At 37.7% G+C, this 144,179-nt stretch overlaps 4 protein-coding genes and 2 long non-coding RNA genes across 9 annotated transcripts in view; 2 read left to right on the top strand and 4 right to left on the bottom strand.

Moving 5' to 3' along the window:
* The window catches only part of ssh2a (slingshot protein phosphatase 2a), a 30,994-nt gene extending 11,147 nt beyond the window's left edge, over nucleotides 1-19,847 (bottom strand). The window contains exons 1-2 of one of the 3 annotated variants that reach the window (XM_067450538.1): nucleotides 19,652-19,847; nucleotides 11,366-11,409 (exon numbers count right to left, since the gene is read on the bottom strand). In XM_067450538.1, the coding sequence (XP_067306639.1) occupies nucleotides 11,366-11,409; nucleotides 19,652-19,714 (107 nt within the window). In that variant the 5' untranslated portion in view covers nucleotides 19,715-19,847. Of the gene's footprint in view, nucleotides 1-2,618; nucleotides 3,193-11,365; nucleotides 11,410-19,651 lie in introns of those variants that run through there. The other 2 variants (XM_067450537.1, XM_067450539.1) reach the window with 2 other exon arrangements.
* A 5,073-nt stretch (nucleotides 19,848-24,920) lies between these two features.
* LOC137085170 (uncharacterized) lies at nucleotides 24,921-26,759 on the bottom strand. Its single transcript, XR_010906924.1, has 3 exons — nucleotides 26,627-26,759; nucleotides 25,460-26,418; nucleotides 24,921-25,012 (listed from the first exon to the last, which is right to left on the bottom strand). It is a non-coding gene; the product is annotated as an uncharacterized lncRNA (long non-coding RNA).
* Nucleotides 26,760-34,667: 7,908 nt separating this feature from the next.
* On the bottom strand, nucleotides 34,668-46,276 carry slc6a4a (solute carrier family 6 member 4a). Its single transcript, XM_067450535.1, has 14 exons — nucleotides 46,195-46,276; nucleotides 43,517-44,103; nucleotides 42,736-42,870; nucleotides 42,199-42,421; nucleotides 41,648-41,786; nucleotides 41,394-41,528; nucleotides 41,128-41,231; nucleotides 39,723-39,850; nucleotides 39,447-39,559; nucleotides 38,936-39,067; nucleotides 38,655-38,754; nucleotides 38,021-38,121; nucleotides 37,387-37,554; nucleotides 34,668-36,839 (listed from the first exon to the last, which is right to left on the bottom strand). Exons 2-14 carry the CDS (start codon nucleotides 43,893-43,895, stop codon nucleotides 36,756-36,758), a joined length of 1,941 nt encoding a protein of 646 aa, XP_067306636.1. The 5' UTR covers nucleotides 43,896-44,103; nucleotides 46,195-46,276; the 3' UTR covers nucleotides 34,668-36,755.
* Nucleotides 46,277-52,139: 5,863 nt separating this feature from the next.
* blmh (bleomycin hydrolase) lies at nucleotides 52,140-79,708 on the bottom strand. Its single transcript, XM_067450536.1, has 12 exons — nucleotides 79,551-79,708; nucleotides 78,773-78,970; nucleotides 77,763-77,872; nucleotides 77,328-77,469; nucleotides 77,049-77,137; nucleotides 73,859-73,951; nucleotides 61,862-62,017; nucleotides 61,589-61,747; nucleotides 60,666-60,733; nucleotides 60,462-60,579; nucleotides 56,739-56,808; nucleotides 52,140-52,426 (listed from the first exon to the last, which is right to left on the bottom strand). Exons 1-12 carry the CDS (start codon nucleotides 79,558-79,560, stop codon nucleotides 52,278-52,280), a joined length of 1,362 nt encoding a protein of 453 aa, XP_067306637.1. The 5' UTR covers nucleotides 79,561-79,708; the 3' UTR covers nucleotides 52,140-52,277.
* On the top strand, nucleotides 66,357-71,626 carry LOC137085168 (uncharacterized). The gene is made up of 3 exons (XR_010906923.1): nucleotides 66,357-66,403; nucleotides 70,826-71,008; nucleotides 71,137-71,626. It is a non-coding gene; the product is annotated as an uncharacterized lncRNA (long non-coding RNA).
* Nucleotides 79,709-84,545: 4,837 nt separating the features above from the next.
* Nucleotides 84,546-140,801, top strand: nova2 (NOVA alternative splicing regulator 2). 2 transcript variants are annotated; one of them, XM_067450532.1, is made up of 5 exons: nucleotides 84,546-85,271; nucleotides 90,168-90,230; nucleotides 95,119-95,262; nucleotides 121,947-122,113; nucleotides 131,701-140,801. In XM_067450532.1, the coding sequence occupies exons 1-5, from the start codon at nucleotides 85,115-85,117 to the stop codon at nucleotides 132,721-132,723; spliced, it is 1,554 nt and encodes a 517-aa protein (XP_067306633.1). In that variant the 5' UTR covers nucleotides 84,546-85,114; the 3' UTR covers nucleotides 132,724-140,801. The 2 variants fall into 2 exon arrangements, with proteins under 2 accessions (XP_067306633.1, XP_067306634.1); XM_067450533.1 differs by lacking the exon at nucleotides 90,168-90,230 and having other exon boundaries at nucleotides 84,548-85,271.
* The last annotated feature ends 3,378 nt before the right edge of the window (nucleotides 140,802-144,179 follow it).

Genomic DNA, 144,179 nt, shown 5'->3' with positions numbered 1-144,179 from the left:
GATGAAAGTCAGTTTGAAAGTTAGATAATAGTTCAAATACTCCAAATGAACATGGGAGTTCAAAAAAATGATCTCAGCTGGTTTTGAGGTTTCTTTCAACACTAACTCAGTGTACTTAGAATGAATAGATTTTACCAAACCAATTATGTCCTGTATTTCAACAGAATAGCAAACTCCACCAGATTTCCTTATGATGATACCAACCAGTATCAAGTGCATACTTGACTTGAAAGCTGGAAAAAACATGCGCTTCTCTACGTCACTGATTGTTTGAAGTAAAGGTAAGTACAGCAATTCAGTTTCTCAATGCATATGACAACACACTACTCAACTTCCTTCCAGTATCCCACACCTGTAATTTCCCATGGTTAATCATTAAAGCTCACTGACAAACACAGGCCTATTCTTAGCTCTGTTTGCCTTGGCAGTGAATGAGGAGTAATGAAGTTTTTTTATAAGCTTAAATATTATTATCATGGTGATTCCTATCAGGTATCATCTGCCCTATCTGACAGATTCAAAAATTAACTGGATTAAGGTTCACTAAAAATTAAATTCCCCATTATCTACTGTTGGTTTGCAAGATAAAACAGATCTCCACCCCAATGATCAAGTCTTTCCTATTATAAATAACATCAGTACTGATTCCTATGTATAAGAGAATAAACGAATGATGATGTAACACTATTGACTAAAGTCAGATGACTGCTTAGTCTAAAAACAGTTGTTTATCTCTGCTCTATGCACTGAAACATGAAAGAAACCAATCGACTGGAGTTTAGGCCTGACTCAGAAGATTTCACAGTCTGGTGCGAGTACAGCAAATTGGATTTAGCACATGCAGTTTATTTGGAAGTTTCAAGCCGTCTGGAGTCTTGGACATATGCAAAATATGTGGTCGAAACATGTTACCTATCAGGGTAAAACAGCAAACCCAAACAACATATGCAAAAACGAGAGAGAACCTCATTCAAATCAAATTCAAGCTGACGCAAGAGCTACGTTTAGCTTCAGTTAGGTTTGTTATGATATCCACCATGCGATTTTCATAATCTATGCTGGCATCTTGCAAAAACCAAAACCTCCAACTGTGGATGTTGCGGAGAGTCCAAAAACATCTAGAGCTACCATGTGGGTCAGCCATCAAAAGATTTCACCTCGCTTTCTATCTCCAGATATGTACACTTGGTTACTTCATGAACCTTGGTCGATTGGATTGCTATCTGATGGGATACGCACACCACATTCACCCTTGGCCACATACGCTGTGTTTGTAAATAGATATAAATCATATCTCCAATATGCTAATTATAAGCAAGTTCACATTTTTGATGACACTAATACTGAAAGCAACATTTTGCAGAACTTAAGTCACATCTTTTGTATGGGTTTCAAACCACTTCCTGAATCGCACTGTGATCAGTCTCAACTCAAATAAAGATCACAAAGTAAAAACTGTAAAAACACTAACTGAGAAACTTAGCATTCCCAAAGTTTCTCAGGACAACGCAAAACATTTGTGAGAATGCAAAAGCATTGTCAATTAATTGTTGTTCTTTTTGTCCCTTTAGGGGCTCTGTAATTCTGCAGTGTAATTACAATAATGCCTACCATTCAAATGTTTGTGGTCAGAAACAGCTTTTTTAAATAAATATTTTTGTTGAGCAAGGATGCATTACAATTCTGAAAGTTATGAAATTTGTTACAAATAATTTATATTCCAAATGCTGTTCTTTGAACTCTCCATTCATCAGAGAATCTTGAGAAACACTATGGTTTCAAAAAAATATAAAAGCAGCACAACTGTTTTCAACATTGATAATATTAAAAAAAACAATAAATCATTATATTAGAATGATTTCTGAAGGATTGTATGACACTGAAGACTGAATTAATGATGCTGAACATTCAGTTTAGCGTCACATGAAAAAAAGAGAAAAGGTTTAATTGAAATATTTCACAGTATTACCATGTTTTACTGTATTTTTAATCAAATAAAAATGCAGCCTTGATGAGCATAAGAGACTTTTTAATCTAACAGATAACAATACTTCCTAAATTGTAACATTGAAACAAGTAGCCTATGTTCAGTTAAGCTGCTTTGAAACAATATGTATTGTGAAAAGCTCTGTACTTTAACTTGAGTTGCCAATCCCATTTCTGAGCGGTAATGTATATATTTTGCATATTAATCATACAAACATAAAACACTAAATATTACCTACTACATCTAAAATATGCCATTACATAGCGCGCTGGAAGCCTACTGGAAGATACACAATTAAAATATGTCCATGACTCTACTGTGACGCGGTTATTGTACGACTCATCAATTAATCTCGGCGACAGGTAGTAAATCACATCTGTCTCTACTGTCATCTTTCACAACACAGCTACGTCAAAGGTTTGGGATTAGGAAACATCCACTTCTGCTTATTGATGTGACGAGAAGTATTTCGCAGTGTATTTACCGTCACAAATTGCATTCGTGTGAAAGTTCTGTTCTGGATTATCAGCGTCAGTGCAGTAATAAAAACAAAGCAAAAAACAAAAGTAGGCTAACGAATTAATAGTGGAATCTATGACAACTAGGTGCATGACCGTTGAGCTTTACTCACAGCTGGTTGATCTGGTTTTGAGAAGCGACCGCGTTGTCGGAGAAGTACGGCATGATTTTTGCCCCGCAGCAGGAGCAGAATCCCCGGGCAGAGGAGCTCTCCGTGATCGCCACACTCTCCAGGGTCATGACGGAGGACCAGAGAGCCGGATATCCTCAGATATACTCCTCTACAACCATCATACTACCCAAGCACTAAAAACCTACCCAAATTAATTAAATCGGGTGCTTTGCCGACTGCTAAAATAGTTTTAAAATGATCCGTCCATAAGGCCTTAAAAGGACACCAACGTGGCCTTAAAATAGCGTAACGTTAGTGGTTGATAAAAACACCAACAAAACAGTCCCCAAAAGTTAACCGTTTAGTGTAAACACTGCCCCTAAACAAGCATAAAACAACAAACTAAAACCTATAAAGATACAAAAACAAACTCTACATGTGCACTTGCTTTGGCATGAGCCGGCGCGCCGCTTCACGCACACAACTCCGTATGTAAGAACTGCGGCGCGGCGCACTAATGCTTGAACAGAAGGGAGGAGGAGCTGCTGACATGTGCTTCAGGAAGAGTCCACTGCAGGACTCCACAGACGGCCGACACTTTAGACACCCGCGCAAGGACACAGAGCAGAGCAGCGCAGCGCTGGAATACGACCTCAGCTGCGAAATCACGAGCCCAGAGTGCACTTCAGTGCATCTTTTAGATCAGACAGTTGTTTTCCACGAGCAGTCAAGTGGCTCTATGAATAGCTGAGGTTTAAAAAGAACATAGGATCAGAGGAAATAAAAACATTTAGCAAGCCAGGCTGTTTAAACCTGGCTTGCTAAATGTTTTATTTTCCCCTGTTCCTATGTCTTCTTTTTATCAATTGTGTTTATGGGTGAATCTACAACATGTCGAGGTCACATACTTAAGTATTAAGACTTATTTAAGTATGAGTATTTATGATGTGTCGTTCATGAATGATTCGTTCATTTTGAACAAATCTTTAATATGACGAGAACATAGACTGTAAAAAAATACAGACATAGTGTCCGTGACGTCACCCATATGGATTCTGAAAAGCAGTTTTAAAGTGTAAAGTAGAGACGAGCTGGCCGTTGCCATCTTGGCCACGCATCATCGCGCGTCACGCCCGGATACAGAAAATGGGCAAAGAGGGGTGACGCAATGACTAACAGACAGCGGATAAACGACTATCCACCCTTCACTCAAAGTGGCTACTCCCTTAATTATGCAGAAATATAAGGCTTTATATAATGTAAACGAATGAGTTCTAAAAAAAAATTGCTTGCCGCTTGCTCGACAATAACAAGTTGTCTCAGGGAGCGATTCGTTAATTTTGTATTGACCGCGCATGTGCAACATACCATAGTTTCTGTACAGGAAACAGAATTGATTAATTCAAGCCTTCAGGTTCGAGACATTCGTTCATCAAGTCCCAGCCCGATAGACAAGGCTCTGCAGCCAGCGTAAAAATAAAAAACATTAGTTCATATCTTAAGTCTTTGGGTTCGAGTCGTTTGTTCAAGTCCCCATAGGCTGAATGCAGAAACAGAAAAGATTAGTTCATCTCTCGAGTCTTCGGGTCCGAGTCTCTTTCTTTTATCATGTGACATGACAGCCGTGTTGTAGAGAGAAATTGGTTAATTCACAACCTAATCGAAAAATCGATTTTTTTCCACCCAGCCCTACTCGAGAGATGAACTAATCGTTCTTTTTCCAGACTGCATGCATTGCATATAAGAGGCTGTCATGGCCCAGATCAGACACTGATGACGAAACTAACAACTTGAACCCAAAGACATGAGAGGTGAGCTAATCTTTCCAGGGAACAGACGTGATTAAATGTGGGGACAAAAGAAAGAACGATTCGGATCGGCAGGTGAAGTGAACCAAGACTGCATACATGGCCTGAAGCAAATTAAGCAATTCATGAATTTTCTTTCTCAAAGTTTGGCCATTGCTGCATTAACTTTTTTAGTTTATTTTTTATTCCAAAAAGAATAAATGTGTTGAAAATTTTAACCTGTAACATTTTAATCAGATTCTGTTGAAATAACGAAATGACTTGAGAAAAACATTTGTTCATTTAGCTGAACGAGATTCAAAGATCCAAGTCAGTAAAATAATCCAAACTTCCCTCTACTAAGTATGTCTCTTTAAGACCAATGCTATTGGACCCACTCCCTTTTACCATCCAGCGCATACGTGTTCACCTACCCCTAACCGATAAACACAAAATATTTTTAAATATTATTATTTTTTTAATTTGTGTGGTGGCTTGCATTTAACTTTGTCTTCTTCATTTAAATTTGAGGTAAAAAAAAGACTTCCTTTACAGGTTTGTGAGATTAACCCTACGTTCATTTAAGACGTTCTAGACAAATGTTATAATCAAAGGCCTTGGTCAATTGATGTCTGAGTGATAGAATTCCCAGAGAGGAGAGAGACAATAAGGTTTCACACAGATGAAAATACTCAGCCTCTAGTTAATTTAGTCCATGGCCTGTCCTGGATAAGTGAACACGCAAAACCTAAAAATGCCTTTGTTGTCATAAAAAGTGGAAAAGGCACATGAATAGCATGCCTTGAAACAAAGAAATCATGAATGTCAACAGATATTTTAGCTTTGAAGTCACAATATAATTTGTTAGAGGACAACAGACATTCATAAAATAAAAAAAAAACATCAGTCATGTAAATCCAAGTCAATTACTTGGCTTTGCCACTAATATTGACAGGCAGTATGCAATAATCACATTTAAAAAAGGATAAACGTTTACTTCCTGATTCAGGGGGGAAGGATCATTCTTCGCAAACCGCATATTTGGCCCATCACTATACTCAGTCTGTTTTTTCTGTGTTCTTGTCAAAGGCGATGACCTTGGTAGACCATTGGGGAAATCCGTCTTGTTTAAAAAGGCCCAGTGTGACAAGCACTGTAAATCTCTCATCTCAATATCTGACTGAGTTCATTCGCACGACAAGTTATACATACTGTCGTATTATTTCATTCAATCTTATTTTTCATCATCTTTGGAGACTTAAAAGCAAGGCGAGTTGTAAACTAAACACACACCACTGCAATTTCAATGTAGATGTCTCAATAAAAGCCTTTAGTAGATGACTGAACCTCATCAAGACATTTGCATGATGGCTTGAAAGAGGAACCTGGCACACTACAGTAACACAAGATGTCTGGGTTTGATAGATAAACATCAGTCAGTGCAGAGAAGACTTCAACAAAGTCAGACAGCTGGGAATCAACATTGAGATGGTCGATTTTTCACTTAAACCCATTAAGACTTCTTTTTTAGAGCACGCTATTCTACATGTCTAAGTGAATTTTATGTGAACAGTAAACACTTAAAATCTAAATCAAAGACAGAATTGGCACACACGTGAATGCATGACATAGGTTCTACGCGTTTATGGGCTCAACACACCCATCGTCTTACGTTAAAATACATCACATTCCGCATTGCAATGCATTTGTTCTTGTGGCGGTACATAACATCTGAAACCTCACAAACACCTCCAGGCTGTTAACACAGTCATAAGCTACTTTATGTTTATATCAGTTTTCCCATTTGACTCCCTTGGCTGGTAATTTGAGATGTTGCTGTTGTCATGTCGTGTTTACAAAATTATGAGTGCGTGTTGTGCAACCGTCGCCGTCTCGCATGCAATGTCCTGGAAAAGGTCACTGGTGCTTACAAGATAATGGATGCTCCCTTGATTACCCCCATTTCATGACCGCAGAGTTCTTAAGAGCCAGCTGTTTCCTATACTTGGAGCTGGGAATGTGTCTGATACCAATTCCTTACTCTACTCTATTAAAAAATGGTCAGCCACGTGGGAAATCCTGTGGGCGGTATGACCAGTAAGTTACAACACAGTTTTTGTTGCTGCTGGAAATTCAACTAAGTCAATTAGATTCTTCACAAGGGACACAGCGCTCTGTGGACAGTCAGCCTCTTTTGCAATGACCTTTTGTGTCTTGCTCTCTTTGTGCAAGGTGTCAATGGTCTTCTTTTAGACAACTGTCAAGTCGGCAGTCTTCCCCATGATTGTGTGGCCTACAGAACTAGACTAAGAGAGCATTTAAAGGCCTTTGAAGGTGTTTTGAGTTACTTAGCTGATTAGAGAGTGGCACCAGTTGTCTTCAATATTGAACCTTTTCACAATATTCTAATTTAACTGAGATACTGAATTTGGGATTTTCCTTAGTTGTCAGTTATAATCATCAAAATGAAAAGAAATAAACATTTGAAATATATCAGTCTGTGTGTAATTAATTAATTAATATAATATACACGTTTTACTTTTTGACTGAATTAGTGAAATACATCAACTTTTTGATGATATTATGACCACCACCTGTCTGTGTTTTCTTTATAGGATTTTATAGTGTACCTCACCAGGACTTTTGTCTACCACTTATTATAAATGTACATTTAAAAATAGTCAAAGCAGTAATACATTTCAAACATCACTGGGTGAGATATGCTCAAAGCTGCCGTAAATACATAAGCCAGTGAATGCACACCTGTGACTAAACATCTGTTAAATTAAAAATGGGGTCAATTTTTATGAATCTTTTTTTAACATCTGGAAAAAAGAACCTACAATAGAGTACGGTTTCGTTCATTACTCCCAACTTAACTTCCTGTTCTCTCCAACTGTACTATCTGAACAAAAATGAACAAAATTGCAAAAATAAATATGTTCAATAAATTAATTAATTATAAAAAAGCTATCACTATGAAAAAGCACTCGTTTGGAATAAATTACACCAAAGATATACCATGTTATATTCAGCGTAGCAGAACCTCTAACCGTTGAAGCATGATTACACCTGACCTTGTAAGAAAACTAGGTGAAATGAGAGAAACTCATGCATGAAAAAACTTGCTCTACCCAGCCCCGTGACAAACGGTCAGCCAACCAAACTCATATACACGTACTTATAAACATAAGTGGTCCAGAAAAACCTGTTCGGCCACACTGCTGTGACACCTTAACATCTCTGAAATTTTTATTATATGCTGGATCTATTTTTCTATTCTGTTTCCTGGTGCCTGTATCTCCAGTTTTTTTTATCTTAACCAACCCTTTCTCCAGCCCCAAGACTAATTGGAGTTGCTGGAATGAGGCCAGTGCACAAAGCAAATGTATCGCAGGCCAGCTAAGACTGAATAGTCCTATAAAAAACACAATAACTGCACTGCAGGCCTGCTATGACTTAATAGTCTCATAAAAAGAACAATAAATCCAAACGCTGATGATGACACTCCTAATGCACACAATTCAGACATGATTCTGAAGATGTAGTTCTTCTTCATTTTAATACATTTGATTTGTTTTTAACCATGTTTTTATTCATTAACCACATCTTTCTCTGACCACACTGGGTTTTACAAGTACCAAGTCCATTTTTAAATGCTTCACATTTAGAGATACACTTACATTTAGAGACCACATTTTGTAGTGATTGTGAATCATTTCAAGGTTCAAAAGTGATCAATTTTGCGATGTGAATTTGTGACAAGTCATAGTCCTCGTGAGGTACACTGTCATTCAAAAGTTGTTAATTAAAGAAATTAATACTGCGTTCAATTTATCAAAAGTTACAGTAAAGATGGTGTAGCAGCAAAACTGTTTTTAACATTTTTAATAATAAGAGATCCCTCAGATTTCTGAACACCAAATCAACATAGAAAATGGAGACTGGAGTAATGATTAAGAAAATTCAGCTTTGCCATCACATATCTTTCAAGACACAAAAAAATTGTTATACATTGGAATACTATTTCATAATATTACTGTATTTATCTAATAAATGTGACCTTAGAGAGCATAAGTGACTTAAAATAATTAAATATCCTAGCAATAAACCCAAGATAGCAGCAAAAAATCATTTACTTTTTGTGTTCCAGAGTGTACTGCAGATTCCCTCCTTGTCCCTTGAAATTGTAAGTGATCATGCACAGCAAGATATTTGGGCCAAATGTTATGTAATCAAGGGTCAGGTTGTAGCATGGGGGTGCAAGTGAGAAAAGGCAAATGAAAACACACACAGCGCTCGGGAGAATATCTTACGGAAATGATGTCAGTCATCATAGGATTACCTAACATGCCGTGTAATTGAGGACATGTGTGGCACGGCATTGAAAGTGCCAAGTTTTGGGGTGCCTTTTAAACTTGACCTGGGGGTTCTAGTTTTTGTCTTGGATACTACACAAACAAAAGTCTGATGTCATGTAAGACCCTCCCAGACGATTCCATCTGGTGGTGGGAAGCCAAAAAGCGTTGCATAACTAGGCTTGAATAGTTATCATCCACCATGATACTTATGATTCAAATTAGACCGGAGTCTGAACCCTGTCCAGACCCTCTAATGAAAGCCTACACTGTCAAATCATGTGCTGCAGTCCTCCACAAGGTACTTAACGTCCTATAGGCAGGCAGACAGAACCTGCATATGTATATTGTATATATATATATTATATATATATATATATATATATATATATATATATATATATATATATATATGTGTGTGTGTGTGTGTGTGTGTGTGTGTGTGTATAATACACACTGTATTGCCAAACGTTTTGGGGACACCTGCCTTTACATGCACATGAACTTTATTGACATCTTAATCTGCAGGAGTTGGCCCACCGTTTGCAGCTATAACAGCTTCAACTTTTCTGATAAGGCTTCAACAGTGTGTTTATGTGAATTTTTTACCATTCTTCCAGAAGTGCAGTTTGTGAGGTCACCGATGTTGGACGAGCAGGCCTGGCTCACAGTCTCTGCTCTAATTCATCCCAAAGGTGTTCTATAGGGTTGAGGTCAGAACTCTGTGCAGGCCAGTCAAGTTCCTCCACACCAAACTCACTCATAGTTTTATGGACCTTGCTTTGTGCACTGGTGTACAGTCATGTTGGAACAGGAAGGGGGGATCCACAAATTGTTCCCACAAAGTTGGGAGCATGATATTGTCCAAAATGTCTTGGTATGCTGAAGCATTAAAAGTTCCTTTCACTAGAATTAAGGGGTGAAGACCAACCCCTGAAAAAAACCCCACGCCATAACCCCCCTCCACCAAACTTTACACTTAGCAAATTGCAGTGAGGCAAGTATCGTTCTCCTGGCAACCCCCAAACCCAGACTCATCCATCAGAGTGCAAGACAAAGAAGCGTGATTCATCACTCTAGAAAACACTTCTCCAGCACTCAACAGTCCAGTTGCAGTGTGCTTTACACCACTGCATCCGATGCTTTACATTGCACTTGGTGATGTAATGCAGCTGCTCAGTCATGGAAACCCATTCCATTAAGCTCTCTATGCACTGTTCTTGAGCTAATCTGAAGGCCACACAAAGTTTGGAGGTCTGAAGTTATTGACTCTGCAGAAAGCTGTGCATTGTGTGCCTCAGCATGCACTGAACGTGATTTATGTGGTCTGCCACTTCATGGCGGAGTTGCTGTTGTTCCCAATTGCTTCCCCTCTTTCTTATAATACCACTAACGGTTGATAGTGGAATATTTAGTAGTGAGGAAATTTCACGAATGCACAGGTGGCAACCTATCAAGTCACCATGCTTGAATTCACTGAGCTCCTGAGAGCGACCCATTCTTTCACAAATGTTTGTAGAAGCATCTGCATGCCTAGGTGCTTGATTTTATACACCTATGGCCATGGAAGTGATTGGAAGGAACACCTGAATTCAATGATTTGGAGGAGTGTCCAAATACTATTGGCAATATAATGTATGTTCAAAGCCACTGTAAAATATTTATAAATATAAGCTGATAAATGTTCAATACTAAAAGGCAAACATTTTTGACAATTAACCCATTTACCAATCCTATCACTATAACTTTGGAAGAATATGTAAGGAATCTTGTGAAATGGAGTCAAATATGTTAAAATGTAGAGTTTAAAGTACTAAAAATGCATTACCTTATAGAATAATTAAATTATTTACATAAATGATTTATTTAAAACATTTAAATTATCACACACATAAGTTGTGGCAAATTTGTAGCAAACGATTTTTGAATGATTCTGCAAAAAACCAATAGCGTGGAAGACCATGTATACGTTCTCATGCGAAGTCCGATATAGCACAAACCACAATGTTGTGACGAATCAGTTTATCCAAAATAAAAACAAGAGACTGATAAAAAACAAACAAGTCTGATGTCACATACATACGTGTATACTCTAAAATACACAAATACTGCTCACCTCAGATACAGCATCCTGATATTCATGCAAATATTGTACTGGCCAAATACTGTAGTGTACTGGATTGCATAGTCACGTACACAAGGTAGTCAAAATTCAGGTCACCATCATCCTGGTTTCACTCAAACAATAACGTAACTCATTTCAAATGTTCAGTTCCTTTCTTAGACACAGATATTGATTTTTACATAATTTGAAATCACAGATCTGCTTCCACTCGGACTTTAGTTTAGTTTCATCACTAGGCCTATTATCTGGCCAGGGTTTGTATAGTAGTCATGTTCCGTTCATTAGTCATGCACTGTTCAGAATACTCCCCCTGGTGGGGATACTGCACATCATAAGATGGATCAAAACTAAAGTGAATGTTTTCCTCTAAAACAAAGATGATGGTCCAGTCAAGTGTGACTATGAATATCCGAGACATAAATGTGGATTTTAGGATGCTGGTGGATAAACGGCTTAGATGCAGGCCTGTGGACTTACCTTCTGGGCTGAGAGCGCCGGTCATCTTCAGCACTGCCTGTCTCCTGTAGGAAGAGAACAAGAGATACAATGGTCAGACCTGGAGTACATTCAAGTAGATCACAGTGGTCCAGCATGAAGTCCAACCACTCAACTTACCGCAAGTGTACTCCTACCTGTACCTTTATCTGAAATGTTAGGTTGATAAAGTGATAATTTGATAAAAACAAACCTTAGCATCATCAAATGACAGGAAACTAACGAAATTACACACAAATTGTATTACGCAGTGTTTGAAATGTATTGCCTCTGCACTGTTTGACAGATTTTCCACGCTTTTCCCTATAAAAATAATAATTCATATTTATTTTTAAGTTTAGCAAAAACAAACTATGAACTGCAGCATTAAAAGAAACCAAGTTCCTACTATGACCACCAGGAAATCAGTTAACAATCTGATAATAATTATTATTATTAATAATGTTGAAAACAGTTGTAGTAATGCTTAAAAGGGTTAGTTCACCCAAAAACGCAGGTTGCGCTGTAAACACAGTGCAGCTCCCAGCATTGGCTTCTGTACAACTCAAAAGTGATGCGCTAATTGCAATGTCTAAGACTGATATAGGTTAGAACAAAATTTTTGAATTAAGTCATTATTTTGGTTTGTTTTTGCACACAAAAAGGATCCTCGTTGCTTTATAAAATTAAGGTTCAACCACTGTAGTCACATGTTTTTTACTATCCTTATTAGCCTTGAACGTGTTAATTAATTTGCTGTCTATGGAGGGGCTAGAAAGCTCTCGGATTACATCAGAAATATCTTAATTTGTGTTACGAAGATGAACAAAGGTTTGGAATGACATGAGGGTGAGTACGGTAATTAAATAACTGAATTTTCATTTTTGCCTGAACTATATTTTCTTTATTTTTCTTTTATCTTTTTATACATTTCTTTTTCTTTGATGCATCCTTTTAAAGAAATCTAAGGACTACCTTTTGAAGGACAACAACAAATGTCTGGTAGGGACTACAACAAGCTTCTTCCCAGGTTAGTGACATCACTAACCCTAAAATGTACATAAACCCTGCCTTGGGATCAAGCAACAAAGGGGGTGAGGCCATATTAAGAAGAAGAAGAGTTGTTGTAGTAGAGCACATTTGGGAGTCTGCTCAAGCTGTCACATCCTACTTTTCACATTTATTGGAAAACAGTACGCAACACAAATGCAATAGCATGTCATAAAAAAAGATGACAAAATAAGTTATAAGCATATTTAAATCTCCATGTAGCATATATTCTCTGGCTCTGAAGGCATCTTAACAACAAGCGATTATCAAAACAGAATATGCTAATCAATGACTTGAAGATAGCAACTCCACATCAGCTCATAAATTCATCAACTAGCCATTCGGAAACATCCTGCATTCTACATTTTGCCACTTCTTCTTGAGTCTCCTTTATTGTCTGACTCGGTTTTAAACATAAAAGGCTGAACAATTTTCAGTGCATGTCTGTGAGGTAATCGGAGCTTCTAAAGGTCTACTCACAGTATCACACACTAGGCATGGTTGCTTTGTACCGTGATTGTGGTGTGATTGCCCCCCTCCCCACTCCCCCGCTGGCCTGCACTCACACTTGCACTTAACGTACGGATGTCATGAAAAATCATGTCCCCCTTTGAAATAGTGTCCGCTTAGGACCCAACATGGTAGCTGTTTTAAATGCCTGATCAAAATGTTACCACAATGTTTCGTTTAATGGCTAATCAAGTTGCTGTAGCTTATTCTAGCAAGCTAAACGTTCCGTTCAAAATACAAGCTTGACATTTTTTTACAATAACAAAACGCATTACATATCAGACAAATAAAAAAAATAAAAAAAAAAATATATATATATATATATACATATACATACAAAACAGGCGCAAAAAATAAATACAACAAGTATATATATATATATATATATATATATATATATATATATATATATATATATATATATATATATATATATATATATATATATATATATATATATATATATATATATATATATAAAATTGTATAAACATTAAAGCGGGGCTAGGGCTTTTAAGATGTAGGGTAATTGCAAATGTGGTGATCGTATGAAATGAGATGAATATGTGCAATGTCCTGGCATTACGACTGAGTGCTCATGTACGCAAGAGATTCAAATATTAGTACATTCTTTCCAAGTGAGTGCAAGCAGTTCTTAAAAAACGCGAATACAGTCGTTTTTTTCTCTAGTGATTCGTATTTGTTATCATTGTACGCTCATGAGCGTGACCTAAAACATGGCGGCGACTGCCCAGAATGCAACGCGCAGTGACGTTGATTCCCAGACTCTATAAACTAAGCTAATTGGGTAGCTGTATGCTATGCTAGAACGTACGCTAACTAAAAAATATTAAGAACGAGATATGCTTGATATTTATAGCTTCAGTTATATACTAGTATATGAAACATGATTTGCAAGACGTTAAAGACTTTTAAAGAGGGATGGGCATTTGATTACATTTTCTTAGTCAATTGTCGGGAGAATTAAAGATCGACTATCGATTAATCATTATTTTTATAATAAAATTAATGATTTAACTTTTATAAGACCTTTATTACAAGAAAAACTTGTGGCAGACAGCTAAACTACGTTCAGTTAGCCAAACCAATCATATGTGCTCATGCATATGCGTTTCTGTCGCGTCTGCTGCGTGCCGTTTTCCATGTCTTTGCACACCAGAAAAGTTTCTGACGCGGCGCTGCTAGGTGACGTACAGGGAAGGCCTATACTTCATGTTAAACATAAATATATAGCCTACTGATACAGCAAAGACATTGATGGCAAAATATGCTATATTCTGTAACAGGTGCAATATTTCAAAATCGATAAATATTTTTTTGAAAATTTTTTTTAATTACAATTAGGCCTTTATCTTCATTTATGTTAACCTAGAGACTTTCAAACACCAAAGTGTCATTTATTAATGTGTATTTGTGTCAAAATTACATCTTATCGTATTCTAATTTGCCTGGAAACGCTTCCAACACACTTGCTTGTCAAGTGAAAAATAGGTGTCGGTTTTATTTCTAGCATGCACACGTTTTCGGCGCGGCTCGAGCTGTGCGGGTCATGCAGGCAGTGTGGAAAGCTGTAACCTGTTAACATGGGAGCTGAAATAAAAACGGACACGCCACGCAGCCGAGGTGCTCTCGCCACAAAAACACTCGCTCTGAGGGGACTGACGTTGCCGGGATACACTAACTTGGCAAGCAGGATGCACCGCCACTGACATTAACCAGGGATGGATGCTCTTTATTTAAGTGGTAGATCATTTGAGTCGTGGCCGTGTTGTACTTATACAAGGCATCGCAATGTTTGCAATGAACTATTTCAGTTTTTAAATCAAAATGGTCCAACACTTCACCGTGATCTCTTCATGAGTACTTTTGAAATCAAAACGGAAGGTGGTAAAAAAAACTGGTGGTAAAATGCTTAATTGCTGCCACACAATTGCTTCAAGACTTTTTTATGCATTAGATTAATCTTTAACAAATTGAAGTGATTCTTAACAATTAATTATCGATCGTCGATTAATCATGCCTATCCCTAATTTTAACACAATTTAAATGTCAAAAATCAAAACTTGATTTTGTAAGAATTGTAATCAGGCTCTGAACAGATTACCTATCTAAGATTAAGTACCAGATTAAGTTCTTTCAGCCAATAGAATGGCTTTGGGTCCTAAGAGGACACCATTTCTCATGACACCGGGCAAGAGCACACTTACGTAATTCACGATGCAATTTTTAGTTTTGAAGACCAGAAGAAAAGCGCTTTTGTTAATAGACCGCCTAAAAAAGTAGAGCAGGTCCGAATTCCATTTTTTGAGTTTTGAAACTTCACTAGCAATCAACCAAGAATATTCAAAGCTTCAGAGGAAAGGGGCTGAACATATTCTTCTCTCTAATAAAAGCAGAATCTTGAGAAATGTCGTGCCTCACTAGGGCAGGGCTTATATGCTCAGAGAACGGACACTGAACTAGTAGTCATTTAAAACACACAGGTCTGTTTTGTCCCAGTTTTAATTTATTATAGTAGTAAAAAATTATTTTGTTCAGTTAAAAAGAGATTAAATACAATTAAAAACTGAATATGCAATTAATTGAAAGTGTATCCAAGTAGTAATAGTTTGATGTTTGTTGTCGCAACAATGTCATGTAGTGCAACAGCTGTTCTGTGCTCTGGCACGGTTAGCACTCACACTGCATGCTTACCGTGCACGATACCAACCAAACCGCGCTCTGGTCCATCTCTTCCAAGCGGACCAGGGCCGGCTCAACGAACTGGAGCTCTCACACTATTCAACCCAACCAGACGTTGAGGGTCAAACGTGTCCGGGCACAGTTCACATCACCTAGTGTGAGTACACCCTAACACAAGCTCTTGACGCTCCACCCTCTTCTACAAAGGAGGACCAGCTCACCCTCAAAAAGTGACAATTTTAACATGCAATAAAACATGATCTGTGGGGTACTTTGAGCCAAAACTTCACAGACACATTCTGGGGACATCTGGACACTTATTTTACATCTTGTTAAAAGGGCATTATAATACTTCTTTAATAAAAGTATTAATTGTTTTTGGAGAAAAAAAATCTTAGTGGCCACAAACTTTTAGTGTAGATTGACTTAATTGTAAACATAGTTCTCACTCATACACCCTAGCTAAGCCAAACATCGGACACACACACACACATTTCATAAGTTGATGTGTGATTACTGCAAAGCTTCAGGCTTCCTCTGACCACAACGGCCAAGGCTACATTTAATCCATGCTGCCTGCTTCAGTAATCCCAATCCCAGAGCACTTTCTCTTGGGGATCAGGCAGCCAACCCATGCTGCATATGGACAATGTCATAACAGAGTGCTTCTTAACAACACAGTTTAGGGTAAATAAGAGGCAACCAGGCACAAGTCAGACTACAATCACCATATAACCAACTACAAGTCAAACCCCCCCGATCTGTAATCAACAACTGACTGACGATCTGAATGCATTCTACTGCAGGTTTGAAAAGCCCAGTCTCACACCACACACCTGCTCTGATCTTCACTTCCCCATCAACTCCTGCACACCCTCTCCTAACCCCTCCTGCCATCCAACCTGAGTTTAAGGTCTGTGTGGACGACGTCAGCCTATTCTTAAAAAAAAAACAGAAGACTAAGAAAGCTTCAGGCCCAGATGGAATCTCATCTGCTTGTTTGAAAGCCTGTGCTGACCAACTTGCACCAGTCTTCACGCAGATCTTTGGACAGATCTTCAACAGATAATTGGAGTAGTGTAAAGTTCCCTGCTGCTTCAAATGCTCCACTATAATTCTTGTCCCCAAAAAAACCCAAATCACTGGACTAAATGACTACAGACCTGTTGCTCTCACGTCTCTGGTCATGAAGTCGTTTGAAAGACTGGTACTGGCCCACCTGAAGGACATTACTGGACCCTTGCTGGATCCTCTTTAATTTGCCTATAGAGCAAACTGGATGGTCTGTGGATGATGCAGTCAACATGGTACTGCATTATGACCTGCAACATCTCGACAGACCTTGGACTTATGCAAGGATCTTATTTGTGAACTTCAGTTCGGCCTTTTATACCATCATGGCTGATCTCCTCACAGCAAAACCACCCAGCTCTCCATGCCATCCTCAATCTCTCAGTGGATTACAGCTCCTGCAGCTAGTGAGACTGGGGTAACTCACATTCAGGACTCTCAGTATCAGCATTGGGGTGCGTTCTCTCCCTACTGCTCTTCTCCCTGTACACCAATGAATGCACTTCTAAAGACCACTCTGTCAAGCTCCTGAAATTTGCAGTTCTCCTGTCTCACATCAAGCCGTTTGACTGTGTGATGCCAGGAAGCTTCAGCACCAAGAAAAAAATCCTTGTGAGTGCAAGAACACTTGGCAATGAAGCTCTTTCTGATTCTGATATGCTAAATAGGCAAAAATATCCTGCCACAGCAAACAATAGTGTGAGATACACTGCACAGGGCCATGAACTCAGACCATGAACTCAAGGTGTCTGTGACAAAGTATATTGATTTAGTGAGAATGCACAACAATGTAACTCTTCACTTACAATTTATTCCAATACATTTGAGAAACTGGCTAATTTGTTTTTCCAATACCAGCTCTCTCTCGGCATGTAAAATGTGCATGGGGAAATGCATCACAACCAACGTCAAGACTAATAAGGCTTGCTGGGATAGGTTCACTGAGGACTTTGTCTGGAAAACCTTGAGGCATCTCACAAGATGACTCACATGGAAGCCTCAATGGGGTCACATGATGGGTAGTTGGGGGGGATAAGCCCAACCTCATTCACATAACCTAATTTTTCTATCTAGCCTTTACATGTGAGCTAACCTAAATATGACTTAAGATTTTAGGTCATCTTGTCATTAGTCATTAGTTGAGGTAGGTCATGTCAATTTTGGAACTCATGCTGCTATGTTGCAACATGCATGTTTTTCTGGCATCATACGTGTTTTTTCAATAAGTTGCTTGGACTCCAGTGTAACAATGCAAACAAAAAAAATGTTTTTTAACATAGATCAACAAGCTTTCAAGAGTTTACTGTAAGGAACCTTAGTGTTTTCAGAATAACACTATTACTACCATAACATTTTAAAATATTTTTCATTATGTAATGTGCATGACAAATTTATTGTGGTGCTAAGTTGACAATAAAAACTGACAATTTAGGTTAAACTAAACGTTTCTCGCTGCTCAAAACACCACATTACTTTTACATTTCTAACAATGTCAACAACGATTGCAACATAATTTGACTTATTTGATTGGACTACCAAAACATTTTAAATATATAAATAAAATAATGCTTTAATTTATGAGATAAACAGGAGGCACTCACTGAATTGAATATGGAACTTATTATATGAAAACATTAAAGTAGCTAAATCATATTTTAAGTGTTTTTTGCTGCATTTTATATTGTTTTAAATATCTAATATATGAAGAAAAATATATATAATATACAGTATATACTGCAGCACAGTTTCAAACAGATACAAAAAACTCAAGATTCTCCCATATATAAATATTAATTCCAGTTGATTATGAAAAGAATGGATTGGGGCACAAGAACAGACAAGTTTAAATATTGCAATTTCATGGTGACAGTCTTACTTGTCACTAAAAATTACTTCTTGTAAGGCAGGACAAATCTTGACGCGAGCTTTACAGAATTAACCCACTTTTCATGCACCATCACCCCCTTTTCGTCAACAACTGCATTCAACTCACGTAGGCTATTCAATTGTTTTGTCCATATCTCAAAATAAAATTGTTGCTAAAAGATATATGGGCATGTATGCTCAGAATAGCATTCAATCATACTACACTTACTATTTCTGCAGTATAAATATGAGTACAAATTACAGCCACATTTATACAATCTCTTACTTTGAGATTTTATTCAGTATTTTTTTTTTTTTTTGTATGTGCATAAAAGCATATTAAAGAGAGTTGTATCAGGCACAAGTAAAAGATGAGGTAATTCATGAGCAGTCTGTGTAACACGGTTGTATGATATAGGCCTGCTGAAGTACAGCTCTTATAATGGTAATATAATAGTGAATTTGTGAGAAATATTGGGAAGTGGTGAGCGAACCCACAGTGCTGTTCTACTTTATCAAATTGCAACAGTTATTACGACAAATAGTCACTGTATCAGGCCAAAGCATCCACAATTTTGCACACATTCTAACAGTATTTGTGACTATAGCCATCTGGAAAGTTTTAACACAGTAACAAAAATGTTTTTGTATCCTTTCGTCATATGTCAGGTTTAACAGACAGTTTAACAGACATTTCATCCTAAAACAGAATTTTAGTAGGGATCTTGAATACAACAACATGACAATGATGATTAAAATCCATTTGTCACTACACGTACTGCAGATCAGCAGCTAGCAACTAGCTCAGAAAACTGTAATACAAATGCCGCTTTTGTTCACTAATAGCTTGCCATTCCTAACGGACTGCTGTTTTTGGGATTTTAGAATAACATTAAAAATAAAGCATGAAACTACGAACGCTTAGAGTACAAAACGACACCGGCTAGTTGCACGTCTATCACTGATAAGCTCAGTATCCTTCTGCGCATGCGCAAAATGAGTAAAAACCCTAGCTGCTGCTACAGCTCGCACATGAGTATAATCGTTTAATAAGTACAGAAAAACTAGTGAAATAGATAAGAAACTTACCGACACGCACGGACTGGATGTTGTACTAGGGGTTGGCGAGCGTTGGACGATGACCAGCGCCATTCAGGGTCAAGTAACACAAGATGCAAGAGAAGATAGCGGTGAAACTCACATCATTTGGTGCCGTCGCACATAGGAAGATGTGCAGCGTCTTCGAGGTCCCTCGCTTCTGTTCGCTTTGCGCATGCGCGATGAGTACCAGCTGTCAAACCACTAGTACTGAACAGTAACTTAATAAAGGGGTGAGACGTCATACCGCTAGTGTTAGTAATCTGAGCGCTCTCTAAATCCTTTTAAATTATGCGTTGCCATGGTAATAACGTCACAATTAAACGTTTTTTGTGAATGCCGGCTGAATAGAACTATTTGGGAAAAAATGCATTCTATGGGAACAGGGAGTGTTGTAAAATGGAGCAAACTGTAACATAATCGGCTAAACAAGCTTTAGAAGAAAATAACATGAAATAAGACACATAAATAAGCTTTATTTTGTTACTTAAATTTGTTTCCTAATTTCCAGGTGGAGGCAGAGCACTCTTCTTTTTTTTACTCAAATGTTTAAAATAATTGTGGGGGGAAGGTGGTGATGGCACAATATATATTATAGAAAAATTAATTAAAAAAACATTTAGGTACTGTCACACTATTTTTTTTTTAATCCTTTCAACCCACCTTGTATGTAGCCTACAGTAATTCTTATACTTGTATTTAAAGTTTTTCTGAACTACAGCAGAAACATGTGAAATATCCAATCAAAGTTTGAGATATGAAGCCTTTATTATCTAAAATATAGGCCAAATTTTTCTTAGGATAATAAAACTAAAATACAAAAATAACATACATTTGTCATAGGCTATCCATGTTATTTGTCAGCTTTACTCTAAAACAGAATACCTTCATTTAAAACCTTTGGACACTTAAGCTATAGTATACATGATTACCTCCTTTAATGCAACATTTAGGAAGCTGTGTTCGAGGTGACAGTAAACACTCCACACCTAGATGACTGATGCTAAGGTCATGTTTCAAAGGGAGCTGTAGTCTGTTCCTAACCATCCTCATTAAGACAGGGAGCCTGTTCCCCAGAGTCACAACAACCTGATGACAAACACCACAGAATTAAGAGGATGGATCTGAGCCTGAAGACAGAGACCAGTAATTTCACAAACATTTGTTCAAATTCTGTTTATTAAAAAGTTTGGCGTTTAAATGAACATGCACGATAGATGAAGGACAGCTGTATTAAAATATATGCAGTTTAGACTTGCTTTATTTATTGAGACACCTGGTTTTAGATATGAACAATTCATTAGCACAGTGGTTCCCAACCACATTCCTGGAGCCCCCCTAACACTGCACATTTTGCATGTCTCCTCAATCAAACACACCTGATTCAGGTTATCAGCTCATTAGTAGTGACTCAAAGACCTGAAATGGGTGTGTCAGTCAAAGGAGATATGCAAAATGTGTAGTGTTAGGGGGGCTCCAGGAATGTGGTTGGGAACCACTGCATTAGCATAGTGTAGGATCTTTTATAATAATAATAATACAGCATCAATGTGACAGAGGTAGGGATTTTGTAGACTGGGTAACCCCAGCCTGATCTGTCAGCGATTTGATTTCGCCCTACAACTCAGTCTGTAAAAAACCTGTGCATTAATTTCCACTGCTTCTGTTACATTTTTGCAGGAACCAATCACAGACTGGCTTATCCACCTGGCGAGCTATAGGCAGGTTTAACTTGGTCTTGCTGTATGTATTAGTGCATTATTGCTAATGTTACGGCACCCTCTTCAGGGGCCAGTGTTTGAACCATTAGATGCACATGGTCCTCCATAATTGTTCGGCAGTCCTCTGCAGTGACACCCATCAAACACAGTAGGGAATGCCATGATATTGCAGTCTAAATTCCAAACCATCACTGATCCACCCCCATGCTTCACTCTGGGCAGCAACAGTCTGGGTGTTAAGCCTCTTTGGGCCTTCTTTACACTGTAACTCCCACAGAAAGTCAATGAAGTCGGACTCACCAGAGAACAATACGTTTCACACAGTCAACAGCCTAAGATTTGCACTGTTGGCATCAATGAAACCAACATTTGACTTTGGCACGAGTGACCAAAGGTTTGGCTATAGCAGCCCTACCATAAATATTGACTCAGTTTTTGTGGAAACAGGTCAAGTTGAGGTGCATATTTCTGCAGTGAGTTGGGCAGCTGTGTTTTTATGTTTTTGTTTTTTTTGGATACAATCCAGGTTAATCCCTTTCAGACAGCTTCATCTTGCGTTGACAGTTACTTCTGTTGGATGTCCTATGTGGTGTTATACCGACAATATCTTAGATACCATAGCTCTCGATACATCACAAAGACTTGCCGGTCATAGATTGCCATAGACAATCAGCTCTTTATAAAATATTTTTGAGTTTTGCATGATCCAACAGGCCAACAAGATTTTATTGGACTCTCCACATGTTGTACCCTGAGTATGCGCTGATGAACTCTGATTGGAGATAGGGTTACATTGTTTAGGCATAATCTAAATACTAATTTGTATATAATACTAGACTATAATAAATAATACATTTCATTTTGGCTCATTTTGGATTTTATGAGAGCTGCACATTCCTAAAAAGTTGGGACAGGTAGCAATAAGAGGCCAGAAAAGTTAAATGTACATATAAGGAACAGCTGGAGGACCAATTTGCAACTTATTAGGTCAATTGGCAACATGATTGGGTATAAAAAGAGCCTCTCAGAGTGCCAGTGTTTCTCAGAAGTCAACATGGGCAGAGAATCCTGTGGGGAAAAATAATGGAGCAATATCAGGAAGAAGTTTCTCAGAGAAAAATTACAGAGTTTGAAGTTATCATCTACAGTTCATAATATCATCCAAAGAGTCAGAGAATCTGGAACCATATCTGTGCATAAGGGTCAAGGCTTGAAAACCACACTGGATTACCGTGATCTTCAGGCCCTTAGACGGCACTGCATCGCATACAGGAATGCTACTGTAATGGAAATCACAACATGGGCTCAGGAATACTTCCACAAAACATTGTCAGTTAACACAATCAACATGCCATTCACTTTTGCTGGCTAAAACTCCATAGGTTTAAAACTGTCTTACTTGCCCTATTTAGACCAGAATGGGACAACATTCCTATTCCTAAATTTGAGCAACTCGTCTCCTCATTCCCCATATGTTTGCAGACTGTTGTTAAAAAGAAGAGGGGATGCCACAAAGTAGTAAACATGGCCTTTTTCCAACTTTTTGAGATGTGTAGACTCCATGAAATTTAAAATCAACTTATTTTTCTCTTAAAATTATAAATATTCTCAGTTTAAACATTTGATATGTCATCTATGAAATTTGAAACTTTTACATCATTGCATTGTTTTTATTCACAATTTGTACAGTGTTTTGGAATCGGGTTTGTAAAACAAATTTCTCCTAAGAGAGACAAAAAATACAGGACGGACATAAATTCAGCTGGACGCGCACCAACAATTTCTCCTCTTTTGAATGTTGTGTGGATTGCAATATTTTATGTACAGCTGTGGTATTTCTCTGCTAATTCAACTTTCAAATGCCTCTCTTACTGATATAATGTAAAATCAGTGAAGATTGGCCACCAGGCTGTGCATACATGGGCGTGTAACCTCCAACACTATATTGGCCAGTGTTTCAGTCTCATTGTCCGACCCGTGTAATCAAATAAGCCCCTTTCACACTGCACGTCGGACCGGCAATATTCCCGGGTCGCCTTCTGTGTGAAAGCAACCACGTCCCGGAATTGATTACCGAACTGAACCCGGGTCGGGGACCTAGTAACATTGTGGTATTCGACCCGGGACGAGCGCTGTGTGAACAAAAGCCAAAACTAATACCGCAATGTGTACGTAGTTATTGTGCGACTCCTAGAGCTTGTTTACAACCCTGCAGTGCCAGAAGAGCTAGTCGGTGTTTTAAATGCAGTGTTCGTATACAAAAGAAACTAAAATTAAACAAGCAGAAATGTGCGCAAACTGGACACAAGTCGAGACCACAGAGCTCCTTACTATCCGTGCTGAAGCTGAGATCGCTCGCCATTATACGTCACATCAGGATGTCACGTGTCAACTCGTTCCGGGACCGTTATGGGTTGTGTGTGAAAGCACACATATTACGGTATTTCGCTGGCAGTGAGAATGGACCAAATCTAGCGACCCGGGAACAAATGCCGGGTCGCATTATCCGTGTATTTGCTGGAATCGCAGTGTGAAAGGGGCTATAGAGTAAAGAACAGGCATATTTGGCGTGTTGTCCGAAGAGCTAATTCAGCCCGAACCATCTAGTGCTGATTGAGTAATTATCTGAATGGGCTCCTCCCGAACTTAGTTAATAGAACATCATTACAAGAATAATGGAGGAAATAAATTACGTGATGAAGTGAGCAGTCAGACATAAAACAATGCAGCACAGAAAATGCACAAAAAACACTTATGTGAAAGCCTAGGAGGTTTAAACAACATTCTGAACATGACATTCCACAGACGGCAGCTGGTGGGAGTGCCCCGTCACCCATGTGTCATATGATTGCATATGTTTGGAGGAGGGTGCTGTTTCCAGGGCCTAAATAGAAGGGCTTGATGAGCAGTCTAGAGTTGATTGTTTTATCCATATTTCTTTATTTTATTTAGAAGATAGACTCATTCAAATCAATTCAGCAGAGATGTGCTCGGAATATTTGCATTTATGGTGAAGCGCATGTAAGAAAATTTCATCAAATCCTTTCAAAATATCTAGACTACAGATTATAAAATCCACCATCCACTCTGCGATCCATCCCCCATTTCATTCCAGCAGATGTAACATCAGTATGCTGGTGTTTTAGAAATCTTGTGGAAAAATACCACAGCCAACAATCAATGCAGACTCATTCTGTCAGAGAAAACAAGCAATCAGCCGGAGATACAAAACATATTGATTAGAAATGAGACACCACCTTAAGGGGGTAGAGAAAAAAAGGGGGAAATAAGAAATTATTTTGCTGGATGTTGTGACAGTGATTGATGGATTAATTTCTCTGCGTTATTACTTTCAGTGGTCGGGTGTCTTGTTGGTTATTTAATCCATTACTATTCCTCATATTTTCTCAATACAGTTACCATTACCATACAATTTTTATTGACAAACAGTAAAAGAACAACCCCAATACAAGGAAATAAAGAGGCATTGTCTCCTACTTCATGTTGTGTTATATGCTCAAATGTTGTTTTGCCACATGGGCACGCCTCACATTTTGTTTATCACGTGTGACGGTGTCTGCATCTGCCAGTGATCGTATCTCTGTCTCCCCGTGTGGATTAGCAGAGAGAGCTGGAAAGATAAGATTGAGATTAGGAGACACTGACTATCAGAGTTTAAGACAGACAGACAACAGCAGTCATGGCTTTTAATTAAAGTTCGACTCGGAGGGCTTGGCTCTGTGACAGTGAAGGGGGTTGTGTGTGTGTGTGTGGGGGGGGGGGGGATAGAATAACTCCTTAGGGATTCACAAAAATACTCTCTTTCAGATACCAAAAAATATTTTAAATGAGAAACTGCAATTCAAATGAAGCTGGACCTCTTCAATTAATTTAAATGCAGTGGACATATTCTTACTGAAGTAGCATTGAAATGGGTTAATCTCCTTTGAGATGTCTCATATAGCAGCATTTCTGATGCAATGCTGGCCTATATGAAACACCATAACTATGTTCAGTTATACTGCGAAACTATTTTTAAAAAAAAAACAATTGTGAAAATCTCAAAATCAATAGTTACCTTTAATGAAAAATAGAATAAAAGCTATAGCAGTGGCACGTCAAGGTTACATGCAGAGACTCTCATCCTTTCCACAGAGCACTAGTCCTTCTAGTGGTTCTCCACTGGAATTGCAGCCTCGATGTACAGTCCAGTCATTAAAGAGATTCTTGAATGTCATTGAGTTGGTGTTCTTGTATAACATTAAATCCACATGATAAAGAATGCAAAAATCTGTAATATTGCATAGAAATTCACGACAACTGAGGATAGCATAGAAAGCTCTAATTCAATATCTTCTTTATTAGTGCATATGTCAGTCCCACTGTTTATGGATTATTGCATATTAATATTATCACTTTACAGAGGCTTCAGGGGATTTATGTAGGTAGGCCTACCAGAATTGAGATATTTAACATTATACTTGTTTGTGTACAACGCATCTAAAAAATATAACAACAACAAAAATATATCTGATTTTAATATTGATTGAGATCAGCAGAAATAATTTACATTCACTTTATGCATTTACATTACATTAGATGTTATTAATCCCTCATGAGTTTGTTAACTGTGATTTGTTTGTAAGTCACTTAAAATAATACTCGAAAAAAACGGAAGGAGTATTTTTGACAAAGAAATACTCCATCCAACGTCCAACATTAGTTTTTGAAACTTTGTCTATGTTTAGGATGGGAATCCAAGTCTTTAACAGTGTAAAAATCTCAGTATGCATGAAACAGCACCCCCCCCCCCCATGGTTTAACAGTTTATTCTTTGTTGTGAGTCCAACACAGAGATCCATAAAGTTCATATTTGTACTGTTAGTGGTCATGAAATTCTGTTATCAGTCAGGGAGAGGTGTTCTTCACTCCTGTTTCTTCTCAAGCATCGCGCTGTAGCGCCCGGTGGAGTGTAAACAACAACTGCAAGGATGATAATCACAACGATGATCATCAAACTCAATCCCACCGTGAGACCTGTGAAGGCATTTACTTTTTTAATATTATAAGATGTGTTTTCAGAACCACACAGAGTAAATGTAGGTTCTTAGAACGTAGTTCTTAGAAAGCAACTGATAGCATAGGCTACGCGTGGAGTCACGAGAATGACGTCCGGTCGAAGATGTGCGTCTAGTGCGTCTTTTTTAAACCATGACACCAAACGTGTGCGTGTGCTTTACTTTACCTATATGTTGTGGTCCAATGACATTCACAAGTCGGTCCATGGCCTTGCAGGCGATTTCACGTTTCCAGTTCGATGGATTCAGGAAAACTCTTTTCTTGTCCTTAAGACACGCAGAGTCCCTCCTGTTGGTCACGTGATTGCTGTGATTGTTAAAGTTTATGAGCAGATTCGAATCATGATTCTAATTGAACAAAATTAGATTGCAAGATGTGTAATTTGTATTCATTTTCTATTTAATTATTTGTATACTTTTCTATACTGTAATGATTTCTGTAAACGTCAACAGCAGAGATGGCAGTACGGAATTCTGTAAATGAGTTTGATTTTCTTACAAAAACTTATAGCCTACCAGATAGGTAGATCAACTTGTATTGTGCCGTTTATTTTTAACCCGTTATTTTTAAACATATTTTCTAATTCTAACAAAAAATACTCAACCTCTTTGTCGTTCACTTAGAACAAATTAAGATCTTTTTAATAAAATTTGATAATTTTCTGTCCCTCCACTGACATTCCATGCAACTACCATTTTCAAGGACCAGGAAGGTAAAGATACAAATAAAGTAACCCATGTGTCTCCAGTGGTTTAAACAAGCAATGCAAGTGCATTTTTTACCCCAAAAAGTACTTTATGACTTTATTACTACTCCAATGAGCTTTCACGAGAGCACCGGGACGAATGTACATTTCTATGGCTCTGGTTGACATGAGAACGTAAGTACTCTGAGATTAACATTTTTAATATATAAAGTGGTAAATTATGTTTGTTTTTTGCACAAAGAACTCATTCATAAAATTGAGGTTAAGTCAATGGAGCCACTTGGATGGCTTTAAAAGTGTCATGATCTGTTTAAAAAAAAAAATGTATAGGCCTACTGTTGTCTTAGGTCAGCTTATGACGTTTACATGTTTTTTTTTTACATTCAAAAACATCATAGTGAATAAGTAATAGGCTATTTATTTTCTATCCTGGTTTTGATCTCTCTCCTGCAATGCTCGGTTTTATGGGCGTGCCGCACTAAAGATTTGGAAGTAAACGCCCATGGCTAGGATTTGATAAGATTTGCATAATTAATGAGCTTCAGCTCCCTCATCAGTATATGTGGGAATTGTTTTGAAAGAGTGTGGGGAAAAGGCAACCGAAAAGATTCACCCACAGGGTTCGCAAAATGTCTTTATGTTGCAGACAGCATGATCAATGCTGTATTTTTCCGTACATTTTGGTAGCCCTTCTGGAAAACACATAGCCCCGGGATGTTGGACTTTGCGAACATTCATACACGAGTCTGATCCCGAATCGCAAAGAACCAACAACACCACAAATAAAGGATTCTTTAGCTTTTGAAAGCGTGCTAAGTTATGTTCTGTTAGACAGGGTGAGTAAGGTAAGTATGAGGATGAGTAATTGATTTAATTTGGGGGGTTTATCTAATCATTTAACATGAGAAGTTAATGTGTCTATCAAACTAACCTATTGAACTCTGCATTCGCCATGAGATGGCGCCACCTCCAAGATGATGACTATCTTTTTTGTTTTGAAATGCTTAGTGTGAATGACAAGTAATTGTAAACTAACGAAAGATCAGTATTCTAAAGAAATTATCCAAATTATAAAGGATTTTAACTTTATCAGCATATTTTACAATTTATCCAAACTGATCAGTGATATGTTACCGAATCTGCGACCCCATGTAGCTATGTGTTTTTACTCTCAGCACCTCAGCCTATAAAAAAGGTGGGTGGAAGTTAAAGTTCTCAGCCTTCTGTAAACAATTATACTTAGAGTGTATTGAGAATCGAGAGGGAAAGGAGGAGATGGAAGTGTGTTTGTGTATTTTTTGAGATAAGGAGGCATTCTATGCGCACAAAATGAGTTCATTAGGCAGTGGGCTGCAATGAAGAAACCCAGTTGCTTTTGATAAAGGGGCTGCAACTGGGGAGGAATGAAAGGTTTCATTTCCTGTCTTCGCAAGGCAACATATCACCCAGATCAGTTAGTGGCAGGGCAAACTAGGGAGGCTGGGTGACAGACAGGAGAACAGAGGAAGAGGAGGAGGAGAGAAATACCAGGGTTCAAGGAGCTAATAGAAACAGAGAGAAAAACAAAATAGACATCTCTGCAGAAAAAGCACTATCTGTTTGCAGATAAGTTTCTATGAAAGGAAATATCGCACAATTTTTATAATGAAACATTGAAGTCGCCATGAAATCAAAATTGATAATTCTTCTTAAAAAAAAAAAAAAAAATCTTTATCCGTGCACATCATCATCATCATTCTTATAATTTTATGTCATGTCATGTGCTCTTGTAATATTCAATTAAAATAACTTCCGCTCCACCCCTTCTCTGATGACGTGTTTACTGGCACAAGGGTGGGACAACCTGTCACTCACATGAGATTCAAATCACAAAATCGCAAATCACAAAAATCCAAACAATTCCTAATAGACATATTCAAATCCCGCCCTACATTTTTTCTGTCAAGAACTTCCGTTTCAGACCACAAAAAAGTCAACAAAAAGTCACATAACACAGAAATGGTTAGGAGTGAGTTACAATTATTAAACCACATATTTAATATTAAATGTGTGCATTTTTGAATTAAAAAAAGTTTAAATTTACATTTTCCACCCATTAGGCTACATGCAGTCTGATTTCACTAATTAAACCTACACGTTGCTCTGACATTCTCTGATTGTGTTTGTTGTTTGTTTATTCGTCACACATTTATAGCCTGTTTGGCACATGGTATAACTGCTTGTGATGTTTATGAGGTATGATCTGATCTCTCCAGTCTTCATTAAATATTCTAAGGCAACTTCAGCTTTCATATTCTGCCATCATTTGTAAGGGTCACTAAAAAAAAACAAAATAAAACAAGTATAAAGTAGTTTAGAATGCAACCATTAAAACCAGCATCGTAAATGTAACACGTGTAATGCTTGTGCTGCCATTCTTTAAGGTGGGGTTTCCACTTACCTTAAAAAGGTTACAACCATTTGTCTTAAGTAGATTTAAAAAAAAAGAATAGCTTCAAAGCTCTATGAAAATTTTACAGTAACTTTAGGCTTGAGTCTTTCTAAACGTTCTATAGGTCTTCAGTAATAAACCTCGGGTAATAGGGGGTTTCAGGTCTTTGATCGTCGTAGACCCTCGCCTGGGCCTTCTACCTTCTATACCTGACCTAAAAAGCCTCGGCATTCATCTAAAATCTCTATGAACGGAAGCACATTAAAATGCAGATAAATCTACTCATCAACTTAGTAAGAAGCCTCCTCGCCTTCCTTGCGAGAGCTGAATCTGAGGAGGGGGCTGGGCAAACTATTTGGACTGCAGTAACCATTTGAACCACTAGTCATTCTTAAATACAGCATGGGAACTTGGGAACATAGGAACTTGCCTTCCTAGGTCAATGGTTAGAAGCTCTCCTGCAGAGCTAGACCAATGACCTTTTCCCCAGCTTTGATAAAGGGGATGTTTGGGGGCGTGCTTATTCTTACTGTATTGAATCACTGTGTTGATCGTATCCGCCAAAGACCTTAAAATTTGATCATTCCACCAGTGATATTGACCTTCCTTCAGTGCCTTCAAACAACAGCTGAGGATGTGCTATCCACCTCTGGCACAGTTAACATGCGGGCTGTTTGCCATTCTCCAGCTGTGCAGCTTGGCTGGACAAAGGAGAACACCATGAACCGATTGGATGAGAAACTTGATGCATAGCGGTTCAGTTCTCCAGTCCAGAGCTCTTACCAGGTGATCTTACGAGGTTCAACATGCTCCAATCTGATCCAGGCTCCTTGTTTGTACATGACAACCATTTTGCGTCAGCATTCTTGCTCCACCTCTGCTCATATCATCCTGTACTAGTTGACACTTCTCCTTTTAATGGGTTTGGACATAGCAAGGTTTTGGAAAACTTGCGAGTCCTGACTGACCCACTGCCACAGTGCCCACCAAGATGTTGTGCCACAGTCATGCCTCCACCCTGTTGTTAGCTTCCTGGGCCTGCCACGTCCTTACTTACAAGTTTGACACACCTATTTTTGGGCAGTTTCTCCCATTCTTTTTTGCAGGACCTCTCAAGCTCCATCAGGTTGGATGGGGAGTGTCAGTGCACAGCCATTTTCAGATCTCTCCAGAGATGTTCAAGTCTGGGCTCTGGTTAGGCCACTCAAGAACAATCAAAGTGTTGTCTCTGTACATTGCTGCATTAATCTTTCCCTCGATCCTGACTAGTCTCCCAGTTCCTGCTGCTGAAAAACATCCCCACATCATGCTGCCACCACCATGCTTCACTGTGTATTGTTCAGGTTATGAGCATTAAATGTTTTTCTCCAGACATGAGGCTTGCCATTCTGGCCAAGGAGTTCAATCTTTGTTTCATTAGACCAATGAGAGTCCTTCAGGTGCCTATCAACTCCAGGCAGGCTTTTATGTGCCTTTTACTGAGAAGTGGCTTTCTGATTGGTGGAGTGCCGCAGAGATGGTTTTCCTGGAAGGTTCTCCTCTCTCCACAGATCGAGCTCTGTTAGAGTGACCATAAGGTTCTTGGTCACGGATGGAGGTAACCTCTCAATTTCACCTTCAATGCTGCAGAAAATGTTCTGTACCCTTCCCAAGATCTATGCCTCGATACAATCCTGTCTCAGAGATCTACAGACAATTCCTTGGACTCCATGGCTTGGTTTGTGCTCTGACATGCACTGTTAACTGGGACCTTATATAGACAAGCGTGTGGCGTGTGCCTTTCCAAATCATGTCCAATCAATTGAATTTACCACAGGTGGACTCCAATCAAGTTGGAGAAACATCTCAAAGATGTTTTCTTAGCAGAACTAGTGTGATGGCTAGCCATCACAATTTGGACCCTTGTCAAACTCACTCACATCCGTTGGCTTGCCCATTTTTCCTGTTTCTAACATATCAACTTTCAGGACAAAATGTTCACCTACCGTGATGAAAAGATAATCAGTGTTATTCACTTCACCTGTCATAATGTTATGCCTAATCGGTATATATCTCATCTCGGAATAGCTGTATATATACATTTACTGGTAGGAAAAAATCCTTGCAGTTAAAAATGTCCTCTGCTTTTAAAAAACCTATGACTATGTGAAGTCAGTGAGATAAACAGTTTACAACTGAGAAACAGAACTTTCTTGAGCTAATATAAGTGTGAAAGGTCAAAATGATAGGCTTACAAAATCATAGACCAAAAACATTAAAGCAAATATATGAACAGAGTGAGTGTGTGAGAGCAGACGGGCAGATAAAGAGATGGTGTGATCGTTCCAGGGGAGAGAGCTGGAGGTGTCTGGGTGTTTAATATAGATCCTCCAGTCTGATAAAACTGACAGGAGGTTCCCATTCCCAGAAGGCATTCATAGGAAATTGCCAGAATGAAAAACAGAAAGAAAGAAAAAAAAGAGTGAAGGGTTACGTGACTGACACCCCTCATTAGTCTTATATATATATATACATTAAAAGTATTCAGATACAGATTTTGTCCAAAAACATGCTTAATATGCACTGTAAACAAAGTCAGGTGTCCAATTGAACATTTTCTAGTGACTGATCACCTATTTTTGTTCATTAAATTTCATCAATTCACAGAAATTCAATTTGGCCAACTGAAAATGTATGTCATCAGTCACTAGACAATTTTCAATTGGAGACCTGAATTATTTTTTTACAGTGTGGTTGTACAACTTGAGAAAGCTGTGGAAGCTGTATGTAACTGAGTTCAGTTTGTGTGAGTGCAGACTCAGAGTAGTGTTTGCTCTGAGTGTCTCTGAGTTCAGAGGCCCAGGCTTCACATACAACGTATAAATTAGTCCTTGATGACAGAAACTCAGTGTTATGCTAGTCACATAACTGTTATTCCACTTCCAGAATTGAGATGCATGTGACTCTCAGTGAACTCAAAACAGAAATTTGAAATCGTGATTTTTTCCCCCAGTATCGGTCAAGATTCTCAATGCAGGTACTTTTTTCATGAATTATATAATCATTTACAAACTCAAAACAATATTATTTAAAATTAACGTATTATATTTTAAAATATTTTCAAATGTAATTTATTCCTGTGATGACATTACTCCAGCCTTTAGTGTCACATGGTCCTTCAGAAATCATTCCAATATGCTGATTTGCTGCTCAAGAAACATCATCAATGTTGAAAACGGTTGTGCTGCTTTTGTGAAAACATGATCCCCCCACAGAATTATTTGACGAACAGACAATTCTGTGGGAGAACAGAACAAATATTTGAAATAGAAATTGTTTGTCATACTGTGACTGTATCAATTGAATGTGTCAACAGCGTTTTTTTGAACGCTAGTGTATATATTTATGTGTACATATTAAATGTTCCTGAAATATTTAGATGTATATTAAACAATACAAATGAGTAATGATCAATTTTAGTAAATTATTATTATGAAAGATAATTAAATCTGAATGAACTTCATTAACTTGGTTATGTATATGAGTAAAGTTTATTAACAAATTTAATCCATTAAGAATATTAAAACCACACAAAAGAAGGAAGTAATTTCAGCATAAAACGTATTTGAACTATCATTTAAGATGGATTTTTCCAGTGGTTTGATAATGTATCTCTAAACCCAGAAAATGGTCTTGTGTGGAGAGTGTCTCCTCTAGGGAATTAGGAACATGACTGATAGCTCTGAGTCCTCTGTGACTTGTGGTGGAGAGTACCAGTGTGTGTATGTGTGCAATCTGCTCCTTAGAATGTCCGTGAGCAAAATCTTATTTATCTGTGTCCAAACCCACCTGATAACAGGCTCTTGGGGAAGAGAGTGGGATAAGTGGGTTTTCCAAAGATGGGATAGAGTGAATACACATTAACTAGCTCAAGGAAGTTAGATGTGATTTAGCTGTAATCAAATTAAATCAAAGAATTTAAATGAGTTATTTTATGCTCTGTCACTTATGACTGCATTTATTTATTCAGAAATACAGTAAAAAGTAATATTGTGAAATATTTTAAATATATTTTTATGTTTTAATATGTTTTAATTCTGATAAAATTAAGTGTTATTCCTGTAATGGCAAAGCTGAATTTTCAGCATCATTACTCATTACAGTCTTCAGTGTCACATGATCCTTCAGAAATCATTCTAATATGCTGATTTGATGCATAAAATACATTAATTATCTATGTTGAAAATAGTTGTGCTGCTTAATATTTGTAAATATTGTATTATATTCTTCGATGAGTAGAATGTTCAAAAGAAAAGCATTTTTTGAAATCTAAATATTTTGTAAACATTATTAATGTCTTCTCATTTGATCATTTTAATGCATTATTGCTGAATATAAGTATTAATTTATTATCGTTAAACTGTAAATTTATGATTAAATTAAGTTAAATATTTAATAAAAAAAGACAAATTGAAGAAAAAGCTGATTAAGGTATTACAAAAATAATGTAACTATATATATATATATATATATATATATATATATATATATATATATATATATATATATATATATATAATTAAGTACCATGGCAGTACCACACTGTAAAAAATTATTGTTGGTTTTTGTTGGTTAAACTTAAAAAAGTAAGTAACCTGGTTGCCTTAAAATTTTAGGTTTATTGAAATTAAAAATTTGAGTTGATACAATGAAAGACATTGTTTAATAAATAGAAACTCAAAATATTATTGTATCTAAACCACATAAAATTTTTGACAAAATCATGAAAATAGCACTATTATGTTTCACTGCGTCATCAGAAATAAAACACACACAATTATGCTTACAAAATCTTTTAATAATATTTTAATAAAGGTTTTCGAATCTCAAAAAATGTTCATTGTATTAACTCAAAAATTTAATTTCAGTGAACTCAAAATTAAGGCAACCAGGTAACTTTTTTTCTAAAAAAAATGTAAAGTGCACAGTACTTCTTGTTAAGGGCTCTGTAACAAATTGAAGGTGAAAATAAATGATAGTAACCCACTGAAAATATATTTGTATTATAAACACAATAAAGACACACATCAATTATTAATACATATACCTTTATTTTATATCTCTAATAATTAATATATGTCTTTGTCCTATACATATTTTCTCTTAACAGTCTTGGAGACTTACATAGATCATATTTAGTACAATATTTTTTCAATACTTTGATAGACAGAATATTAAATTCTGTTGAGAAAGAAGAGGAAAAGTCAGCACTGGACTGAAGCGCACACACACACACACACACACACACACACACGCACACGCACGCACGCACGCACACGCGCCCACAGATGCACAATATAGACTCATGTCTACGGCATGCACACACACACTGACGGAACTGACCATGGCTTATCACTTCGCTACCTCAGAGTACAGCTCACACATGTCAGTTCGACAGAGAAATCGACATCCTCACATTTGCCCACTCTACGAAATCAACGAGTCTGCACAGAACGTCGGACCGCACAAACAGCAAGACTCACAGAATACACATGCACATACTTAGATGTCCAGTCACACCTTTTTTTTTTTTCTCATGAAAAAAAAAGTCTTAAGAATCGAGGCTGAAGCATTTGAAACAAGCACATTTGTTTTTGGTTTCTGCTACTTTGTGTAACTCGCATAAAGATGTCAAAAGTAAATGCTCAGAGCCCCTTGTTGATATTGAAGAGCAAGGTAGTGGTCGATCAACATGGGTTTTTCAATAAACAAGTCTTAGACTTATACATTTGGCCTCCCCAGTCCTGAATATTTGGTCCCATCCTTGAATATGCAACATGTAAATGGAAACTGGTATAGGCCGACAAAGAGTTCCAGTTGTAAATGAACAAAATAAGCATTATGTGAAGGAAGTGCCCCAAAAATAAATACACATATGCCTAACAGTTGGTATGTATCCACCAAAAGTAGGCTAAACACTTAATAACTGTTACATATACAGGATTGGTGGACAAAGACATACACATATTCACTCGCACACACAAACCCACCTGTGCAAAAAAAAAAAAAAAAAACATATCTCGACAACCTAAATATAAATGATTTGGGCTCTTGCTTCTTTCATAAAAAATATTTCTCTCTACATTGCTAGCCTTTCCACATCTGTAATGTAAAATAAAAAAATTGAATACTTTTTTAAAGTAAGAAAAAATACAATATATCCATAATTAGTGATGGATTCAGTCCCTAAACCACAAACAGATTCATTGTCAAGTCATACTGTACAAATTCCTGTTATAACAATAAAGAAACAAATAAATTTTTGGCCTTTTATAAATGTGTGTACAAGTAAAATATACCTGAAATTGGTCACAAAACCATAATATAGTAATAGTAATAAGTATTTAGTTACTATTAAAAAAGAAACGATTGTAGAAAAAAACAATCTGTAATTATATCTCTTCATAAAGTAAACTAAACCCTTTGTTAAACTTTTCCTGTTGCTATTCCAAACAGAAGATAAATACCACTGTTCAAATGTTGCTATGTTTTTGAAAGAAGTCTCTTATGCTCACAAAAGGCTTGCATTTATTTGATCCAAAAAAAAAAGTTGAATAACTTTTCTATTTTAATATATTTAAAATATTCCTGTGATAGCAAAACTGAATTTTCAGCATCATTGCTCCAGTCTTCAGTGTCACATGATCCTTCAGAATGGTTTGGCGTAACATTTCTTATGATTATCAATGTTGAAAACAGTTGCTTAATATTTTATAAAAAACAGCATTTACATGAAACAAGTTTTTGATAACAATGTAAAAGACTTTACTGTCACCTTTGATTCATTTAATGCATCCTTGTTGAATAAAAGTAGTAATAATCTTTCAAAACAAAAAAAGTCTTTCTGACCTCAAACTTTTGAATGGTAGTGTACATATAGTCATTGGCCACACACACACACACACACACACACACACACACACACACACACACACACACATCCATAAAAACAACGAATACAAATAAACAACGGCTGTATTCGGAGGCCTGGCCCCACCGTCACACAATACAGGTAGCAGACTCCCCTGGGGTGAGGTGTGAAGGGAGGTCGGCCGGGGCCCTACAGGAGCCACGGGTCCTCCGTGTTTGTGCTACATGTCCAGCAGAGGACGAAATGTATCACACGGCATTGGTGATGACAATTGTGTCTCTCTGAGGGCCGCTGGACCAAGAAGCCTCAGGGGTAATGCTTTTTAGCAGACGCTATGGGGGTAAGCAGTGACATTTTTTGGAGTGGTACAACGATTTTACATCATGAACTGTGAAAACGTTTAAGCTACAGGAGGTTACAAGTAAAGACAGTAACTGCTCAACTTTAAAGAAATGTCTTAGAGATAGCTTTCATAATGCACTAAGTGATATATGTTGCAATTCTTTCGCAGTTAAATACTGAACAGCTATGGGCTAAAACCCTTCTTTAAGCATAATTACTCACCCAAAACCTGACGTGCTAAAAGCACTGGTAGTTACATCACAGAAGCAACAAAGATTAACCTTGTGTCATCTGCCAAACACACATCCTGTGACTAAACACACTCTCATATAGTGCATATAGTGACTGACAGCCACGAGGCCCTTTGATGTCTATCCTCACGTCTCAAACAGAGAAAGTTTACTGATGCATCGCAGCGTAATTGTGTTTGTGCTGCTGTAATGTGTTTAAATGTCATAATCATGTCTGCCTCACTTATTAGATCTGACCAGATACAGTCATGTATTTGTTTTGATGTTTTTGTCTGTCTAGGCTCACCTGTTTGAAGGTTCCTTTGGTGGTGAGCAGATAGTAGACCATGTAGGAAGGCACACAGATGAAGGAGGAGACTCCAATGCAGTAGCCGAGCACTGTGGTCCAGAAAGGGTACAGGTAGTCAAACAGCCTCACCTCGGGCGGGAATGCCAGGAAACTCACAATAATGAACTGCAGGGATGAAACAGGAAGGAAAAAAGAAAGAGAATTTTTGTTTTTGCATTTCTGACATGCTGGGATCTGTCATTATTTAATCACTCTCATGTTGGTCCAAGCCTGTATGACTTACTTTTTTTCTGTGAAACAATAAACAATATATATTTTTTAAAGTCAGTAGGTTCCAATGTTATTTTGGACCTACATTGACTTGTAGGTGAATTTGAATTGACCTGACCATGAGGGTGAGTAAATAATGACAGAATGTTAATTTTTTTATGGCCAACAATCTTTTTTATTGTATTTGCAAGTGAATGCAATTTCTGGACTGGGTTTCTATAACCCCAGCAAGCATCACATATGTCAAATCCATGGGTATGAAGGCTAGGGAATGCATAAACTGATACAATGTATACATTGAAAGCAATGTAAGTTGCTTTGGAAGGTCACCAAATGCATAAATGTTATGTAATTTACTGACCAATAGGAAGCAGGGACAGATGGCTATCCAGCAGACCCTCCAGAAAATACCTGGGGCAAAGCCAAGCATCAGCTGCACGTCGTTGCAGAAACGTGTCGTCCCTGCAAATATTTTACAAACACACTTAGTGCACATTGCCTGAAGCGGCATATCGGATTACGAAACTATTGACGTGCGTGACAGCATCTTGGGATTTATAGATGGTAGTTGGATAAGAAAGAATAGATGGACCGCAGCAGAGTAAAAAGTGATAGAATGACTAAACAGTTTTGTAATTTGACTTTATGACTTTACTCCCTGTAGTGGTGACTAAACTAGATTTTCATACTTTCATAGGAAATGGTACACAGTCCAACAGAAAGAAATATAAATGACAGGAATGCTCAGAAAGTCTTGAGTTTTGAGGGAGTTGAGGAGCTGTGATAAAAAACATGTGATAAAATTGCCAAAAATATACATTTTCTGGCTCCAGCCTAAAAGCCTCTAGGGGATAATCTTGTCTAGACAATTCATTAAGAGACTACAAGTTTGTTTGCTTTTGGTTGCATCAAACCGACACTGAATTACACGAGCAGAACAATCAGAATTAATTAAAGTGATGTTTTGAATGATTTAGCTGGAAGCCAATACCTACCATAGAACCAGGAAACAGCAATGACCTCGAGGAAGACTACGGTGATAACAGCAGGGCCCGTGGCATACTCCTCAAATAGTTTAACAACAAACGCACCTCCCTACAAACACATTAGCTCAGTATTAAAAGGAATAATGAATGTGCACACTTTGGAAAATGACATGTTATTTTGGTAAAATTCCAAGTTTGGTCTCTGGATGATGTTTAAAGACTTTAGTTAGAACAAAGAAAAATCCTCCAATGCAACGCGAGACTTTTGTTAGCTGTGTTGCTAGACTCACGTAGGTGAGAGTAGAGAGGGCGCCCAAATAACAGACACACACCAGGCCGAGCACAAACCATTCTCTTCTTTTGGCCAACAGGTGGGGGAACTCGTCCAACATGGCAGTAATTACACCTTCCAGACCGGCAAACTGTAGTGCGCAGACACACACAAGAGGCAGGGGATGATAGAAAAGTAGGTCAAGGACCCATTGAACCTTACAGGCATTAATCCAAATAATGCTCCTTACGGTAAATATAGCACTTACTCAATGTTTTTTGACAGGACAAACATTATAATGAAAGACAATTAGACTACATATGGAGTTGTATAATTAGCAGACTCTAATAAGCCATGCCTAACATGAGTGGGATCACTAAGGACAGGAATGGGTTAACTATGCGCACTAATGTAATGAAAATCTGCTGACAATACATCACACTAAATTCAGAGACAATAAGTGAAGTAAACAGAGGGGGAAAAAACTCATTCATTAAGAGAAAATTGTCTTGAAAGAAAGAATGACTGACCGTGCTATCCAGCCCCAGCATAATTATCATGAGGAAGAATATGATGGCGAAGAACGTAGCAGCTGGCATATTGGCAATAGCCTCAGCATAGATGATGAAGAGCAGACTGGGACCTTAGAACACATGCATTCACTCAGCACAGGTACATAAAATGTCATTTCACCCATATGCAAATGTTTGTTTGATATTATGACTTAAATACAAATTCAGAATTCTCTAATTCATACTTTTATTTGAATGGAAATGGGAGCAAGCATAAAGAAATGTGGTGCTCACCAGCATCCTTAGCTACAGTCTCCACACCTTGGTGGCGCATCTCTGCCATGTAGCCTAGCACTGTAAAGATCACAAAGCCTGACAGGAAACTGGTCAAACAGTTCACTGAGCTTGTGATCAATGCATCTCTGTAAATCAAAAAGAGATATAAAGATTTAAGCAAAAAGAAACAGGATAAATAGTTCAAACAGGGAGCAACAGAGAAAAGGGGTTCTAGAAAACAAAACTAGAATTAAAAAAAAGAAAAGAAAATCTGAGTGTTGATTGCAAAAGGTGTTGTGGCTGGTTGTCAGGGCATTGCCATAGGGTTCCGAGAGGCTGCTACGTGTTTGTTTTGTAAAATTATTTCTTATTAGTTTGCACAAAAAAAATGTGTACAGTATGGAAAATGGGAAAAAAAGAGTTAAAAAACTATAACAGGGGTATCATTAGGGCATTACATTACAGTACTCCATTTCTTCCAGAATTTTATATAATAAATAGTTCCTTTTTAAGTTTCAAAATAAAAATATAAAATGAAAAAAATATTCATTTGCATAAAAATATATAAAACCAATTTCTATCCATTCACCAAGTAAGGGGATGTCCTGCTTATACCAATGCCTTGTAATACTATTCCTACATGCTACACTTGATATATTAACAAGATATGCATATCTTCCCAACACAGAGTGGGTAAAGTCTCCAAGATACAATGATGTGAAACTTCTTAGTATTTCATATTTCCATCAAAACCATGTTCCAGAAAGTTAATACTTTTGGGCAACCCCAGGATACATGATGGTCAACATCCACATGCCCACACCTCCTCCAGCATAATTGCGATGTAGATAATTGTTCCACAAGTTCTTACAACATCAATTCAACAGATCCCACCCCCAAGTCTCTATGATATTCTGGTCCGCAGATAAGTCAACATAATTTCCCCTTGTCTGTTTTATCGTAAATAAGGTTGCTTAGAGTAAGTAATAGCACTTCTCTCCTCAACAAGCATTAATAATTCAAGGTATCATATTGGCTGTAGCCTGAACAGTGCTGAAAGAGTTAGGGCTAGTTCACACAGAACACATTTTTCCATTCCACTGCACCACTTTTCCATTTTCAAAGTTGTTCAGTGTAAACATGCGCTAGAACGGACATATACGGCCCCATATGCCCCAAAGTGTAATACCTAGCGTCAGGGATTTTTTTAACAATAGCAAGTGCTACTAAAACTAAATTAGAGCAAAAAAAAAAAAACCCAAAACAACCTTCCAACCTGCATAGATACACATGCAAAAGGTTGCAGGGGGAATAAAAATGGTGCAGGGGGAATATAATTCTCATTTCAAGCTCAGTTTGTGATAACAGAACTTTAAAGCAGATAATAGAAAATGACAGAGATATGAATGTGAGCCAGGTGTACTTGTAGCAGTTGTTATGAAAGGGATTGTAGCTAGCAAAGGCCAGGAGAACACCAAAGCCTGGGCCCAGAGAGAAGAAGATCTGTGCAGCTGCATCCAGCCAAACCTGAAAAAACACAGATGGAGTGATTTGTTTCTAAAGGTTTTCATTCATCCATATCATATCTGACAGATGGTAAGAAGTATGTGTTTAGAGGAAAGACATGCAAACCAACACAGATTGTGCAATATCCTAGTATTGACAATGGTTGATTTAGTTTCCACTCACTGAAGTGGTTAGAAGTTTGTTCCAATCAGGTTTCAGGTAGAAGATCACTCCTCTCCATGCTCCTGGCAGGGTGGCCCCTCTTATCAACAGGATCAGCAACACCAGGTATGGAAAGGTAGCCGTCACCCACACTACCTACCAGAGAGTGTCATGAAGAAGCTGCTAAACCAAGGGTCTACCTGTGCAACTGCTCAACAACAGCTTCAATTCAAGGTTGCTATTTTTTTCCATTTGAGGTTTTCTGTATATCTTACCTTGCCAGAGGTCTTGACCCCCTTCCAGATGCTGAAGTAGACAATGGTGAAGATAAACAACAGACAGAGGGCTAGCTGCCAGCTCACCCAGCCCAGCTGATGAAGACCAGGGGACAGATGAACCTGCAACACCTGCCGTCTAAGGACATAAGAGAAGATGATTGACAGTTTATTAAGGTAGACACCTGTAAAGTTACTAATGGGAGAAAAAGGTGCGACAGAATAGTTAAATAAAAGTCGGAAGGCAAATATTATTTGTCTAATGAGAGCAGGACAGTTAGACGAGAACAAAGAGAAACATTTATGTGGAAAACAGGAAATTCCGGCATCACATAAAACATATGGGAGCAATCAACTAAATAAAGTCTCTAAATCTTTCCTAAAGCAGCGGATACACAGGCCCAATCCCCATAGTATCTTTTGAGAGAGAGCAACATAATCTCTATCAATCACAAGAGTCTCTTGATGGTACATGAACCCTGCTGAAGGTGATGTTCTTAGCTACCCCTTTAAACTTGGACTTGCTCTTACATGCACTTACATGCACTTACATATAAAACTCCTCAGCAGGAGAGATGGAGTTTTCGGTCCAGGAGACATTCAAGTCGGTGGACAGGTAGTGGGTGCAGTTGGGAGTGTTCCACCGATTGTTGCAAGTGGTCCAGGGCAGTGTGGAGCGAAAGGAGGACAGGAGGTAGTAGAGAGCCCAGGCCATTATGGTATTGTAGTAGAAGGCAATGTAGAGTGCAATTATGCAGATGGCAAAGCCTATACCTGGAAAAGAACATGAAAAACTTGTCACTCGGTTTCAAGCACCTTCCACTTTGACATTTAGGACCAAGTTCCATTTACATATAATTAAGTTTCTTAAGCAGCTGGCATTTTACCAGGTAAATGTGACAATTTCCATAACAGAGGCTATCCAGGCTATCAACAAAGAGAGAGTCAAATCGGTGCGAAGTTTAGAAGAATGTCAAGGGAGAATGTACTATCAGCCCAGCACATGTCAGTCTGCCGTTATCTGTCTGACTGTTAACCCGGGTCCTCTTTCTCAGATGTCTGTGTCTTGTGAAGTGAACCATTCTTACCCTTGAAGATGGGGCAAATGTGTTTCCAGATGGAGATACACCCACTGCGGTGAAACTGGCCCAAAGCCAGTTCCATGTAGAACAGAGGCACGCCACCAAAGACAGCCATCAGCAGGTACGGCAGGAGAAAGGCACCTGAAGCAAAAGGATTTAGACAGGAAGTGCAACTTGAACTTCACGGTTCAATTGCATTGGTCTTAACACATGCTGAAAGCACTATTATACCTACAAAAACAGCACAAAAGACGCTAACATACACAAAAAGTTCCTGTTCTGACAAGCCCCGGGGCTTGATTAAAGCTTTATACGTGAGCTTTTGACGTGAACGCTAGATAGCTGTTGATTGAGTAGCCGCGAGCCAGATTATTAAACAATAAGAATAAGTCCCACCCATGAGAGCCACAATTAATGGTGTTGGATGCACCGAGTGTCTCCCTGCCCACTCTATCTCTCATGCACTCCCCTTGCATGGTGAAACAGGAAATTACAAAGATTTTATTACTTCAAATTCAATGAAAGGAGACTAAAGACTGTTTGCACTGACGATGCGAGCTGGATCGCACAAAGACTGGAGACAACAGCAGAATTCCCCATTGTCTGTTTGTTCTTTTTAAGCAAACAGTACCTAGTTGATCTTGTCTTAAAGACGGAAATCTTCCTCTGAATAGGATGCAACACAATATTTGTTTAACTCCTCTAGAGTGCATCGTACTTATCTGTCTCAATGTTGTCTGCAGCTTCAGTAGCACTATTGCCTATTGCTCCTCACTTTTGACCTTACCCCCTCCGTTTTGGTAGCAGATGTAGGGAAAGCGCCACACATTGCCCAGGTCCACCGCATACCCGATTACAGACAGCAGGAAGTCCATCTTTTTGCTCCAGGTCTCCCTAGGTGGATTCAGGCTGGTCTGCTGGACAACCAGAGTCCTGAATGTTCCAGGGGTGCTGCCCCGGTCCGTCCCAGAGCCTGCACCTTCCCTGGGACTTTGTGGAGACGTGCTGGTATAACCGTTGGAGACCTGCCCAGGCCCGGAGCAGGATTTCGGACCCTTCTCCGCAACACTGTCCGCAACCAGCCTGCCATTCTCTTGCGACTCCTGTTCTTTCTCCTCCTTTTCCCCGTCCTCTTGATTCATCATCATTGGTTGTTTCATCTCCATGGTGAGGACTGCTGTTAGGGCTGAGACGGTGGTCCTCTTGCACTGGCTGATATCGTGCCCATGAGGGGATAGAGAGCCTGGAGAAGAGGGGATGGGTGTGGAACAGAGTGGGCTGGGATGGAGAGAGCAAGGAGAGGGTGACTGGTCCTTAACCTGTATGTTTTAACAAGCTCAGGTGGGAAAACAAGGAAGGACTGCTCAGGCCCAGCTGCAGAACAAAGAGAGGGGAATTTCAGATTGCATTGGAGGGAATTTAACATGGATTTACCCCTGTCATTCTCATAAAAACTGTTCTTAAGAAGTGACACATCATTTTTGACAGAAAAAAAAAACATTTGTTTTGCAAAATTTTGACTAAATATGCCCCTAAAACATGGCAGTAAAACGTTAAGTGAACTCTGTACATGCCACAGCAACATTACGCCTTAGGGAGCTGCCGAGACATTTATTCTCACTACGCCTGACACCGTTGACACTTAAATTACAATAAGAGACTATCCCAGATGTTACACGCAGAAACGTTAGATGCACTTAACCCAGACTTGACACTAATTTAAACAGATCTTATATACATTTACCGTACATATATACATTTAACAGTGGAAATGTCAGAGTTAAGTAATACCAAACAATACTACATGTTAAACTCATGTAAATGATAGAGTAATTGCAACTATTATTTTTATTTCAGGACAGAAATAAAGAGTCAAACCAATCAATCCATCACTATTCAATATGAATATAATACATTTGCATTAAAAAAAAGAAAACAAAGAAACATGATTCAACATCAAATATTAGCTGGAGGGTAAGATGCTTCCAGCAACTGCATTTTTTTCTGCCTATCGTGCTCTAAATAATGTTTATAATTACTAGTTGAAGTTGAGAAGCAGTGATGCAGGTGGGCGCAGCAACCAAAATGTGAGGAATATAAACCAAGTACTATACATCACAACATAATGATGATGTCAGGAATAATTGAAAGGGGAATACAATATGTTCCTTGCTTGTCTTTTCCTCATACTATTGCCTAATTATAAACAGCTAACGCATTTAATTTAGTTTCCATCAGGGGATATTTTTTCTTGGCATTTTTTTTTATTATTTATTCAAAGTGAATAATTTGTTCAGCTAAAACACATTTTGAAAAAAGAAAAATACTATTAATGATTTTATGATGGCTGTGGAGAAGGTGGAAAGCGTTCTGCACTATTAAAATCAGACAGAAAGTGAAATGTTAAAATGTTTGCGCATATCCAGCATGGCAACTTATCAATACAATTAATTTGAATGTAAAAGTTGAATCGTCAAACACGAGTACACATACAGGAAAATTACACTCAGGAATTTATTTTTATTTTTATGTGGAACAATTGAATAAGTTAATTTAAAAAAAACACCAAAAAAAACAGAGAACTTAAGGACAAGCTAATTAAAACATACGAATGTAAAACAAAATGTCCTTTTTTGAGCTGCCTCCACTTAACTGTCTCAACCAAGTGTCACAAGAAGAAAAGATAAATAACATTGATTTACAAGTTTTACCTAGGACGGATTTCTGGACAAAGATGATGTCAAACTGCCTGATTTTTATCATTTACAGCTGTATCTCTGCTACATTCTCCCTCGCACACACTAAATCAAGCCACAAATCGGCTCTCTTTTACACACCCTAAATCAACCCTCTTAATGCTGAGCGTCTAGGACACCTCTGCTCATTTTTTTCTTTCCATAATCATAGATAATAGCAAGGTCAATATAAGTGCAGCTTTGTTATGATATGGGTTTGTTCAGTTACACAAGATCATCAGGAACTTAAGCGTGTAAAATAACCCAATATATATATATATATATATATATATATATATATATATATATATATATATATATATATATATATACACACACACACATGAATGCCAAATGAAATTAAGTACTATGAACAGTTTTACAACCACTAGGTATTGAGATAAAACACTTCCAGTCCCATTGTAGCATCATTAGACCCAATAAAATGAGCTATTCATGGTCCTCAAAACTCTCCACTACAGCAGAGCTAGACTTCCAGATTTTAAATAACTTATAATGTCTGTTAAAGTACAGCTTGAAGATTTCACAGCACTACATAAATCAACAAAAAACTTTGCACAAAGAATCAACGACATACAGAGAAACATCAAAATGCCTCCTGTTACACATGCAGGCACGCACAGACACACACAAGCAAAGACTTGCCACCCAAAACCGCTTCGTTAAAACACACACGGAGCCACAAACACCATGCACAGTGCAACCCTACCGTGCTGCGGTTGAGCAGTTCTGTGGGGGTCTGTGTTAGGGTGGTGACCAAAACCATCCCTGGGAGCCCAGCGCTCAAGACACACCCCCTTCACCCCTGCTCGCTCTCTTTCTCTAACTCACCCTGTCTTCCTCTACTTTTTCTGTTACCAAATAATCTTTTAAACTTGCTTTATGGTAGTCATCCTAAGGCACTTCAGATGTAGTCAGATAGAATTAAGCTCAATGATGTAATTATGGCCTCTGCTACCAAGCATCTGTTCATGCAAAACACAAAAGGCATGAATGGAGAACTCCACCTCATCACATGCGTACACACATAGTATTTATTTGTGTCAAAAGAAGCCTGACCTACATTCTCAAAATCCCACTAAGATATTTGACTTACCCATAGGATCTTAGCTGACGTCAGATTTAAGAGGGACTGCCTATTAGTTTAAAAGAATCACTGATATCTTTATACACATGGAGGTCAAAAGTTTAGATACTCTGTAACACTTTACAATAAGGTTTCATTAGTCAACATTAGTTTACGTTAGTTAACATGAACTAACAATGAACAATACTTCTATAGCATTCATTAATCTTTATTGATCATTCTAATTTCAACATTTACTATGCTATTAAATCAAAAGTTGTATTTTTTGACATTAGTTAATGTACTGTGAACTAACATGAACAAACAATGAACAACAGTATTTTATTAAATAACAATAATAATTAATAATTAATAAATATGGCAACAATGTATTGTTTATTGTTAGTTCATTTTAGTTTATTGAAAGAATATATATATAGCAGGGTCTAGGAGTGTGTGATGTTTCGCTAAACACTTGATAGCAACAAGGTGTCGTGTGTTTGGATTTTGGAGGTATCACACACCCCTAACATGCCAGGAGCACAGTAAAAGTGTTTGCTCACTTAGCCTGGCTTCCAGATATGAAATATGGACTTGTCTTTCATTTAATTTATTATATTTCCTTTCACTGAAACACTTAAAGAGTCAAGATGAATATTGCCTGAGCTATTGTCTGTATCTCTCACTGAGAGAAAGTACATTTTATAAGCATGTTTTAGGGAATATTCTAGTTAGAACTGGAGCTTAGTCAGCTGTAACCTTGGAGAGACTGTGTATCTGTGTATGTACGCAATATTCTGTGTTACAGATCAGTGTTGAGAATGGTGTACAATGGGCATCCTAAGAGATTGGTGAACTTGTTGTTCTGGGCAAACTGGCGCCTGCTCCAGAAATGGAAGGTCACTACGTGCCTAATTCTGGGGTGAAAACGTCAACACGTGATTTATGGACACATGCATCTGATTTACTGATAATGTGTGGAAATTTACCATGACTGCATTTTCTCTGAGCCAGTCCGAATCCTCAACCTTGCAGTAATGATGTGGATACACCTTGAAAACGGTTAAGAAACTGTATGTACAGTACGACGAGACTGGTAGAGAGGGAGGGCAGCCTAGTTTCCCCTTTATTATCCATTATCATTAACATACTGTATGTATGTAGATATTATAATTTTTTAATAGGCTGTATATGTACACATTAAGGAAATGTAAAATCTAGTCAAGTTTGTCCAGACTTTTGATTTGACTGTATACTCAATTACATGCAAACAATGATCTTGTTGGGAAGTTCACTGTACTATAGACTAAAAACAGTTAAAATATAGGCCTTGTTTGTCAATTAATCTTCTAAGTGCCATGGCAAATAAGTGAATTACGCACACAGTTGGGAGTCTAATTGTAAACAAGATTTTAGAGATAAATATGAACAAGCAACATGGTTTCCACATTGACTTTTAAGCTGTACATAATGCAACAACTACATATTAGACATAAACAATTAGGGTTGAATCAACAGGAAAAGATAAATACATTACCCTTCTGTTCTCCCGAATGATCTGTAATCCAGAAATAACACAATTTAGTGATTTGAAAATTAACTTTTGAAAATTAAACGTCATCCACTACAACAAAACTGACACTTCAGCTTCATCGCCAGACTATGACCTTCTCTAATACAGCAAGCTGTAATTATAAGTCTTAGCATAGCACTAGAGGATATTAAAATGTAGGCTATACTGTTTACTTGAATAATGCAGTCACCTCAGGCAAACATACAACCCTCCCACACAAACAAACACACACACACACACACACACACACACACACACACACACACACACACACACACACACACACACACACGAATAAAATACATAAATAATGTGAAATAATAGCCTAACATCAGCATTTCGAAAAACATAAAGTGTTTCAAGTAAAGTTGGAAGTCCTACTAGTGCAGTCCTACTGTCATTTTGCTTTAGGCTACAGTGTGCGACCTGTAGCCTACAAAACCTCGAGGGGAGTCGAATATTTCTAAATTCATGAAGTAATTTATGCAGATTTTAAGAAGGAAAAAATGAAAGAAATTCTAACCGTTTGCTGCATTGTTTAATGAAAGTAAAAGTCATTATCAAGGTGCAATCTCTCAAAATGCACTTTGAGCCGTGCAAATTGTAACCATTAATTACCATCAAGTTATTTGTGATATGAAAATATATAATAAACTGTTAGAAAAAGACGGCATGTGTTGCTTCATTAACACAAAATGATTGAACTGACCACCTGAGACTGATCAGATGACACCAAGGTGATTTTTAATGGAAGTGTAAAGTTCACACAGGTGTCATACACGTAGGCTACAGTAAAAGACAGCCTCGTCACACTAACCAATGTTCCACTGTCTATAGCAAAGTTGTCCAAATACTTTTCTGCCATTACAAATATTATTTTAACAGCATACCTGTCGTTGTAGCCATCATTTAAAATCGTATTATCATCTTTTTGTAGCCTTTGTCAATGTCATAATCTGAGCGGAAAACAACAGTTGGCACCTGTGTTTAATCTCTTATATTGTTGTGGTTGTCCGTGCAGTAGAGCGTACAGAAGACAGGACAGAAGGAGTGCTGGCACCAGGGAGACAGGACGTTTAATCTGTATGAGTGAAAAGTCCGTACAGAGAACCACCTCAGGTGAACCGCATCATCACAAATCTTATTATTTTATATATTTACCTCCATAAAACCGTTTTCAGGTGTTTTCCTGTTTCTTCCATCCATGCTTATTCATTCACTGTCAAATGTTTTAGTGTTTGTCTATTTTTATCTAAGTTCCTTATCTGATATCCTCTTGAAAGCAATGATCTCTGTCTGAACATGTGTTGGGAGAAACAGCGCCCTCTACAGAGTATTGAGTAACTGCAAACAAAGTAGCCAAGCAAGGTACAAAAGAAATCTTCACATATGAAAGCTAGATATAATAGACACGATTCTTGCTCAGCGTATAAGATGGAGAAAGTGTGACCTACCTTACGGATGTCAAGTTGAGTTCTGCAGCTCATGCTAAATTGATGTTTTTTCAGCATCCCTCAGGGCCCACGGTGGGAGGGGGACATACAGGGGACACTACAAACTATTCCCCCCACTTTTAAGAACACTGTTAAGCACACGTAAGCAATGTAAAGCACTTTTGCTAAGGATCCATATATCCAGTTTTCTTGCCCATCTGTAATTTCTAATATTGTGTTTCAAACGTCCCCAAGAATCTGTCTGTCTTATAGCTAGATGTAATAGGTGCTACAAACCTGTTTTAAATCTTCAAACACATAAGAACCCGCACAGACAGCTCTTCTTGAAGAACCAAACTTCTCTGACAGACTTCAAATACACTTACGGTGTGGAGAACTGCGAGTCTTTCCAATCTGTCTGAGCCAGTAGGTTAATCCACAAAAAGTCCAATGAACTGAAAAGCAACAGAGGGGTGGGGTGGAGGTATCTAAACTAGGTGAAACAGATTTTTAAGGAGAGAAATAAGAAGCTTAGATTGTGTCTGTGACAAATGCTCTCCCCTTTTACTTTCCCTCTAACAGTGGCAGATTGGGATGTGAACGAATTAAGGGCACCAACATTGAGTCAAGAGTCTCTTCCCATTTCACCACTCAACAAGAGAGTTCTTGGAATCACTATTTGTTAGGATGAGGACTCTGAGGCATAATTGTTCTATTGACCGGCCAACAAAAAGGTACCGTTCCTCAGAGGTCTTTAAAAACCCCGTCCACACGTTTGAATCTTTTATTGAGGCCCTGGTATTTCCAGTGTCCACAAAGTTCAAAAAGATACTCTCCACAGTAGTGGAACATTTTTTTTAAATCCATGCAAAATAGTCTGATAATATAATTTTATGTTGTTGGAAGACAGTCAGTTTAATAGTCTTAAAGAGACACTTTGCAGTTTTGAGGCATTTAAAAATGGAAAAATCTTAAATCACAGAGGACAAATTGGTTTGGCAAAATAATACATTGAATTAAAAAAATACAATAATTAAGTAATCTGCTGTGTGATATAACCTGACGAACAGCTCAAAATTTACAGCTTTAGGCATCAGCCTGATTATTAGCAGACCATGGCTTATGTTTTAAAGAAGTTTTAATATCTAAACTGCTTATAATAAGGGGCTTCTATGAGAAAATGTGTTATTATTGCTAATAAAAAACTAATTAGGATAAAAAAATAAAAATTAAAGATAGGACTATGAATACGTAATAGTTTTTGATACGCATTATAACATTTTAAAACTTACAACCTGCCTGCATTGAACATATTCTACTATAGTGATAACACTGGACAGCCATGAGTAAACCAACTTAATTAGTTAATGTATTAACTTGGCCAAATTTCATATATTTAAATAATATATTACTATAGTTTAACAAAATATTAAATATTTTACTACTATACTTGAATACAATAAATCTATATATCTATATCTATCTATCTATCTATCTATCTATCTATCTATCTATCTATCTATCTATCTATCTATATATATATATATATATATATATATATATATATATATATATATATATATATATACACAGTGCATTACGCTGAGTATAGGTGCATGATTACAAAATAAGTTATTTACAGCCTTATCCTCATGTTTATTTCCTTTTTCCTATGTGGGTGTAATTAAGAGCCATTAACTCCTCTTAATTAGATTTAACACACAGATGCTGACTAAATTCAATTTGTTCAAGTTTAATTACAAATCGATCTATTACATATCCCTTAAAACTGGGAGATCTGTTGATGACGGACTCAGACTTAAATAAAGATCAGCATATGTGAGACTTTAAATTTAGTACTTCAGGAGTTTTCATACAAGTCCAGCATAAAATCATAGATCTCAGCCAGGATTCAACATGCTGAGTTGAGTCTTCCAATGGGATTTGAAATAATCCTGTTTTAGGATGCTGTTAGGGAAATTGACATGACTAATAGAAGTCATGGCTACTAAATAACCTAAGAATTGTTCAAACCACAAACACAAAAGACATTTGTCTATTGATTGCCTTTCAAAAATATACTGTTTGGGGTCTGTAAGATAAAAAAAAAAAAGAAGAAAAAAAAGAAGCCTCTTATGCTCACCCAGGCTGCATTTATCTGATTGAAAATACAAAAAGAAAAACAGTAACATTGTGAAATTTTATTACAATTAAAATGTTGCCTATTTTAATAGATTCAAAAATGTAATGTAATTTATTTCTGTGATGCAAAAGCTGAATTATCAGTATCATTACTCATCATCTAGAAATCATCTAGTGCTCTGTGTTGTTCAATATTTTTGTGAAAACCATTCGATTTCTTTGATAAAAACAAACATTATTCACTTGAAATAACGTTTAAAAGTCTATCACTTTTGATCAATTTAATGCACCCATGAGGAATTAAAATATAAATATAAAAAAAGAAATTTCCTCACCCTGAACAGTAGTGTAATATAATCTGAAAGAAAACAAGAGGATGCTTGCATATGACCACTAAGCAAACGCTGCACTGAAATGACTTGTCACACAGACTCCAGTGATAATAAAAAAGAGACAAAAAACTTTATTTTTTTTCTATCTAGACCAGGCTTTTTGTGAGAGCTTATGGGAGGGGTAAAAACTAGTTGGAGGTGGAGTCAAGGAGACCAGGCTGAGACTGGTGCCTTTGGCTCCTGTAGTTAAGCCAGGGCTCCCATGGGGTCCCAGGCCGGGAGGACGACGGGGTCTTGCTGCATGACGTCCAGCACTTCAGCAGAGATGAAACTCTTATCCACCACCACCTCGTATACATACTCGGAGAACCACTCGTCTGTCATGATCAGATATCCTGCAGGAAGAGGAAGAGATGAGGCACGGCCAGACGGAGATAAACGGCTAAAATAAGAGAGGAGCAAAAGAAAGATAGGAGGACAGAGTGTTCCCCCAATATATTAAGCAATATATGCCACTATAAAATCCAGGCCTGAGAGATGTCCGAATTAGTGCCCGCCTCGTGAGACAGGATTTTTCGTCACACTCTAAAAGCCGATTAGGCTTGTGAGTAAAACTTAAACAGCAAACAGTGTTTAACCAAATCTGATGTCAAATGAAATCCTGATCCCATTAGCGCGGCATGTTCTTCATTGTTCTGCACAGAGGGAAAGAGCCGCACCCTGTCTAAATCGACCGTCTGTTCTCACCTCACGAAACTAGCAAACACATTTGAACATAATTTTTTTTATATCTGACAGTGGCTCCAAATAAAGCCAGCTCCTTTCTTAATTGCGTAAAGAAAGCACCAACTCTTGACATTAGGAAAGTTTTGCCCTGCTAAAAGCAGGAAGTAGATGCCGATAAGGTTTATTTCACACTGTTCGCTCTTGGGCAATGTCCTGTTGACTAAGACAGATAAACCGGGCCATCGGATAGAAGAAAAACACCTAGTGAAACAGAGCAGAACATGCACTAGAACAAATAGTAGAGCAGTAGAGCTTGAATTTCCATGTTGGATTTCTGCCATCAGTACCTCAGCTCAATGCTTTTGTAATTAAAGTGTGATTTATTTCAAAAATACTTGTAATGTGTGTGTGAATGGAGCACCCTTTTTGGACTTTGAGTCGATCCTCGGTGAAAATAATAGTTCTAAATCGGAAGAGCAAACAGATTTTTGCTACAAAACATATTTATTTATGCAGCTAGCAGTCTTTCAAAAGAAATCATCCATTCCTAGGGGACACAAAGCATCTGAAAGAAATATTTCTCTCTCTATTCACTTTTACACTCATAAAATCTACCAGCTTCAGGGCCCACAGTGAACCACTGAACACATTAGAAACATTCGGTCCAAACAAGTTACACAAATAACGCTCTTTAAACTCTTGTTCGTGCCACAGTATGTAAACAGGCAAAAATAGGTGGGAATGAGGCAGAAATACAGCCTGAAGCCTGTATTCCCCTAGAAACGTCAACCAGACCCCCCTGATTATATCAAATTTCGTCTAATCTTCAGGGGAAACAAATGTTATGACCAATTTGAGAACCCTCAACAACACATTTTTTAAATTCCCTCCTCATCTAGCTGTCAAACGATATTGTTCGAAAACCACAAAAGTCGTGTTTTATGTGCAGCTGTGATGTTTTCAATTCACAAACAGCTGTGATTAGATGCTATTTGTCATGTATTAACACACCATGTGCTGTAAAACGGCTTTTTTACAACATTGGCAGATGACTTTCTACAAAAGTCAGTAGGTTAAAGGTGAAGCGTGTAAATTCTGCATTCTAGTGGGCTGATGGAGTTGCCACTACTAAAATGTACTAATGGTTGTTAGGGTGTTGCTAGGTGGTTGTTTAGGCAGTTGCTTATTGCGTAAAATATAATTTTTTTATAATATGTCCGTTTTTGAAATAGGTCTCATACTCATCGAAGACGCAATTACTTGATTAAACAGTAATACTGTGAAATATTATTACAATTTAACACTATAAACCCGAAGTGTACCACCGGTGGCTTGGAATCGGAACTTCACAAATTATATACGGATGCGTTATGTCACACTTTCACTCATAAATTCATGAAAATTTTAAGTTTTCTATCAAACAATACTTGATCCTCCTTGTTATAATTTTGGAGTTATTAGTCTACTTTTGTGTACGTCACTCGAAAATGCCTTCAGTGCTCAAGGGGTTAAGGGGTTTTTCGATAAAAAAAAACAAAACAAAAAAAACATTTTCTACATCTTTTATTTGTGTCATGGCACACCTACATAAATAAGTAATAAGTATTTAAACACCCTGCTATTTTGCAAGTTCTCACTTAGAAATCATGGATCTGAAATTGTCATCGTAGGTGCATGTCCACTGTGAGAGACATAATCTAAAAAATAAAAAAAATCCAGAAATCACTATGTATGAGTTTTTAACTATTTATTTGTATGATAAAGCTGCAAATAAGTATTTGACCACCTGAGAAACTCAATGTTAATTTTTGGTACAGTAGCCTTTATTTGCAATTACAGAGGTCAAATGTTTCCTGTAGTTTTTCACCAGGTTTGCACTCACTGCAGGAGGGATTTTGGCCCACTCCTCCACACAGATCTTCTCTAGATCAGTCAGGTTTCTGGCCTGTCGCTAAGAAACACAGAGTTTGAGCTCCTTCCAAAGATTCTCTATTGGGTTTAGGTCTGGAGACTGGCTAGGCCATGCCAGTACCTTGATATGCTTCTTACAGAGCCACTCCTTGGTTGTCCTGGCTGCGTGCATCGGGTCATTGTTATGTTAGAAGACCCAGCCTTGACCCATCTTCAATGCTCTAACTGAGGGGAGGAGGTTGTTCTCCAAAATCTAGCAATACACGGCCTCAGTCATCCTCTCCGTAATACAGTGCAGTTGCCCTGCCCTGTCCCATGTGCATAAAAACACCCCCAAAGCATGATGCTACCACTCCCATGCTTCACAGTAGGGATGGTGTTCTTGGGATGGTACTCATCATTCTTTTTCCTCCAAACACGTTTAGTGGAATTATGACCAAAAAGTTCTATTTTGGTCTCATCTGATCACATGACTTTCTCCCATGACTCCTCTGGATCATCCAAATGGTCATTGCCAAACTTAAGACAGGCCTGGACATGTGCTGGTTTAAGCAGGGAACCTTCCATGCCATGCATGATTTCAAACCATGAGGTCTTAGTGAATTACCAACATTAACCTTGGAAACAGTGGTCCCAGCTCTTTTCAGGTCATTGACGAGCTCCTCCCGTGTAGTTCTGGGCTGATTTCTCACCTTTCTTAGGATCTGTGAGACTCCACGAGGTGAGCTCTTGCATTGAGCCCCAGTCTGAGGGAGATTGACAGTCATGTTTAGCTTCTTCCATTTTCTAGTGATTGCTCCAACAGTGGACCTTTTTTCACCAAGCTGCTTGGCAATTTCCACATAGCCCTTTCCAGCCTTGTGGAGGTATACAATTTTGTGTCTAGTGTCTTTGGACAGCTCTTTGGTCTTGGCCATATTAGTAGTTGGATTATTACTGATTGTATGGGGTGGACAGGTGTCTTTATGCAGCTAACGACCTCAAAAAGGTGCATCTAATTGAAGATAATAAATGGAGTGGAGGTGGACATTTTAAAGGCAGACTAACAGGTCTTTGGGGTCAGAATTCTAGCTGATGGACAGGTGTTCAAATACTTATTTGCAGCTGTATCATACAAATAAATAGTTATATAGAATATTTTTATTGTGATATATTGTGATTTCTGGATTTTTATTTTATTTTGGATTATGTCTCTCACAGTGAACATGCACCTACGATGACAATTTCAGAACCCTCCATGATTTCCAAGTGGGAGAACTTGCAAAATAGAAGGGTGTTTAAATACTTATTTTCCTCACTGTATATTTTGTGTATTTATTATAATATTATAGCATTCATTCTTTTCCTAAAAGAAACATCTTACCGACCCAAAACAAATGATAGAAAAGTGAAAATAGAAATTGCTTGCCTTAGTAACACAGCAAAGCTATAACTGTAACATTCTTTGAGGAAGTCAAGCAATGAAAACCTTCTTATAGTGGTCTCCTTACATTAGACCACCATAGGAAAAAGTATATTAACATGGAAAAAAATGACACACTTCACCTTCAAGGCAAACTTTGAACTTTTTAAATGCTTAGATGAAGCAATCTGCAAGGAATCATTTTCTACGATAAACGAGCAGGCCAAAAAATCTTTATAATCTTGTGAGGAATGCAGGTCTAAGGAAGCAGTATGAAAATGTCCATGTGTGCGTGTGCACACACTCTTTCTCTCTCTAGGCAGCCAGAGCTAATTAAACAGCCCCTCGATGTAGCGTCTGTTTTAAATAAGAATGTGGGTTTGGACATTGGGTCCAGCTGTGAGCAGATCTACAGATGTGCCCGACAAGACAAGCGCACACAGCATGCTCTAAACCTCTGAAATCAAAAAGGCCTGGCACAGAACCCCTGCTAAATCAAATATCCGACTTCCAGTGTTCTCAGGCAAGAGTTAAATTAAGTCATTGAAGAATGGACTAAGGAGCCCCAAGAGCTTATCCTGCTGCAAATTGAATTATTCAATGTCAAAAGCCAAATATCTGTAAATTAGGAAGCACGTGTAATCGTCAGACAGATGGCGACCCCTCACCTTTATTCCCACGGTCGTCTCCCCACGAGTTCTCTACACGCCACTTCTCATAGCATTCCTCCTTCCCATTCTGAGGACAAGAGACAAATGTGAAGAAACAGATAAAAAAGTCCATCCTATACACATGAGTCATATCGGTTGGTTTAGTAATTGACTTGTAATGGACAGGTTTTAGGTTTGCAACGGTTGATCTGTGAATTACTACCAATGTGATCTTGGAGCAAAGTGCCCAAAGGGATTGTTCACCCATAAATGAAATTTCTGTCATAATTTTTTTCAAATCCCACTGACTTCCATAGTATGAAAAAAATGAACTATGAAAGTCAATGAGGTCAATCAACTGCTTGGTTACCCAAATTCTTCTAAATACACCATGGCCCCGTCCACACGGAGACGCGTTTAGCTGTATACCTAAACTTTTGTATCGTATCGGCATATCGTCCACATGGAGCCGGTGTTTTGGGAGCTGAAAACCGCTATTTTTTTAAACCAGGTCCCAGAGTGGATAAATCTGAAACCGACACCCTTGCGTTTTTGTACGGCCAATCCATATATTTTGTGAAACGGTGATGAAATCACAACACATCCTGCACATTAAAGACTAAAAGGCGATACAACTACAGGCACTGGGCATGCGCACATCATTATTGTGTCATTTAATTACTGTATTTGCATTACTGTAAGGGTAGGTTTAAGTTTGGGGTAGGTGTAGGCATTGATAAAGCAATCTGATAAAGCAAAATTATTTGTTGTTATTTTATTGTGAGATTTTGTCTCAAATCCTACCATTGCTGTACCCCTTCTAGCGCAAGCCACAACTCTTCTTTTCTTTTTTTTGTCTATTTCTGTGGCAGAATTACAGCGCCATACACTGGCCTGGCATGTATACTTCATTGGTTTGAGTCGGTTTCAGCTGTTTCACGTGTACACAGATATTTCTTGAGACGAGGAAGAAAAAAAAAAGATTGGATAGGGAAATCTATGGCTTAGTGTGGATGTGGACTATATTTGCCAAAAGTATTGGGAAACCCTCAAAATCATTAAATACAGGTGTTTCATTCACTTCCAGGGCCACAGGTGTATAAAATCAAGTACCTAGGCATGCAGATGCTTCTACAAACAATTGTGAAAGAATAGGTCACTCTCAGGAGCTCAGTGAATTCAAGCGTGGTACTGTGATAGGTTTCCACCTGTGCAATAAGTCCATTCCTGAAATTTCAAATTGTTTTTCAGGGGTTGGGCTTGGTCTCTTAGTTCCAGTGAAAGGAATGCTTAATGCTTCAGCATACCAAGACATTTTGGACAATTTTATGCTCCCAAATTTGTGGGAACAGTTTAGGGGTGGCCCGTTCCTGTTCCACATGACTGCACACCAGTGCACAAAGCAAGGTCAATAATTAATTTCCTTTAAAGACATAAAGACATAGATGAGTGAGTTTGGGGTGGAGGAACTTGACTGGCCTGCACAGAGTCCTGACCACAACTCAATAGAACACCTTTGGGATGAATTAGAGCGGAGACTGCGAGCCAGGCCTTCCCGTCCAACATCAGTGCCTGACCTCATTAACGTCCTTTTAGAAGAATGGTCAAAGATTCCCATAAACACACTCCTAAACATTGTGGAAAACCTTCCCAGAAGAGTTGAAGCTGTTATGCAAACTCCATATTAAACCCTACGGATTAAGAATGGGTATAAATAAATAAAATAAAGTTCATGTGCATGTAAAGGTGGTGTCCCAAAATATTTGGCAATATAGTGTATCTTCTTTTGTGAAAATAATATTTTTTTCTAAAGAATTTTCATTATTGGGTGAACCCCCTTTAACCCTAGGTTACTCCCGTTAATAAATTAAAGTGACTGATTTTAAATTGACTACTTGCGTAAACAAAGGGAACAAAATAACTTTCATAACATAGCGATGGTAAGACTTTTTAAAACATTTCTAAAGAAGCCTCTTATTCTCACCAATGCTACTTTTATTTGATATAAATCTGTAAAATTGTAAAATATTATTACAATTTAAAGAACTATTTTTGTTAAAATTTTGTTTAATTTATTCCTGTGGCGGTTAAGCTGAATTTTCCGCACTGTTCTTCAGTGCCACATGATCTTTCAGTCAATAAGTCAATCAATCAACTTTATTTATATAGCACATACATTTAAAAATAACAAACAATTGGTACCCAAAGTGCTTTAAAAGAGAGACAAATTATTTTTTGTTGTTAAAAAAACCCCATCATAGCTTTAAAAAAACCAAAACAATAAAATCACACAATCTCAGCATATTAGAAACACTATTCAAAAGCTAGAGAATATAATAGTTAAGTAGGATTTAAAAGTGGCAGTTGATGGAGTTAACCTTACATGGACAAGGAGCCTATTCCAAAGTTAAGGACCTATAACAGAAAAGGCATTGTCGCCTCTTGATTTATAATTTCAACGAGGAAACTTTTTAAAAGCAGTTTAGCGGAAGACTTAAGTGCTCTAGAAGGAGAGAGAAGTACCGGAGGTCAATAATTGGGGCACATGTCAATTACCATATTACTCTCATATTAGCATCTTTAAAACTTGTTTCCTTTGAAATTTAGCATTGATCATTGATTTCATAGTTGTTTCCTAAGAATATTATTATTATTACCATAGAGGACACTTTTAAAAATCAATGCTAAATTTCACAGGAAGCCAGTTTAAAGATGCTAAAATATGAGAGTAATATGGTCCCTCTTTTTCTCATCCCAGTTATAAGCAGCATTGTTTCATTTTGCACCAGTTGCAGTCGAGCTAACAGTCTGGGGGAGACCAACTTACAAAGAGTTACAATAGTCTGACCTTGATGAGGTAAGTGAATGGAGCACAATTTACAGATTTTTAATGGTAAGAAAGTACTTAATTTTAGTGATTGATCTCAAATGAAAGAAGCTACTCTTAAACAACAGCACTAATCTGCTTATAGAAATGTAAAAAGTCGATAAGACTGATCTTCTTAATTTAAGGACAAAGGACAGGGGAGATGGAGATGACAGAAGGGCTTACAAACAGAAACAGTTTTACTCTAATTTAATTGAAGGAACATATTAAAGAAAATATTCCTCAGAGTACTTCCAAAAAATATTACTAAAAGGAAAAATATATAGGGAAAATAACAGTGACCCCTGAAGGATTCCACATATTAAAGGGGCCGGTTTAAGTACAATTTCTTATCATCAATGTTGAAAACCAAGATACATTTTCTTCAGGATAATAAATTGAAAGTTTAAAATAATAGCATTTATTTGAAATAGGAAATCCTAATGACTCCAAATGTTTAAACGGTAGTGTATATTTCACACTGTGTAATGTCTAGCTGCTCTTTAAACCTGGGCTATCTTTAACTGGTTAATAGACAGGCTGAAGAAGCCCTTTGGCTTTACAGCACATGTACACTGAGGCTGCCTACCGGCTGCTGAAAAGAGAATAATGAACTCTGGTCATGCATATGGTGACTTATGAGGGAAAAAAGACAAACTGTTTATAATTTAAACAGGCTGGATGTCTGCAGAAAGGGAGAAAAAAACTCCAGATCACACTGACTGTAAGAGCTGTTAATGAGCAGGCAGGGTCATATAACCCATGTGATATAGTATTAGTGGTCGTTTAATAACTTGCTCAAGTTTCTGTATTAACCAATCCAAGTGTGTATGGCAGTGTACACTGGGTTTTTGAGCATAAAGTTCTCTCAATACCTTGTCAGTAACGGCGGTCAGAATCATGGCATGGGTCATCATGGAGTCTCCATAGATCAACCTTTCTGCCTTAGATAAGTTTTTCACTGAGATGCCAAACACCAGGTCATGGTTAAACCTACAAAAATATACAGAGAATCCTTCCTGTAATAAATGCATTCAAATAAATCTTACCATTTAACTGAAAGAAGAGGCAATACTCACACATTCATGTCATTGATGCCCAATTTGCTATGGAAATGTTTGCCTACGTCACAGCCAAACCACACCGCCTGATGCCAGAAAGACATTAATTAAAACAGACATATATAAATCCACTTTCTGCTGCTCAGTTACTAAAATCACCATCCTAAAGCCAAAGCTTAAAAACTCTAACTTTGTCAAAACAAACGTACATTAAGACTTTCAAAACTCCAAAAAGAATGCAAGATATTGCAACTACAAAAAAAATGTAATTTTTTTTTAATTGCCAAAAATACACTTTGGTATGTTACTATGGGAAAAATACTCTCTGTAAATAATGTATACTGGTGTCATTTAGTTGGATCAAACTTGGTGTAAACAGGCTCATTATGTCTCATGCAAATGGAATATGCAGCTGGACATGGGACAATGATCAAGTTGTCCAGCAACAGACTATTTGGTAAGTGAGGTTTATCTAGATTTTTTCATACTTTTTAGCTTTAATATTCTTTCCTAATGGCAGCGCTTTAAAGATTAATTTAAATGTGCAACTTCTGAGATGAACAAAAAACGTAGCTTTTCTCAAATTATCTGCAATAAAACCATCAAAATATTTCTTTTGTAACAAATTTACCACCGTGAAAAATATAATTTGGTCTCTTCTTCTCCTCAAGGCTACATTTATTGAATCAAAAATACAGTAAAAATATTTAACAATTATTACAATTTAAAATTTTCAATTTTTAATTTTAAAATGTAATTATTCCTGTGATGCAAAGATGAATTTTCAGCATCATTACTCCAGTCTTCAGAGTCAGATGATCCTGTTAATGTTAATATAAACTGATTTCTTATTATTATCAATGTTGAAAATAAACACTAAATCAGCCAAAACATAATAATGGCCAAGTTGTTCAGAAAAACTATAGACTAGAAGATTTTACCTCTCCATTCTTGATGGAATTTGCAGCAGCTTTCTTGAGCAGCTCGATGGGCTGGTTGTTGTAAAGTGTTCTGCGGCCGCCCACCATGTTGCCCAGAAACTCGACACTGTACAGCTTCCCATAAGGGTTTTGGGGCCGAGGGTCATTAACGAGGCAGACCTGCATAGAAATTACACAACCTGTGAGTATGGGCTACAACAGGTAGTCCATACTCACAGGTGGACTACTGAAGGTAACTAATGCGGAAGCTGAGGTAGTCTGTGCTTCTTGTACCTTGTCCTGAAGATTATAGAGGGGTTTGACGTGCTGTGTGTAGAACTCCAGAGGAGTTAAAGGGCCCATGCGGTGAAAGTTCTTGTCCTTGTCCCGGTATTCCCAACAGATGGTGTCTGGAGGACTGCCCAGACACACACTGGCCACTCGAAACACCTAAACATAAAAGAAAAGAAATGAAAGGCACATGAAAACAAAATTGGCCACTATTCTCACACAATCAATAGATTTGATGCACGGGAAAAAATTATTCTGATTCCCTTATGCTTAAACAGTAATATTGTGAAATATTATTGCAATTTAAAATAACCATTTAATATTTATAATGTTTTATTGTTTTAGAAAGAACTATTTTGTAACATGTATTTGCCAACACTTTTGATTAATAATACAAAAAAAAACAAAATGCAGATCCCAAACTTTTGAATGTTAGTGTACTTTTTAGAAGCTCTCAAACTTTATGGCATCTAACAAGCATCCACAATTAAAAAAAATGGTTGATTGAACGCTCACATTAAAGTTAAACTCTAAAAATGGACGACATATGGAGGTGATATCTTAAATAAGACCTGGGAAAACAAACCACATTAGAGAAAACTCTGGCTTTGACTGGATATAGCTGAGATGAGCACTAAGAACACAAACACTGTGTGTGAGGCGTCTAATGTTTGACTTATGGCACTTTTTATTCTGAACTCAAACTGTTTTTAGTTCTCAGAACTTAGCCTTTGTTACTCCAATCCCAGGCATTTCCTGGCCTCTCCTGACCGCAGCCTCGGCTTTACATATTGGAACGCGGATTTCTCGTAGCCAAGATTAACTTGACCTTGATAATGTGTGCTTCTTGGTCAATCGCAAATGCGCAGGCAGGAAGGCTTGAAAATGGACAGATAAGATGCGTCTGTCTTTTTTCTTATGGCATACACAAGTAGATGGATTGAGAAAAAAACATGCACCACACAAACTGAAATACAGAGACTTCTGGTCGACACTGTGAGATTTAATCTGTCTGGACTTTAGAGGAAGTACATTTACATTTACATTTAATCATTTAGCAGACGCTTTTATCCAAAGCGACTTACAAAAAAGGGTAGAGCAATAGAAGCAACGAAACAAAGAAGGCCAACAACCTGTAAGAGCTGTAAGAAATCTCAATTAATTAGCACAGTACACAAATTAATTTTTTTTTTTTTTTTTAGCCAGCTACAACAAATACTCACGTACGGAAGTAAAGAACACTGGATTTTGATAGCTATGATAACAACCCATTAGGACTAAGGCTGATGCCCCAACTGTTGTCGTTAATGCGGATTCAGTGGCCCAATGGGTTGGTTTTGTATGGCATTCTAGCTAAACGCGCAGCAATAGCCATCTACAGCAAAAACTCACGTACGCAAAATACAGAACACTGGATTTTGGTAGCTATGATAACTATGTAACATACCCGCCTGAAGGCACAAATCCGGATGAGAGACGTAGATATGATCAGTAAGTGCTATTCTGTATTGGTCAAGTGCAATAGGAAAAGTGCAATTGGAAAAGATGTGTCTTAAGATGTTTTTTAAAAATGGCTACAGACTCGGCAGCACGAATTGAGATCGGCAGGTCATTCCACCAGGTGGGAACGGTCCAGGAAAATGTCCGTGAGAGCGATTTCATGCCTCTTTGGGAAGGAACCACAAGGCGTCGCTCATTCGCAGAGCGCAAGCTTCTGGAGGGTGTGTAAGTCTGAACAAGTGAGTTTAGGTATATCGGTGCAGAACCAGTGGTTGTTTTGTAGGCGAGAACTAGAGCCTTGAATTTGATGCGAGCAGCCATTGGCAACCAGAAAAAAGTAAATAGAATGACACTGTTACTCACTCATTTACTCACAATCACATAATTATTTTATATTTAAGATATTTTGCATAATATACAGCGTTTTTTATGTCAAAAACCAAGAAGGAAAAGAAATAAATGCAATAAAAACAAATCAGAAGTCACAAAATGTTTGGTCATGAGATGTTCATGCAAGCCATGTAGGCTTGTAGGACATTTTAAAGGGAAAATTATGAGAATAACCGCTTAAAAGGTTAGTTCCCCAAAAATGAAATTGATGTCATTAATGACTCACCCTAATGTTGTTTCACACCTGTAAGACCACCGTTCATCTTCGGAACACCGTTTAAGATATTTTGTATTTAGTCAGAGAGCATTAGAATCTGCTCATAAGGGTGAGTCATTAATGACATCAATTTAATTTTTGGGTAAACCAACCCTTTACATTTTTTAGATGTTGTAGAAAAACTTTATAATTTATTCCAAAGGGTCAGCGGCATTGTTTTTAGAACAGAAAGGGGCCATCCCAAAACTGTTCTCACAAAGTAGGGAACATGAAACCGGACTGAAACTAAGAGGCCAAGCCCAACCCCTGAAAATCAAGCCCACACCATAACCCCCCTCCACAAAACTTTACACTTAGCACAATGCAGTCAGGCAAGTACTGTTCTCCTGGCAACCGCCAAACCCAGACTTGGAAACCCATCCCATTAAGCTCTCTATGCACTGTTATTGAGCTAATCTGAAGGCCACATTAAGTTTGGTGGTCTGTAGCTATTGACTCTGCAGAAAGTTGGCGACATCTGTGCACTGTGCACCTCAGCAGTTGCTGTAATTCCTACTTGGAGGGTTGTCCCAATAATTTTGACTAACTAAACAAAATGACATAAAATCCCACAAAACTACCATTGGGAGTTATAAATCATCTAATTTTTATTTGAAAAATATAATTTGGCTTCCACAGAAGGCTTTGGAAGAACATAACGATGAATAAACCAAAAAATTGTCAATTTACTGTACTCTTTAGATGCTCTTCAGAAAAAGAGGTTTTCTCTAACCAACCTTCTCATCTCTCTCTCTCCCTATTCCAGCCCTATCCTGGAAAGAAACCCATTTAGCATTAGTTTGTTTTCTCTATCCAGTCTTCCCAGAGGGAGTGTAAATACCGGCGGCGCCCGGCCCTCTTTCCTCCCTGTTGACCCGGCGTTGGACCCAGATGCTCCAACCGCACAAACAGCCTCTGCATCGCACGCTCTCACATCCTCTCTCCTCCTTGGCAGGTTAGATAAACGTGCAGAATGGTTCAAACAACAGGGGCGCCTGTTTCTTTCTCTTTTTTTGCCTGTTGAAAAGTGCCGCTTGAGCAAAACAATGGCCGAGGCTCACTGACGTCAGTACAGAGCCAGCGAGTCAATATTGAAACACCTGTCTGAGGATGGGTGGCCACAGGGCAGCAGGAAGAGCCGAGAGGCACAACCAGGGAAGAGCGGCTGGCTCACAGGCCGGGAAGATGAGCACACCACATCACAATGTAAAGCTTTCTTTTAAAGGGATACTTCACCGCTTTTTTCATATTAAACTATGTTATTCCCTTAAAGACGAGTTGATACATACCTCTCGTCTCAGTGCATGCACTTAATCGCTCTGATGGGCGGTGACGATCTGAAGCCCAGTTCATTCACTATGGTACCAATCAAAGATCAAGTTAGAAGCGACCAAACCCCTCCACGTTTTCACTATTTAAATACAGTTACACAAATAGTTGAACGATCAAGTATGATAAAATAAAACGTGGCGCTTTTCTAAGCGGATTAAAAAGAAGAACTATAATGTATGGCGGAATAGCACTTCTGAGAGTACTTCGACTCGGCGCAGTAAAAAGTCCCGGCTGAAACATCCTCCCTCACATCTCCCTAGGGCTGATTTTTGGAATCGATTCCGATTCCAATTCCTGTTTCCGGAATCGACGGAGTCGATTCCAAGAATCGATTCTTCTTTTTTTAACAAAATCGATGGAGGAACCTAATTCCAGAGTGAACGCAGGATACAAGGATGTAGAAAGTATCCTTCTCCGAAACTTTATTTGTAAAATTATGATACATGTCCATAACTCTGATGAATTTTAAGTGATGGATTCTCCTGAAATGGCCATAGGAAATGGCCCATATAGCCCAGAAGTAAATTATATATAGCTAGGGCTGGGAATCGATTCCGAAAAGAATCCTTGATTCCAAGGCGTTCGGAATCGATTCCATCGCGGGGAATCGACTCCTCTTTATTCACTTGTCTCTCGCTTACTAATAATGATTGGAAGTCTATTTAATTTTTGCAAAAGGTTCTTTTGAACAGTTAGTTTCAAATAACGAGTTAAAAATAAAGCAATTCAGCGTTTTTTTGTGTCATTGCGTGATGACGTCACTAGAAGATAATTCTAACTACTTTTTTTATGGTATGAAACGTTCAAATCAATCCATATGATCGCTGATTATTACTATACCTTTCATTCACTTAGTTTAATAGTGTTTATTGTCATTGTTTCCTTCTGTGATCCTGCATCGTGGACAAGTTTGCTACATTTTGCACACAAAAACTCCATAATTTTAAATTGTGAAATGGTTCTGTTGTCCACGACGGTAGTGTGGTGCGTCACGCAGCTGGTACTCATTACCACTCGTCACCGGTCTGCTCTCGCAGTCCCTCGCCCCGCTGTCTGCCACACCACAGGTAGGTTTTGAGCGCTGCTTACAGCTGCAGATGTGAGGGTCTGATTTTAATTTTCTATTTTATTTTATTTAATCCATTGATAACGTGACCTAGCGTTCGTGCTAGGTTCGCCTAAAATACTCAGAAATAAGAGAACAATAAATGACAGTCGTCTGAACCTTCCTTCACTTTATTCTCGGTCACACGTGTAATAACTAGCCTGAAAAACCCGCTACACTCCAGTACAATAAAGCCTAGTTCACACTGCCCGATTTTTGCCCCGATTTTGAGGCGCCGACAGGTTTTGTGAAATCGCCGACAAATGCCCGAGATCACAGGCAAATCGGTGCTCGTGCACCCGAGTGACAATCACGCAGTATGAATGATCAAAGACGCGATCAGAGAGAATCGCCGACGCCGGTGAGATATTTGGCATGCTAAATATCTGGAGCTGTCGGCGATTCAAACTCCTGCTGTGTGAACAGCGTTCTGACTGAAAATTACACCGACAGCCAATGAGAGAGTGAGATACAGGGCAGCAGGAGGTTCAGGGAGGAGTTATAGAGCAGAATTTCAGAGACACCCCTCGCTGCAGCCTGTAGCACGATGACGTTGCTGGATCAGATCCAATACGTACTGGATGGTGGATCGTTATGGCGACGTCATTCATACCGATCTCTGGGTTAACTTATAATGCGTATGCGCTGGTCTTAAGTGACATGTATGATCAATATTGTATATAGATGATCTAACCTGTGTAGTTGTATTACTGATAAATAGTATTAAGTAAGATGAATAAATCATCTTTTCATAAATGTGATGCTTAAATTATCCTAGTTTCGCTGTACATGCATGCAAAACAGTTACAATTTTAATATATTCTGATCACACTTGCTGTTGAGTGGAAGGAAAAATTATTCAAGTAATTGTCTCTGTAATGTTTATCCTCAATGTACAATGCAACACGATCTGTAAAGAACTTAAAATACCAGTACCCTACACATTCAAGGGAAAATGCAAAACGTGTCCTGATGGCGTGAGCATGTTATTAAACATTATTTTTGCGCGAGCGGTTTGAGTATTTATCTATCCAGCAAAACTCTTTAACTGTGCATTCAAACTCTACTGCGCATGCGTATATGACGTCATCGAATTGTGAATGAAACCACCGCGCATGCGTGTCCAGTACGTGTTGGATCTGATCCAATACGTCATCGTGCTACAGGCTGCAGCGAGGACTTCTTGGAATTTCAGGCCCTGTCCACACGAAAACGGGTATTTTCAAAACCGCAGCTTTTTCTACGCGGTTTGGCTGTTCGTCCACACAACGCTGTATCCGGTTACTAAAACCGGACTTTTTTGAAAACTCCGGCCAGGGTGAAGATTTTTAGAAACTCCGGTTACAGCGTTGTCGTGTAGATGGTGAAACCGGAGATTTCGGCTTTTTAAATTGAAGTGCGCGCCGTTCTCTCCTTTGTTTGACGTCAGATTTTCCACATCTCCTTTTGATTTACGTGAGTCGATTCTATGCGGTGGACTCCACTAACAGCGCTTATCACATGTATATCCTACAGATGTTCAGTTATTTCATTGTATTGCAGAACAAAGGCGCCAGAATGCAATAATACAAAATAGTAAAGCAAGTGTGTGAAGCTATTACAGTCCACTTCGGCCCTGCACCTGTACAGTTACCTGTCACTGAGTCCAAAGTAAAGGAACTTGTAGAAGGGTTTCACTTGAGCCCATGGCATCCCTCAGTCAGTGCAATGTGCATCGGTGCAGTGAATGGGACCCATGTGGAAATCAGGCAGCCAATCATAGCGTAGTTTTGCGTTCTCATGTGGACAGATTTTTTTTTTTAAACCGTGCTTGTGTGGACGCGATTGTTTTTTAAAACGGAGGAGGAAAAACTCCGGTAATAAAAACACCCGTGTTCGTGTGGACTAGGCCTCAGTATTTTAATAGATATATTTACAATTCTATCAAACAGAAACAAAGGCCAAACATTTGCACATCCAGCCACAGCAGCAGCACATTAAATAATTATTTATTTACCTCAAACTGTCTTTGCAGAACAAAATCCTGGCTCCCTCTGTCTCTACAACAATTTCTTCCGCCATAATCTTTTTTCTTTTTCTCCACAAATCAGCGCACATACAATTTGAAGCAAACTTTGTGCAGTTTATCATTTTTAATAACAATTCCAAGTTTCGCGCGAGAACTCCGGTCTGACGCACGTGTGATCTCGCGTTGTTTACTTGTCACATCGCACGTGTGTTTGGGAAACACCGGGAAACACCGGAGAGCGAGAGAGATGTCGGCGATTCTTCCTCTTGTTCAGTCATGCAGTGTGAACTCCTCTGTCGTCAAACCATCGTGCAGTGTGAACACAGCAGTGACTGAATGATACCCCAGATAGTCATGCAGTGTGAATAGAGCAATGACCCGACGAGTTTGAAAATCGTGCAGTCTGAACTAGGCTTAAGTGCGCATGCACTACCTATATACGGCAAGCCCCGAGGGGAAAAATACATTGCAAACACACACACACAATGAGCGCCAGAACGACAGAATCAAATAAGGTCAATAAAATTACCTCATTTCTCGCTGAAAAACTGACAATCCATGTTGAGCCCGTCTCCCCAACCATTTTCTAATCCACACTGGTTTATTCTTACGCTTTTGTTTTTTTCCACAACAAATGATTGTTGTCATGCTACAGTAGGCTTATCCATTTTGTTTTGACGCTTACAATCTGCTGCATAGATCACGTGATGCACTTTCTCTGGCACGATAATCTTAATAATATTTTGTAGTGTGTGATGCTCCTCGATTTTCATATCTTGTAGTGTGAGCATGTTTAAGATTTGAGTTAAGAAAATCTGCAAAGATTCTCCTGAAGTGTACTTCAACCAGATTTTACAATCTGATAGGATTTTAAAACTCCTGTAGTGTGAGCCAGGCAATAGTGAATGAACTGAGCTTAGTGGGCTAAGCTAAATCAGATCGTCACCGCGCGTCAGAGAGATTAAGTGCATGCACTGAGAAGAGAGAGGTATGTATCAACTCGTCTTAATTAAGGGAATAACAGTTTAATATGAAAAAGCAGTGAAGTATCCCTTTAAGAAAAACAAAATTTCGCAACCAAAAGCATTAAATCTCATATCCTGTGGCTGTTTTGTCATGCCTTGACTTTAGGATCTATGAGTCAGAGTAACTTAACAAGAGCAAGGTATACAGATGCAATGTTTGTATTATTCTGGAAAAAATGTATCTGAAAGAGGGTACATGAAAACCTACTAATCAAGCATACTGGCAAAGGCATTTGTGAGACATTACAGAAATATATGTTGTAGATATTATAGGTTATATATTGCCCCTATAAAAAACAGAAGTAAAAAGGCAAACAAAAATAAATAAATAAAAATCAACAAAACTAAATACAATATTAAAGGGTTACTTCAGTGATTAGCATATGGCTTTGTATCAGTAGAAACCCTGGAGTATATTCAAACTATTGTGCTTTCCCCCCTCATATCTCCCTGAGACAAGAGATTTATGCATTTTATTTCTAGAAAAATTCCTCCTATGATGCAAATTGACGATTTTTGCATCATAGGAGGAATGGTTGCCCAAAGGCTATAGACTACAGCCAGCAGAGGGAGCCATTTCCGCATGTTTTGAACTCGCGCATGGGGGATGGGAGATAACACTCAGCTTGCAGGGAGAGCTCAGCTGGCAGGCACTCATTTAAACGGAGCTATGGTGTGCAATGTAAGTCTTTTAACTTCTCAAATTAATTTCTATGAAAGTTAAGCTTGTAAAGGCATGAACTGAAACGCGCCAGACTGAACTCGCGTTGTGAATGTATGCCGCGAGTGTAGTCGCGATTACCTCAGCTCTCATCACTCGTGCAGTTAGTGCTCAGTGCTGTGATACTCGCGCGGTGACTCACTCCTTATATTGAACAGACACGTTCAGTTTTTAATTGTAGTGTCTTCTCTAACTCAGTCACTGTAATCAAGTTGGTGGTGATGGGGAATGGCACAGGGCAGCGAAGCATTCTGGGAATTGTAGTCTTTCATCCCCATGAGACAAAAATACATTTTCTGTCTTTTCTCAGTCTAGAAGGCACCAAATTCAAAAATAATTTCACATTTCTACTACATTGATGACCCAGTTCAAATACAGATTCATCTTCCCAGCGCTGAAGTACCCCTTTAAAAAGAGAAAACGAAATAAAAACAAATTGCATAAGGCAAATTAAAGATCAATAGACAAACAAAACAAAAATAACTTGATTAAAATTAACAGAATAAAGATTAAAATTAACAGAATAAAGACAAAACATTTTTTGAGTGAAGTGGAACTGGTGTGAGAAAGGTTCGGGTAACCCACGATCAGAACCATCCAATGTCTCACACACCTCACTTCTCATTCTAGTGGGTTGAGATACTAGCTTATCTGCAATCACAAGCCCCTGCTCCTGACTTAAAAACATGCCCTCATGTGGGCATGAGGTGCTCCGGGAAAGGAACTGGCTGTCTCACATCAAAATAATCAATATGCAAGCAATCAGCCATGCAAATTACTGGGTGCATGAAAACTCAAGTGACCTGTGGGAAGGTAAGTGTATCTGTTTACTAGATATTTATCATAAATATCTTTCTTCTATACAGCTGCCAGACTCTGGTATTGAGACCACAGTGCTGATCTTGTCATTTTTGTTGTTTGTATCTGCTTCTCAAACACAGCTTTGCAAGGAAGTAAACAGTATGGAGTTCAATGGGGGATAATGTGTCAAAAATGTGCCTTTCTGCTTTTGTTACATGGCAGATATGACACAACGCAAGCCAAAATATAATTTAAAGCATGACCGTGGACAGCTGACAAATACATTTGATTGATTTACTTGAACTTTTCCTGTAAACATGAAACACATTTGGCCTTTACAAACAAACAATTCCTTAAGAGAATTTCAGAATGATTTTGCAGAGAATTATGCATAACAGTAATGAACCAGAGTTCAACCAGATAAAAAAAATACAGCACATTTCCCTATCATACTCTATCACCTAGACTGTGACAGAAAACTGAATGTTTTAACACAATCATGATGAATTGATTCTGTGATTAAACCAGTTATTTCAGCAAATTTCCCTTGGTGGAAATGTACTATGAAAACATGTGACTTGTGACTTTAAGAGACACACACACACACACAATTTAGTAAACGTCTGTGGCTTGACAGCGATCAACAATCGTGATTTTTAAACCTTTTTCATCATTAATCAAAGCTATTATTCAAAATGTAGGCTGTCAAGAAGGAGGCAAGAGACGCAATGTCTCAAAAAACGAAAGACAATATATGATATTACAACAACAAAATAATCAGCGCAAATATATATAAAAAATTATATTAAAAAGTATAAAAATAACTTGGTTTTTAAAAAAGTAACTGTCCAACAGTGCTACCTGCAGGTTAAGTTACAGCAGGTTTCCTTAGCCCATAGAATTTTACAGGCCCACCAAAGTCGCGCGCTATGATTAAACGTTGGACAGCGTAACTTGGCATGGGGACTTAATGACGTGCCATTAATCGATCTATGTTCTATAAGATTTAAAACGGGAACATGAATGGAATATTCTAAATGTTCTGCTGCACAGAGATCTGTCAGAGACAGTCCTGAGAATGTAAAGAGTGACACTTTCCAGTCTAGCACTGCCAACCTATCAGTTAAACAAGGGCACCTTTGATCTACGATAGATAAAAGAAAAAGGAACATGACACAGGCTGATTTTGAACCTACGACTCTCAAACAAGTTCAATGTGCAACACCACACCTCCGATTTCATGCGTAATGCTCATTTCATCTATGCTGGTCTAGCATTATAAATAAGCCCCCCCCCCCCCCCCCCCAATATGAGCTCATCCACTGTAACTCCACATTTTGATAGTAATAAAAGCAACTTCTCTCCACGTCTCCATTAAATACACAAACACACTTCCCAACAACTCCTATGCCAGTGAAGTGTAACAGAAAACAAACCAACACCAGGTGGACAAACAAACATCCCGTCAAATACAGGAAAACACACAAGCGGGTGAGAAGAGATTTACAGGGAAGCAGACCGTACTCGGGCATGTGTTTGTCCTGTGAGAGAAACGCAGAGCACGCGTTTAGAGATGTTAACTTAGACGCGTACACCGTGCGTCGTCTCTTCACAGATGGCGGAGGTATAGTAATAATGCCAGTGAGATTGCCTTTGCCACTCAACGACAGGCAACGTGCGATAACAATCATGTTTGTGGAACATTCTGTCATCAAGTCCTGCAGGCACTTGCTTTTTCTCTCTGTCTAGCTCGCTCTTTCCTCGCTCACACCCACAAAAATGTGTGCAATCATATAAAAGAAACGTTCAAATATATATACGCATGTATTCACAAAACCGGGATATGCTTTGTAAGTGCTTATTTTGAGTCACAGGTGGTTGACAATGTTATTGTTCAAGTTTCCGTTAAATGATTTTTAATTATTGATGTCCATGTTTTGTCAGAACAAGTTCTTACATCACTATTGTACATCACTTAGAGTCTGACATACAGAGGAGTCCAAAAGACTGAGACTAATTTAAATTTAATAGAATAAACTTTATTTCAGCAATTTATTTGCAATTAAGTTTCAGATTTTTGTACCTCATTGCATGTGTATTTGCAGAAGGAAAATGTATTTTAATCTGTTCTTTTTTTTTTAAAGTGAAATTTATAATATTGTTTTATATTGTATTTATTTTACTTTGTACATTGTATTATATACATTTCATGTAAAATATTACACCGGTGATATGCTTAACTTTGAAAAAAGACCTTTACCCTTAAATTAGCATAGACTAAATTATGAAACTGTGATCATACTGTCTGTCTGTTTGTTGATTCTGGAAACGTGTCTAAGAAAAGCTTTTATGTTTCGGAGAGCTGATATGTTAGGGATGTTCTCAGAGCTGGCAACTGCCGATAAGGAACAAACAGTTGCAAATCCCATAATTATAAAAAGTAAGCTTGACAGTCCTCATTCATATTCACAGTTTATGTGAAATATGCAAGATTTTGCAGCCAAGTCTCTGAAGGATAACCTTGCTATATTGTCTGTCAACCTCAAGTGGTGGTTTCATCACCAGTGAAACAGCGCCATCAACAGGCATAAAAGAAATGTACCAGGGAATATGTAATCCAAATTTTTTTACTCATCCTTATGTCATTACAGTATCATATGGTGTTATCTTATGTTGAACACAAAATAAATATTATTGAAAATTAAATCAGAATGTTGCAGGATATTTGACGTGCACATGCATGTAACACGACATAGGATAGTTCAGCTTAAAATTAAAAATCCCATAATTTTCTAACCCTCATGTTGTTCTAATCTCATTGTCATAAAACAGAAAATGGGTTAGCTCCAAAAATAAACTCACCTCCTCAATCATGGTGTCTATAGTCTCAGACAGTTCAGCTTTAGTGGCTTCACTGGCCACCATGTTCCTCAACCTTAGACAATATTCCCTCAACTGCAACACAAACAAGCAAATGAAAATCATACAAGCAATTCAATAATCCTAACTTAGATGTGAATATATATGCTACAAAATGTGTAAAATTATATATAATTATACTAGGGATGCAACGAATCTCAAAGGTAACTTTTGGATCATATTATGGATGAGTAGATCATTTTCGGATCATTTTTCAGATTAGCAAAAAGAGCAAGGTCTGAACGTACAGAAATGTAATAATTACACTGCATAGCATAGTGTTAACTGTATAAAGTAAATAAAGATTATTCTTTGTTAAAGATGTGTTTTGTTGTTTGATTAACATTAATGACAAACAGAAGCAGGTATTTATAGGCTGCTGTCACTTTAAGACCCAATGGATAGATCCAACACAATGATACACATCTGATTTTTTTCTCAATACTTTATGTTCACTTCAGACACAACAGAGATGGGTATTTTGAAATAATTTAGTTTTTATTGCGTATATGTTTGTTCCAGAGTTATCCTTCTCCTCTTCTTGTGCTTTGAATGGTTTAAAATTCAATTGAATGTTTAAATTGGCAAACCCCTTCACTCTAAGGGCGTGTTCACACCTGAAAGTCTGCACCAAGGTCCGAACTAAAGATTGTGTTTTGAAACATTGCAGTTATGCAAGCACACTAAAGAACTTTACATGAAGCACTTGCATCTTGTTGTCATGTCATTCTCTATGTGGGCTGCATCTTAACATTGATTGGTTTGTTAGCGGACGTGCGTCTGCATCAGTGTGTTAATTCAGTGGGTAACTTTGACAAGAATGAATGAACAGACTCATATCATTGCCAATACTGTAAATATTATGGCATTACTATCTGCAGCACAACTATACTCGAGGCTAGTTCAAATTCACCAAATGAACATCCTCGTTGTGCAAACATTTTATCGGCGCCGACAGGAAAGGAGAAGACTATTAGGCTACTTAGCCATTAAAGAATGTATTTTGTTTCATAGTTATGTTTAAATATTATGTTATTTTACATCTATATAGGCTATATTGATTATGACTTTACTTATTTAATACTTTAAATTATCATTTATTTCTGTGTTGCAAAGCTGAATTTTTAAGATCGTCACTCCAGTCTTCAGTGTCACATGTGACATACAGTCTATCACATGATCCTTCTGTTCTGCTGCCTAATATATTCGATGAATAAAAGGTTCAAAACAACTGCATTTATTCAAAATAAAAACTTTTAAAATAATATAAATCTCCTTTACTATCAATTTAACACATCCTTGCTGAATAAAATTATTGATTTATTTGAAGGAAAGAAATGACTGATCTCAAATTACTGACCAGTAGTGTATATTGTTACAAAAGATTTCTATTTTTAAAACATTTGCTTCTTTTTTTACTTTTTATTCTTCAAAGTATTATAAAAAAGTATCACAGGTTATGAAAAAATATTAAGCAGCAGAACTGTTTCCAACTTTGAAAATGAATCATTATATTAGAATGATTTCTGAAGGATCATGTGACACTGAAGACTGGAGGAACGATCCTGAAAATTCAGCTTTGCATCACAGAAATAAATGATCATTTAAAGTATAATAAATTGAAAACCAATTATTTTAAATTGTAATAATGTATCACAGTATTCCATTTTTTCTGTATTTTTGATAAAATAAATTTAGGCTTGATGAGCAGAAGAAATTTATTTGAAAAACATTACAAATAGTAATGTGTGGTCAAATGATTTTGACCACTTCATTAAGTTTTGTTTTGTAGAAAGCTTTGTATAAATTGTATCTTAATTTTAATAAATGTCTCATCATCCATTTGCCTGGATTTAATAAAGAAGCTTTAAAAAATAATATAGCAGAAAAATCGTGACAGAGCGATCATTTGTGTTGCACATGAACTAGTGTGGTCTCATAAATAAACTGAAACTCAGCATAAAGGCTACTTGTAGGTGTGAAAACGCCCTAAGATTAAAGTTAAACTTTGCAATCAATCCATGAATCAACTATGATCTGTTACACCGTGGATCATATGTTGCGAATCTATATCTACCTTGCTTAGAGAACAGTTATTTATAAGGAAATCACATTTTGAATATACTAATTTTAGAAAATTAGTTAATGAATTAAGCCAGGATTTTTTTTAATTAAATAAAATATATAATAATAATAATATAATACAGCAAATATTTTAATATTTAATCTAAATAAAATAAAAAATGTTTTTAATGAAAATTAAAAATGTTGCCTTGGCAAATAATAGAAAAATTAGTTGAAGCTGAAGTACTAAAATTAAAACCAAAATTAAAACATAAATAAAAAAATATAATAATAATGATAACTGAAAATATAAACATAACAGCCAAGTATATAAATACTATTATTATTACCCCTGGTTTCACAGACAAGGCTAGACTAAAACGGAAGTTTGAGCAGTTTTAAATGAAAGCAACTTGCACTGATATAACTTAAATATGTTAAGAAGCAGTCGGCATGCCCACAGCCCGGGTGCTTGATTTTATACACTTGTGGCCATTGAAGTGCTTGGAACACCTGAATTCAATGATTTGGAGGGGTGTTCCAATACCTTTGGCAATATAGAGTATGTATCTTAAAATATGTCAGTGCCATTGCTTTGTCTCAAGATGCACACCTGTAAAGTTTTTTTCTTATTATAATAAGAAAAAAAGTTTATAAAAGCTTAAAAATGAACTAACTTAAAAGCCCTAATTGAATTAAGGCCTAATCCCAGCTTAGTCTAAGCTCTTTCTGTGAAACTGGGCCTTAGTTTTATTTTAGTTTTACTTAATACTAAAATAAAACTGGTTGCCTTTGATTAATTTTTTTTGCCACATTATCTCATATTTGTTTTAGTTCTTCTTTAAATGTCATGCTGGCCAAAACTGCCAATTAAAAGACAAGGGAAGTGACCTTAGTGACATTCTCCTCTGCTCATCTGGTGACTCAAAGAGCGCTTCTATGATGGAGTCACCAGCTCATACACAGCCACTAAATCCTCATTCGGAAAATGTCAACATGAAAGCATGAGGGGATACAACGTTGCGGACTGAGAGTAGCTTTCAATGGTTGAGTTTAACTTTGAACCCACCTTGTGGTTGAGGATATCGTTCATTCTACGGGAAGCTTCTGAGCTGTGAGACTCGGGGAAGCACTTCTTAGGGACGACACCGTATTTTTCTGAAAAACACATAGGAGATTAAACGCATCTTGAAAGTGAAGAATTTCCATTCATATTTAAACTAATGGTCTGAAATGAAGTGAATGATATGTATATCAATTATCACTCATTAACTTAGAAAAAATGCTTCCCTCGAAAATGGCAAGTTTAGTTGCAACAGTTGCATCAATGCAACAGAGCTAAACTGACCAATAAGGTTAACCAGCATATCCCACTGTCCACCATCATTGGTAGGATTTGATAGCAGGAACTGAACCAATCTGCCATCTACTGACTCCTTCCGCTGGGCTGTCTCCACACATGCATGCAGAAAATAATAGCACCTCTCCACCTGAGACAAAAACAGAAATACACAAAAACAGGGGGTGTGTAGTGTGTACCATCAAGGTAAAGGGGAAAGAGGGGACACAGTGGGCCACAAACATCCATGGAACACAATACATCTAACACAAAAAGAGGATTTACTCTACCTTTACCATTAACACAATGAGAGCAAGTGATACACAGCAAAAACAACGCACAGAAAATTGCCACTTTGGAACCTGGTGCAAATAAATAGTAAATTCTCAAATTAAACACTGTTTTTGCAAATGCAAATCACAAGGAGTGGTAACGCTGACTTACCTTATCCCAGAAAAAAAGATAAGACTGACTGAATTCAAATTCTTCAATGTTAAACTTCTTCATAAATGGAAGACGCATGACATTGAGGCATGAGAAGATCCAACATCTCCCTGATGGACAAAAACAAGCATAGACAGTGAGGTCAGGTCAAACCTGATAAGGATGCATTTCAGCCATATGGACCATTTTCACAGACAGAGAGATTAATTTAATGTAACAATTAATCAATTTTTTTCATATTTAAAAAAAAAAAGAATAACATAAGATACACTATCAGTTAACATAATTGGGATCAGTACAATGTTTTTGAAACATTATTCTCACCGAGTCTCTTATGCGTAACAAGGTTGCATTTATTTGATCAAAACAGTAATAGATATTATCACTCTTTAAAACAGATGTTTTATATTTGAACATTTTTTTATTTTAATCGTGTGATGACAAAGCTGAATTTTCAGCACCATTACTCCAGTCTTCAGCATCACATGATCCTTTAGAAATCATTCCAATATAATATTGGTGCTCAAGAAACATTTTATTATCTTATTATCATTATCAATTGAACAGAGTTGCGCAGCTTAATATTTTTGTGTAAGCATGCTACATATTTTCAGGATTCTTTGATAAATAAAAAATATTTTTGATGAATGAAAGGATATCTATCTTCGAATTAAATGGGAATGCAAAAATAAAACATAATACTGTATTTGCTATGCAAATACTACTCCCATGAACTTCTTTAAAAGTTTACTTACGTGTTCCAAATTTAGTACATGAGAAATATGAAATAATTTTGAAAGTGATGTAGAGTAATTTTGTTGTTTTGCTGATTCTAAAGAAAAAGTTAAGCAGCAGTTTTGGACTTTTAGTTTGGGTTTGGGTACTATTTAGACTATATTTATTTACGGTATGTAGCTTTTTCTAGACATTTATATGACTGAAACCTAGATCTTTTTAAACATAGGTCAGACACAATTCATCTACAAAACTTTCTATTTTAGTGTAGGTACCTGAGTTTTTCTGGTTGGTGACAGGTTTGCCCTCTGTGGGAATGCTGTGCTGGAAGATGTGTACTGTGTCCTGGACCGTCTGCCGATGCAGACACACCTCTAAAGGATCAATGCAGGTCGAGACATTCTGGGCGAGCAGATATCGAGGCTCTGAGCGGAAGCGCTTGACAAAAGCTGATGCTTTCTCCTGACTCAGGCCTGGATAACAAACAAGGGCAGAAACATAAAACAAGGGCAAACCTCAGAATTTACAGTCCTGAAGGGTCAGCAACAGTGTGATACTGTCAATTAAAACATGCATAAACTTCCTTTATCATGCATGAATCGTGAATGGTGAGAAATGATGATATATATGACTTTCTTCCACCCCACCCCTCCCCTCCATGGGAACCCAAAGAGGTTAGACACATTGACAGTGTCAGATTCAGCCTCAAATGATTGACAGCCAGCTCTCTTGACTTCAGTTTGTCTCTATTCATTGTTTCTGGAATTTGCCGGTGTTTAGCTTATCTTTCACTCTTCAAACCTTTCCATTTCAAATAATTACACGTAAGCTCTCATTTTAACCCATTTAAAGTGCCACTCCAGTGATTTACCTCGAGCATAAGGCATCAAGAGTTATAAGTCACATCTTTGCTTAGTCACTTCCAGCTGTAGTAGTAAACATCTCGGGCTAGCTAGCCACACAATGCTAGTGCTTTCACATCAACATTTGTGAAGCTCTGAGCCCTCAGCTCGCAGATACTATTGACGAAAGACAATATTTACACATACGCACCAGTGTCCATGTTTGCAGGTGAGGAGAGGAGGTGTTGGAGTCTGATTCGTAAGGCTTTGTTTATTTCATTCGCCGACAGCCAGTCAGTCCGTGCGGAATTCCGGAAACAGGAAATCCAGTGAAATCGCGTGTCTTTCTGTCGAGGTTGCCATATCTGGGGGAAACCCTCCTGTCTGGAGCTTCAATGGGGCACATGTATTTTGATGGTATTACATGGTATTTATGTATTAATTTTATGTATTAGGGTACAACCCCCCCCCCCCCCCCCCCACACACACACACACACACACAAAAAAAACCCGCTTAACCTATTAGGTACGTTGTATTTACTTTTTCAATAATGGTAAATGTTTTTATTTTATTTATTTTTTAACTTAATTAAACCTCTTGAAACACAAAAAATGTAATACCGAAATAAACGCATATTATTTAAAAAACGCATTTCTTTAAATAAATGATTTTAATTATTTAAAAATAATTAGGCCTATACCACAAAAGTGGAGCAAATTGAATATAGGCTATTTACATTTGTGTAAATAAAATTAAAAATCAAAATGTTATTAGGCATACAATGTTGACTGTTAGCTTCAGTCAAACTGAATGATTAAATCTTAAAGCTATATCAACTGCCTCTATATTCTGTTCATGGGTTTTTGCTATTTTTTGGAATCAAATTTTTGTTTGTAGTTTTAATAAACCTAAAGAAAACCTAATTTTTTTAAATAATATAAAAATAATAGTTTTATTATTTTTCTCTTACAACAACACAAGTAACAGACTTACTTGTGAGTAAGTCTTCCAGCCATGTTGCGTACAAATGTACATATTTTGTAATGGGGGAAAATAATTTGTTTAAAGGGCTGTAAAAAAACTGTGCCATTACATTTTTGAAAACTAAATTATATTAGTTTTTTATTGTTTATTTAATTCACGTAATTTGGCATTGCGTTTAAACTGCACCACTGGTCTATCTGTTGTGTACCATACTGTTTGTCACGGTTTAATGTTTTTTGTGTTTAATTATGTTGCAAGCATAATTTTTTGCACCATTGTTAATTGGTCTTGTTAATGTGTTTGTCCTTGTGTATTTAAGGCATTTTATGTTTTCTTTGGGAAGTCTCAGCTCTTGTGATTTTGATATTATGATCTTTTATTTTGCATTCTTTATTCTGGGCTTTTTGAATAAAATAAACTTTAACCAGATGATCAAACTTTGCTCTCTCAAACATCAATTTGTAACATTACAGCTTCTAGCCTACAGCGGTTATGATAATGCTGCCATGATACATTTTTGCTTATGCAATGAGAATTGTTTTAGTATTTTTCCAACTAAGACTACAGGCCTACTTTCTTTGATGGCTTTGCCCAATAATCTTTCAGACTTCGGTCGGAAAGTTGAACTTCTTTTAACTTTGAGTTTTAATAAGGGTGTGTGCCAAGTCAGTCTTGTTTCAGTAAAGCAAAGGCAACAAGGTTGAAGTCCAATACGAGGTAATGATTCTTTAAATCCTCAAACTAAACAGTTTTTACAAATACTTTTAGAAGAACCACACACGGCAATGGTATATAGTCTTTAGGATATATATTATTGGTATTGTATTGGTTTTGATAATGTGTTTGTGTGTGTATCATTATCATCAAAACAGGAGGATGAAAATATCTTGTGAAACTACTGCCCTCTTGTGGCTGTAAATTTTACTTATCACATTAAAACTACAAATGAAACGTGACTAACGAGGACAGTAACCTTGCGCAACCTCCACAGCCGCACTAATTTGAGTAGCCTAAATGCAATCTTTAATAAGATTTTATTTTATTTTTTATCAATTCTAAGAGGTTTTTTTTTGTGTGTGTGTGTGGATGCTTTTACTGATGTGGAACGATTAGGCTACTACAGTGTTGTAGTAGTGCATATGTGCATCCAAATTTGAGGGGAGCTTCGAGGACAGAATAAAAATATGTAGCCTAGGCTACATTAAAATTAATTGTTAGATCTGTATTTAGGGTTGGTGGGTGTTTGTCGTATTTTTGAAATCTTACATTCTGACTGGAAACACTAGACAAAGAAAGCAGCTCTTAGCTCTTCTCTCTTTGACTGCTTCCACAATTCACCCACAAGATGGAGACTCTTGTGTATGTCCCAATCTGACAAACAAATGATTCGATATTTATTATTCTAACTGAGGCAGATTTTAACAATGTTTAGGGAGTAACTCAGAATTCTCATTGGGTTTATTAGTAGTTGTTTATTTGTAAAAACAACTTGATAATGATTCCAAAAAGGCCATTTTGTGCCAGATGAATTATCAAATACCCTCATGTCCTTTTAAACCTGCATAGTGCCATGTTGTTGCTCATAAATAAACGTGGAATTTAATGCCAGATGTTGCCCAGTCCGGCTGATTCTCAAGTTTTTTTTGTGTTAGTTGCAGAGACAATAGTGCGGGTGCTCTTATGGAGAAGGGGGCAGATGGGGTCCCCTCTTCAAACAATGTGTGTAGCGTGGGGGAGGGTGTGATGCATTGAAAGTCATCCTTGACGAGATATCACCCTTTCACTAGTGTGACAGAGGGGGAAAACTGCACGGGTTTATGTGAAAGCTCATAAACCCATATTACAGGAATGGAGAGCTTTAGCCACCACCATCTGTCCGAAATTAACATTTGCGTGCAATGAGTTACTGGTAAACAAAAAGTGATTTTTATTTTGCTTTTTGCATGGTATGTAAATATAGATTTATGAAGTTGGGTATATGGTACATATCACATTATCATTTTTTTTTTTGTTGTTGTTGTTGCAAGAATCAGTGTAGAATAAATGAACTAAATATATTTGCCTTGTATTTAGTTCCATATGTTCCTCTGAGCGTTTTTTCCCCCTCTGTGGCATCTGTTTAAATCAGTTAAATGTAACACGGATAAACCATAGCATATGTGAACATGCTCTATAATTCTAGTCTGACTACAGGCCCAATCCCATCCTATAAGGCCCGTAGTCAAATGTGGATCTGTGGAAGTACATGCCATTTTTAAGCAATGGCATCATGCATCCTAATTCTCACATTATTAAAGCTTTTGAAGTTTAAATAAAAGAATCACCCATTTTATTTCCCGAGTAATGAGCTTTTCTAAAACGTGGCTGGTAGAATAAACAAAGCAACTGAATTTGATTGTTTCACATTGATTGCATTTCATGGATGGCCAGACTCAAAAGAACACAAGTGTTTTATAGTCATTTATTTTGCTCAATTTTCCCGCTGTAAATAGGAGCCAAATGTCTCAGTATCGGTTTGCCACATACCTCCATTCACACTGAGCACAGGGCTATATATTTCAGATGACACTGGCGCACTGCTGAGTTTTTCCACAGAAATGTGAAATTGCGTGAGGTGGCTCTTTGTGTTCATGCGGTAGACGGCGTAGCATCACCTTGATGCGAATCTGGAATATAGAGAAGTGCTCGCCTCCAGCCCTGTGTTGACACAGGAGGAGTGTGAGTGTGTGACAAGAGGATACAGAGAGTTCTACTGGGCACTGAGGACACATGCTGTAAAATATTTATTCACTACGTTTTAACATCATTTTGTCCATAGTTAACATCATTAATTTATACTAAATTTTATGAATTTATTTGTACACGATTTTTTGTATTTATAATTTTTTATTTAAATTCTAAATGTTGTAGTTGCTTTAAATAATTTTCAAAGCTCAAATAATATAATAATAATAATAGTAATAATACACTGTTCATTTTTTTTGTTGGTTTTTGTTGGTTTAACTTAAAAAAGTAAGTAACCTGGTTGCCTTAAAATTTTTAGTTTATTGAAATTAAAAATTTGAGTTGATACAATAAAGGAAATTTGTTTAATAAATAGAAACTCAAAATATTATTGTATCTGAATCACATAAACAATTTTATAAATCATGAAAATAGTACTGTTTGGCATGTTTCACTGCGTCATCAGAAATAAAACTGTTGTTGTTGTTGTTGTTGTTATTTGTTCCATTTGTTGCACTTTGAGATTCTTCAGAATGAAAAGTGCATTATAAATAAAAAATCTATTATTATTATTATTACATTTACCCAATATGCTTACAAAATCTTTTGATAACATTTTAATAAAGATTGTCGAATCTCAAAAAATGTTCATTGTATTAACTCAAAATTTTAAGGCAACCAGGTCTCTTTTTTCTAAATATTTTTTTACAACAACAACAACAACAACAACAACAACAACAACAACAACAATAATAATAATACAATAAAGACTTTAAAAAATAAACAATTATGATAATAATAAATAGTTATCTGTTATAATAGCCCTCCAATCAATCACCAAATCCACTAACAATATACACTACCACCACCCCAACCCACCCCACTATACACCCCACACCCCATAAACACACAACCCCACCAATATCTAATAATCAATAATAATAATAATAATAATAATAATAATAATAATAATAATAATAATAATAATACCACCACCACCACCACCACCACCACCCACCACCACCACCATATACCCCAACCCACCACCACCCCCACCCCATCCACCACCCCCCCAACCCCAACCTTACCCCAACCCACCATCACCACCACCCCCCATACAATATACCACCACTACCCCCACCCCAACCTAACCCACTTCACAACCACGATCTCAAATAAACTATCAACCTATATGTATTATAAATATATATAAACCCGTTTTTATAGCAACAACAATTGCCCTAATAATATTTCTAATTTACTGTGGTAGTGATTCTTATGTATTATACGGAGACGAGCTGCGCACTTAGAACGACTTTTATTTTTCACAACCCCTGCTCCTATTTTTCAATGATGCTCACGCATTTTGATCACCACCACCTCCTCCTCCCGTGTTGTCATGTGACAAGCAGGATTTATACTTCGCTTTGCCGAAGAAAATCAAACCTCAACCAATCGCAGCCAGAGGGGGGCGTGTCTGTTACTCCACATTTGACAGCCGCGCACTCGGCTTCACATGACGTCACCGCTGCTCCGCGCTCCAGCAGAAACGCGCAAAGATGCTCTGAAAGCAAGACTGCAGCATCTCCGAGTCAGAGCCTACGAAAACGTCGCATCTCCCTCAAGCGCTCGTCCAGCGCTTTAACACCATCCAGCTCTATCTGCAGGGTTTGCCCACCTGCATGCGGATCCGCTGTTTTTCCCTTTCGCCTCTTGTACATTTCCCGTTGCTATTTATTATTCGCGCATCTTCCCAATTTTTTAGCAGTGAATCTTTTGAGTTCTGCTGACCACTGAGGTCACACATTGTTTTCAGCAGGAGAGCGCCATCGCAGAGCCACGAGTGAGGACGTGCCCCACATCACTTGTTATCAATAATATCAGTACGGACTGATCGAAAATCGAGCCACTGGATATCGATGCGTCTTTCATTCTGTATCTAGGCTGCTACGGAGGATCGACGCACCCCAAACATTCATATCATCGTGGTTTCACATTCAGAAACAACACATCTGCGTATCGCGTGTAGGGAAAACGAGACCGAGCCTAACGCTTCTTTATAAAAAATGATGGCCGGTGGGGCAGTGCAGCAAAACGGGATTTTCTCCAATCCGCATCATCACAATCAACAGCCGCACATGGAGTCTGATCCCCCCGATTCCCGCAAAAGACCCCTGGAGACCCCGACGGAGGCCAGCAGCACCAAACGCACAAACACAGGAGGTAAGTAAGAGCCAATGCTGTCTACACAGGCAACTCACTTGGCACTGAATTAGCGACTCTTCCCAAAGACAAGTGCTTTGATGTAAGTCCCAATGGGAAAGATGAAAGCATAAATCGTTCATGGCATATTCATTCATTTTCGATTTCCACGAAGCATATCACCATCTAACGCGGCCATGCTTCACCAGACATGTGCATTTGAAATTAAATTCGTATTTACAGTTCGCGTCCATTTTAAGTGACCCTGAATCGGCGCTTGCGTCTAGTCGTACGCACATACGACAGTCGTTCACCATCCTCCGTAGTCCTGAATTAAAGGTTTAAGTGTGGAATAAATGGGTTGTATATCCATAAATATAGGCTAATATCACGAGCACGTACCCAAACATTAGAAAACATGGCTCGTGCGTTTACGCATCCTTGCTATCACCACAGATGACCTTGCGATGCTCCGGTGCCTTGAATCTATAATCTTTTATTTTGAAATTTGGCCCTGAATACTCCAGTTATGAATGATAAATGATTGTAATATTTAGATGAGATATACAAATATAGAATTGTTATACCACATGTATTTGTGAATTATTTTACCAGTAGCAATATTTAATATAATATGTTTCTCAGAATTAGATTAAAGGCAGATATTTTGGGACACATTTGCATGCTTCAGCTGAATCACTGATATTGGAAATTTCAGTGCTTGGATGTGCACTAGATCCTTCTATAGTTTACCGTAGTCTATTGTTTATACTGGACCCATGCTTCCATGTTTATTATGCATTCCAGCAGATGCCATAAGAAGTCTTGTGTGCACTACTACACTTAGTAGTGTACACTTAGCAGACTAGTCATCTAATTAATCAGTTCAAAACAAAATAAGCACGTATTTCTTAACTCAACTGTTTCTCAGCTGATTTGTAGATCTTAGTTTGTTAGCAGATTAAACATCTTTCTGACCAGTGATGATTAAATTCAGTCTTATTTGGGTCATTTTGAATTGCATTACAGTTAAGGCAGAGCAGAAGATATAAAGCATCTTGATATTGGAAATATTAACAATATATCTCAACTGATTGGCTAAGGTTTTCAGAAAAGGCCAGAAATAAAAAAGTGCAATAATCTCTTATTTTACTTGCTAAAGGGTTTAAAAAAAAACAAAAAAATACTTGTAGTTACAGTTAAAGGGTTAATAATGGCGCATAGATAAAGTGATTGGCGGATGTTTACATGTAAAAGAATCGATGCAGAAAGCGTAATGAATTGTCAGTCAGAAGAAGCATGCTGGACCCGTGGGAGGCATAACCTGCAGATCCATTTGCTCAAATGAAAAGACTTTGATGCTTAAGAGATCTAGGCTTCAGTGGAATTTATTTACCAAGACTAAGATTATTCTGTGGGGTTCTCACAGCTATAGAGGGGACATTTTAATATGGTCAATTCCAGGCCTGCAAATGACAAAGAAATGAATGAAATCATGAAATGTCATGGAAGGAAAATGGAAGTTTCTATTGGTAATATACATTTTTATGTTGTTATGCTTAGCTATTACATGTCGCCTGTTAGAAATTGCTATTTGTGCATGCAATCTCTATAAAATGATTTTTTAAGACCCTTTTACCAGTTACGTAATGTAAAAGTTATGGAAATTCATTAAACAAAATCTCAGGATCCCTGATTCTATTCAAATACTCAATTCATTTATTTCAATTTATTACAAATAGTGTATTTGTATGATATCACATGCAGTTACAGTAGTGTAGAAGGATGTACTAATATTACACAACTTATTTTGGTAGTGTAATATGACATTGTTGCACTATTTTTAAGCATCTATACTTATATTAATTCATCCTTTTTTTATTTGAATATTAGAAATTCTGGAAACGTATAAAATACAAATTCAGATTTTAAAAATTATTATTAATTTAGTGTTTCGTATTTGTAAGAGTGGGTAAGACATGTTGATAAATATGTGGAAGGGAATTTATATTTATATTAAAAGTTGAAAATGGCTTGTATTCAAGAGAAAAAATATTGCACGTATTAGCATGATTGCATGTTTAGAGTCGACATTTACCCGTAGTTTCGGCTTTGTGGTTCATATTTAAACCCCAGCAGTTACACAGGCAGATCATCGGCCGAGTTAGTGTGAATCTGAACCATTTATGTAGTTTTTTGGGCTACTTTTGAGTTAAAACTAAGGATCCAGCATAGCATACTGAAAACAGGAAAAGCAACTGACAACAACAGTCCTACGACAATGATAGGTCTAATTTGTTTTCTTACAACATTTACTCTTTGATTTAACGTTTTAATGTTTTCATGCATGTCGGGTTAGTATCATATTTTGTATGACTTGCATATTGTTTTAACTTTATTTAGCAGATTAAATCATGATGTGGCTGCCGGAAAAAAAAGTTATAGACATTAAGCTGAAAGTCAGTTGGCTTAAAAACAAGAATCATTTTCCTGCCAATTGATCGTTAAGGCTTCGACTTCAAGTTCACCAAAGAGCCTCTCTCCACGTTCCCGAGCTGTCTCGTAAGATGTAATGTTTTCATTTTGTAAATGGATGGACTGGCACAGGACAGTGCTTCCATTTACAAAAGGTTGTTTTAGGGGATACATGTCCTAGCTGGAAGGCGTGAGGGGACTGTGACCCTCTGAGGCTGTAAGAAAACGTGGAAGTGTGTGTGTGTGTGTGTGTGTACAATCCTGTGTTGTTTTTACTATATGAAGACATTTTCGGATATTGCTCGGCACTAGTGAGTAGCCTCTTTTTTAGATTCTCTTGCTTGTGCATTTCTGCCCGCAGGATGAGAAAATAGACGCAGGATCCGGCTTAGAAGGGGTTGTTACGTAAACATGATTTGCCAGCTGTGTTTGAAGATTCACCCCCACCCCCTCAGACATTTATACGGGGGACCAATAACCGATTCGACGCTGTCGCCCACCTTGTTCACTCACACATCCTACAATGCAATACTCCCACTGGTTTTCAGATTAAGTGCACAGGTTTTTTCTACAGCAGTTTTTGATAGGCTCAGCAGAAAATACATTTAGGGTGCGCTGCGTTCCGCTCCCCCATCATTTGTTTGTTTCGCAACTAATCATGAATATAGGTTGGGCAATGGTTTCTTCCTCCTTTCCGGGTCCATCTCTCCCATCTGCCGTCAATAGCGGCAAGCCATTGATTATCCATGCAACCCTCAGCCTATTGATCATTTGTACGATCACTTCAAAATGAAGGGGGCGCTGCTTCGTTTTTTTTCTTTAATGCACTGCGTCAAAGAGAAAAAAAAAATCTCATGCAGGATGGCGAGGATTTGGGAGGGCGTTGTGAAAGGCAGCCCCACATTGGATGATTTGCTCGCCTCTCTCGGCTTGTCTGCCGTGGAATGGAGGACGGGACCTGAGATGAATATGGATGAGATGAATGAAAGAAGCAATGCGAAAGCTTCTCCTCGAGCCTTCGCGCTTGTTAGAACAAAGCATCCTGCTTTCTCTAATATGCAGCAGAAAGCGAGTAGCATGCTTTATTCGGAGTGCAATGTTTATATCGGAAGCCATTTTGGTCAGGCAGTTGCTTGGACAGCCATGCAGGGAAAGTGGTCCTTTCATCACCCCACTAAAATTAGATGTATGTTATGCTTAAGCACAAATGCTAAATTTGACATCTAATGCAGTATAAATATGTTTAACAAAGACTAAAAAACACAAGCAAATGAGAAAAAAAAACCTAAATATTCATTGATTTGTGTCTGTTTTTCTAAGGCCCCCAACATAAGCTCTCAGGCACCTTCAATCCTCAAGCTGACGTTGCTTATTCTTGAACCACAGGTCTCTTGGGAGTCTCTAGCAACCAATGATTTGTGTTTACTCCCACTGGTTTATTATGAGTAATAACCATTTGTGCTTTTTATTAATTATTCTGACTTCTCAGTGAGTATAATGCATGTAATCAGACGTAGACGCAAGACGAGGCTCATTAAGATATGAATTTGGTGGATGAGAATAATAGCAGACCAACTTGTTTTGTTCCCGGTGTAGCACAATGGGAGGGGGACTCATTTCCCTCAAAGGCACTGCTACGGATATGCGTGTAGTGTAATCCACTGATTTTTCTCAGCCAGGGCTTTGTGTTGACAAGTAACAGAAAATAAGCTTGAGCCAACTCAAACTTAGGCTTTAAATGTTCCATGTTTTAGAAGAGAATAAACTGAGAATGCCTTGTTTATGGGAATATTCCGGGTTCAAGTTAAGCCCAATCAACAGTGGCATAATGTTGAGATATATTTTTTGATTATCAACTGGTTCCTCATTTTCTTTTATAAAAACAAAAATCAGTAAGGCACTTGGAGTACAATGGAAGTGAAGTGCACTTACATGAATTCTCCTAAAATTTCCCAGAAAAGTTAGGGTATTTTCCACTTTTAAATCAGGTTAGCATGCATATTGATTACATCTTGTTTACAGATTGCTCCCATGCACTAATTTGTTTCTTTTAAAGAAAATGAGGCACAAGTAAATTCATGAATTTTGTTGGTAATCAGCATTGTGCCACAAGTGCTGTTAACTAGTTTAACTTGTATTGAACCTGGAAAAAATCTTTGAATTTACAATAATGCCATTGAATCTAGAACATTTTTATCAGGTCATGTTTCATTTAAAATAATAATAGTGAAAATAACTGCAAACCAATAAGTAACTATTAAGTTCATTATTACTGGGTATATCTGTATCTTTGTCCATGACGTCAACAATCCCAAATGTTCTTGATTAGAGGCAGGAGGTTTGAAGGTAGACTCTGTCATTGACTCTGTCATGTGTCACTTTGTTTTGTTTTTCTACCTGACATTTCCACAAAGATTAATTTTCTCATTCACATTCTTTTAGAGAGATGTGACCAACCGGCCATCCATGATCCACCATTTTCATCAGATTTTGTCGGATTTCACGGTAATGTTTAATTTTCTGCCAAAGTTACATACAGGTCTTGTTATCTGCAAACCAGAGTCTACCTTTAACTCTATAATGTTCCTTTCTGCATAACCGCCACAATGCTTTGCTGCATATCATTCAAATTTAATGTGTAACCTTTAAAACAGCCTAATGTTGTGAAAATGTGATGCTTCACATAATATCTTGTGTCTAATGTGTTACATTAATTAGAGTAGATAATGTCAATTATAGCCAGTCTAGATGCAGCCTCTCTATCCAATTTATGACAGACTTTTGTTAGATGCTCTTTGAAAAGAGAATACTTATGTATGCATGATACACATTATTTATGAACCCCACGCCATATTAATCAAGGTTAAATTTAGACTCGTCCAAATCAAAAGGAGGACAGCCTTAGCTCTGTGAGAAATCTGGGTCATTGTAGAAAAGCATGTATCTGTAGTGTTCTGCAGACACAGTTTGAACTGCCTTTTTATAATGTGTGAAAACAACAGCAATTTTTAGTACATGAGTGAAAAATCAGGACTTGTCATTTAGAGGTGTTTTGTGAGTCTGGGTACATTTATTTATGTCACAGTAAACTCCATTATTCCCTTGTTGTTTATGTAACTAATAATCTGGTGGCATGCAGTGTGGGTAAATATGAGACTATATTTCTTTAGAGATACGCTTCATTACACGTCCGGGGCTGTGTTTCTCAAAAGCATCGTGAGCTAAGTTGATCGTAGAGACTATTGGTGGCAATATAGGCTTATAATGCTTTTGGGAACACAGTCCATATCAATTGGCATGTGATTCTAACAAGATTAGAGATAGACAAATATTTTTCTTGATACTTAAGCATTTTCCCAAAATCGACCCTAAAAAAACAAAATTAAAACATTGTGTCTGAGGGGAGATGAGTCAACAACAGTGCTCAAAAGCTTAATTAATACACTTTATTTAACATAACAGCCATTATTGCACAATTAAGATGTTACATAAATGCTTGACACATTTAAACTATTCAAAATGAGTCTATTTTTGATTGTTTTAATGTAGAAGTGTGTTTGGATTTGCATGCAAGGAGGGAGTGAAATTGCAGAAATGTAAACAGTATTTAAAAAGTGTTCAAATAAAACTGTTCAGTTAAGTGATGTTATTATGATTGTCAAAAACACACAAAAAAACCCCACCAAAAATATTGCTTCTGTATATCAATTACTTAGTGGGCACATGAACATGCAAATGATTGGTATCGGTATTGGTTATAAAGAATGTAACCTTTAAACGAGGTTACCTCAAGAAGACTTTAATATTGTTCAAATCATCCCTACTTTTACAAGGGATAGCTCACCCATAAATAAATACATAAAAATATGACATCATTTATTCACCCTCATGTCATTCCAAACCTGTGTGACAAACTTTCTTCAGTGGAAAAACAAAATGTGATGTTTTGAAGAATATTCAGGCCACTATGTTAAATAGAATAAAAGTGAATGAGGACTGTGCTTGTCAAGTTCCAAAATGACAAAAAAAAAAGCACCATTAAAGTATATCATAAACGTGGTCCATATAACTTGTGCATCTTCTGAAGTCATAAAATAGCTTTGTATGAGAAACAGACTTTAAGGCCCAGATTTACTGAACGAAAATGTACTAAAATTAGCAAGAGAGCACAATTCCAAAAAACGCAGATGGGAGTGGAAAGTTCTACATGTGATCTACCACACAAATTAAAGAACAGACTCAAGCCGGCTCATCTCCATAATGACCAACACAATCTACCAGGAGGAGTGCAAATTAGCATCCGGTTTAAGACATGCTTTTTTGGGGCGGTAAATAATGGCACAAACACCAGTAAATTGATGAGCGCAAACCTTAGTAAATCACCTTGATTCATTACTATCCTCCAATAAATTTTGCATCTGAAAGAGAAACTCCTACAAATGCATATGCAATAAGGTCAGCCACAAAAACATCGCCTTTCCACGCCTTTTTAGCTCCATTTTTTCACTGCGTGTCTTTAGTAAATCCTGACAGTAGTTTTTTAACGCCAAAAGAGGATTTGTACTGACGCAAGCTGTTAGTAAATCTGGCCCAAAGTCATTATTCATTGAAAATGGCATTTGCCTGTTTAAATTATATCAGAATCGTTGAGTCAGATCTTATCAATTAATTCATTAATTAATTCTCTCACAAATCACATTCGAATTCAGTTCTGGAGTTCAACTTACAAGATCACCGGAGACGACGACTATCAGTCTATTCGAGTTCAATTTCAGTCAGTTTGCCACATGTACCTGCACACAGAGCATATGGACTATTTATATGCTGCATCATTTTTCAAGCTCAAAATATCTCTGGTCCCAAAATATTTCTTGTAATGTACATGGAAAAGAAAGATCAGCACATTGTTCAAATGTACTCCATTGTGCTCCGCGGAATAAAAAAACTCCACACATGACATATGAGTAAAAAAATATATATTGTGGCCACGGATTATCAATTTTCTTCCAGGACCCGGGACTTACTAATACATCAGCACGTTTTACTAAATAATTCCCTAATTTTAAGTAAAACATTCGCACAATATTATAATTAATATGCTTGATTAACTGCAACAAGTGAATTAATTATTAAATCATCGCCACGATTTACTAAATCGAGAGAACGAATACTTAATCTGTGGCAAAGATATAGTATATCTATATTTTTGTCCACAAATCATGTGTGGGCTCCATAATTGGGTGAGTAAATAACGAGCAGACTTTTATTTTTGCCTCAACTATCCTTTAACCTTAAAACAAATCTGCTGTATTACTGCTAACCCTCTCTATGATTTCCAGCTCCAAACAATCTGATCTGTGACATTCATCTTGTTAACAGAACTCTAACACTTCTCTTAATTTGGCTCACACGTAACTACAGTACAGACATGTGTCGTTACTTTGTCAGTGATGCAGTTCGGTCGGGCCTTCGACCAAAACATGCCACGCATCCCCACCGCTGTTGCTGTTGTTAGCTGGTTTGTTTGTCCAGCTGCATTCTGAGATTAATACTCCGTGCAGTAGTATATATCATTTTGACCCAATCATCAGTATTAGGCTGCAACTGCATATAGCTTAGCCTAGCCATCAGCCTAGCTTGACAAGATAAAATGCTTCTCCAGAATAACAATCTAATCTAAAGCGGCCGTCTTCTGGGAGCCGACACAGATTAATTGTGGTGGAATATTAAGCGTGTACCCAAGTGGCCCAGGCAGAGGGATACAATGTCATGTTAAAGTCACGGTGTAGGGACCATGTACTGTGCTTCTGCTGACCTGGATATGCTGCAGCCAGGTAGAGCCCAACAATAGATGAAGCACTTTACTGCCCCACCACTGCTCCACTTTGAAGAAAACCTTTGCTGACCTTCCTCAAGAGGGAACTGAAATCAGGATGTCTTGTGCTATATTATATGTGCCATGCTCTTCACTGGCTATAAATGGCTACTTCTACACATTGCAATGTCTACGTTGAAGGGGAGTCTACTAATACGCCTTTTCAAATTGCCCTTCTCTCGCATTTACATTGATTGACATAATGTACCCTCATCCCGATATGATTTTTTTTTTTTTTGTCCTACTAACCTGCACTAGAGTTTTTGTTCTGCTCTTTACTGTTAGCAGCCCTGCTTAACCTAAGCATTAATACTTGTGGTTCAGCTTTAATTACAACTCGTTAAATCCACTGATCTTATTAAAGTGGTCTTGTAGTTCTTTGCTGGTCTAGTATTTCAGCTTAACTTTTATTTATAGCTACCTCCTCTGATTGCCACTTTGACAATATATGCACCAAGTCAGACATTAAAGCGTGCAGCCATATTTTATCTTTATCCTTTTTTTTTCAGATACAAAATTTGATGCTAGACTCTCTTAAAGCCAAAGGAAATAAAGCTTTATGTAAATTCATACCAGCTAAAATTTGGACACACTTTCTCATTCTTTATTACTTTATTCTACATTACAAAATTATAACAGTAAAGTCATCAAATCTGTGATGTAGCACAAATGGAAGCATGCAAATTATGCAGTGGCCAGAAATGTTTTAAAAACTCAAAACTCTTATTTTAGATTCTTTAAAGTAGCCATGCTTTGCATAGATTACAGACTCGGCACACTCTGGGCATTCAACCAGCTTCATGAGGTGCCACCTGGGATGCTTTTTAAACAGTATATATTATTAAAGAAGTTCCCATGTATCCTGGGCATTTGCTGGCTGCTTTTCCTACACTCTCACTGCTAAAATTCATCCATTACAAAAATGTAATTCAAAGATATTAGGTTGTAGACATCATGTATATACTGTATGTCTGCAATATTTGTTTTTTTTTATTAATTTAAGTTCAATCTTAAGTGTAAACGTAAATATCAGATGACATAAAAAAGTTTAAATATATTGCAAATATTTATTTAATAATAGTGTTTATAATTTTTTTTATAATGATTGGTAACACTTTAGCTTAGGGTCCAATTCTCACTAGTTGCTTATTAGCATGCATATTACTAGGATATTGGCTGTTTATTAGTACTTATAAAGCACATATTAATGCTTTATTAGACAAGACCATATTCTAATCGATACTTAAACTTACAAACTACTTCTAATTAATATTTAGTTAATAGTGAGAATGGGAACCTATTCTAAAGTGTCACCAAAATCGTTTTTTATTTAAATCTATTGCAAATATTTATTATTAGTAGTAGAGTAGTACTGCAAATGTTAGATTACAGAAAATGTTTTCTTTACATCTATTGCAAAATTATATTTGTTTTGTTTGTTTATTTGTTTATTATTATTGTACAGATGTTGCTAAATCTATTGCAGAGTAAAAAAATGTTCTCCTTTTCTTTTTCCAGAGGAAGGCGAATATTTCTTAAAGGTGCTGATTCCAAGCTACGCCGCAGGCTCGATCATTGGCAAGGGTGGTCAGACTATTGTCCAGCTACAGAAAGAGACAGGGGCCACCATCAAGCTGTCCAAATCCAAAGACTTCTACCCGGGTAAGTCTCCTAATTCCAGAAAGCCTTGAAGGGAACCCTCATCAACCTCCTCTTGTTTACTGCACTACTCTACCATCCAGTCACAAAACAGCACACATTTGAAAGCATCTGGATTACTTTATATCTTTATTAATCCATGTTATTAGTCTATGCTAATACATTACCAAAGGTACCTCGTTCCCAAAGTCAATGCGACTCGTTCTTAATGAGAATCATATGGGACGCTGTCACCTTTGGGCTTGCAGCCACACCATATGGCCTTTATCAGAGCTCAGGTTGCACATAGTGCCAGATCAAGTGAGGACAATGAGCTGAGAGACTCGCAACTATGGAGTTCAGAGCTCAAATGAATGCCTATACAATGTTTGAACACTCCTTTTCTAGTACTATTAATATTTAGCGAGAAAAAGAGAGATGTTTTGTGTCTGTGTGTGTGTGTTGGAATTCTTTCAGATGTTTTAGGGATGGGGTGACAGAGGAAACGAGAAGTGGTGGTGGGGGCTTCTGGGCTCTTACTTAAAAGAGCTTTGTGCGATTTGCTCATCCTCCCATCGTTGGCACGTCCAACAGGGCACCTCTGTCCCTTTCCCCTTGGGATGTAGAGCGCAGAGCGATGGCCAGCCATGGCAGATGCCAAATGCAAGACACCTCCTACCCATCCCCCCTTTTCATTGGTTTTGGCAACCTTGAGTGCTCCAATGTCTAAAGTGGGGGGGTTGCGATGGCTACTGAATCAAGGGAGAGGAACGTAGGCGAGTAGTTACCGGTGCTGTGCTAGGTTGCTCGAGTGCTCAATGGGGGGTTCTTCCTCTCCAGTGAAGGGGGCATCTGTATGGAAATTAGCTTGAGCTTTTCCTTGGGTGCAAGTCAAAAGATCCACCTGCCGTGCTGTTTTCAGGGTGGGGAAGGAGGGAACTCTTTCGCCTTTTAGGAGAGAAGTGTCCGATCTAAATCACTAAACTGTTTTAGTAGGCGCATCACATATCCCAAGACATCATCTGTGATAGTAGCCTCACTGGCATTTAATTTTGGACAAAGCAGCACTGGCCAGACATCCATTATTTCTGCAGAACGTATTTATTAGTTGTCTTCGCTCCAAATATAGCTCCTGCAGCATTTATTGGGAAACAGCCATATTTGACAACGACCTTGCATCTGTGAAGAACACTGTTCCATCTTAAAGGCACTGCTATGTTAATGTAGTTTAAAATGTTGTTGTTTATATTGATTAGCATGCAAAAGCAGAACATAAAATCGGATGATGCAGTTTCAGTTCACACAAAAATGTAATTCCTGTCATTATTTACACACCCTCATGTCATTCCCAACCAGGGGTGCGTTTCCCGAAAGCGCCGTTTCCCAACAATGGTCGCAACGTCCTCGCTATCAGCGTACTTCAACGAGTCGGTGTTTCCCAAAACCATAGTTTAAATGAACGTTCGCAAACAGCTTCCCAAAGTTGCGTGGTTGGAACGACAGATCTCAACCTGTGCTTAGAAGCATAGTTTCTTGTTTACAAAACATGTGTACTTAATAAATCCTTATCCTGAGCAAAATAAGCAAGCTGACATTCAGTACAAAATCTTTTATTTATAATACATACAAATGTAATTTACGTCTTTTAGTTTGTTAAGAGATGCGCATATTAATTTTTTTTGCATATTCTTCCTTTACAAAAATTAACCATGGTTTTACTACACATAAAACCCCCAAAAACATGGTTATTAAGTTAAACCATGTTAACCACAAATTAACCATGGCTTTGCTACTCTAACCATAGTTAACCCTTGGTATTTGTGGTAAAACTGTGGTTATATAAATGGTAATCAATTAGCCAAAAAATGGTTACACTTTTACTATGATAAAACCATGATTAATATTCGTAAGCGATGTTATCTCTACACTAAATGTATTTTATATGTTGTCATTTTTATTAACTAGCATGCAAATTCATGCAAATGCATAAAGGGATGTTAGAGCAAGTATCCACTACTTAAAAGGACAGTTCACACAACAATGAAAATTCCATCATTTTACTCGCCCTCATGTTCACCCAAACCTGTATGACTTTCTCTTTCTGTTTATATATATATATATATAAACAGGTTTGCAACAAGTCGATGACAGAATTTTCTTTTTTGGATTGATTGATCAAAAACACAATGTAATTAAAGACTTGTGTTCCACAGTCATTTGCATGAAGAAAAAAAAAAACTGCAGCAAAAGTCACATTTTAACGCACAAGACTTCTCACAGCATTTTCACATATGAGTCCAAAGAGTTGCATCATCCTTTTTTCTTTATAATTGGCCAGTGCTCTTCCTCTCAGGTTTCCTGAGTGTGTATGTGTGTACATTCTGACTTTTCCCTTTCCAAGTCACTGATCCCCATCCAGCCTCTCTGTCCCGTTCAGCAGCATGCAGCACAATATTAAAGCTGGCCCCTAATCTAGCACCGTGATTGCAGTTTTCAATGTTTAATACCCTGAGAGCCATGCTGCCCTCCCCCACACATTATCAACATTACTGATTTCTCTGCTGTGTAATCTGCTTAAGACCCTAAGCTTTGTGGCCAAAAGATGAAAAGCCGCAATATTACAAATCTAGGGGTAGAAATTGATTTCTGTGTTTATTTTATGTGTTTTTGCTCCCTTTCTTCAGCCTCATTCACTCACATTTTTATTTACGATGACCTGACCTTAGCGTTGCTTGGTTTAATTCAAGCTGAGTCATCATGTGAAAAAGAAGTACACTGGCGTACTTTTACAAAGTAGGAAAATAATGTACTTATAATTTTGCCAAGTAAAAACTGAATGTAATATGTTCAGACACTGGACTGCATGTTATGTGCAGTTAAAGTAATGTATTATTAAATATGAATTAAGTGCAATTTGTCGAAGAGTAAATTTTTGACATACTTAAGTATACCTTTATTTGAATTATTATTATGAATTATTATATTATTTGAATTGTCTTTGCAATATGGTTAAAATCTGCTGCCAAGCATTTATGGCAACCCTAAATTATACTTTCATGTCATTTCCATTGAAACTTGTATGTTTTGGTGATGATGTTGTTTAGTACATTTAAAATATTTAATTTAAATGTTATATTGGATAACACACTAGCAAGTACTTTATTAGTACTTTATGTTAGTGTGTTAGTCATTGTTAGTACATACATTTTACAATTTTTATTCAACACATCAGTCATCAATGTACTTTAAAGTAAAACGTTTAATTTGACATTATTACAACGTGTAATTAATATATATTTGATCTTTTTGGGATATTGTTTCTTAGATGTAAATATAGCATGATATAGCTATATAAAATTACCTTCTAATTACCATCAGTGTACCACCATAGAATAGTTTTGTAAGGGAATGCTAACACTTAAGTTAGCCTTTATTGCTACTAAATTAGTAAATGTTAGCAAGTAATTATGTGACTTTTGTTTGTGTCTTGGATTTGGCCTGTGAAAGACTGCCATAACTTGAAAGATCACAGTCGAGAAGTGTTCGTTTTTCTTAGTATTCTAGCGGCAATGCTACTTGAAATTGTCAACTGCATAAAAAGGCAATATGTCTTAAAGCTAGGGCATTCTAATGAATGACTAAAAACATTTTAGTGCTTGTTAATCAGTCTGTCTGTGAACTCCATTAATATAGTGCTATGTGCTAGCCTACATGCTAACTGTCTTTAGCATGTAAAAGCACCATTGTCAGAGGCGGCGGGATAGACGGCATCTGGGCTGTGGAGGAGAGACGAGGTACCCTTAATCCCTGTGGCTTTGTTTTCTTTTTCAGGCACGTGACGTCATCTTCTGTGACCGCTAGCCCTCAGTGCCAGCCAGTGCCTGAGACTCACACAGTCAAACCGTCTTGTACAAAAGAGCCTTGCTTACCAGAGCGAGTTTGACCCGAGTCTCATCATAGACAGAGCGATATAGAGAGAAACACTTACCGAGGGGGGGATGATGATGGGAGTGATGGTGCAGACAGTGATCTTGAAAATGATGAAGATGCTAGTACATCAGAGTACATTTGTGATATAATTAGCATGTTGCCCACTTAGCCTGCTGACGCTTCCAATTAGATATGACTAGACCTTTTTCAGTAATCATCAGGAAGATCTTTAGAATGTGTCTTTATTCTTTCTTTCTTTCTTTCTTTCTTTCTTTCTTTCTTTCTTTCTTTCTTTCTTTCTTTCTTTCTTTCTTTCTTTCTTTCTTTCTTTCTTTGTACTAAACTAATAAAACTTCATCATAACAAACATAATATTACAAATATATTTAAATACAAGACATACAGCTAACTGCATTTAATATATATTGAATACATTTGTATTTAATTTCATATTAAGTGTTCGAAAAGTATATTCTTCAAGGTGTGCTATTTAAGTACTTATTATAGAAAAGCGTAGATCTTTTCCCAAAAACATCTTTCCCCCTCTCTTTCATTTCTCTTTCCTCTTGGGTGTTGTACTTTTGATGCTGTAATGTGTGGATTTTCAGTCAGATGTAACAAAAAACCTCAGAGGGACCTGCCATTAATAGAACGCTGCAAATTTATTCTAGGGATCAATTTTTGCATCATGGGAGCGGTGCCGTGTCCTTTACTCTAACCCTCCCCCTCGGCTGACCACCATCTCCAGTGCATCTCTATGAGGCTTCAGTACAAATACTATTGATTGATTCTGCCACTGCAAATAGACAGGAAAAAAGGAAAAGAATTCACCATGAGAACTGAAAAGAATAGCAGGTGCATTCCATTCCGTTTTAGAAAGCCAATCTCCTTCCACCCAGGAAGTCCAATGACTAAATAATTTTGATAATTTGCACCTCGATTCAATAGTGTTGAGAGAGGATGTGAGTAAAAGAACATTAAAATGTGGTTTTTCGCATTACTGGCTTAAAAAACTCAGGCTTATCTGCAGACCCATACTTAAAAAATGATTTGTAATTTGATTTACCATAATTAACCTAGCCTCATGTCGTTCCAAACCTTTCTTTCTTCTGAGGAACAGAAAAGAAGGTCATTGAATGAACATTGGGAAGTAAAAAAAACAACAATACATTTTGTGTTCCCTAGAAGGAAGCCAGTCATAGTGGCCTAAGAATTGGTATGGCCACATAGTGTGGCCTGATATGCTGACCCATATTTGACTTTTTACATTGGCCAGCACTTTTTTCTGTATGAACTGAGACTTTTAATTTTGACAGAGCTAATAAGATGCAGGAGATCCCATTCTCCAGTCATCGGCTCTCTAAGATAGCATATGACTATTACTTTAATCTGTTTTTTTCCCCTAAATTTCTTCACCAATTTTGTTGGTAAAACATCTTATTGCTGAATTAACTTTAAGGAACTGTATGTAAGAAATGTATTTCAATTAATCATAAAATGGCCCTGATATGTCACTAGACATAAAGAAATCATGTTCTTTTCAAATACTTATATCACTGACAACAGTAGTTGTCCGGGTTGCCAGCTCTGATCTAGTTACTACAGCTGCAGCTACAGACGTTCCTGCTGGATTCTGCAGCATATCTGGCAACCTCGAGTTAAGGGGGAGGGGGAGAGGGGATACACCACTCTACAGTCATTTGAAAGTGATTGCAGTACCGGTTTTGGCCACTATCTTACATACACTTCCTTTAAACTTTGTTTAAAATATTTGTTTAAAATATTTAAACCGTGTCCTTACTACACGCGACGTGATAAGATTCTAGCGAAAAGAAACTTGTATGTCCACACCAGACGCCAATCAGAACAGTGTGTGAGCGGGCTCTAGCGGCAAGTACACGGCACCAGAGATTAATTTTGACAGCACTCGCAAAGAAATGAATAAGTCTACATTATCAAATTCACAAAAATTACACCATTTAAACTACTAAAATACATACTAAGTTACTAAAACAATCATTGTTATCGAATATACTTGTTTGTTGTTCACAGTTTGATCTGAGGTGAATTATCCTTTGCTGCTTGGGAGCGCATAATGATATTCAAAGTAACATAACACTAGCCTGACAAGCCCCACATCAAGATGTTTGGTCTGGAAACTCACCATTGACGGCTCAATTAGAGGGGCGGGATAAGCGGTTGTCTTTCAAGCTCCCTCTGCACGCGATAGGATAGCGCTACAACCAACCAGAGCAACGAAGGTGAAGCAGAGCTTGTTGAAAAATTAAACATTGGCCGTATCCGGTCAGCAAAACTCCGTATTCCGAATGACTTCAGTGCCGTTCTTTGTTCTTTTCTCAGAGAAAAGCTTAACTCCAAGTCTTCCAGAGTCGTGATCAAAGCTGATTCGAAAGACCGCCGTTCCCCAGTTTCTGTGTTTACTAGAAGCACGCAAACGCAACTCGGCCGTCATCATTATGGCTCCGCCCACCGACTCTATACACGATGTGATTGGCCCGGCAAGAGTTAAGCGATTACAGCTCAGAGGGGTATTGAGAGTTGCTAGACGACACTCGTGGGCAGATTAGATTTGCTGCCGCTAGGGTGCGTCTAAATTTCTAGGCTAACATAACACACTTTTAACATGAAATTAAGCACATAAACACTACCTGAGATTAATATTGCCATGTTTTGTGTTGTTCCAGCCGCTACATCGCACAAAAATAGAAAATGTTTCTAAAATAGATTCATCACGTGTCACCATCGCTGCTGGTTAGAACAAAAACTTTTATCGTGTGTCACGGTGTTGCTTCGCGTGTAGTTAGGACACAGTGTTAGAATCATCAAATCAGTAAAAAAAAAAAAAAATACACATATTCAGTAGGGTGTATTTAACGTTCTTAATATTGATTGATTCAGTTCTTCCAGCGGGCAATGGTTACGGATGGTCCTCTTTGCGCTCGTCATAATAGACATTCTCATCATGAAACGAGTTTGGATTGTTTTTAATAGTTTCTCAGTCAGTTCTAGAAACTGAAGCCAGTTATAAGATAAGGGTAAACCATTTTGTAAATCTGAGAGCCTTTAATCCAGCATTCCTGTAGGTCTGAGCGGCGTTCCCTGTCTGTCATCCCTCAGACTCTACATCATTAGACCAGGCACCGAGTGGGCGAGAGCTTATGGGCACAGAGCTTAGGACCTCAATAACTGTCCCATGCTTGGGCGATGTGCAGAGTAGTGGCTTCTGACAAGGAGGATCTTGGATTTGAGAGCCACAAATATCCCTCCAAAGGTTTGACCCATCTGTAAGTCCTTCCCATGGTCTATATAATAACCTCTGACACCGAGCTTACCGCCTGACACTCCTGTCATCGCTCATATTAGACTCTAAGTTGTGAGTGTTGGTGTCTCTGTCGGAGTATATCAAGGGATTTGAGATATTTATGACGGTGGAGTTATGTCTGGTCCCTCCGAAACACTGGGACAGGCATGGAAAGAAGTTGAGAGGGGAATGACACAGTGAAGGGGGAGGAGTGATTGAATATCTAATTGTTTGAATGGTCAATGATGGGTCTAAACTGGGTAGGACAAAGAGGAGTGGTGGGCCACTCTTAATGACAATAGAAGCTTTTGACATTGTTGACAACACAGCTCCTCAAGTGTGGGGGGAGGTGCAGGCGCGCAGGCTGGTCTCCCATCTGCCTGAGGAGGTGTTGGTGTGTGTGTGATGATGCAGAGACAAAAAAACAACAGCGAATAGGAGACTGGCAAAAGTGAGAGTGCTGTGAACCATGTAAATTTGATTTGACTTAATTTGTTTAACACTACGTACATATATCAGTTTTTATTATTGTTCAGAGACAATTATGTATAGGCCTGTATATGTTATTTATTTATAGTATGTATGCATATAGTTTATTCATATAGTTCATTTCAATACACAAATCTCAACATATAATTGCCATCTTTGAACTATTATGTATACATCAGCATCTTATCAGGTATCAACCAGCAAGCTCCTTAGATATCAGTCTCTGAAAACTGACTAATGCTGTTAAATAAATAGTTATCAATCACAGTGAATTGCAAATGTCTGTAAACTCACAGTAGTGGTAGTAGTTGTATCGAACAAGTCTCTCATTTTTTTGTAAAAATGCATCCAGGGTGTCAGTGGGAGTCCTGACGTGTTACATAAGTGGGCCTGTCTCTGTGCTTTTGTCTGAGTCTGTCAGTGGAGTAGAGATGATGAATGTGTCAGTGGGAGACAGCCATCCTCTTCTCTTGCTGTGTTCTCTCTGTCATCTGCTGCACATTTTATGATGAGCTCATCAGTAAAAACCCACCCCCCATGCTCTAAGCTCAGCAATTCAGGAGCTTGACAGATTTTCTCTATATGCATGGATATTTACATACTTTTGGCGAGAGAAGATTACGTTCAACTTTTGGCAAGAATCGCTTTGGATGAAAACACTTATAAATGTAACGTAAATGTATATTGATTAAGATAAGTGGATATATTTTTTGGCATGAATTCAGGAATTGTGATTTTGTGATACTGCAATCAAATAATCGTATTCACATTTTAAAGATTAAAATGCGTATATATATATATATATATATATATATATATATATATATATATATATATATATATATATATATATATATATATATACAAATATTTTTTATTATTTGGAAGAGGCTTAAAGCTTGAAAGTTTTCATAGTTGTTTTCTTCCCAAATTTGTCTCTTTTTATCTTGAATATTATATTTTAAATAGTATAAGTGTATAAAACATAAGTAGAAAATGTTTTATTGCTATACTTTTTCTTTATTTTACTTAAAAGACTTGAAAAACCTTACTTAAACTTAAAACTTTACTTAAAAAAACCTTACACATTCTTAGTGTATTGTATAATATAAAATAAATATGTATAGATTTACAATGGCAACTTAGATTATTTAGAGTAGCATTTAAGTATTAAATTGAATGAATAAATGTAGGCTAAAATTAAAACGAAAGTCTTCAATATACAATATACATTGATTAAAAGCTACTGTATTAATGTTTTTTTTTTATTCAAGAGCAGTAAGTGATTTTCAGATGTCTTTTGTTGTTTTATTAACATAATTTTAAAGGTGAACGGTCCCTTTACTTTCACTTTAGACATAACCGACTGTGTTTATATGTTAACCTTGTGTGTTTTTGACAGTATTAGCACAGTAAGACTACACGTATGTTTGACAGGCTTTTAGTGTGTGCGGTCAGTGCATGTAAAACCGAATGAAATGTTTTACAGGGCAAGGCTTTAAAACGAATGCAAATAATGAACTTTCGGGATTGTGAATAACTGTTCCGTGAGTATAACTCTGACAACAGCTTTTCAAGCGTGGCTAAACAACCCCTATATTTAGGGCATATGACTGGATATTTGTTCATATCAGTAGGAAAGGTGATTTAAGCAATTTTGAGCATGGCATGGTTGTTGGTACCAGACGGGCCGGTCTGAGTATTTCCCAATCTGCTCTGGTACTGGGATTTTCACGCAAAACCATTTCTAGGGTTTACAAAGAATGGTGTGAAAAGGGAAAAACATCCAGTATGCGGCAGTTCTGTGGGGTCAGAGGAGAATGGGCCAACTGATTCAAGCTGATAGAAGAGCAACTTTGACTGAAATAACCACTCGTTACAACCGAGGAATGCAGCAAAGCATTTGTGAAGCCACAACATGCACAACCTTGAGGCAGATGGGCTACAACAGCAGAAGACCCCACCGAGTACCACTCATCTCCACTACAAATAGGAATAAGAGGCTAAAATTTGCACAAACTCACCAAAATTGGACAGTTGAAGACTGGAAAAATGTAGCCTGGTCTGATGAGTCTGGTTTTCTGTTGAGCCATTCAGATGGTAGAGTCAGAATTTGGCGTAAACAGAATGAGAACATGGAGCCATCATGACTTGTTACCACTGTGCAGGCTGGTGGTGGTGGTGTAATGGTGTGGGGGATATTTTCTTGGCACACTTTAGGCCCTTTAGTGCCAATTCAAGTAGGATAATGCACCATGTCAAAAATCTCAAATCATTTCAAATTGGTTTCTTGAACATGACAATGAGTTCACTGTACTAAATTGGCCCCCACCGTCACCAGATCTCAAACCAATATAGCATCTTTTAGATGTGGTGGAACGGGATCTTCCTGCCCTGGATGTGCATCCCACAAATCTCCATCCACTGCAAGATGCTATCCTATCACTATGGGCCAACATTTCTAAAGAATGCTTTCAGCACCTTGTTGAATCCCACATAGGATTAAGGCAGTTCTGAAGATGAAAGGGGGTCAAACACAGTATTAGTATGGTGTTCCTAATAAACCTTTAGGTTAGTGTATATATAGATTAAAAAATATATTTAAAAAAAAAATCCTTGTTGGGACACGTGTTCCCCATTTGTGATTGTAAACAAAAACTTAGAAATATTCAAATAAATTATAAATGATCTAAAAACAACATTAGATTTCCCAGCCTTGTCTAGATTATACAATTTGCCTCTCATGTATTATAGCTGCACGCAAGGTGCACAGGATCTGTCCCATGAAGGTGGGACCTCTCTTGGGGTTTGGTGCAGAGCTGACGGGGGCAACACCCCCCCCCCATCCCCCTTTGTCACAGACACGCCCTCCTCCCTACGGTTTCTCACTCCCCCTTAGAGACAAAGCATGCTTTGTTAGTCTCTACACTCGGTTGCCTCAGAGATGGGAATTAAAGTGACGGCTCGAGAGGCAAGAGGTTCCCCTCTACCATCATCATTATAGCCGTCTTTCTCTGTTTCCCCAGCTACAGCAGGCAGGTAGACAGGCGACAAAGATGTCTCTCGCTTCTGTGCCGATGTCTGCCTCTGGGCTTAGGGCGAGACAGATGCGTTGTCTGAGAGAGAGCGAGAGAGAGAGAGAGAGAGAGTCAGCCGCAGTAAGGATGGATACTCTCGCAGTCCGGTCACGTAGAGAGGCCTTAGACTTCCACAGCCAGTCGCATAATGGCATGGCCTCCATTTTGAAGTTCCCGCGAAGGAAAAAAAACGGTGGCAGATGTCATGCTGCTCTCACTGGCCGATTAAAACATAACACAAACACCAACTGTACCTTTAAAATTAGTTACATTTTTATATTTTTTGTTGTAGCATTAAGATATATATTGAAATAAAATAATTGTAGTAAATATTATGTAAAATATATATGAAATTAAAATAAAATCATTTTCTTAAAATTTACTTGACAAAAGTACTACATTCAGCAAGGTTCTCTTTAGAGTAGATTACTGATCTAAAGTAATATAGATATTCTAAAAAAATTCAATAAAAAAATTATAAATATACATATTTTTATTATTATTAAGAGTTATCAATATATATAATTGATAGCATTTTTTTAATCTGACACTTAATAATTCCACAGAATAATTATTCAGGCACAATCTTTAATCAAAATCAAACATCACCATGTTAATCAAGCCATTTGATTAATAATATTTTTTCACTGAAGCACGATCAAAAGACACAAAGGCCTCCAGCACATTTCTATAATCATAGATCCACCATAATGACACCTGGCTTGCCGGTTGCAATGGCACGCCCTCCCGTTGCATAATGAGGTTATAAGTGCAAAATCATTTAATGCCTGTGTCCTACATTGGGGCAATTTAGCATTTGCGCTGAGACATTTGGGGCTTAAGAAAAGCCCCTTACATAAGATTAGGACAATGGAAAGCTGCATTGTGTAGAATAGGGGGGCACCTTTCCTCTAAAACGGAAGGTGGTGAGGGATGACAAAGAAGAGTATTGAGTGTTGGCGGTGGGTTTCTTTTTGGAGCAGATCCAGCCTCCTCGCAGAGGGGACAAAGCTCCCCCTCTGTGTCTCAACAGAGCCTCTAAAGGCACAGAGTTCCGCAGCTGCCTCCCGCTCCGCCCATTTGCCTCCCAAAATCTCTAATCCCCACTGAATGACCCCCAAACTCCCTTTCCCTCTCTCATACACTCACTACCACCTTGAGCCCACCAGACTAGTGATTCATTTCTCCTTCGTCCCCCATCAGCTGTCGAAACGTTCCCTTCAACACACCGGCTGTATGCTCGTATTAATTGCAGCAGATCGGCCACGGCTAATTATCTTTGACCCTTTTAGCCTTGTAGGAATAGTGTGCGTCTATGTGTCGGCTGTGGTTCAGAGAGTTATACAATTGTGAATTCGCGTGCACAGAAATCTAAATGCAAGACTGCTATTTGATATATATTCAGAGATATTGTACAACCTATTTGATCATCTTTGGCAGTAAAGGATAGGTTGGTGGAACTGTTTGTGGGTCAGCTTTGGAGCTGGGGAGAACAGTTGTTCCTCAAGGGGACCTCCTGAGATGGTCATGCGAGAATGGCCTTCTAGAATTATGTACCATGAGGATCGGGAGGGGTGCTGCCCATTGACCTTAACCAATTGTCACTTTGATTTGAAACCTTTTGTTGTTTCTGAAGATACAGCTGTGCCTGTAATTTTTGCCATCAACAAAGAAGTCATCAAAATAAGTAATATAATTATATAATTATATATAAAATATATGTAGTTATAAAATTACATAGTTAACGTATGAAATATATTTTATTGTATATTGTTTTATATAATAAAATGTATATTATATGAATATTATAAAATATAGTATATTATTTAATTGTTTATAATCATCATACACATAATTGGCAAATATATTTTTTATATATACTGTATGTATATATATATATATATATATATATATATATATATATATATATATATATAAATAATTAAAAATATTTTTGCAAATGTATTAGTGGTGGAATATAAATTCCATGGTTTATGAATATGATACTTATTTGCCAGAGTCTTAAAAGAATGCTTGGCATGTGTTGTTGTTTTCAGGGACCTTGGTTTTTTTTTTTGTGTGTGTGTAATTTTTAGACAAAGTGAAACAAAGATGCAGATTATAGTTTGCTTTTCTTTTTGCAGCCAGGCTGTATGATGTTGCCTTTTCAGTCACATGAAACCTTCGACTGCAGACACAAAGGAGATTACTAATTGCTATTTTGCTGATTGCTAATTGCTATTTGCTTCTCAGCTATCGCCAAAGCCAAATGTTCCCCAAAACATTTAGTTGATGCACCACTTGGGCTTTCCCAAAAAAAAAAAAAAAAAAAAAAAAACTCAAGCAAATAAACAAGGATAAAACACTTTAAACAGATTGATCTTTCAGTCATTCCTGTTTGTACTAACCTCATAGTTTTTATGCCAAAACTGGAAGCAGAGGGGAAAAGATCCACACGTGCACTGAAGACTTCACAATCAGTGCTTTCAACCTTCGTACCCACTGTTTCACCTCCCTTGCCCACGCAGGGCAGGTGCAGGCAGAGGGGGCAGCGTTTCAGAGCCTCCTTTGTCATGAAATGTTAGCACTTTACTGCACAGGGTTTGGCTGGCCAGCGCCAGGAGCTCTATGCCAAATTTCAGGAAGGAGGATGAAAGCCAAGTCGATTGTGAAGACACCCACACCCTTTAACCGTAGAAATGAACGTAATGCTTCTGTGTTCCTGACGGGGAGCTTCTTCTTTGCTAACTCCTGAAACTCCCTCAGCAGAGCTGAATAATGGCTCTGGTTACGTATGCATTTTGGCAGCCGCAGCAAAATAAAAACTTCTCCTGACAGGCAGTGCTGATCGTGTCCTTTTAGACATGGGCTGTAGGTTTACCTAAGGCGGCCTAAAGGGGCTTTGCAGCTGAATCCTAATTGTACAGCAAAGTCAAATGACTCTCAGTTGTGTCTATAGAGCGGCACAAGCTGACTGCCCTAGTGGTCACCTGAGGCAGTGTAATGATTGTCTGTGCAGCAGGGATGTGAATCGTTTAGAATTAAATGAAATTTGAAATCCTTGTTTACTTTCTAAATTTGAACTAACTTTAAAATGGGGTAGCAATCAGGATGCAGTAGATTTAAAAATGAACTGAACTGAAATTAATTCATACAACAGGTTTTTAAAATAAAAGTAGAAAAGTAAAACAAGACAATTGCAAAAATGTCAATATTGAATTGCAATGGAATTTGTACCGCAATATGTGCAACAGCTGGGTTCTGGAAGTAAAAATCACATTAATATTCTCCGATGGGGAATTTATACTTAACAATAACTTATAAACTATTAAAGACAGACCCACTGCACTGTTGAAGTACAATCGACTTGGATGTTTAAGTTATGTCAACTTAAATTATGAGTTAAAAAATGAGTTACATCTTGTGTAACTAATTAAAAAAAAGTTTAACATTTCTTAACTTATTTTGATGAGTTAAAACAATGTATAAACATATGTTGTCATAACTTATTGAACATATAATTTTCACAGTGTGGGAGTTACGACGTTGTTCATCAACAATGCATCTATTGCAGTCATATATTTTTGAAATAAATGTTTAACAGCAGGCATCCTGGTGAAAAACTGCATTACCCATGTTGCAAAGAAATCTCTACCAATCAGAGAATAGATCAAATCACACCAAAAAAAACTTTAGTGCCTGTCCACTCCCATGATGCACTGCATATACATATAATTAGCAATAAATGTAAACTGTATTGTTTCTATATGTATAAGAGTTTTATATCATTTTTAATTTGATTGTCATTCACAATGCTTCATGGGATTGTAGTCCTTTCCCTCATTGTCTTGTACCTTTGTCTTTTCGTCTGATTTTGAAATACTTTTTTGCCTTAAATCAAAGTTTGTTGTGTTGTGATTTACCTCGTAGCAGGTTGGTTCAGCTTTATCTTTTTAAAAATATTTTGCTGAAAATGTGGACGGGCACTGTTGCACTTCTCTCAAATATTCTCTTCTGGTCATTCCAGTTCAAATTTAATTTCAACTTCTGTAGCCAATTCATTTAAGATCCATACTTGTGAGCCAGTTCTTCAATTCAACCCAACCAACTTTTGAGAAGTGACGTGGCTGCTACCAGAGCGCAGCTCTTGGACCGCTAGCTCTGTGTTACACAAAGCCTTCTGCCTGCACATCTGCCTGCACATGCGAGATCCATTCATATGTTGCCGTTGCATTCAGTGCATGTTAATTTCAAGCACTGTATTTCTCAGTATATTCTCATGGTGCTGAGAGTCTTAAAAGGCGCTGGGGGTGTCTCATTTTCAGGTTGACTTCTCCGGCCTTGCTTGGCTCCTCAACCCCATTGCCTCACTCAAATTCCAGCTGTACGAAATGGGGAACAGATTGTGTGCATGATGTAAAACGGCAGGCATTCTCCTGTTGCTATGGATAAGGTCAACTGTTGAGTAAACTCTGAGCAGATTAATGCTCATTATGAAAAGTAGAAAACTGAAAACATGGGACTTAAGAATAAAAACAGAAAGCTCTTCTGGAGGTTTCTTGTAGCAGACAAAAAAATAAATAAAAGTAGTTAGTGATAAAGGGTTGCGATAAGGAGTGGGCTGGAAACAAAATCTTGGCTCAGGGTTCGGAGACATTGAAAGCGCTGATAAAGAACCAGAGGAGAAAGCTGGCCCTGGACCTTTAGGCCTCGGCACTTCAATCGGCTTGGAAGAGATGACTCACAGGCCAGTGGAGGAGGCCCAGACCGGAGAAGACTCTTAGCAATTAGCGGTGCTTGGACATGACTGCTTTGGGGAAAAGTGGCAGCATGTTTGGATAGTCTTGTTGTAGGTTGTTTGGTATAGCCATGCCAGCTGACTCAGTCTGCCTATCGTTCAGGCGGGCAATGTTTAGACATCTTTGATGGACAGCAGGCAAGCGGAGACAGGTGTGTGTTGGGCTCCGAGCACTTGTGTGGAACCCAATACCTCCACAGGGAGATGCGCTCAACGAGTTGAGGACACGGAGTATGTGGACGGGAAAAGCATTTAGATGCAGATTTAAGAAGGAAGTGTTTTGGGAGTCACAAACAGGCTAAACTACGTTAGCATTCTGATAGAGTAATAATAATGCCATGTTTTCCTGTTGCTCATCATCTTAATCTTTCAGCTTTTCTATTACGATTGTCTTTCTCAATCCTCCTCCAATCCTCATTAACTTGCACTTTATGGTTAGCAAAATGTGCTAATGTTGATACTGCTAAGCTTTTTTACTGAGATCATTTTGCTCTTTTTGTTAATGATTTCATATAGTCTCTCATTATCTCATATTATAAGGCAGTCTTAATTACGTTGCATTCCCAGTTACACTAGCGAGCTGGTTTTACTGAAGTTGCAATTATTCAAACTGAAACATAATAAGACGTTAATATGCAGGGATAATATCTGTTCTGTATTTACACTGATTTCTGTATTTTCAGACCTGAGAAGTATGACCATCATTTGAGTACCATATTAATATTGCAACAGTAATACAGTAAATCAGTAAACATTTTTCATAATAATATATATATATATATATATATATATATATATATATATATATATATATATAATTATATAGTCATATGGAATACAGAAACAGGTTTTCTTTCTTATATTTGTCCTTATCTGGTCATATACCTGAATATAACATTGCGATTTAGAAATATTTGAAAGGCACAGAAATCCTTAAGAAGACAAAACAAAGGGACTAATGGACATTTACCAAGTGTCCCAAGAGTTTAGCACCTCTTATGAGGCAAACTGGGAATGTGACAACAATAGCAATGTGACACAACCTCTCCATCATCTTGCTCAGTTTTCATTTCCCTACAACTTTCTTATAGCTTCATTATTCATATTAAAAAATGAAAAAATAGGTGGAGTAGGGATCTTAATTGGGTCGTCCATGCAGTGTGTAATGAAATATGGGGGCCATTGGGTTATTCTCTTCTCTATACCCTAATGTAGATGACTATTAGTCACTGTTTGAATCATTTGTGCAAGCCTGGAATTCACACCAGCTCCGGTTACCACACCGGTGGTTGGAGATTGCAACTGCACTATGGGATACCAGGCAGTACATGTGCGAGTTTGAGTGTGATAAAATTCCTGCTCTTGTAGCTTAATTCAAGCACATTTTGAGGTGAATTGATACATGGTGAAAAATTAAGAGTCTTTGTGTAGGTGTGAGACAAGCAAACATTTCAGAACATGAGTGTATTACTGCCTGTGCATGTTGGGTCAGCATTGTCCTCATGTTAGTGTGCATTCAGTATAACAAGCTGTTATGTGTTTAATCTTCTTTTATTTGGTTGAGCAGTTGTTTAGTTGCTCGTTACAAAGTAAGTTGGACCAGTGTGTTTTGATAAATCTTCACAAACACAGATGCAATGCATATGTAATGATGTCTCAGTTCCAGTGTTAAATGCACATGCTAGAAACAATTAAAAATACACATAATCCCTCTTAAGTGTGTGGAAGGTCTGACTGAAACCAGTGTCTGTGTAACACTTGAAATCATTTCAGCAGTAAATTCATTGGCTGTAAAGCAGGGTCGCCTCTAACAAGGAGCAAACACTAAAGCATCTATGGATTTTACACCTTCCTCCGTTCCCCTGCAAGGCAAAGGCAACTGGTCTGTTTAAGCATCGGCAGTTGTAAATCACGGGATGTATCTCTTTTGAAAAAAGATCTGCTGAAAATACCTTTTGATATTTTTATTAGGAGACATAACTCATGCAGCTATCGATGATGCAAACGGCAAAATCGCGAGTGTTAAGTGAAATGCTGCTAAGGCTAGTTTGTTCAACTTTCAGTTAGCAAGTTTGAGTTCACGTGGAGGGAGCTGTCTGTCAGAATGTAAAGTATTCATCCAGAAATAACATCACATTCTTATTTGACTTATGGTTTGTATGCAACAGATTTATGACAGCAAATAGCTGGTTGTGATCTTCCAGGCTTAGGTTTGCGAAATGTGAGTTTAAGAACCGAGTCACATAGGATTACAGACTCAAATGTCTTTTGAAACGACCCATTTTGGCAGTCGTGCCCCTTTCTTTCTTCTGTCCCTCGAGATTAGCCATCTCCAAATTCAGTTCCCTCTTCAGAAATCTGCATAACACACCCGTGGAGTTGGCCTTGGCTGCCTCTTGAGTCATTTCCTCATCAACAGTGAGTCAGTGTCTAAGCTCATGGACCCAGTCTTTATTTTTATTCATTTCATATGTGAAATGTAAGAAATATATCCGGACTGTCATTCGGTTACACTTTTTAACTGAATTAGTTACATAAACTAACAATTCATTATTGTGAGTGATCACAAGTTGTCATATATATATATATATATATATATATATATATATATATATATATATATATATATATATATATATATATATATATATATATATATATATATATATATATATAAAATTTCTATCACTGGAATACATTACAAAAAAATATATCTCAAATATAAAATACAAAAGTTTTTAAGTTGTCATGTCAATTTTAAATTGAAATAATATTTCACAATATTATAGTTTTACTATATTTTTGATAAAGTAAATGCAAGAATAAATTACATTTGAAAATATACCCAAATAGAAAATAGGGTTTAAGTTGTCATGTCAAATTTAAAATCGTAATCATTTTGCACAAAATTGTAGTTTTTACTATATTTTGATCAAATAAATGCAACCTTGGTGATCATAAGGAAAAAAATCTTAAAAATCGTACAAATGTCAAATGCTTGAACACTAAAGTGGGTTGCACATTTTTGAAAAGAGAGATATCACAAGTTATTTTAAATAATAAGGGGATTTCAAAAAATATATATTTTTAGTTGTTTTTAATTATTTTAGTTTTGCCATGTGGTTTGTTATTCAGCATCTCACACTTTAGTTCCACTTTGAAGAACATGTCTTGAGATCCTTGCGCTCTTTTTTATTCTTTTATTCTTTTTATTTTTTATTTCATTCTTCCCAGCTGCTTTTAAATGCAAGAATGCATGCTGTATGACTCAGCAACATTACGGAGGATCTTCTTGTATTACTCCAGTGATGAATTTTATGTAATGGTCAAGGTGGTGTGACTAATGAATTTTTTATTACATTTAAATTCACAGCCCTAAATATATCACATCACATCTAAAATGCACAGATTACAACAGTTGAGGAAAATATCCTCTTTTAAGCCAACGTGGAAAAGCTCCCCAGAGCCTTTGAAACAGTGTTAGGCACCTGGCAGGAAAGTTTAGACCCTCCTTCCCATCGCCTACCTCTCTTTTTTTCATTCTTCATCTTTCTTTTGAAGAGTTTAGTTTCTCTCTGAGTAATGTTACCCCCTCTTTCTTCTCTTTATTGGTGGTTTGGACATATTAAATAAAGAATCTCCTTTGCATTCCCTTTTATCGCTCCCTTTCCTCACTGTGTTTCTTTCTCGCTCGCTGCCTGTTGTTTTGTCTCTTGCTCTCTTTGTCCCTCTGTGAGGTCTTGGAGGGGTGTGCAAAAAGGTCTTGAGAGGGTGAGAGAGAACATTAGGGAAAAGATGAGGACAGGATCTCAGCCCAGGCCAGGCATCTCTTCAGCTGTTTGCACGACATGGGCCCCGTAACCATGGCGACGTCACTATAGATGTGGGGGGCTGGGGACGGCTTAGGTCAAACTGAGGAAAAGGGGTGGACAAACCCAGCACTTCTCAATAAGAGTGACATCACTGAAGAGGAATTCACTCTTTCTTCCAGATCCTTTGTTATTCTTTGGAGACCCTTCTATCCTTCCTCTGCTGTTTAGAGAGGCTTGTTACATTGAAAAGGCATAGCCGAACCGATTCAACTTCACTTAAAAATGACAATTCTCTCATTATTTACTCATTCTCACATTGTTCTAAACCTGTATGACTTGCTTGTTTCTGTGGAAAACAAAAACATATATTTTGAAAAGGTTTTGTTCGTACAATGAAAGTCAGTGGGGCACGATGTTGTTTGGACCCCATCAACTTTCATTATACGGACAAAAACAGTATTCGAAATAAAGTTTGTTGTGTTCCAGAAAGAAAAAAAGAAAGTCATAAAGGTTTGGAACAAAGACACAAGGTTTGTTGGGTGAGCTATCCCTTTAAGAAGACTTGGAAAGTGAGATTCCCATCTGCCCTAGTGACTGCTTACATGGGTTAGTTTAGGCCCATAAAGTAACGTCTGGATTTGGAGCGTCCATCCAGCCTGACAGACTATAAAATACTGGTTCAAACAGCATAAAGAGATTTGAATGGAAACTCTTTCCGAATTTCCAATCCCCATCTTTCTTCTTTCTCTTTACTGTTCATGATTACATAAGCACATGCAACACGCCGTCCATTCTGTTTTAAAATAAAAACACATTACGTCATTAGCAGCTGCCCCACAATATTTTCAGGGTCTGCCAGTTGCTGTGGTGATGTGTCTTATGTCATATGCCTGGACTGGCCCTTTCCCAAACATCCATGTACTAGTTATTAACATAATGGTGCACACTGACACCAACAGGGCCCAGGTGTCCCCTGTTTTAATCTGCCCGTCTCTGCAGTCAGCACTTCATCTTGTAGTGGGTGCTCCATGCTGAAACAATGACCCATGTGCTCCCGTGGGACTCATACGTGGGGGCTGCAATCAGCCGCCCTTTGATGGGCGGACAGGAAAATACGAGTCACTGAGGAAGGGAGATGGCTAGTTTTTTTATTCCCTCCACCCCCCCAACTCGTTCTTCCTCTCGCTCTCGTTTTCTCCCGCCTTTTTTCTTTCTTTCTCCTAACGCCAAAGCCAGGAAACATCTGCAACCTCATCCACGGGCAGGGTCGTGCGTTCACGAAATCTCTAAGGCCGCTGTTGGACTCTTTGGAGGGAGGCAATCAGGACGCTTGTCAAAATTTCCTCGTATTGTTGAGACGTTTTTGGGACAAGCCCGCACGGTGCATCTTCTGAAAGATTCTCCATGTGTCCCAGCAGCTGGTCTCGTTTGTCATGTGGTATGCAGCAGTTTAATTGGTTATTGAGCCTGCTGTGGTCATTTCAATGTGTTTCCAGCCCAATCTGAATCTTGTCAATCAATGGGTCAATCCGTCTCGCAGCTTTGGTGTTGTGGGACTGTGATCAGCATTTGTGATCTACATGACATTGCACTATTCTCCCTATGGACAAGCACTGGCCATCTGGTTTAGGAAACATCTACGCTGTTAAAACCTGCTAATGAATTTTTTTTTAACATTATTATTATTATTTTGAGTAGTTTAGGAAACATCATCTAACACTTAAACTTAAACCTGATTGTTAATCACTTATTTATAATTTTATAAATTATTATTTAAAAAAAAATAACGCTATACATTTGATTGTGATTTATTATTCATTTTTTTAATTAATACAAAAAAATATAGGACAGAACACTGGGTAAATATAGGACAGAACACTGGGTAAATATAGGACAGAACACATATTAGGTTAATTTTACCCAGCTAATTGGGTTGTTTATGAAACCCAGCATAATGGGTTGATCTGAAAATACATCTGTAAATGATCTGTAAATGTTGTACTATAATACTAGTTTATTTTTAATTCATACAAGAATTAAGTGTTTACAAATTAACTGAAATCCTCTAAACTTGTTTTAATATAATCCACACAACCACTGGTTTGCATAATAATTCCTTTATGTTTGAAAATATTTTACAGTATAGCGTATTTTATTTAGTTTTTAATACATATTGCCATTTAAGATCGTTTAACAAATATTACAAGTACAACAAATTTCATATAAAAGTAATTCAAGTGTAACTGACCAGTCTCTGTTGTCCCGTTTCCACCCTAACGGCAGCGGCGCTGAAATTTCGTACCGGAGCTTGAATCATGTTCAGCGGGGGAACTTCACTCCTTTCACTCATAGCCAAAATTTGCCGTGACTGGCTCCATAACATGTCTAAAACAACCGCTGTATAGTTCTGAGAACATATTTAAACATCCAAGTTAAAATATGTATATAAAGTATACATAGATGTGATGTTGCTTTGGGGTGAAGGGGTGGGGGGTTTGGTTATGGGGTCATTTTCAACAGTACTTTCATTTCGTACTTTTCAACACTGACTCTCCATCCGTGGCAGCAGCAGCGCTCTGAGGAGAGATTAGAGGGCGTTCAAACAGCTAGACAGAGATGGAACAGAGCGATGTCTTGTGACACGTTTCTCCTGGACTATTTTTAACCTGACACACCTTTAAAACGACATCTGCACATAGACCAACAAAATAATGCAGATATACTCCACTTTCCACCTTGCTTGAGTACTCATAAGATTTATCCTAGTACCAGAGTAAACAAAATGACCAAAATATACATGCATGATATAAGCCACCAGGTTTCTGTTCTCTCTCTAATAAATTTGCAGGATTTAAGCATTACCTCACATTGCTGCTCTGTTTACCAGGTTTAATTGGCTCTTTTTTTTAATGAGCTAACATTATGTTCCATACAGTAGATGTTAATGTTTTGTACAGGCTCATGTGGTTTTGTTTAGTGGCCCTTATAGACTTACATTGTCTGTTGCTGCAAGTTTTGAAGTCATGATGGAGTTATTCTTTAGAACAGCCTTCCAGACACTCCATCACTCACGCAACTACAGAAAGCAGGCCCTCAACCCCTACTCTGTTTTACAAGCTTTTGGGAAAAATGATTGGCATTGGAAGAACGATAGGATAGCCTGTGCAATAATAATAATAATAATAATAATAATAATAATAATAATAATAATGATGTTCTTAGTATAGCTAAATCACCAAAAAGGAGCTCCATCTAGCAACAAGAACAAGGAAGAAATGACTCATGGACTTAACAACTGTATAAAAACAATTTAGTACAAGAGTGAACAGAGCCAAGCAGGCATTCCCTAGGCAACTGTATAAAACACCTTCGCATTGCCCAATACCTTTTCTTCGTTTTAACTCTTGGTCTGTATGGAACCTGGTCTGTGCTACTAGCAAAACGCTCATTCTTGTTCTAAACTCAAATGTGGTTAATAGATAGTCTCTGGCCTGCATCTGTGTCTATATGGACGGGGACCAAACCCTTCATTTCAAAAGCTGCACAGTGACTCACAGGGTCTGTATCTGAATTTAAATTTTTAACTGCTGCCTGCACGACTAGCATTCGTTCACTATGGGCTATGCGAGAAAAATATATATTTTTTTAACCTTTTCATGATTTTCATATCATGTTCATTTTATAAAAAAATCTGTTTTCATTTCTTTTTTTACTAAATTAACCAAATAATTGTATGTAATATAAAAATATTATATATATTATTAATTATAATCAAATCAAATGCCAGAACATTCAACATCAATATTTTGACGGTTTTTGAAAAATGTTACACTAATATAACTGTATTCTATTTGATTATATATTTTTAAATAAAATTCTTGTGAATTCTTGTGTATTCTTGTGAAGCAAAGCTGAATTTTCAGCATCATTACTCCGGTCTTCAGTGTCACATGATCCTTCAGAAATCATTTTAATATGATGATTTGCTGCTCAAGAAACATTACTTATTATTATATTATTCTGTTGAAAATGATTATACTACTTAATATTTTTGTTGAAACTTTAATATTTTTTTTCAAGATTGTTTGATGAATAGAAAGTTCAAAAGAACCATTTATTTGAAATAGAATAGTTTATATCAATGTAAAAGTCTTTACTTAAAGGGATAGTTCACCCAAAAATTAAAATTCTGTCATCATTTACTCACCCTCAAGTTGTTCCAAACCTCTGAGTTTGTTTGTTCTGCTGAACACAAAAGAACATAGTTTGAAGAATGTTTGTAACCAAGTCGATAGAGCAACCATTGACTACCATAAGTATTTTGTCCCTACTATGGTAGTAAATGGTTGGTCTATCTGCTTGGTTACAAACATTCTTCAAACTACCTTCTTTTGTGTTCAGCAGAACAAACAAACTCAGAGGTTTGGAACAACTTGAGGGTGAGTAAATGATGACAATTTTCATTTTTGGGTGAACAATCCCTTTAACTTAAATATATATATATATTCTTTAAAAAAATCTCACATTTTTGAAAGTTATTTTATTGTATATCCCTTACGAAAGGAAAATATATTTACCAATATATTATTTTGAAATATATTATAATATATTGTAAATACATGGAATAATATATTGATGGTATTATACAATATATTATATATTCCTGTAATATGTTGCAAAATATAGAAATGATTGCCGCTTTCATATATTGCAATATATTGGAGAATATAAATATTAAATTCCATATATGTGAATATATTGCTTAATGTATTACATGATATTTTCCAATATACTGCAATATATTTTTGTTTCGTTAGGGATATGCACCAGCCCATATTTAGTTTGATCCATTCTCTCTCATTTAATAAGCACGTTTAATTTTCATTTTATATTGTCAACCAGCCCTATGTGCTGTGTCTTAATGAGGAGGCAGAGTGCTGTTGAGGGGGTGTTTATGTGTTTGGATGGGTGGTAAAGCAAACTGCCCATCACTTTCAATGAGCTACATGAGCAGAAACTTAAACATGTGTTAGAAAGTGTCCCTTCCATTTGGAAGAGGGAAGAAGATCCTCAGTGACCTCTTTCTAAACAACCCTCCCCACACCACCCCTTTCCCATATCCCGCTGAGTATCTCACAACAGACGCATCACAATCTCTCCAGGAACTCTTCATCCAGGCAGTCAACACATCACATAAGCTTTCTGCTTGTATGCTATAAACTCGCATGTGCAGCTATTTGGTATGTTGAGGTCATGTAATGGTCATTGTGTGTGTATATACCGGTTTATGCCATAAACGTCAGTAACGTTTCAAAACTAGTCGTCCATCTCTGACAGTTGTTGTACTGGTGTTGTCCAAACCCTACCCCCTCATCTCCCTGCAAAAACAATGGTGATCTCTGCTCTAATAATCTGCCACCCCGATTGGGCCGTCACAGATTACTCTTGGGCCGCCAGCTGTCGGGAGCTCAGCAAAGCTTTTTTTCCTTTTCTTTATTGTAAGATCCCGTCCATGATCCTCAGATTCCTCAATTTGAGTGTATTAACACGGCTTCATATAGCTAGTCTTGGAACAAACTCAATTATTTTCATGCTAGTAAACAATAGAAGGTTAAAGGAAGCCGGAAAACCCTACTGCGCCGTGCCGATAAGGGCCGATTCTCTTCCAGCCTCTCGGGAGCCAAGAGATCCTGGCTTCGGATCAGTCTGGTTGCGTTTTTTCCCCTCTTCCCTTCTACTTTAGGCTTTTGTTTTTATTTCTGAATCTGAATGGCAACATTTGACTGTCTCACTTATGTGGCAATGTGATTGTGTGTGTTTTGTAGGATACATATCCCAGAAGCACCCTTTCAGGCAAAATGTTATAGTGTAGAAGGATTAGTAACCAATCAGAGAACCGCAGTCAGCTAATTCCTTCAGAGTCTGCACCGAAACACGGTTAAACAATGGTGATTGTACGCGTACATGCACAGAACCTCCTCATGTTTTGTAGGAGAGATGGATGAATTGGAGTCGAAATGCTGATATTGTATCAGAATTAATTGAAAGTGGAGACTTTGGGGCGTCTAATGGAAGGCTTTCTGTGAATAGGCTGCCAAAAATAGTAGCATTGCCAGGCGACTGTTATTGCAGCTGCTCCCATAACTTCAGTCAGCATGTACATAGATCCATGGTATTTACATGGGCAGATGCTCTAATGCTGCTTGTTTGCCTCCTAACACAATGTCTGTAGTCTCTAGTGTAATGTGATTGATAGTCTAATGACTGATGAGTCACTTTCTGATAACATGTACTACTCTGATACTCACCTACCTGTCATACAAACAGTATAATATTATATGATTTAGTTGAGTTTAACAGAAAGTTAGTCTTCTGTTATCAGCCATTTCTGATTTTGTCAGCTGATGATATTTTATGTTGCTTCTATGTAAGGAAAAAAGCATTCCATCACTGTTTCAGTTCCAAACACCATCAATCGTAATAACATGCTGTACGACCTCAGTATTACACCAGCAGCAGTAAAACAACTATGGGTTACTGCAGACATGGGATCATAATAAACTTATAAAGATTACTAGGGAGCTTATATAAGGTGACAATGACATTTTAAAGTGCTTTTTTTTCTCTCCACAATATCTTACTGACCCCAAAATTTTGAACAGTAGCGTATTATTTATTGGTCATCTGACACTTCGCTAGTCAGATTTTCAAAGGATTTGGCCAATGTCAGTTTTAAATCAATTAAATGTATATTCATTCATTTTAAATGTTTGAAAAAAAAAAGTCTCTTATGCTCATCAAGTCTGCCTTTATTTGATCAAAAATACAAATAATGGTTTTCTATTTTGACCGGTATTGTATATGCATGTCTGTGTCTGTGTGTGTTTATATATATATATATATATATATATATATATATATATATATATATATATATATATATATATATATATACTGACATTACTAATTTAATCTGTAAGAAAGAGCGTTTGAGAGGGTAAAAAATAATACGCATTTTTTTGCTGGTCATTTGATCTTAATATGGCTGCCCCCATGAGGCAAATGAAGGAAAGTTTCCTTTTAAAAGAAATCAAAACCAATTACTCATTTAAAAACAATTATTAATTTATTCACATGTAAAGCATTTAAATGAGGAAAAGCATGCTCCTTTGGCCCTCATTACAACACTGCGATTTTATTAATCCTTTTACAGCACACTCTGGACAGCATCTGTAAATCACGCTGAGGTTAAACTGGAGTTCTCTTTGTGTGTCCTTCAGGAACAACAGAGCGTGTCTGCTTGATCCAGGGCACTGTAGAGGCGCTGAACAGCGTCCATGACTTCATCGCGGAGAAGGTGCGGGAGATGCCGCAGAGCGCTCAGAAAACAGAGCCAGTTAGTATACTTCAGCCACAGACCACAGTCAACCCTGACCGTGTCAAACAGGTGAGGCTTCACTTCCTTTAACATGCCCCATTTCCTGTTTCCTCTCTATCCTTGCAGAATTGCAGAGCACATGCACAAGATGGTGAACTTCCTTTTTATTCATTCTATATTTAAATCAGATTTTTTTCACACTTCTTTTTTAAAAATCGAATTCCCATATGTTATATTAAAAAGCACAAGCAAACGGACTCATGAATATAGCCACAAAATGAAATGAAGTGTGAGGAGGGACATTTTGATTGTATCATCCTTTCTAATAAACTGTTAACTCAGTCCCCAACATGCCCCACTTGGTTTGGCCTTTGCGTTATACAAGCAAACAAACTCTCGAAGATTCTGAGTGTGTTCCAATTAGACAAGTCATTGATTGTGTACCGGCTATCTGTTTAGGAGATTATCGCCACTGGTCACTCCATTATTATGGTCCATCGATCTGCTGGGCTCCTGCATTGTTGTCATCCACATCAATGATTCTTCTCCTTTATTTATCATTTGCTTAATTAAATCACCCTTAGGACAAAGAGAGAGAGTTGGCTGTATTCATGAATAATTTACGACATGCAACCGTTTTCAGTTTTTAATTTTTAGTTAAGCCTGTCCATTAAGGAAGCTTCTTTTTTGTGCTTATTGAGCAGTTTGTGTAAAGACAGGGCCATAACCTGAATTCCTAGAACATAAGTCCAAGACGCTTACCCCTGCAGAGTTGCCAACCTAATTATTTATGCATGTAATTATAGGGCTTATCAGTGGAGCAACACATCTCAATTTAGTGCACACTATTGTCTCTGCTGGGACAGCATCACTGCATTCCAATGCACTCTGCAATAGGATAAGCTATATTTGTATGATATATACATACAGGGATGCAGAGAGATTAGATTGGGGTGCTATATTAAAAATGTTCAATATGAGGATGTACAGTTGAGTCATAACTAACCGTCCCTCCTTGAAAAAGTTGGTCAAAGTGTTGATCTGACCTTATAGACAGACTGATAGATGGGCATTGGTGATTCAACATATGGTTTAAATACATTTTTTCAGTTATATAATGACATTTATAACACAATATGTTTATTTCTACTTTTTTCTTATATGGTATATAAAAAGATTAAAAATGAAAGATTATATATATAAAAACACACAACACTCATAAAATGTTTGTATATTTTTATGTCAATATTTTGTTTATTTTATTTTATGTTACCTGACTTTTCACTAGACACTTTTACTAAAGTTTCACTTTAAAAAGTTTCACTGTTCGCTTTTGCCAGTGCCAGTCCGGTTTTGGCCACAGTTAGTTGTGCTTGAGGTCATATGATCTTGCATTGCCTCTGCGTTCTTTTCCAATTGTCACCACACGTGCGGCTGTCTTGGCATGTATCTCATTGCAGTACACACTGATTGAGAGATAGAGGGCAAGAATTAAAGTCATATTAAGCGACAGCTGCTGATTTCGGGTCAGGAACATCAACCGCTGAGCCTGCAACCAAATGGTCAGGGCAGGAGCACGGCTGACACCTAACTTAATCCACCCACCCACCCTTCCACACCCACCCATAAGCACAGGAAATCAATCTGGTCATCTAGATGGCTCATTGTTATGGGCGCCTCACTGTTTCCAACATAGTTTGACTAAACTCAGTGCCTGCCTTTAGTGACTTCCTCTTGTCAGCACAGGTTTCCTCTGATCCTTTCCTTCGCCTGCTTCCCACATCCTGTTTTTTCCTATCTACAAAGGAAATGGACCATTAATGCAAAGGAATGCAAGCGTCCCTAATGTTGTCTATAGGTAGACACAATGAATCATAGCAGTTGGACATTTTCGTCAAATCAATCCCAATGTAATTTACTCAACTGTAACTCTATAGTACTGCATATGGCAATTACAATAATTCACAAAGCAATAAAGAACAAAGAAACGTATATTCTGGACTTTTATTAAAGATCAGCTATGGAATTACTTTTGAAGCTTATTAACCTTGTATTTGTGAACACTTTGATTTGGCACCAGAACGCCATCAAATGTTCCTCCTGCTTCGCTTATGACTCTGGAATTCTTTTTTGGAACAATTTTTCTATTTTACATCAAAGAAAAAGAATAATTTTCTCCATGCATCACTGGCCTTTTCCATAATAGCCCACAGCTTTACTTCTATTATATTGATCAGTGGGATTGCCTTAAGTGGCTGTGCTGTTTCAAACCATCCTTTCCCTTCACGACACCACCAAAGCCAGCCTATTTAATTATCCTGCATCGTGAATCTAATAAAAGTTCTCATTGGAGCACTACGGCCGCACACACACACACACACATAGACATCCAAGCGAAACACTGCTGTGTTCCCTGCTCATCTCCTAAATTAAAAGCGACATCAGGAAAATTGCTATAACGTCTAAAATTGAAGAAAGAAAAAAACCTCTCTTACCCGATAGCCCAACCTTCCCTCCCCTCCCTGCTCCGGTCTCTGGAGGGATGGTGACTGGCTAAAATATTTTATGCCTTTTTTAACCTTCAAATCCATTATCCGGCCAGGAAAAAGGTCACTGTCTCTCCACGGAGTATCGATCTCATTTCCAGAAGAGCCAATGGAGAGGGAGAGTCTTACACAACATTGGTTGTTGGACAAGGAAGTACATCCTCTAATGCTGGGCTCAAATCTCTTTTGGGTGAAAGAAAGGACAGATGCCGTCTGTGTTGTGTGTCTTTAGTATTTGCAGACTGGCAGTTGTGTTAGTTGTTTGTTTATACAGTCACAGCGTGTGTGGAAAGTGTGTGTAGATATTGTGCACAATATCTTAAGACTTTCACAGGGGACACACAAAGAGAACTCCAGTTTAACACTGTAAAAATAATTTAAAAATAAATAAGTTACCTGGTTGCCTTAAAATTTTGAATTCATTGAAATTAAAAATTTGAGTTATTACAATAAACATTTTTGAGGATCGACAACCTTTATTCAAATATTATTTGAAGATTATAAGATGCATTTATTTTTATGCATATTGGGTGTTTCATTTGTGAAGACAGTGAAACATGCCAAATTGTGCTATTTATCAAAATATTTTATGTGGTTCAGATGCAATAATATTTTGAGTTTGTATTTATTAAATCAATTTCCTTCATTGTATCAACTCAATTTTTTAATTTCAATAAACTCAAAATTAAGGCAGCCAGGTTACTCAATTTTTTAAGTTAAACCAACAATATTTTTTTTACAGTGTAGAAAATACAAATATTTAATTGGCAGTTCTGGCAGTACCGGTACACTTAAAATATTTAAGTGTAATCTCTTAATTTTTCTTTTAGTTTAATTCAGCTTTAAACATTAATTACACTAACAGTAATTACACTAACAAATTGCACTCAAAATGCTTAGTCAGTTGTTTGTGATCTAATAATTTATTTAAAACATAATTTTATACCAAGAAACACTAACAAGTCATAAAAATATTGTTGTCAATCTACAATATATGCAACACAATGCTCTGAAACCACATGCCCAGTGGATGATACAAGATGATATTAATAAGTCAGAATGTTGAGCATTATTATCAGGGATCATAATGGCTATTTCAGAAGAATTGACATGTCTATATCAAGTCTCACAGCAAGTATCACCCCTTCCTTATAAGCAGGTCATCCCATTGATATTGGACTGTGGTGATCTCGTATTGTCTATGTGTGAGAGGATGTTCTCTATCCGAAGCTTGCACATCTCTAATCCTGAGCCAGACCCCTGGAGATATGAGTTGTAACATTCTTTGATGGATGCAGGACTTGAGCTGTCCGAAATGGCATAAAAATCAATAATAAATTAGATCTTTATTAAATATGCATTTGTAAGGCGCATACTTTATTTGGTGTCGCTCCGCGTTTGAGTTCTGAAGAGATCTGTGATGTTTCTGTGCCGAGACTAGATCATAATGTTCAGATGGATATTTTCTGTTGCAAAATTATTTTATGTAGACTTCCATTATTTAAATATCTTCAATTGTGCAAATAAAATTCAAGGGATAGTTTACAAATTTCTATCGTCATTTACTCACTCATTTCATTCCTTTCTTTTTTCTGAAGGAGAATTCTCCTTCAGAAAAAAAGAAAGGAATGAAATGAGTGAGTAAATTGAAAGTTATTGGGATCCAATGTTGTTTAGGACCACAGTGACTTTATTGTTTAGACAACAAGTACTAAGACATTATTCATTTATGTTACAGAGAAAAAAGAAAGTCATTTGAAAAAAACCTAAGTACATTATGCCTTAAATAAGATTTTAGAATGTTTGTCACATTGTAGATGTTTATGCTAATGAATGACCTTATTTTAGAGTACTATGAGCTTGTCATTACAGGACAGACTGTAATTATTGGTTGTTGTGATTTTGGGATATTTAATGCAGTCTAAAGACCTGAGGTTTAGAATCTTATGCTTATATATGAAATAAACTGGTATATAGCGATCATAAATGCATTCATTGCTTTGATATGTCTCCAAATGTATGCTTTTTTTTAAAGCATCATGATGTCTAAATAAAAATTGAAATTTAATACAAATTCCTTCGCATTACAAACTCATTCAGAAGCTCAAATGGCGTAATCCCTTGCCCGTTGCTTTTTGCTCTTGTGCTCAAAATATAAAATGAGTTTCTCGCCCGAGCCTGACAGAAGGAATTATAGGGAGTGAAAATCGAGAGTGTGACCACTCATACAGGACCCTCGCTAGCAAACAACAACCTCTCACGACAGTCATAAGACCAAGGTGAGAAGGAGGAGGAGGAGGACGACAGGGAGTTATTTTTAACTCGTATGGAGTCTTTTTTTCTTTGTCAATGCCAACAGCCAGAGCACACAGGCAGATGCTGTACAGAGATGGGCGGCTAAGCCCGGGATCAGGAGACAGGCGATTAACCCAAAGGCAAGCGCTTAAGACTTCAAAGTGCAAACAGCTACGGCTCTAGAGTCAGGCAGTGTTCCGGGGACAGAGGTTGGGAGGGGGGAAACAGTTGCTGTGTGCCCGAGTCGGGTGGGATGCGCCAGGGGTCATTGTTTGAGACCCCTTGTCACCTTCAGGACCGTGTACATTTTGCTGGCACATCAGTAGAAAGTAGGGCTCCACGATATATATCCGAATAAAATCTATATCGCGGTATGGCTTAGTGAGATTGTAAAATGGCGCTGACCAGTGATACGCGGGTTGATCCAAAATGAGCGCGTGCCTGTGGTCACCCGCGGTTACGAGTCATTCAAAAATGTTTTTAATGATTTCTGGGTCGCGGTCGGTCGGGTAGATTGATAAAAATAAAGATGCCAAATAAACCTTTGTAATTTATATAGTACAACTCTGCAGGTTGTGTCAGAGGCGAGAAGAAACCGTCTCAACCCAGGGGCGGTTGATTTAACATTATTTCTACACAGCGCGAGGAAAGCTAAAAATAAGTAGGCTAATCTTCTGTTTTGGGCCACCAATGGCAACTTAGAGTCCTTTTAACCCCTTTCCTGGGTAAAGGGGGTAAAAAATGCAGGTCGGGAAGAGGGTCGGGTACAATATTTTCTTTTTCTTTTTCTTTTTTATTATACCGAGTTGCTGGTGGGTTAGTTGAAAACGTCAGTCGGTGCAAGTTGTTTATACACTGACCCGCGCATCACTGGCGCTGACTGCAATTTCATAAAATAAATATTCGCTACTGGCTCCAGAGTGGCACTGTTCATGCACATCCCATGATGCAGTGCTTCACTGGAAACCAGCAGCACATACTTCCATTTGCCAGAAACCCCTCAAAATAAAAGCTTAGTGGTTTACGTTTGAAAATTAATAAACAAAGATGTAAATATTCATGTTGTAATTTTACAGTTGTACTATTAAATATAATTTTTTTTTATTAAATACTCGATTTCTTATTTGATGGTACAACAGTCAAACAATATTACAATAATTTTTTTTTATTTTGTTTATTATTTAATAATAATAACAATAGAAATCAATTATTATTAAATTAAAAAATAGTGGAAATGTGCCCTATGCAAACCCAAGTGAAGAGATTTTCTGTTCACTTTATGATTACTGAAAGAGGTTTGTGTTAGTTCTTGTAAACAGTAAAAAGTATGAACACCCAAATAAAAAATAAATGATTAAATAAAATGTAAAAAATCTCATCATTCAGCCCTAGAGGTATGGTTTGCAGTAAAAAAGTCTTTAAATTATATTTACATTTCTTCACATCGCAGTATATATAGCAGAAAAAGTAAATATCGCAAAGTTTTTTTCCAATATCATACAGCCCTAGTTCAAAGAGTTTAGAGGAAGTTTGAACTGTTTTTTTTCAGTGGCAGAACGTTTTTTATAACGTGCAGCCGGATACGAAAACTCCTGGGGCCTCATCTGCCCGTTCAGCAAAAACGCACACCGAACGAGACTGTATCCTTTGATTAATTTGTGCTAGTCTCAGATGCTGCTCTCATTAATTTATTTTATAAAACATTTTTGTATTAGTAATAGAACAAAGTAACACAGTCTGCATAAGGAGTACATACATGTCCTTCATGGCTGACCAATCTTTCATTGCCCATTACCCACAACCCCCTGCAGCATCCTCCCGACAATTCATCAAAGGTTTCTAGTCCCAGATGACTGGTGGCGCAGTCTCTCTCTCTCTCTCTTTTGCTCTCTCTCGCGCTCTCTCTCTCTCTCTCTCTATTTCTCTCTCAGCCTCCTCTTCCGTTCACTCTTTTATAGATAGGTGAAGCAGGCATCCACCTCCTCTAGCTCAGCACTTGGATGCATTCAGGCAAATTAACTTGAATATGTGTCGACGCTGCTCGATTCCTACCCAACAGGCTCGATTCTATCAGCACTTCTGCTGCCAAATGCCATCATAGCAAATGATGGCATCATAAAGAAAGAGGCGGAGAAAGAAGAGGAAGGAGCTGGATCTCATAAAAGTAGCAACAAATGCCACTTAATTATGCTAATAGTCTTTTTATTAGTTCTTATTAATATTAATTACTGGTATATGTACATTATACTTATTTAATTAAAAAAAAACATTTAATATATGCCCATTTGGAGTCAAGATATGGAGTTTGGAAGTGTAATTGTTTTATAATAGTGAATTTTTAAAGACCATATGAATTCCAAATCTAATTTAAGCTTGGCAAAAATATTTAGGATTTTTAAAAAGTGACAAAAGACAAATAAGTATTTCATAAACCCCATAATTTTGGGGTCACTAAACATTGTGACATTATGTGAACTTCTTGATACACAAAGTCACAATTTTTAATCTGCTAAAAGATCATTTAGAAAATTGTGTGGATGTGTTTTTTTTTCACTTCTCGAACTGCACTGCATGTACCGGTCAATCACCAAAAATCTGCTTTCCACTGCATTAAACGCTAATCGTGAATATGATTATTTTGCTCAAAATGTTTCAAGGTTCTGTTTATTCTAGCTAGATAAAAGGTGAATGTAGGAGTCCATGAAATTTCCTGTCGGCAGTTTTTCATTTCTATGCTAATTCAGTTTAGCTGAATGAGAGTTGGAGCTACAGTGGCAAGGCTAAACAACCTCTGTAAAGACATGTCTGTGGGCAGCGAGCTTCAGCAGACCTTGAGGCAAAGAGTAAAAAGAACGAAGCGACTCACAAAAGAAACAAACGTAAAGGCTGAGCCGATCACCACCCCTCCCCAACCTCTCTCTTCTTTCCTCTAGTCTCTCCTTCGCTTTGTTCGTACACACACACACACACAAATACAAAAACACGCCCCCACAGACACACATCTACCCGCTCCTCTCGTCTCCCCTTTTTACAATTTTCAATCTCTCTATCTGTCATTTTGACAGTGCAAATATTCTGAATCCAGCATTGTCAAAGCTGGAGCTTTTCATTATACAGAGTAATTAACTGTCAAAGCGAACACCAAACCGCATATTTTGTTTTCTCACAACGCTAGAGTGCGTAGATGTATCCGGCAATGATCAAAGAGATCAAGCGCTAATTTGTCGGCTCAATTAATAAGTGAATATGTCGAGTTACATAAATGAGATTCAAAAAGTGTAATGTTTTCTTACAGAATTGTTGGTAATGTATGAGCATATGCACCGATATGGCACAAGTAGCTGTTGGTTTTAAGTGAATGGTTGCGAGCATGTAAGGTGGGGGGTGGAAGGGTGGTTGGTTGGTTGCTATGCATCATTCCGACTCCCTTTCAGTCCCTCTTGAATGCTGGAGTTGAGTTTCCATGGAAACACTGACCCCTGGGAGTCGATGCTTTTCAGGAGGAGCCTCTTTTTACCTAGTGATTCACTGCTCAGGAAGTACAAGAACAAAAACACACCAGCATCTTTATATTTATCTTCTAATACATCGTTTTCTGGGCTTTCTTCTTTTTAAATGTTAATAATATATTTAATAATGGTAACTAATATAATCATTTGCCATCTCAAATTTTAGTTAGTGTTTTACATTTAAGATAAACCAATCAATTTATTATTATTATACTCTATTACACTATTTATTAATATTTTGAATGCGCTTTTATATAAAAAAATGTTTATTTAAATTTTTGTGTAATTTTTGTGTAATTTTAAATAGAAAAATATATTTTAAAAGAAAATGCCAAAAATACTACTCTTTTTTATTTCAGTTTTAGTTTAGGTGATTTTAGTACTTCAGCTTTAACTTATTTAATTAAATTCAGGTGTTTTATCTGATATTTATATTTTATTTTAGCTTTATTTCAATTAGCCAATACCAACACTTTTTTTTCTTCACAGATTTGTAGCATTTTATAATATTTTGCAGTCAGTCGATGTGATAAAAATGGGAAAAAAACGAATAGTTAAAAATAAAATAAAATCAAGCTTGGGCTCATTGTCTAAAATGTTTTTTAAAAAACTCTTTTAAGGTAAATTATGTTATTTTTACTGCCAATATAGGAACAAACTAAGATGTTTTTTGGGGCAAGAAATCCCAGATCATTGTAATGAACACTTGTCATTTGTGCTTTTTGCAACATTTTAACAAGATCAGTATGTTCTGTGTAAAGCTTTGGTAAAAAGTACCAGGGTGAGTCACTGCTTGATCAGAGGAGCAAGCTTTTCTAAGTTAGGGAAGTAACCATGGTATCCACTGTTTACACTTTTCTCCCCTCTATTAGAGAATAAATCGTTTTTTGTAGACATTATCAAAAAAAAAAAAAAAAAACATACTCACGGAGAACACTATGCTGCTGTTGCATTAAATTACAAGGTTAAGCTCTTCTGTCAGATGTAACTTGATTTATGCTTTATTGATACAGCAATTGATGAAATGCCACCTTGAAGCAAAGTAATTACTGTAAAGTCTAAAAGTCAGGCTTTGGTTTAATCACATACAGACGCAGCTGCCACAAAAGTAGTTGTTTGTGTTCAAAGACATTGGTTCGGCTGCAGCTAATGGGCTCCCAGTGGATTAAAAAAAGAAAAAGAAAACACACTTTCTACTTTTAAATCCCAAAACTGAGAAATGGCGCTTCATAGACTATCATACATGCTCTAGTTTGACTAGAGTGACTAATTAACTGACTCCAGCCTCTCTGCTTGTTTCCTTCAGGCCAAGCTGATAGTGCCCAACAGTACGGCAGGGCTGATCATCGGCAAGGGCGGGGCCACCGTGAAGGCCGTCATGGAGCAGTCCGGTGCCTGGGTCCAGCTCTCACAGAAACCCGAAGGTATCAACCTGCAGGAACGCGTCGTCACCATCAGCGGGGAGCCCGAGCAGAACCGCAAGGCCGTCGAGATCATCGTCCAGAAGATCCAGGAGGACCCACAGAGCAGCAGCTGTCTGAACATCAGCTACTCCAACATCTCCGGCCCCGTGGCCAACTCCAACCCCACTGGTTCTCCGTACGCCAACTCTGCAGAGGTGATGCCAGCTGCTGCTGCGGCAGCGGCGGCCACAGCCTCCAGTCTCTTGGGGCAGGCCAGTCTGGCTGGAGTGGGCGCTTTCCCCACCACCATGTCCAGCTTCTCAGGGAATGACCTGCTGGCTATCACATCCGCACTAAACACGTTAGCCAGCTACGGATACAATACCAACTCCCTGGGTCTAGGGCTCAACCCTGCAGCCGCCTCAGGAGTCCTCGCCGCTGTGGCTGCAAGCGCTAACCCTGCTGCGGCCGCGGCCGCCAACCTGCTAGCCTCCTATGCCAATGACGCATCCACCAGCGCCGGCCACCCGGCGACCAGCCTGGGAGGTTTCACGCTAGGCTCGCTCGCCGCCGCCACTGGAGCCACCAACGGCTACCTGAGTGCTGCTTCCCCGCTGGTTGCGAGCTCCCTACTGGCCACTGAGAAGCTGACAGAGGGGGCCAAAGATGTAGTGGAGATTGCAGTGCCGGAGAACTTGGTGGGCGCCATTTTGGGGAAGGGAGGCAAAACGCTTGTGGAGTACCAAGAACTGACGGGAGCCCGCATTCAGATCTCAAAAAAGGGAGAGTTTGTTCCTGGCACCAGAAACCGTAAAGTTACCATTACCGGATCGCCAGCCGCTACACAGGCAGCCCAATATCTTATCAGCCAGCGAATCACATACGAGCAGGGTGTGAGGGCCACCAATCCGCAGAAGGTGGGCTAAAAACAGGGAGTATGAAAAAAGGAGAGAGAAAGAGTGGGGGATGGGGAAGATACAGAGAAAGATGGAGGGCGCGAATAACGACGAAAAACAGCCACATTATTTGTGGGAAAAATCTCAGTATTAAAAAAAGAGGGAAAAAATTCCTCTCAAAGTGGAAAATTTGAAAAAGAAAAAATGTGTAAAATGTAAATATGGGTTTATTTCTTAAGTTTGAATCTTTTTGGAATTTTTATTGGTTGATTTTGTTTTGTTTTTGTTTTTGTTTTTTTGTGCATTTTTCTGGACAGCAGTGAATGGCATTTCAACCTGGCATGCTGCCGCGCTGCAGTTCCCAGCAGGTGGGCAAGGTGGTCGGATGGGGGACAATGGGGTGGAGCAATCCCAGGAATCGGCCCTTTCCCCACCCCCATCCACTCCTAGCTGACAGATTTTTGTTCTTTATTTTTAGTCTTTAGTTTAACTCCCGCCCTTTCGCCCATGCCTCCTCTTTAAGAGGGTCTGAGACTGATTATAAATCCCCCCCCCAGTCTGTGACATCCCATACCCCACCCCAGCCCCCCTCGCCCCAGCCCTCACAATCCCTTTTTGGCCTGACCCTGCCCCGTGCTGGGCAGAATAGGGCAGGGGATGCGAGGCTGCAGCAGGGTCTCAGCGTCTCTAGACATTGACCTGGGGTTCCAGTTCGACCAGGTGTATTGCCACTACAGATGTTGTTAGCATAAGGGAAGCTTGTAGATCATGTTGCGGACATAGGCCAGGACGCCAGAATGCACCTGAATCTTTCGTACCAGAGCTCCTAGAGTTTGTGGCATTTCTATATGGGATTCGAGGTCTGGTGTTTATACAAATACTATTATCATTATTATTATTATTATTATTATTATTATTATTACTACTACTATTATTATGATTACAAATTATCATCACCATCAACGTTATTTATTAATATGATTTCACCCATAAGAACTGAGGTATTTCCTTTTTTTGTTTTTCTTAATCTGTGAATTCAGGTTGACATGAATGTAAAGACAATATTTTGGATTTAGTTTTTTATTTAAGTAGATTGAATCGTGTGTCCATGTAATATATGTCTTATTTAACGTCCAGTGATAACTGCACCGTCGGCACCAACAGAGAGAATAGGGGCAGATGTACTGTACAGTGAAATTAATACAGAAAAACACACATACCCTCAGCAGACTATGACCCGATTTAAATGCTGAAAATACAACTAAACATACGCAGACTTGAAATCACAGTGGGACTAGACAATTAATTCACATATCTACTGAATGAGAATGTAGGTCTTTGCACAAGTCCAAGGGAGTGTATAAGAATACGACTTTTTATGGAAGCCGATCTCTTTCTGTAACGTCCCAAAGCATATCCCCGTCTTTACTCTATGCTGCCCTTCTGCAGTGCAAGACATTGTGCACTTTGAGCCGCTGCAGTTGAATATCTGCGCAAATGTGCTGGAAAATTTGCGTAGATATTCCCCATCAAATCAGAAACTGGCCCTCAGAGCTCTGAGGCGTTTCATGAACACATACTACTGAACGACTACGAACAAATTCTGATCAGCACAGGCTGCTTAGTAGCATGGTCTGCTCTATTGTGGCTAAAATGATAGCCACAGCATTTTTTTATTAGACGTCCTGAGTCACCAGTTCCAAATTGGTTCTGGTTGCATTATACTGAACAGGCTGCCTATGTGAAGATCTTCCTGTGCAGGTCAGAACTACCCATGTGCGCCGTATGTGCTGCTAATAAGGTCCTATTTTCCTTTTGTTTTGAATCTGAGTACACTGAATTTCGTCTTAATGCACTGTGAAGTGTGGAGGCCATGATGGAAGGCCAAAAAAAGTCAGGGTTTCTATATCGTTATCGTGTTGATGCATCACCATGATGGAATGTACTCATGTGGAACGTCTCATATTTTTAACAGCCTCCATGGAGTCAAAGTTTCGCTTACCGTACGCTCTTAAAAATAAAGGTTCGAAAAGGTTTTTTTTGCTGCAGCGATGCCATAGAAGAACCATTTTTGGTTCCTCAAAGAACCTTTCATTGAGCAGTTCTAAACAGAACCATTTTTTTCCTTAGTGTAAAGAATATTTTAATAATCTAACAAAACTTTTTCCACTGCAAAGAACCTTTTGTACAATAATGGAAATGTTCCATGGAAGTTAAAGGTTCTTTATGGAACCATCGATGCCAGTAAAGGACCTTTATTTTTAAGAGTGTAGGGCGGAAAGGAAGCCTGGATGGTTTGTTAGGTTGAGGTCAGACTCTTCTGAGCAGTTTTTTGGCATCATGTTGTAGTGTCCAACCTTATCTTTCCAATTGTGCACTAACTAACCGCCAGCCAACCGTGTATATTTATCGTGAAGGGGTAGAGGATGGTATATTTTGTGTTTAAACTATGTGTCCTCCAAATCTATTCTGTGTCTAAATGACTGCTATAACAACATATCTATTCTTTACCGGCTGGAATGAGCTTAAAAATACCAAACTGATCCTCATTAACCACAAAACAGAGAGCATTTCCCAAAGAAGAATTAGACCAACGGAGAAAGACAGAACTGTGCTCTCTCTCCCTAACTAAAGTTATGATTCTTTCCTCTCCTTTGCTATTGGAGCACCAGGGAGAGTAAATCTGAACCGATTGGTAAGGAGGCTTCTTTATTCTCATCTAAAAACCATCACCTCCCCTCACCTCTTCTCAACCCCCTTTTTACCTTTGTGCACCCCCATTCTGACACATCAACCCAGAGACCCTCTTTTCTCTCACATCTCTCCATGGGTGGCGATGTCTGGTGTAACAGTGCATGTCTGCTTGCCCTTTCACGAAACTGACAAAGCGAAAGGGACGACGCGCCTACAGAGTAGAACTAGAAGCTTGCCGTAGATCACGTTCGAGCACATCACACCTTCAAAAAGGGACTTACTATGAGCCATCAATGTGTTTGTATGGTGTGCGTGTGTGTGTGTATATGCGTGTAAAGGTAATGCGATTGGTTAGATATGAGTTTGTCAAGCAGTTGTGCCCTAGGTGAGGAGGTCTAACAAACGTTTGAAACAGCAATGACTCCAAGTACTCGGAAAGATAGCTGCACGTTTTCGAGGTGCAATGAGGGTTTCTTTTCAAATGAAGGGACACAGTAGTTCAGACTTGAAGATCGAGACGAGGAAGCGATGGCAATCGAGCGCCTCCGCATTTTAGAGTGCATCTGTGCATTCGGTTTTACCCATGATGCAGTACTTCATCAGACACTTCAGAGCTTGAACGAGTGGAAACAGTCTTGGTAGATCCCCCGGATAATTTTTATGTTAAGAAACGTTACATGACCGTTCAATTTGATTAAGAAGACACAAAAAGAAAGATATTACTGTGACAATTCAATGTGAAAACTATAAAAAGGTGCCAACATAGTGTCAAAGAGCAGCTTTCTGTTTTGTTGTTTTTGTATTCAGTACTTAAAGTACATATGGGGGTTTCTGTTTTGTTTCGTTTTTTTAGTAACTGGGAAAATAGATCAAATGTGATGAGTACTGAAAGCAATATACGTAGTAGCATGTCGTCATGTCTTGTCCTTTTATTCTGTCTGTGTAGGAGCTTTGGATTTACCTAGATGTTGAGTAGATTTGCATATACTATTTTTTAAGTTGTGAAGATGCTGCTATTGAATAAGTGATGTACTAAAATTTAAGATTAAAACATATCTGGTCAGTCATTTAGCAGGATGTGGTAGTTGTAAGAGGTGTAACTAAATGCTACATTGATAATGAATAATTGCTATATCAATGGATTAAATAAACCTGTGCCAAAATAGATCTTTACAGATTTAAATGTGATTTAAACACTATTAGTTAAGAGCAGACATACTTTTGTAATTTAAAAAAAGAAAAAAAATGTGAAAAGTGCCAAACAAGCCACAGTTAAGATACAACTAGTGGAGGTAAAGTGACTAGAGAAGCAAAAAATAGACATTAGCACTATAAGGTTGTGAGTTTTCTGCCCCCTTAAACTAACTAGTCCTTGTTAAAAAAAGAAGAAGGGATGGATTCATCTCGCGGGCCAAACAAAAGCAGGGTGCCATGTGGCCATTTACACACATCCCCGGGGCTAGAAGACTGCCGAGTTAGCTTAGCATGGTTAAAGTTTTATAAGTTATCAGCATTCTTATGTCAGCCTTTTATAGTTCTGAAAATGTATTTTGTGAAGATAGATGTTATCTTTTTTGCACGTTGATATTTGCATGATACCAAGTGAAGCGTGGATTTAAAAAAAAAAAAGTGAAGACAAAAAATATACAAAAAAAACAAAACAATTAGGCAATGTGCATTCATTTTGAGAACAAATCTTTGCATGGCAACAACAGTTCGAGCTATTAAATTAGCTTTTTCCACATTTTTAACTTGTTCTTTTTTTAGTTTTGCTAAGACCAAGCTGGAGTTTTGTTGTCCTGTGTAAACTAGGCCACAGAAACCAAAATCATTCATAGCCATGGTCATATTCAGCGTCATAATAAGAGCACTCATTTTGTACAGACTTATCAATGTTTTGTGATAATTTCTAAGAAAAACAATGAGAAAAGTTGGAAACGGAGGGTTAATTTAGCGACATTAACATTCAAACATGGCCGTGAATGTATTCACCACTACATAAGTTTGCATATCACTCTTTCGATCATGATTTTAGGGTTTGTGTTTGCTGTGTCAGTACTAACAACATCATTAGGCTTCTGTTCTTTAGCTTGTTCTGCCATCACTGCACATAAAGCTTGACCCATTATCACGAGAATATGCACTTTATTATTCTCTTTCGCTTCACGCCACCCCAGAGAAGTACAGCCCTGTTTCCGAATGAGAACAAATGCAATGACACCGCTAAACTGCTTGAATCCTTTACCTCAGATCTACACGAATAAAGGAAAAGGACGGGACTTTCCAATGACGTCACAATGCAATGATGCGGCACTACTGTTTGCATGAGAAAGGATCGGCCAGATATTCGAAGCTGACCAAAAACGGCAGAATAGTTTTTACAGAAATTGGAAATGTTATTTTGACAGTGTTTTTTTATGATTAATATTAATGATAATAAGTGCCAAAAAAGGGCATGTCTGATATCATGAATATTTTTTTTCCCACTCTTTCTCTCTTTAACATCAAAATTGCACTGTGCTTAGTCATGGTTGCTTTTGAAGCTACGTTCCTGTGCGCAGTTGTGTTTTTGTGCATGCGTTTAGCAGTTTCGCGCCCACGTTTCTCTCCCAGGTCACTGGGTTTTGTCACACGCGTTTGTCAAGTCGAGATGAATGCAAACTTATGGTTTAGTTGATGTCGAGAAGGTCATTGCTTTTATGTGGGCTCATGGCTAGAGCTTGTAGCTCTTCCCAAACCCCACATGCGCGCACCCCCCCTCCCCCCAAGTCAAACCCCCATTCCCCCCCAACCCCCCGGCCTCCCCCAACCCCACGCCATCAGAAGACGACAGCCCGGGGTCACTTTTGAGCTCGTACCCATTGAAGCACCAGCAATGTTAGAATACATTTGTCATATCACTGTTCTGTTCTCTTTTTTATTTTCCTGTTTTTATTTGTACGACACTCTCTAACCTAGACCAAGTATAACAAAAATGTCATTCATATGTATCCTGTTTACTCTCCCTTTTTCTCCCTTTTGCACTTTCACTGCTCCCCTTTTTTCCAACCACTCCCCACTCTTCTGCCGACCTCCCCCTCACACCCTCCCAGACTTTCTCCTGAGTGCCAAACAAAAACAGTACCATTCCAAACTTTTTGAGTTCTCTTGTATGTTGGACATCCATTGGACGCACCCATGAAGCCAGCATGTTTCTCCATAACATGATGTCAGTCATGACGCCTCAACATTACCCAAAAAGCGAGCAGTAAAAGCAAGACCTGGATTAACACGGTAAAAACAAAGCTGGCTACCTCTCATAAACTGCTTTTCCTAATTCTCTGTCATCTCTTCAACCTCCAGGACATCACTGATTGTGTGCCATAATGTTGGGGGGCACTGTCACTCTCCTCACCCCCGAGTCTCTCCATTTGATTTTCTCAATGGAAAACATTAAGCGCAAGCAAAGAAAATAAATCCATTTTAATGGCAGGTTTCTTTTTGTTCCTTTAACATAAAAACATGCTCAAAAAAGCTGAGGAGTGTGTAAACGTCAGCCGTGCAGCCATCTTCTGTCTTCTGAACTTTGAACTTCTCACCCCTCATGAACTTTATTGACCTTCTTCCTCCCCTTCTATGTTCATCAAATGTTTGGACTTAAAATCTCCATTCCATCTCCAAACCTTTTTGAGACTGTGCAATTCTAGTTGAGATGATTGGATTTCTTTTTCTTCTTCTTTTTTTTTTAAAGTCATCATTGGGGACGAAAAAATTATAATAAAAAAGACACACATACAAACATCAGTAAGATCCAAACTGTTTCCTCCACGATTTCATTATTTTCTCTCATTGTAAATATCTGTCAGATTTGGTTGAACTGTAACCAGAAACGTGTTCATCGTAATGGGGCTGGCAGCATAAAATCGCTTTTGTGGAGTGCTCTTATGAGCCGGCGATATGAAGTTGAACTAAACTAAACTAAAGCAGCTCCTTTTTTTAATTACATTTTTTTAGAAGGATGTTTATAGAGCCACATACGCAGTACTGAGACTGAAATCCAGATCCGACCCTCCAAATAATGCATAATCGCCACTATCCGCGAAAGCAGACCAAGATTAGTTTGAACTGATGGTAGTTGCTAATCTCATTGTACATATCAGACGTGTCGAGTGTAAATTGTGATACGTGTTTGATTAGGTGTCTTGACCATTTGCAGCATCTGTTCACGAGATGAAAATGTTTCTCTGTGATGCCGAACGATCATTTTCATGCGTCTCAACCATGCTTGAGCTCCACATCTAATGTTTCTATGCTGCCAGCTTTGTTTTCTGATAACCCTTCATGAGCTTATTTATTTTCAAACTACTATACATTATTAATAAATGGCATCAAGAAACTAGACAAAAGGGAATGACTGGAAAGATGAATTACTGTTTTGTTTTTTAGTATTTTAGTGTTTTAACATCATTCATTAACTGACTTAAAAAAAAGTATTAAATATTTAATGTAACTGTAGCATTGTGTTTGTACAAAAAATAGTGAGTTGTGTTTCTTGACTTGTGGATTACCAGTGAAGTCAGCAATTTAGTGCTAATATCTATTAAGTCGTTCCTTTTCTTTTTCTCTTTTCTTTTTAATTTAAGGGTTATTATTTTCCGACAGCAACAGCAGTCATTATAAATGTTCATTTTACCATCACCTGTCTTCTGTTGTCTTATTCTTCACCTCCCACTACACTCAGTTTCATCAAATAACACATTGCAAGTTCGTGCCTGAAACCATGTGCTCGGTCTTGGGGGAGGGGCCATGCTGCGTGAGTGATGCGAGCGAGCGAATGAACGAATGAATGCAAATGCTTGCTAGAGGCTTGGCCGGGTGGGTGTTATGTCTGTCCACCTAAAGCTAAAACCTGTTAGGTTTCCATTTACCAATGGAACCTGCTGATGTTATAGCTGAATCCCATCATGTAAGCCTAGTTGATTTTGATCGTCCATAACTCCCCTTCCTCCGTTTGCCAACCACTTTCCACCACTACCTTTCCCCTCCCCCTTACGAGCCATTCCCTCGCCACGCACCTCCCACGCCATGTGATGTTCTCCATCGATAACATACTACTCGACCAGACCCACATTAACTCTGTTCTCATGCCTGCAAAGGAGGCGGTTGCCAGTCAACTCGCCCTCCATCATGATCCGCCACCATCCCTTACCGGCTGCCGGGGCCAGGCCCAAATTATTAAAATAATAATAATTTTTTAAAAATGAGAAGGAAAAAAAAAAAAAATTAAGAAAATACAGACAAGTGACTCTCAGGGTGTTTACATAATCTACCTTACTCTGTGATCTCACAGAACTGCAACCCAGCTCTCCCTCAAGCTTTATAAGGAGCCCAAAGACAATTTACCATTTATGATTGCTTATCAAGTCTTCTTCTTCTTCTTCAAAAAAAAAAAAACAATGATATGCACCCAATTAAAGGAGCAAGCAAAATGCTGTAATGTTTACAACCTTAACGAGACCAACGCTGTTGAAAGAATGTGTAGGAGTTCAAAGACAATTCTTTAATAATTACGTCCTTTTCGAAGTGACTTCATTTTAATTGATCATTTCTATGTGATATGAAGTTATGTGTTAATTGAGGCATTTTGGAAACATTGCATGTTCCTCTTTTTTTGCAATGACTTACATTTTTTTAAATGTCAGAATGGCTGGTACCGTGTAAAGTTAGAGCTACGTTTAGTTGCTAATAATAAACTACATTGATGTCAGTGTTCATCTCACATATCTTGGAGCAAGGTACTGGACTTTGGTCCGAAAAAAAAAAAAAAAAACGTGATTGCGTTACTGTATAGAATTTGTTCATATTTGTACATGGTGACAGTGAAATAAAGGATGTACTGCAAGTATCAGGGACACGTGGGTAGAGTTTGAAGGGCCACTTACAACAACGACTGTAAAGCTCGCAGTCATGAGGTAAGTTACATGAGAGGGAAAAGTATCAATTTTGTATTTTATATTTACAGATTTTTATGACATTGCACCTTTATTTAAATTTTAACATAGTATATGAAATACATGTCAGATGCTTTAATGGAACTGGCATCTACATGTTAAATAAAGCTAGTAAAAACACAAAACAGTGCATCAGTAAAATAAGCATGAAAAAATAATATTTTTCGTATGGGTGTCGAGTGTGACTGATATTCAAATGCAGCATGTGTGATGTAATCCAATGAAATTTGCCATTACATGCTCGGTAAAGCAAAGCCACCGGTCGTTTTGCTCATAATGCATGTGGTTTCAGGATGAAGTCACTTCAAGATGATCTCAAAAACATGATAACGTCTCTTGATCATCGTCATCCACCCACTTTTTCTGTGCACTAATTCATCCAACCTGCAAAAACCACCTTCACCTTCCCAACATGTCTCCAAAGCCAACACCAGCTAAAAGCACCGTGGAAAATCCCAATATAGTCATCGGTCAGCGGGCTTGACCGGTCTTCATGTTGGCTTCCAGCACATTGATCTGTGGTGGAGACCCCAGGGAAATTAACATTCACCGCATGATTAAAACCTGTCTCACCAAACCAACCATAAACTAAAGAAGTATCTCCAGTGTTCAGACAAAACGGCTCAATGTAATTGTTATTTTTTAGTGATGGTCTTTTAAACACACCGTTCAATTCTAATAGGATTGTTTGCAAAAATTTGATGCAGGTTGAGGAATTTAAAAGTGTTTACAGGCAGCTTCTCGCTGTGTAAAATTATAATGTTTCTGACACCAGTCATCATGCATAAGTAGTGATTTCACAATATAGCCATGATCCGATGATATCTCTATCTGCATCCATAACTCGGCCCAAAGCTCGGAGCTCCTTCTTAAACATGGAAACTGTCATGATGAATAATTAGGTCTTTCAAGTGGAATCATCACTCCCTCTCTCTGTATCCACTGGGAATGGCGAGCTGGTGTAGCCGAAGCTCCATCATTTCAAATGTATCCAATCTCGCTAATTGTGCACCTTTACCAGCCTTAGGCCATGATTGATTTTCCCCGCTCCAGCTCGGTTCCTTTCCCTCACCTCAAACCCAACAGGCTTTTCCTCGTTTCAGCCCAGCTGTTCCAGAAAGCAAGCCTAATTGTTTCTGCCCCCCTTCTTTCCTCGGAGGGAGAGAGAGAGCAAGAAGCAGACAAGAAATTGCTCTCAGCGCTCATAAATCCCTAGAGTTGGAAAGCAGACCTGTGGAACATGTGCAAAGATCTCCAGTCCTTAGTCCAGCACTTTTCAAGGGAGAAAACGTATTACTCTGTCCTGAGATCACTCCGGTCTCTCTCAGCTATTTTTATTAAGATGGACTACTGTCTTTGCATTTACTTTGAATACTGTATGTGCATTATTTTGTTGAATGATATCCGGCGCAAATTTTAAAATTGGGTTTGAGTGACCCCATAAAAAGAATTTGCGTTTAAAGGGATCGTTCAACCAAGAATTAAAATGCTGTCATAACTCACCCTCAAGTTGTTCCAAACCTGTATGAGTTTCTTTGCTCTGCTGAACACAAAAGAAGATATTTGGAAGAATGTTTGTAACCAACCAGAGAGAAGTTTTACTACTATAGTAGGAGAAAAAATACTATGGTAGTGAATGATTGTTCTCTCTGCTTAAAATATCTTCTTTTGTGTTCAGCAGAACAAATAAATCCATACAGGTTTGGAACAACTTGAGGGTAACTAAATTATTGAATTGAATGGATGAATTTTCATTTTTGGGTGAACTATCCCTTTAAAATGCTTAAAATGAATGAATTTCTACACAAGTGATTGAATTGAATATATTATAATTATATATAATTATATATATTTTTATAATTATATATATATTAGAGTAATGTGCAATACTTTAAGATATTAAAATGTAATTTATCCCTGTGATGGCAAAGCTGATTGTTCAGCATCATTACTCCGGTCTTCAGTTTCACACGATCCTTCAGAAATCATAATATGCTGATTTACTGCTCAAGAAACATTTCTGATTATGATGAATTTTGGGGGAAAAATTCAGGGTTCTTTGATAAATAGAAAGTTAAAAAGAACAACATTTATAATAGAAAGCTTATATATAAAACAGTAAGCTTTTGTAACATTATTAATGTCTTTACTGTCACTTTTGTGATACTATGCATCCTTGCTGAATAAAAGTATCAATTACTTTCCAAAAAAAAACAAAAAAACAACAACTATTGAACAGTAGTGTACGTTACAAAAGTACACTCTTTCTATTTCGGATAAATGCAGTTCTTCTGAACTTTCTATTCATCACAGATACCTGGAAAACCTTTTTTACACAACTGCTTTCAACATTAAGAATAATCAGTAATGTTTATGGAGTAGCAAATCAGCATATTAGAATGATTTCTGAAGGATCATGTGATACTGAAGACTAATGATGCTGAAAATTATAATAGTTTTTTCTTTAATAATGTTTAGATTTAACTGGGCTAAAATGTGTGGGGCCACTGTACATTGTTTATAGATTTGTATGACATCAAAATTACTGAAGTACCCCATTTCTACAGACGCAATATTCTAAAATGCAATTATGTGCAGAAAAAAGAAAGTGGCAGACTGCTAAAATGGCAGAACATCTGTCACTACAAATGTGTAAGAGTAAATCATTTTGATTTGCAATCTGAGCAAACAGCTTGCTGGCTGCACACAGGCCTCAGGAATGCATGAGCCGTAGATCTACACAAACAGAGCCGTCCCTCTTGTTTCCTGACTTCACAACAGGTTTCTGTCTGTGCGGTGGTG

The sequence above is a fragment of the Pseudorasbora parva genome, chromosome 8 (assembly GCF_024679245.1).
Source record: "Pseudorasbora parva isolate DD20220531a chromosome 8, ASM2467924v1, whole genome shotgun sequence".
NCBI classification, from domain to species: domain Eukaryota; kingdom Metazoa; phylum Chordata; class Actinopteri; order Cypriniformes; family Gobionidae; genus Pseudorasbora; species Pseudorasbora parva.
The sequence above is the reverse complement of the archived record's forward strand: the minus strand, read 5'-3'. Positions and strand labels throughout refer to the sequence as shown.

What these genes read in the sequence shown, in the direction of transcription:
- nova2 (XM_067450532.1), top strand. Translation starts at nt 85,115, where the DNA reads ATGATGGCCGGTGGGGCAGTGCAGCAAAACGGGATTTTCTCCAATCCG. An exon ending in CAAACGCACAAACACAGGAG is followed by an intron (nt 85,272 to 90,167) that starts GTAAGTAAGAGC and finishes ACATTCTTTTAG; the next exon opens with AGAGATGTGACCAACCGGCC. An exon ending in ACCCTGACCGTGTCAAACAG is followed by an intron (nt 122,114 to 131,700) that starts GTGAGGCTTCAC and finishes TGTTTCCTTCAG; the next exon opens with GCCAAGCTGATAGTGCCCAA.
- blmh (XM_067450536.1), bottom strand. An exon ending in CACCAACCAGAAAAACTCAG is followed by an intron (nt 77,873 to 78,772) that starts GTACCTACACTA and finishes TTTGTCCATCAG; the next exon opens with GGAGATGTTGGATCTTCTCA. An exon ending in TAGACACCATGATTGAGGAG is followed by an intron (nt 62,018 to 73,858) that starts GTGAGTTTATTT and finishes TTTTATGTTTAG; the next exon opens with GTGTTTCGAGTGGCCAGTGT.
- slc6a4a (XM_067450535.1), bottom strand. Translation starts at nt 43,895, where the DNA reads ATGGAGATGAAACAACCAATGATGATGAATCAAGAGGACGGGGAAAAG. An exon ending in CATTTGCCCCATCTTCAAGG is followed by an intron (nt 42,422 to 42,735) that starts GTAAGAATGGTT and finishes GTTCTTTTCCAG; the next exon opens with GTATAGGCTTTGCCATCTGC. An exon ending in ACAAACTTCTAACCACTTCA is followed by an intron (nt 41,232 to 41,393) that starts GTGAGTGGAAAC and finishes GTGTTTTTTCAG; the next exon opens with GTTTGGCTGGATGCAGCTGC.